Source organism: Patella vulgata, chromosome 7, assembly GCF_932274485.2.
Source record: "Patella vulgata chromosome 7, xgPatVulg1.2, whole genome shotgun sequence".
Taxonomy (NCBI): domain Eukaryota; kingdom Metazoa; phylum Mollusca; class Gastropoda; family Patellidae; genus Patella; species Patella vulgata.
In genome coordinates this window covers 68,291,097-68,435,275 of record NC_065885.2, presented here as the reverse complement: position 1 = coordinate 68,435,275, position 144,179 = coordinate 68,291,097, and the positions used below count along the sequence as shown (strand labels likewise).

Sequence of the window (144,179 nt, the reverse complement as noted above, 5' to 3'; positions counted from 1 at the left end):
AATTTAAAAAGGTCGTCAAACATTTTTTGGGCCCTTTTTTTGGGGGGGGGGGGGCTCTAGGCAGCTGCCTACACTGCCTATGGGGTAATCCGCCTCTGGATTGCTATGAGGAGAGTTTACCATGTTAACCTGCGACCCTTGTTTACCTCTTCTTGGATAATACCAATGTCGACACTTGTGTTAAGATACTTGCAATTAAAGGACAAATCATGAAATGAAATGAAATAAAATGATGTTTAACGTCCTACTGTTCTGCTCCTAAACTGGGCTAATGAAGACGGGCATACGCCATACAGTGTGCTATGAGGGACATTTTGCCCGGGCAGCGGCGCTACGGCCTACTCTTATATCAAATTCCAACATCCAAGGGATCTTTTACGTGTACGCCAATGTGTACATTGGACCTCGGTTTTCCATCCCATCCGATGGACAGCTGTTTTTGTCAGGCACTCCATCCTGCATCACTGAAAAGGGGAAACCAGTTAGTGACAATTGATAAAACCATAGAAATGCGTTGTTCCTGGTTACAGGTAAATTAAAGTAAAGTCTAGTCAGGTAGTTTAAAGCCTAGTCAGCACAACTATGGTTGATTAAATAGTTGACTCACCAGCATAACAGAATGACGTCAATCGACTTCTTTCTAAAGGTGGCGCCCATTTACCCCACATACTGTGAAAGGCGGGAAACATGAGACCCTGGATGTATAAATATAAACATTTCAAATTGTGTATCCCTTGGAAACGACAATATTGTGACCACCAAACACCCAGAAATAAAATTAATTCACACATGGTTCACTCCCGTCCACGAAATAACTCTAGTTTAGGTAACATATTTTAATCTTTTTGAAAGGGATCTTGTTGTCCAAACTAGCTTGGGTTTTATTTTTTCCTTCTTCGTTTGTGGCGACGATCTTCGAAAAAGGCCGAAGGCTCGACTAATTTAAGTACGATTTAAGTACGATCGAAATGAAACAACTTCCGATGCTTGGACGAATCGAATTCCAGCCAAGGTTCTTATACGTGCCTACGGGACCTTGATTTTTCGTCCCATCCGAACGACTATATGTTTTCTTTTACCAGGCTCTCAGTCTTGCACCACTGACAAGTAGTAGGCAGGCTAGAAAATCCCGATGAACTTCCTCGGTCAACGCAGGGACTCTGTGTTCTACTTACCGAAGCTAAACCCAGCAATACTCTTATGGCTGTAACAACACGAATATCATATCGAGAAGCAACAGGTGTCAAAGAATTCAATAAAAAGGATATAACCAGACCAAAGCCTATAACTCGTTTCCCGCCAAATCTACCAGCTAGCCAACCACCAGGCATCTGTGTTACTAAGTAACCATAGAAATAAGCAGACAATAATGTCGCTTGTTCGCTTTTAGTCCAATCAAATTCTTCGGTCTGAAATATTAAATGAAATGAGACTTAAAGTCCTGATTTTCTGCATCAACCGAGATAATGAAGACGACATACGTCACGCTCATACTAAACTTGTGCTGCCTGTCTACAGTTAGCTCCGCTTGAGAACAGACACTAAACTAGTTGACCGACATTTTGATTCTTAAATTGACGATTTTAGTCGAAAACACTAAGTAAACTTCGAGAATTTATAGAAGTATTTATTCTGCTTCCATTTAATGGAATTGAACAGGTTTATTTAGTCTCTGTGTATGTATCAGATGTGAAACATAGTAGAAGCGCAGTAGAAAACAATATACTATTTTTTGGATATGGCGTCCATTCAGGACAGAGATTAAATTCTCGAAGTATGACGTCACGCTGTGAGGGTCATTTTGGCTGGACAGCGGCGTTCCACCTACTTATCATGAAATTCCAACTGTCAAGGGTCCTTTTATGTTTACGGTACCCCAGTGTGTATATCTGACCTCTGTTTTGCGTCCCCTGAACATCTCTCCCGTCAAAAAGCAAAACTAGTAACTCACTTTTTTCTTATTTTGAGAAAACAAAGGAAAACGTAATGAATGAATATTAAACCCCAGCTCATCCATTGATTTGACTATTGAGTTTTGCTGTGGTATTCTAGGCAAATGAGGGAAGTTGCTAGGTTGTGTCATGGGTGTAACTGCTTATAAAATCAAAAGATTGGAATATCTAGTACAACAACAGGAAGCACATACCCTAGTAACTACGAATTTGGTCTTAACTCAATTTTGATATAAAAAAAAGTGAGTTACTAGGTTTTGCCTTTTGACGGGAGATCTATGGAGCGTTGAATATTCCATGTGGGATATATTTTACTTACATTCGAGCTGCTGCTATTACTTGTTTGTTCATCACACGCTGGGTTGGTATTGTTCGCTGCATTGGTGGAATTCTCTGGATAGCTTTTCACCATACACACTATACCAACACTTAAATTGACTCGTAGTGCATACATACAGACAAATCCAAAGAAACCAATGTATGCAAGTATCCATCGTTGTGACAAACAGCAAGGTACTGAAAATATAAATAGTAAATTGATGGAGGTTCACATTGCTTTCTAATAATATAATAATAATAATAATCGTTTTCTATAGCGCTAAACATTCAGCCAGCCTGACTGCTCTGTGGCGCTTTACAATGTAGATATGATTATAAAAAAAAATACATGTATATTATAAAAAATAACAAAAAAATACAAAGGAATAGTCCAGTTACAATATACAAATGGAAAGTGAAGCATTTAAATTTTTGTTCAAAAGTTTGGGTAAAAAACTGGGTTTTTAGACGTCGTTTAAATATAGCCAAGTTTGGACTATTTTGGACTTCCAGGAGCAATTTGTTCCACTCTTTTGGTGCTGTGTACGCAAAAGCTCTCTCACCACACTTTGACTTCTGTACTGGGCATACAAGTTGGTTTTTATAAGAAGAACATAAGGAACGAGAATTACATATTGTTAAATCAAATCGGATACTGGGCATACAAGTTGGTTTTATAAGATGAACGTAAGGAACGAGAAGGTACATATTGTTTAATCAAATCGGATACTAGGCATACAAGTTGGTTTTTATAAGATGAACGTAAGGAACGAGAAGGTACATATTGTTTAATCAAATCGGATAAATAGGATGGTGCCAAGGGGTCGTTTAAACAGCTGAAAGTGATTGTGTTAATTCATCCAACTATCATTTAGCTGGTCTCCAGATAGCAAGGTACTGGAAATATAAACACTATATTGATGGAGGTTTACATTGATTTCTACTGACATCATCCAACTATCCGTGGTCTCTATTGATGCATTTATTGGTGGTTTGGACAGGCAGCAAGGTACTGAAAATATAAGACTAGATTGATGGAGATTCATATTGCTTTCTGCTGACTTCATTCAACTATTACATAGCTGCTTTATTGTAGCGTCGACGAGGTCTCCACTCTAATTGATACATTCTTTGGTGGTTTGGGAAAGTTAAAGTACAATGTAGCCTGACATAAATGCGCTTATTACAATCAATGATATACATAAACCATTGAAAGAGTTTCTTATTGTGACTTTTATTCTAATATCGATTATTATAGTTAATTCTCTGTGATTCTTTTGGGGGCCAGATTTATTGGACATTGAGAGAGTTACCGGCAGAGGTGAGAACAAATCGCAGGACCTTGAGTCCCAGTCGAGCCGCAAGTCGCCGCAACCTAAGTCCGAGTCGAGCCTCAAGTCGCCCTTACCTTAATCCGAGTCGAGCCCCAAGCCGCCCCAACCTAAATCGAGCCCCAAGTCGCCCCAACCTAAATCCGAGTCGAGCTCCAAGTCGCCGCAACGTAAGTCCGAGTCGAGCCCGAAGTCGCCGCAACCCAAGTCCGTGTTAAGTCCGAAGTCGCCATAACCTAAGTCCGAGTCGAGCTCCAAGTCGCCACAACCTAAGTCCGAGTAGAGCTCCAAGTCGCTCAACCCCGAGTCCAAGTCGAGCTCCAAGTCGCCGCAACTCGATTCCGAGTCGAGTCCCAAGTCGCTGACTTTAGTATCGAGTCAAGTCGAATCCCAAGTCTTTAAAAAGTTCAAGTCCCGTTCAAGTAATACGATAGGACCCCCATTAGCTGCCATTCAATCTATTTCTGCGTCTCGCGTCACGATTAATATTTCATGTCGATTCGAAAGTCAGATCTTTGATGTGACTTATTCTTACATTCGTATTTCTGGTAACATATAGCAGACCATGACTCATGCTGGCATTACACAATGGTTTCTCTGGGTTATATTCCTGACTGTTTTTAAATTTGAGTGAAGTGTGTGTCACTACAGGCTCGGGACTGTACAGCGCAGTGGACGCTTACGGCTAGCTCCGGGATCAATTCCCTTTTTTGAATTGTTTAAAAAGGTCTATCAATAATCGTTCATGGACAACAAAATGGCGCCGGGATTATTACACAGCAGCGAACAGCATAGATCGATCAACTTTCAATTGCACCCAACACGAGCAGCGGTATTATTAGATATCAACATCGCATAGATTAATGACATTTCAATTCAACACATCTTTGTAAATACTCAATTGAAGCAATTTCGAGCTGATATTCCTACTAGAGGCGCGTGTTTCATTTTAATGTATTATTAATGTTGAAAGTGATATTCATATTGAAATTAGTTCTATAGCGAGATTTTAATGATAAAAGCGCACAATCTTACCGTTCTTGACGTCATCTGTATCGACAATTTGATTGGCTTTTTTCTCTAATTTCTGCTCCATCTTTGTTCTGTAAAACAGCTGTTTTCACTGTGGTCTCATCGTGGTTCTATAAAACAGCTGTTGTCACTGACGTCTCGTAGTGGTTCTAAATTACTACTATCACTGTCTTGATACGACCTTGTTTGTATTAGAATTGGGTCTACGCACTGTTGAACTCGTTACGTAAAAAAACAAACATGCTAATCTTTGAATGTCAGTTACATTTTTTAGTAACTGGTCGTGAAGGTTTATTTTACTAAAACTTTCTAATCTTAATTTACACATCTACAATCAATCGAACTCTGATTTTAAATTAGGTCACCATATTAGATAACATTATATGTTCAAGGTTGTCCGTAAAGAGGGACTGGGTGGGCGAGTGGTGTAACGCGTGCACTTTACACAATAATGTCTGTCATTGAGTCAAGTGGCGTGGGTTCTATCCCAAACTTGTACGCACAAAGTAGTATAGTCACTTGTTCAACCTCGTGCGTTTTTCCTGGGTCCTACGGTTTACTTCCAATGCTAAAGATCCCTACGCGCAAGCGATTTATCGAAATAATATTGAACCATATGGTAGTCCCGAAATGACCTAGTTTGTGTCGAGTGGACATTAAACACCTCTCTTTCTCCGAGTGGACATTTAATACCCCCTCTCTCCCTCTCCCTCTCTCTCTCTCTCTGCTCTCTCTGTTCTCTCTCTCTCTCTCTCTCTCTCTCTCTTGTTTACATCTCGTGACCTTGAGGAATTCTGCAGGTGACCTTAATATTTAGATCCGAGAGGTCATTAACCGTGAACTGCATTGGCCCAGACTCGCAAACCAGGAGAATTCCCTGGTTTCATTCCAATGTTAACAGAGACAGTTCCTCGGTATTTCCGGTATTTTTCGGCGTGATTTCCCTTTGCCAGTATAGTATTCAAAATCACCAATAATAATTGTCTTACATAAAGCTCCAACTAAATGAGTGACAGTTTGACCGTAACAATAAAACAAGGTTGATTTTATCACATCGGTCAAAAGTCGAATTCTGTTATCACACATGGTATTCAATGTGACTAATACCCGCCAGTAAATCATAATATAATCATTTTAAGGTCCCGACGGATCAGTTTAGCTTTATTGAAATCAACTCTTTTATTGTGAAAGTGGTGGAATATCAGTTCCGTTCAGGATTTATTAATGTATGCGGCTTCGCTATGTAATAACACCGCTGCTCGTTTGGTGTCCGTGAAAATTTATCCATAGGCCCGTTTTAAACCCGATGCATTATGTAGCGTTAGTATTTCGATTATGTTTTCTTAATTCAATATTTAATAATCCATGTGAGTATATTTTAGCGAAAAATGCCGATGGTGCATAGCTGATTTAAATTAACAATATACATTTAAAATGGCGAGATATATCTGTTTGTCCCAGATAGTTTTAATAGTAAAATGTATGGCTTCGTAAATTAACAGCATGAACTTTACAGTGATAATTCTTATCGACGGATTAGATATTGAACTAACATTTGAAACTAAACTTGGTCCTAACAACAGTTTCTTCCGTTACGACGGGGGCCACGGTGGATCAGTGGGCTAGACGTTGTGTTACTAGCCTGGAGATCCCGTGTTCGGTCCCGATGTTGGCCAGAAATGTCATCAGGATTTTACAGCGTGGTTCCCCATTATCTGTGGTGCAGGACGGAAGGCCTGGCAAGGAACAACGTATAGTCGTTCCAATAGGACGAAAAATCGAGTTCCCATGTACACATTAGCGTGCACGTAAAACAAGCCTTGACAGAAGGAATCGAATTAAACGCAGGTAATATCTCCACACTGTATCGTGAGTGTATGCCCGTCTTCATAAGCACAGTCAGTACAGAGCAGTAGGAAATTCATTTCATTTTATAGTGTACTAAGGCACATTCGCGCCATACTTACGGAAATAGAGGCGGGTTATGTGTACATATATGTATGTATATATATATATATATATAATTTCCTTTTTATCTATTGTTTTTTTCTCCTTTGTTTTTCAAAATTTTGTAATTTATTGTAACCGGGAGAGGGGTTTATATAGGCTTTGCCTGTTCCCCAATCCCCTCAGTTTCTGAATAAATATTGTTTATAAAAAAAAAATAGAGGCGGTAAAACTTGACATCTCTCTTCTATCGCCAACCTATTCCACAAGAACGAACAACAGGTTCTTCTAGGTGAAAGTGGACTTAAGCCCGAAAACAACAACAACAAATCAACGTGTACGATGACCTTTAATTTGATTGTATATATAATCAAATGAAATCTGTAAATGGTGATGCCACTGTAAATCTACTAGACTGTTACCACGTTTGTTGTAAATGATGATGCCACTTTATCCAACTTGTTGTTAATGATGATGTCACTGTAAGTCTACTAAGTTTGCTGTAAATGATGATGCCACTTTAATTCTATTAGAATGTTATCATTCTGTTATCAAACTTATTGTAAATGATGATGCCACTTTAATTCTATTAGAATGTTATCATCCTGTTATCAAACTTTTTGTAAATGATGATTTCACATTACATCTGTAAGACTGTTATCAAACAAGTTGTAAATGATGATCCCACTTTAAGTCTACCAGACTGTTATCAAGTGTGTTCTAAATGATGATGTCACTGTAAGTCTACTAAGCCGGTTATCAAGTTTGTTATAAATGACGATGCCACTTCACGTCCATAAAACTGTTATCAAAGTTGTTGCAAATGATAATGCCACTTTAAGTCTGTTAGACTGTTATCAACCTGACGATGCCTTTTTAAGTCTGTTAGACTGTTTTCAACCTGACGAAGCCACTTTAAGTCTGTTAGACTGTTATCAACCTAACGAAGCCACTTTAAGTTTGTTAGACTGTTACCAACCTAACGATGCCACTTTAAGTCTGTTAGACTGTTTGTTTTATTATAAATTTATCATTTTTGTTATCTGATGACGTGGAATTTACACTATAAAGTAAACTAACAGATTATACCTATTATGCATATTAGATAACCATAACCCTAACCCAACCCTAGTATGTATATTAGATAACCCTAACTCTAACCCTAACCCAACCCTAGTATGTATATTAGATAACACAGGAGATTTTTAATGAATATAAAAAAAAACAAACAAAATGTATGACCGGTCAAACTAGATATGACATACTCTGTTTATAGAAATTCATCTACATTCCAATGGCGTCATCTTTAGCTTATCGCTTCCTCAAGCCGTTCAGTTCATTTATGGTTGTTTTCACGTGTTAGAGACGTGGTGGTCTGTTTTCTGATCATCTAGAGAATCGCGGTGGGTCAGTGAGTAGGACACTGGCTTGCTAATCTGTACATTCAGTGTTGGATTCCGGTATTGTTCATCCGGATTTGATTTCCAGGCGTGGTTCAAGCTTGTCAGTGGTGCAGAACGGACGTCCCGTGTTATCTCTACACATTGGCGTGCACCTAAAAGAACTCTTGACAGTTGGAATTCGAAATAAAAGTAGGCCGTCGGACACTGTATGGAGTATGACTGTCTTCATTATCCCAGTCGGGGCAGAACAGTAGGATGTTAAACCCCATGTTATTTAATGATCAAAGAATATCATGCTTGGAGACACCCGTGGTATGGGCATATGTGGCTATGGACGCCTTCTCAACCCTCAGTGGTTTCCTTCTACAGCAAAGGCCGCTGCACATGCGCTGAATGTGCAATAATAACACAACTGGGTCCGACTGTCAGTCAGATCTACAAACCTGGCCTAGGCAACATTATAGCATCGATGGCACGGCTCGCCATTTTTAGTACCGGTATCATCTCCTCTGATCGTGTAGGGCCTCGGTTTTCAGTCCCATCCTAACGACGATACGTTGTTGTTCCCCTTGCCAGTACCCATATAGTAAATTACCAAACGATAAGATAAACTCTGTATTGATTATCTCCCCTTGTTTTATCCTGCCCAGACTCTTCAGGGTAATATTTACCATTATGATTAAAGTCAGAGATAAGTTTTTATCAGAGCGTACGAGCGTGGAATTGAAACCATGCCACTTGACTCAATGGCAGACCTTATGATCCAATCCAACTCCCCATATGTAATTGAGATAATTGTAATTGTTGTTGTGGGATCGGTCCCAATCTTCCATGTCATGATGGGTTTAGGTCTGTTTAACTTGATTCTGCAGATTCCCCATCACTCTTCCAGAACCTGTGCACAAACGAATAATAGATAACATTTCAGGCCCATTTCAGATTTAGCTCTTGCATAATGTATGTTTAAGATTGCATTGCGATAATGTTGTTCCTTCAGAAGACCAAGTTGATATTCAGTAGACGACCCCCCCCCCCCCCAATATATTTGTCCAGTTTTTAAATGCAGACATGTTGAAGTCCTCAGAGAACCATTAAATTACTTCCGTTTTATTAAAACTACCATGTTATTGAAAGACTGTGGAAACCTCACATAATTACCTTGATCTGGTGAAATTGGAACTAAACCCTCGGGATAATTACACAAGAATCAGCATTCCCTTAACCGTTCCACTCAACTGTCAACTGTCTAGGATCTGACTGAAGACCTTCAGAAATTACAGTTCGAAGCAGAAACCACGAGAAACGTGGAATTAGTTCACGTCTAAATCAGAAAATGTGTGACGGTAAGTGGCCTAAAAGAATGGCAGCGTCATTTTTTAGAGGAAAAATAATCAGAAACTGGGTGAGATAGTGGCATGATTAAATAACAGTGCAAGACGGCATGTGGTCGGGTGTCTAAGGACAACGTATCGTCGTTAGTGTTCTATAAATATGCTGTGGATATTATTACACAGACTCATCACTGTAGGCTTATCATTATATTTATTCAGTAACACAATCTTACGACCTAACTTGGTCCAACATGCTTTCAGCTTCAAGATTTTGTACAAGACCACGTGCAATACTTTTAAAGGCAGAACTATAGTCTGTTTCAATATTAATAGTCATTATCATATAAGTGTCACTTCTTAACTCATTGATGCAACAGTTAGGATGGGACACAAAACCTTGACAGTTGCAATTCGATGCCGCTGTCCAGGCAAAATTTCCCTCATAGCACACTGTATGGCGTATGTCCGTCTTCATTAGCCCAGTTCGGAGCAAAACAGTAGGACGTTAAATCCCATTTCATGCATCATTTCAACTCCACGGTACTAGCATTGCCGACAAGGTCCCACGTCGCCATACTGTCGCGGGATGACGTCATGTGTTTTTCATCTTGTGGTTGGTTGTAATGGGTTGACTAACCCCTAGGTATGGACACCAGACTTGTTCCCCTATCAATAGTAAGTTCGTTGTGGTCATTTATATGGAATAGGGGCCATCTTGGACACCATTTCGAATTTTACGGCATAGTGACATCGCATCGATTTCCTATAGGTGGACACCATAACCGCTGGGTTTAGAGGTTAATATTCACACGTTATTGAGGAATTAGTGCTTTCGTATGTGATTTCCCCAAGGGCTAAAATATGGGCAACTCCATAAGGGGTTAGTACCGGGTCAATAGCTCATAAAAAAAAACTAGTACCATCCCCCGCCACACAACCCCCTCCCCCCTACCCCGTACTTCGACCACACTATAAGATGCTGTTGGCGCATCAATATTTCAAAATGAAATGAGATTGGTTTAACGTCCTACTTTTTAACAGCAACTTGACTAATGAAGACGGGGCTTGCGCCATACAGTGTGTTATAAGGAAAATTTTATTCGGATATAGGCGCTGGCCTCCTCTTATTTCCAGTTCCAAATTTCGGAACATTTTAAAACAGGTTAAATATTTTGTCTTGGTATATGTGGATTTAAACCGTTGACATTCATTGAAATATATCTGTTCAATGGTTATCCTATTATTGACGTTTTGTATTGTTATATATTTATCGCCAATAAAAGCAGTTAAAGGGAAATAACTCTCACTTTGAGTCACATATTAGGATATGGCCACACATCACTAATTATTTGCCCATAAACTTTATTGTTAATTCTCGTCTCTTAGACCGGCTCCAACTTTTCCCCAAATGTTAATTGGGTAGGACGCTTTCTGCCACAGACGGAGCAACATGTGGCAAACTCTTGCTCAAAAGCAAGTATGAGGTTCACCATGAAAAACTTGAGATACACAAGCTGGAAGTAGAGACAATTAAACATGCAATTTTCGGCCCTACATTTCAACCTAACCAACCTCTCAACTCTTGTATCCGTCCGCTTTAAAGTCATCAATATTCACCCAAACCTGACAGAAATGTATAATCAAACTCTTGTCTTCAATTCTACACCAAAACGTAAACAAACAACACCATGCAAAAGGAGGAAAAGGGAAAGTAGAGAAATAGCTTTGGCCCTCTTAACTGTCTTCTCCTTCCGGCTCAAAGCCACATAATACTCACACCAGGGGTGACTCCAAGCATGACACTCTTTGATCATTAAATAAAATGGGGTTTAACATCCTACTGTTCTGCCCCGACTGGGCAAATGAAGACGGGCATACTCGATACAATGTCCGACGGCCTACTCTTATTTCGAATTCCAACTGTCAAGAGTTCTTTTACGTGCACGCCAATGTCTAGACTACACGGGGCCGCGGTTCTTCGTCACATACGTCGCACCCCTGTCCGGCCCTCCGTTCTGCACCACTGATAAGCTTGAACCACGCCGGAAAGTCAAATCCGGATGAACAACACCGGAATCCAACAAGAGATGTACAGATTAGCAAGCCAGTTTCTTACTCGCTGAACCACCGCGATTCTCTCGATGATCAGTAAACAGACCACCACGTCTCAAACACGTGCAAAACAGCCATAAATGAACTGAAGAGCTTGAGGAAGCGATAAGCTGAAGATGACGTCATTGGAATGTGGACGAATTTCTATAAACAGAGTATGACATAGACTATTTTGTCCGGTCATATATTTTGTTTGTTTTTTATATTCATTAAAAATCTCCTGGGTTATCTAATATACATACTAAGGTTGGGTTAGGGTTAGAGTTAGGGTTATCTAGTATACATAATAGGTATAATCTGTAAGTTTACTTTATATCGTAAATTCCGCGTCATCAGATAACAAACTTAATAAAATTATAATACAACAAAATTGATAATAGTCTAATAGACTTAAAGTGGCATTGTCGGGTTGATAACATTCCAGTAGACTTAGAGTGGCATCATCAATTACAACAAGTTTGATAACAGTCTTACAGACGTAAAGTGACATCATCATTTTCAGCTAGTTTGATAACAGGATGATAACATTCCAATAGACTTAAAGTAGCATCATCATTTAGAACAAACTTGATAACAGTCTGGTAGACTAAAAGTGGCAGCATCATTTAGAACAAACTGGATAACAGTCTAATAGACTTAAAGTGGCATCGTCAGGTTGATAACAGTCTAACAGACTTAAAGTGGCATCGTCAGGTTGATAACAGTCTAATAGACTTAGTAGACTTAAAGTGTCATCATCATTTACAACAAACGTGGTAACAGCCTTACAGACTAAAAGTGGTAACAGCCTTACAGATGTGAAGTGGCATCATCATTTCCAGAAAGTTTGATAACAGGGTGATAACAATCTAGTAGACTTAAAGTGGCATCACCATTTACAAACAAACTTGATAACCGTCTTGGTAGATTTACAGTGACATCATCATTAATTATAAGTTTGATAAAGTGGCATCATCATTTACAAAAAAACGTGGTAACAGTCTAGTAGATTATATATACACTTAAATTAAAGGCCATTGTACACTTTTATTTGTTGTTGCTGTTTTGGGGCTTAAAGTTCACTTTCACCTAGGATGGTATCGAGGACTAATGTTTTCTAAGAACTATCGTTTGTGCTTGTAGAATAGGTTGAAGACAGAAGAGAGATTGTGAAGTTTTACCGCCTCCATTTCTTTAAGTATGGCGCGAATGTGCCTAATTGGTACATATTAAAATAAAAAGAATGCCCTACTGACTGTGCTTATGAAGACGGACATACACTATACAGTGTGTTATGTGGAGATATTAATTCGATTCCGACTGTCAAGGCTTCTTTTACGTGCACGTTAATGTGTACACGGGAACTCGATTTTTCGTCCTATTCGAACGACTATACGTTGTTCCTTGTCGGTTCCTCCGTCATGCACCAGGGGAACCACGCCGTAAAATTCCGATGACATTTCTCGGCCAACATCGATCGGGATCGAACACGGGACCTCCAGGCTAGTAACACAACGTCTCGCCCACTGATCCACCGTGGCCGCCGTCGGAACGGAAGAAACTGTTGTTAGGACCAAGTTTAGTTTCAAATGTTAGTTCAATATTTAATCCGTCGATTAGAATTATCACTGTAATGTTCATACTGTTAATTTACGAAGCCATGAATTTTACTATTAAAATATCTGGAACAAACAGATTTAACTCGCCATTTAAACATACATTATGCAAGAGCTAAATCTGATTATTGCAAGTCTTAATTTAGGCTTCAGATGTTATAGAAATTACAAATTAGATCTTTATTTAAACAACAAGCCCAAAATCAACACTGTAGACCCACGGATGGTTAGGCTACAGCTCGGATTTAAATAGGATTTCACTTTTTGATTAAATCAGATATGGCGCAACCGGATGAAAATACGTCAGTTAGATCGAGGCTAAATGATAGAGTGTAGTTAGCGAGGCCGCAGTAGAGCGTTTCCATATGCCATTGAAAACTTTACTTGATAATCGAGATATGTAGCTGGAGTTAACGCCTGTCAATCAAACGATCTGCCAAGGTGAAGACGCATTTCGCTACCATTTCTAGTCAAATATTATAACGATGATAACCATGTTCAGAATAAAGTAATTTGACTGAAATTTTCAATATATTCTTCTTTCATCATCTACTTTTGAACTGTTATAGCAACAATGGCCAACTCTCTATAAAAAATCCCCCATAATGTATCTTTAATTTAAATCAGCTATGCGCCATCGGCATTTTTCGGTAATATATCAATCTAATTAAACTACAGATCTATATTTCGTTTCGTTTTTTTATACTTTCGATGGCCTACACTACATGTAGATCTAACAAGTTATAGTGGGAGTTCTAAGGTGTCAAGTAAGCGACATATGACCCTATAACGTCAGTTATTCGATTAACCAATCAGAATCGATGTTGCTTTGCTCAATTTTGATTTCTATCGCTGCTAATGTCTACCCACAGTTCCGCGCAAAAAAAGTTCAAGCACTCGATTCGACTGCCCATTTGATTGGCTGACCCCTCATTTCAAGCAGAACACGAGTTAAATAACAACTCTTCCAGATCCTAGTGTAGTAAAGACAAGTAAAATGAAATTTTGAATTATAAAAAACGAAACGAAATAAGATCTGTATTTTAATCAGATTGCGAACATTGATTATGTAATAATTAATTAAGAAAACATAATCGAAATACTAACGCTACATAATGCATCGGGTTTAAAACGGGCCTATCAATAAGTTTTCGTGGGCACCAAAAGGGCAGCGGTATTATTACATAGCGAAGCTGCATAGATTAATAAAATTCAACATATCTTTGTAAATATTGAACGGAACTGATATTCCTCCACTTTCACAATATTAGAGTTGATTTCAATAAAGCTAAACTGATCTGTCGGGACCTTAAAATGATTATATTATGATTTACTGGCGGGTATTAGTCACTTTGAATACCATGTGTGATAACAGAATTCGACTTTTGACCGATGTGATAAAATCAACCTTGTTTTATTGTTACGGTCAAACTGTCACTCATTTAGTTGGAGTTTTATGTAAGACAATTATTATTGGTGATTTGGAATACTGTAACAGGGTCATATTTTGGGACTCTGTCAATTAATGTTGGTGAAGAATGTCCTGATCAGTGTCTTGATTGTTGGAAGTTTTTAATAAGTGAGTTTATAGTTTTGGTTGTGAGATAATGTAAATTCATTAAAATGTTTTGGGGGATGGATTTTCAGTTGTATGGGTCTGGAATTGTATTGTCCGGATTATGGTGTTTTATTTTAGTGGTTGAAATGTCTTAGTTCTTATATGGGTTTACTTTTAATATTTTTTTGGTATAGTTGAAAGGATAACTCGTTGGACTCTTTATAGTTCTGAAGGTGGTCTCTTTCTGAAATATTGTTTATCAGGTGATTAGTAATTCTTTGTCCTGGTTGGTTATTCAGAAGTTTAGCTGGGATAAAACTAAATTACACGCATGCATCAGTACCACATGTTACAGATTTAGTGAAGGTCAATACCGGCTCTTTTCCACAAATGGGTAAGCTATTTAATTTAACTTTCTTGTAATAGATGACTGCAAGTGGACTGTGAGTTTCATGAGTGTTTGATATATAATTATATATGTAATTCAAATACTGTAAGGTAAAAATTGTAGGATGTGTAGCCAATAGAACTGTTGGTTACGAATATATGGATAATGGCAACTATTGTATTTTCAGGGCCAACTTGTCGAGCATAAATGTATTTTGTGTTATAGTTATGTGTAGTACCAACAGAAATGGTGTTTAATGGTTATGGTGAATTGAAATACATCTAGATCGACCAACATCGACTACGCGCTTACGCGTTTCATTTAATTGTTTTAAACTGTATCATGTGTCATTTGTGGATTATATAAACTTATTTAAACCTTATCGTGTTGTCAATCAAGAAATCTATTTTCCCGAACTAAGCAGGTTCAATCTATCAACTTTACCACACCATTGCAGGTGATGGAAAGGGTAGGTCTGCAATAATGGAGGCACCAGGGGGAGTAGATTTTCTTGGTTGTACCAGTAACAAGTTGAACTGTTTAGTTTTCAATTAACTTATCGTTAGACTTTAAAGTGAATCCGATGGCGTTTAATTACTGACATTCAAATTTATGTGCACATTATCATCAAGCTTGAATTCTCGTGACTTTGTGACAGTGTTTAACCACTGGAACTGAAATTATAACAGATTCTGGATGAAGATTGGAACTGTGTAACAGTGAATATTGAACATTAATATTATGAACTATTGATTAATTTAGTGTTAATTTGATTAATTTAGTGTTAATTTGTTTGTTTTCATTTATTTTTAGTGTCGGTAAACCTGGTATGTATGGTTGTAAGTATGGATGTTGACAGCACTAATAAATAAATAGGTCAAGTTTAAATAAGTTAGGGCATAAAATTCCGTAACTATTGATAATCTTAGAACATCATTCAATACACATTGCATTATACTAAAATATATAACAGTTATCCCAGTAACACTATAACTTGTATTGTCTTTATTTTATCAACAGTGGAGTTTTTTTTATGTAGAGTTTAGAGTAGTTTGGTCAGTTGATTGGTTTGAATATGTCGGAGGAAGAAGTTGTGGTCTTGGGTAACACACTAAGAAAGTTGGGTCTTTTTCCAAAGCGTATAGGTAAGACTGAAGATGACGTTGCTGAGTGGATGGAAGATGTTTTGAAATCTAAAGGTAAGTGGCCGGTTAAATCGGATGATGAAACAGAGTCGTCTACTAAATCAAGACCACCAGTTAATCCGATGCCGAAGTTGTCAATGTTTTATGGTGAACCAGGAAAAGGTGAAGTTAGTTACGACCTTTGGAGATACGAAGTAGATTGTTTAATTTCAGAAGGTGTATATGATAACCATGTAATACTGTTGGCTATTCGCCGATCACTTAAAGGGGAGGCCGGTAAGGTTATAATGCGGTTAGGTCCGCATGTTGATGTTAAAACTGTCTTAGCCAAATTGCATAGTGTTTACGGTACATGTGAAGAAGCAGAATCTTTAATCGGACTCTTTTACAGTGCTAAACAATATCCATCTGAAACGGTTACAGATTGGGCATGCCGGTTAGAAGATATATTCGCAAGAGTAACTCGAGAGGGTAGTCCAGATCCTAAAGAATCCGATGAGACATTAAGGAATGTATTTTGGCGTGGATTGTTGCCACACTTACGTGATTTGTCTGCTCACAAATATGATAAATCAACAAGTTTCGACACACTACGTGTTCAACTTCGCCGTATAGAGCATGATGTTAACCAACGAAACTTATCAGCGAGTACCGCTACTTCGAAGCCAAATCCTTTTAACATGATACATACAAAGTCTTCTAATTCTGAATTTCAGGAACTTAAAGGGATAGTTCACAGTATTTCTTCACAAGTTAGTGGATTGAAGGATCAAGTTTCGCAATTAGCTTATAAAGTTGACAGACCTAAGGTTCCACGATGGCAGTCACAAGGAAATGATTCAAGAGGTGAGATGTCAAATAATTTTAGTAGTAATAACCGGGATAATCGGCGTAGTAGTCAAGGACCGGGACCCAAGTGTTGGGCTTGTGGTCAGTACGGTCATATTAGGTTGGGTTGCAGAGCAGCATTTAACCAGAATCGTTCTTTAAACGTTCACAACCTCAGGCCAAGGGAAGCGCCCTGGGGTACTCCACGCAGAGACTTCCCAGAGCGACGTTGAAATCGAATTTTGTAGTTGGTGAACCTAATGAAGCCAATGTTAAAGTTGAGGGAAATTGTTGTACTGCACTTTTAGATACTGGATCAACTGTGTCTACTGTAAGTGAAGAGTTATATAATTCTAAATTAAAACATTTACCTTTACAACCGCTTAAAACTATGTTGGATATAGAATGTGCTGATGGTAAACCATTGCCGTATAAAGGATATATTGAAGCAGATTTACAGTTTTCAGAATTGACAGATGAAACAATAACTTGTATTTTATTAGTAGTTCCGGTGAGTAGATATAATTCATTGGTTCCGGTTTTACTTGGAACAAATGTATTGACTCTTCTGATGAAACAATGTAAAGATGAACATGGGAAATCTTTTCTCCAAAAAGCGAAATTAACCACTTCTTGGTATTTATCTTTTCGTAGTATGGATTTATCAGAAAAAGAATTAGTCAAACGAGATTTCAGTTTAGGAATAGTGAAAAGTGCCTCAGTCAATAGGATACTAGTTCGTCCAAATTCTCGTATAACGTTACCATGTTATGTTGATAAAAAGTTACGATACCCGAAGGTGTCGGTGATGGTACACCCATGTCAACGTTCCAGTATTTCATCTGATTTAGATGTTTCTCCATCCATAATGATGTATGATTACAATAATACAGATTATATTTCAGTTAACGTTTCAAATGTGTCTACAAATACTATTGTTATTTCACCCAAAGCTATTGTGTGTGAACTACAGCCGGTAAATATTGAAGATAACGAAGTTACTTCAGATGGATCCAATGCCTCGGTCTTAAATAAAGTAGAAATTGACGAAAGCGATTTATCAGAGGAAGAGATAATTCAAGGTAAGAACCTGTTGTTAAGTTTTGACGATATTTTCGCACATAATGATCTGGACTTGGGACATACATCCAGAGTACAACACAGAATTGAACTTATAGATGAACAACCGTTTAAGCAACGGCACCGCCGTATACCTCCATCGATGTTTACTGAAGTAAAAGATCATTTAAAGCAGTTGTTAGCATGTGGTGTTATAAGAAATTCACATAGTCCATGGGCATCAAACGTGGTACTTTGTCGTAGAAAGAACGGTAAATTACGCATGTGCACTGATTTCAGACAATTGAATAATAGAACGATCAAGGATTCGTACGCTCTTCCCAGAATTGATGAGTTATTGGATCATTTAGCAGGTAACAAATTTTATTCAAAGTTAGATATGAAGTCCGGATATTACCAGGTCGAAGTTGCCGAAGAACATAAGGAGCGTACCGCTTTCACAATTGGTCCGCTTGGTTTTTATGAGTATAACAGACTTCCTTTTGGTCTTTGTAATTCTCCCGCGACGTTTCAGAGGCTTTTAGAAGATTGCTTAGGAGATCTTCATTTGACGATATGTGTAGTGTATATTGATGATTTGATTATTTTTGCAGATTCATTCGAGGAGCATCTACAGCGCTTAAATAAGGTTTTAGAGCGTTTACGTCAGTGTAATTTAAAATTAGCACCTGATAAATGTAGTTTCTTTAAAAGACGTGTAAACTATGTTGGACATGTTATCTCCGAAGCGGGTATTGAACCAGATCCAGAGAAAATTGAGGTGATCCAAAAATGGCCACGCCCATTGAATTCTGTCGAGGTAAGAAAATTTCTTGGATTTGCTGGTTATTATCGTCGTTTTGTGAAAGATTTTTCGAAAATATCAAAACCTTTATCTATTTTGATGCCCACAACGGGTAAGAAAAATAAAAGTAATGTTTCCGTCAAGTGGAAGTGGGATATTGAGCAGGAAAATGCATTCTGTGAATTAAAGGATCATTTGTGTAGTTCTCCAATTCTTACAAGCTGTGACTATACGTTACCATTCGTTTTACATATTGACGCTTGTCAAACTGGTCTGGGTGCAGTTCTTTATCAGAAACGAGATAATTTATTGAAAGTTGTGGCTTACGCGAGCAGAAGTGTGAATAAATCGGAACAAAATTATTCTGCTCATAAATTGGAATTTTTAGGGTTAAAATGGGCCGTTACAGAAAAGTTTCATGATTATTTGTATGGGAACAAGTTTGTGGTGTATACCGACAATAATCCATTAACCTATATTTTGACTTCCGCTAAATTAGATGCAACAGGTCATAGATGGCTCGCCGCTCTTTCTGCGTATGATTTTGAAATAAAATACAGACCCGGGAAAAATAATTTGGACGCCGATTTATTGTCAAGATTACATAAAGAATCGGAATATATTTCACATGAACAGGTACATGTAATTTGTAATTCTATTCAGCCGAGTAATTATGCCGAATGTTTAAGTATATCACCAGAATTAGTGCCGGAGGTAAATTTAGGTCTAAATGGTATGACACCACGTGATTGGAGAAAGGAACAAGCAAAAGATGCCTCTATATTGTCTATTCTTAAATATTTAAGGTCGGGAATAAAGCCATTTGACAAGGAGTTCAACAAAGAGGTCCAAGTATTATGTCGTCGTTTAGAACACTTAAAGCTGAAACAGGGAGTTTTATATCGATCTGTGGAACATGAAGGGGAGATAATTGAACAACTCGTACTTCCATGTCATTATAGGAAATTAGCATTTCAGGCTCTTCACGATGATCTTGGTCACATGGGTAGAGATAGAACTATGGTATTAATGAGGGAACGATTTTATTGGCCTGGTATGGCAAGTGATGTTGAACTTTGGATCAAGAATTGTGAACGTTGTTTGAGACGAAAATCTCCTACAAATATCCGAGCCCCTTTGGTGAATATAGAAACTACTCACCCCCTTGAAGTTGTTGCGATGGATTTTCTAACACTAGAACCATCTAAAGGTAATTATCAGTATATTCTAGTTATTACAGATCTGTTCACAAAATATGCTCAAGCAATACCTACACGGAATATGACAGCTCGCACAACGGCTGAAGTATTTTTCAATAATTTTATAGTTCATTATGGTTTACCAAGTCGGATACATTCTGATCAAGGAGCTAATTTTGAGAGTAAAATTATTAAAGAATTATGTAGTTTAGTAGGTATGGATAAATCCCGCACCACAGCTTATCACCCGATGGGTAATGGGCAGTGTGAAAGATTTAATCGGACACTTTTGAATATGCTGGGTACACTTACGCCGGAGAAGAAAAATGATTGGAAAATACAAGTAGCACCTCTTGTACATGCATATAATTGCACACGACATGAAACCACTGGATTTTCACCTTTCTATTTAATGTTTGGACGCCACCCTCGTCTTCCAATAGATTTAGCGTTTGGAGTGAGTCGAGAAGTGTCTAATGTGTCATTACATTCGTATGTAAAAGCGTTAAAGGAACGGTTACAACGTTCTTATGAATTAGCGATTAAATCATCAGAGAATTGTAAAGAAAAACAGAAGACAAAATATGATCGGAAAGTTAAAGGTATTCGTCTTGATATTGGTGATCGTGTTTTAGTACGTACTTTAGCGTTTCAGGGAAAACACAAATTAGCTGATCGATGGGAACCTGGCGTTTACATTGTTGAGGATCAACCTAATTTGGAAATTCCTGTTTTTGTGGTCAGACCAGAGTCTGGGCGTGGACGATCGCGTACTTTACATCGAAATAATTTGTTATCAATCAATAGCGTTGAACCCGTGTATTTTCCGACTCCAAAACCGAGAAAGCGAAAAATAGTAATTGAGTCTAAAGTAGCTGCGGAAAAATGTGTTGAATTAGATTCAAGTTCTGATGAAGAATTTAGTTATGTGGAAGCCAATGATCCTGTAAATGAGAATTACCCGGAGGTTATTCTTACGGGAGGAGGGGAAGGTGATCATGAAATTATCGAGGATATTGTTGAGGGGGATCACAATACCGAGATATTTCAGGGGGCATCTAATGACGCATCTGTAAGTAATGAAAATACTGAGGTAAAATCAATTGAAGTTAATGTTTCAGGTGACGCCGTAGATAATAATCCAAGTCCTCTACCGGCAGATGTATCTATTGAAACAAGACCTCGCCGAACATGTAACCAACCTCAATGGATGCAGAGTGGTGATTTTGTTATGGCTCAAATTAATAATCCGTCAGATTGGTATGAGAAAGCTAACTATATTCATTCATTACATCTTTCAGGTTCTTTAAGCAAAATGGCTCCAGAGGTTAGTACGGCATTGTTGTCGTTAATTACTGGTAAGTAAATGACGGGACGTCATTTTTACGGTGGGGGGAAGTATGTAACAGGGTCATATTTTGGGACTCTGTCAATTAATGTTGGTGAAGAATGTCCTGATCAGTGTCTTGATTGTTGGAAGTTTTTAATAAGTGAGTTTATAGTTTTGGTTGTGAGATAATGTAAATTCATTAAAATGTTTTGGGGGATGGATTTTCAGTTGTATGGGTCTGGAATTGTATTGTCCGGATTATGGTGTTTTATTTTAGTGGTTGAAATGTCTTAGTTCTTATATGGGTTTACTTTTAATATTTTTTTGGTATAGTTGAAAGGATAACTCGTTGGACTCTTTATAGTTCTGAAGGTGGTCTCTTTCTGAAATATTGTTTATCAGGTGATTAGTAATTCTTTGTCCTGGTTGGTTATTCAGAAGTTTAGCTGGGATAAAACTAAATTACACGCATGCATCAGTACCACATGTTACAGATTTAGTGAAGGTCAATACCGGCTCTTTTCCACAAATGGGTAAGCTATTTAATTTAACTTTCTTGTAATAGATGACTGCAAGTGGACTGTGAGTTTCATGAGTGTTTGATATATAATTATATATGTAATTCAAATACTGTAAGGTAAAAATTGTAGGATGTGTAGCCAATAGAACTGTTGGTTACGAATATATGGATAATGGCAACTATTGTATTTTCAGGGCCAACTTGTCGAGCATAAATGTATTTTGTGTTATAGTTATGTGTAGTACCAACAGAAATGGTGTTTAATGGTTATGGTGAATTGAAATACATCTAGATCGACCAACATCGACTACGCGCTTACGCGTTTCATTTAATTGTTTTAAACTGTATCATGTGTCATTTGTGGATTATATAAACTTATTTAAACCTTATCGTGTTGTCAATCAAGAAATCTATTTTCCCGAACTAAGCAGGTTCAATCTATCAACTTTACCACACCATTGCAGGTGATGGAAAGGGTAGGTCTGCAATAATACTATACTGGCAAAGGGAAATCACGCCGGAAAATACCGGAATATACCGAGGAACTGTCTCTGTTAACATCGGAATGAAACCAGGGAATTCTCCTGGTTTGCGAGTCTGGGCCAATCTAGTTCATGGTTAATGACCTCTCGGATCTAAATATTAAGGCCAACTGCAGAATTCCTCAAGGTCACGAGATGTAAACAAGGCTAACGTTAACTCTAGACCTAGAGCTAACTCTAACCCACAATCTCGTCAATAATCACGTGCCCTAGCCCTATTTACATTTCGCGCCTTGACGAAATCTGCAGGTGGCCTTAATATTTAGACCTGACCACAGCTCACGGTTAATGACCCAATGGGGCATAGAAGAGAGAGAGAAAAAATGGGGTTTAACGTCCACTCGTCACAAACATATGGTTCAATATTATTTCAATAATTCGCTTGCGCGTAGGGGTCTTTAGCAGTGGAAGGAAACCGGAGGACCCAGAAAAAACGCACGAGGTTGAACAAGTGACTATACTACTTTGTGCGTACAAGTTTGGAATCGAACCCATGCCACTTTACTCAATGACAGGCCTTATGGTGTAAAGTGCACGCGTTACAACACTCGCCCACCCAGTCCCTCTTTACGGACAACTTTGACCATATAATGTTATCTAATATGGTGACCTAATTTAAAATCAGAGTTCGATTGATTGTAGATGTGTAAATTAAGATTAGAAAGTTTTAGTAAATAAGCCTTCACGACCAGTTACTAAAAAATGTAAATGACATTCACAGATTAGAATGTTTGTTGTTTTACGTTACGGGTTCAACAGTACGTAGACCCAATTCTAATACAAACAAGTCCATATCAAATCAGTGATAGTGGTAATTTACGATATCTGATACTGAACAACGATGAGACCCCAGTGACAACAGCTGTTTTATAGAACCACGATGAGACCACAGTGAAAACAGCTGTTTTACAGAACAAAGATGGAGCAGAAATTAGAGAAGAAAGCCAATCAAAATGTCGATACAGATGACGTCAAGAACGGTAAGATTGTGCGCTTTTATCATTAAAATCTCGATGCGCCATTTTAGCGCTATAGAACTAATTTCAATATTAAGATCGCATTCAGTGTAATTAAAACCCTATAACAGTAAATCTCTTTGATCTTTGAGGTATATTGTAAGCCCGGAATAACTTGCGGTCTGAAAGTCGTCGGCAGCTTTGAATATATACAGGGGGATTTGGGGTTATTCTTCTAAAATGGTTTTCTTTATTAAACCTGTAACGGGTTATTCTTCCAGGGTAGGTTTTTATTTCCCATAAGAAAACATAAAATAGGGTTTTTCTTACAGGAATTTTGGGATATTCTCATTTTGCGTACATGTAAACATAGACGGTTTATAAGCAAGATAAAGTCCTCGACTTAGGTTATGCTGGGGAGGAATTTATTATACATCTAGGGTCATAACCCCATATTAATTAAGTGGTTTCCATCTTTGTGTACATTAGATTAGATGTTTATGCTATTACATATGGTTTCATTATCAAGGTCAAAGGTCACTAATTTTTGGTTCCATTGAATGTTTTGATTGTACATAGTATATATATTTCGTTCCTTCTGTTTGTATCAGTATTGTGCTTGATAACGACAAGAGAATCATTGTTGAAACGTTGCTTTAATAGAAATATAGTAATTGTTATCCATAGAACTGTTGTGTTTATTTTAATCAGAAAAAAAACCTCGACAGAAAAACCTCGGCCTTGGGTTATTTTCTTTCCCCAGCATAACCTCAATCTCGTGTTTTATCCTATACATTAATCTGCGCGACGAGTCTCTAGAAGCAACATCAGCTCGAAAATTCTTCAATTCAATATTTACAAAGATATGTTGAATTGAAATTTCATTAATCTATGCGATTTTGATATCTAATAATACTGCTGCTGGTTTTGGGTGCAATTGAAAGTTGATCGATCTATGCTGTTCGCTGTTATGTAATAATACCGCTGCTCGTTTTGGGTGCAATTGAAAGTTGATCGATTTATGCCGTTCGCTGCTATGTAATAACCCCGGCGCCATTTTGTTCTCCATGAACATTTATTGATAGGCCCGTTTAATCCGATTGACGCTCAGCCGAGAGATTAGCTACCGTTGGTATTTTGATTTTCCGTTCTGAATTAAATGTTAAATAATCAATCGGAGTCGATTTTAAGCCGTGCGAAATTTGATATTCCAGTGACAAATGGGCCGTATTCACAAACCAAAATGGTCAAATCTAAAAGAAAACAGTTACACTTAATTTAGTATAATTCCTCTAAATTCTCAAAATCCAACCACCCGTATGTATAGCTTACCCTAACCCTAGAAATGTATCACAACACATAAACAGAACAATAATATTACAAAGTTCAACCAGATCAGCTATCTACAGACAATCTGATTAAAACACTGTCAAAAATATGACCGGTATCTGTGGAAGGTCACGTCAAGTATATCACGATGAGCAACACTTATGGACACAGCTCACCAAATATTTCTACGCCGCCACCAATGTAGGGCCAAAGTTATTTTTAGTCTTTCTCCCCCTTTCCCTCCTTTCGCATGGCGATTTGTGTTGACTTTGTGGTGTAGAATCGAAGAAAAGGGTTTGAAAATACATGTTCTGCCAGGTTTTGGTGAATATTCATGATTTTGAGGCGGAAGGATACATGAGTTGAGAGGTTGGTTAGTATGAAATGTAGGGCCGAAAATTGCATGTTTAGTTGTCTCTACTTCCAGCTTGTGTATCTGAAGTTTTTGCCACATAATGCTTTTGGGCAAAATTTGCCACATGTTGCTCCATCTGTGACAGAAAGCGTTCTACCCAACGAAAATTTGGGAAAAAGTTAGAGCCGGTCTTAGAGACGAGAATTAACATTAAAGTCAATGGGGAAATAATTAGTGATCTGTGGACTTATGTCACAAAGTTCATCGAGACGAGTTATCTATGTGGAATTATCATACGTCATACACAGATGAACAAACTAAAAACTACACTTCACATATTAGCTCTCGGTATTCTTCATATCAAGGGGATCACGTGGCTAAGTGGGTAAGAAGCTGGCTCGCTAGCCTGGAGGTCGGGTGTTCGATCCCTGCATTGACCGAGAAGTTCATCTCGATTTTCCGGCGTGGTTTCCACTTCTCAGTGATGCAGAACGGAGGGCCTGACAAGGACAGCTGCTTAGTCGTTCGTTCGGATGGGGCGAAAAACCGAGGTCCCGTGTACACATTGGCGTGCACGTAAAAGATCCCTTGACAGTTGGAATTCGATATAAGAGTAGGCTGTAGCGCCGCTGCCCGGGCAAAATTTCCCTCATAGCACACTGTATGGCGTATACCCGTCTTCAATTAGCCCAGGTTAGGTGCAGAAGCGTAGGACGTTAAACCCTATTTCATTTCATTTCTTCATCAGGCGTCAGCGACTGTCATTCTATCCGATTACAAATTACAGTACAAATTTAAAACACTGAATGTAAATTTTATTGATTACAAGAACGTTAACCAGAGAGAGAGAGAGATAGAGAGAGAGATAGAGAGAGAGAAAGATAGAGAGAGCGAAATGGGTTTAACATTTTAACTAGGTCATTTCGGGACTAACACATGGTGCAATGTTATTTAAATGATTCCCTTGTGCGTAGGGTTCTTAGCAGTGGGAGGAAACCGGGAGACCCGGAGAAAACCCACGTGGTTGGACTGGCGACGCTACTCCTTGTCACGTACACCCGAGGAATCGAAACCACGCCAGTTGACTCAATAACAGGCCTTGTGATTGTGATACAGCGCGCACGTGCTAACAATTCGCCCCCCCCCCCACCTCCACCTTATGAAGAACAATGAAGTGCAGATTATTGCTGGTTACTGTAAAATACGAAATTTTGGTGGGGAATTCTAGTTTTTCCTGGGGGGGGGGGGGAGGGGTATTCTTTGTAAAAGATGTTTATTACTACGCGACATGCCATTTGAAGCAGGCAAATAACTGAATTGAAATTTCATGCATGTTGCTTTGGGGGATTGACAGTGTTTCCATCAACTCATCCAATTAAGTGGGAGGAAACCGGAGGACCCGGAGAAAACCCACGCGGCTGGACAGGCGACCCTTCTCCTTGTCACGTACAAGCAGAGAATCGACACCACACCACTTGTATCAATGACAGCCCTTATGGTGCAACGCGCACGCGTTAACCATTCTGCCACCCAACCACCTGTAACCAGAGGTGGGAACTCGCGTCCCACTTAAGTCACTGGACTTGAACTATTAATCTTGACTCGAGACTCGGCAGTCGTGGCATCTCACGACTTAAAAGCTAACAGCAATGGGATATTTACGCAGAAATAGATTGAATGACTGCTAATGGCGGTCCTGCCTTATTACGGTGGCGAAATGATGGGCTACGTTGATTAGCTGACTCGTTTCACGAACTGGCGACTTGAACGGGACTTGAGCTTTGCAAAGACTTGGGACTCCTTTGTCTACGATATCACCCTTGGTGGAAATGGATGTAAAACTCCAGGAACGAATGAACGACTCGACTCAGTGCTATAGTCAACGATTTGGGACTCGACTAGGATTCGAGTTGCGCCTCAGACTCGGGGTGTGACGACTTTTAATGGTTTGTGTATTTCATTGATTGTAATAAACGCATTTATTTTAGGCTATTTTAACTTGCCCAAACCATCATTGAATGTATCCATTAGAACGGAGACGACGTCGACGCTAAAATAAAGCAGCTATGTGATAGTTGGATGAAGTCAGTAGAAAGCATTTTGTTTCAGTGCTGTCTGTCTTAACCACCAGTTGGAGTGGAGACCAGCTATACGATAGTTGGGTGAAGTCAGTAGAAAGCAATGTGAACCTCCATCAATTTACTATTTATATTTTCAGTACCTTGCTGCCTGTCACAACGATGGATACTTGCATACATTGGATTCTTTGGATTTTTCTGTATGTATGCATTACGAGTCAATTTAAGTGTTGCTATAGTGTGTATGGTGAAAAGCTACCCAGACAATTCAACCAATGCTTCGAACAATACCAACCCAAAGTGTGATGAACAAACAAGCAATAGTAGCAGCTCGAATGTAAGTAAAATATATCCCACATGGAGTATTCAAATCTCTATAGATGTTCCTGAAGCAAGGACTGTGAGTATTACAACATCTGGATGTTGCTTGATTACTTCACAATTACCAAACTAATCTGCAGACATGTGAACAGTAGCGTCCAATCAGAGTTGGTGACATAGCGACCTACACGGAGACCTTGACATTGAACGAACCTTGAACTTTGCAACTCGATTATCACAGGTAGATATTTTAGCTGGAAAGCGCGAGACTTGGTATTCGCGACGACCGAGGAATCTGATAGGCTCACAAGCTGGGTGAATTAGTGCCAAAATATGCAGGGTATTACGTGAAGGCCTTAACAAAATGTACGTAGTTTAAGCGAGATCAAGCCTCTGTTGACGACGGATGTTCAAGGGAACAGTCTCCGATGTGAAGGGGTAGCAGCCTGCCTGGTCCCTCTGGTCATTGGCACCCCACGATGCTGGCCAGTAACACCCTCTAGTCCCTTATATCGGAGGTCACTGGGATGCAGTTAACGCAAAAGAAACCCTGGCAGTTGGAATTCCATGATAAGTAAGTGGAACGCCGCTGTCCAGGCAAAATGATCTTCACAGCGGGCTGCATGTCGGCTTCATTATCCCAGATGGTGCAGAAAAACAGGACTTTAAATCCAATTCCATTTAATGTTTCAGACCGAAGAATTTGATTGGACTAAAAGCGAACAAGCGACATTATTGTCTGCTTATTTCTATGGTTACTTAGTAACACAGATGCCTGGTGGTTGGCTAGCTGGTAGATTTGGCGGGAAACGAGTTATAGGCTTTGGTCTGATTGTAGCCTTTTTATTGAATTCTTTAACACCTGTCGCTTCTAGATATGATATTCGTGTTGTTACAGCCATTAGAGTTTTACTGGGTTTAGCGTCGGTAAGTATATCACACGGAGATTATATTAAAACGACCTGGAAGCCACGGTGGCTCAGGGAGTAAGACGATGGCCCACTAACCTGCAGGTCCCGCGTTCGTCCCTGCGAAAGTTCATCGGAATTGTCTGGCGTGGTGCCCCCTCCCCACCGCTTGTCCTTATATGTATACATTAGCATGCACGTAAAAGATCCCGCGGCGTGCACGCAATAGATCTCTTGGCAGATGGAATTTGATATAAGAGTAGGCCATACTGCCGCTGCCCGGACAAAATTGCCCTCATAGCACACTGTATGGCGTATGCCGTCTTGCTTAGCCCAGTCGGGGCAGAACAGTAGGATTTTAAACCACATTTTATTTCAATTTCTCTCGCTATACTATAATACAAATCTATGTGTATCCCTTCCCGCGCTACAAATAAACAAGTACTCACGTACTATGGACAAGCGATCGGACATGAGGTTATTTCGTGGACGGGAGTGAACCATGTGTGCATTAATTTTCCTTTTGGGGGTTTCGTCGTCACGATATTGTCGTTTCCAAGGGATACACAATTTGAAATGTTTATATATTTATACATCCAGGGTCTCATGTTTCCCGCCATGCACAGTATGTGGGGTAAATGGGCGCCACCTTTAGAAAGAAGTCGATTGACGTCATTCTGTTATGCGGGTAAGTCAATTATTTAAATTTAATCAACTACAACGGCGTTGCAAATGAAGACGGCCATACGTCATGAAGTGTGGCTATACGGAGAGTTTATCCTAACTACGACACCCTGTCTAATGGCTGGGTACAAGCAGGTTAAAGTAAAGACTAATCTGTACCATTGGGTACAAGCAGGTTCAAGTACATCTTTGGTATCCCCAGTGGTTTCATTCCGTTCTACTCCACTAACCCCTGGGTTAATATATGAGAGAGACACGTTTTCAAGTTATACGCCCTTGATGATTGTGCTATTTTATCGACCAATCCCAAAAAATGTTATTTGAAAAGGAAGTTGGCAAAGGGAAGTAACTCTCATCGGGCAATGTTAGGAGTTGGCCTATTCTAAATGCGTAATTATTAACAACCAATTATATATACTATTCAAAAAAAGTAGGGGATATTTGATTTTTAAGTGTTATTAAAGTCACCTAATGAAACTGACGAAGAAACAAATGACAAAATGAAATGAAGTTCACATTCATCGATTTATTCCAAATGATCGTTAGACTAAGTAAGGCACAGACTGACCATTATAAGGGTAAAATGATACCCGGGGTCAAACAGCAAAGTTACCACAGCATCACAACCAAGTCAGTAACGGGTAAATCCTCCTCTGTTTGCCAAACAAGCATTGATCCGACGTGGCATACTCCTAATGAGACGTCTAAGGTCATTTTGGTCCAGATTGTCCCATTCCTGTTGCAACGCAGCAGCAAGTTCTTGGCCATTGGCAGGACGTTGTTGACGTTGACGTAACCTCTGTCCAAGCATGTCCCAGACATGCTCGATGGGGGAGAGGTCGGGACTCAGTGCTGGCCAAGGTAATGTGGTGATGTTCTGTTGTTGGAGGTAACCTGTAACGATCCTGGCCCTGTGACATCTTGCGTTGTCATCCTGGAAGATGAAACGGCGGCCATGACGTCGTGCGAACGGCACAGCATGGACTGCCAAGATGTTGTCCCGGTAGTACTGGCCTGTAACACGCCCTGCAACAACATGTAAAGCCCTTCTTCCAGCAACAGTGATGCCTCCCCACACCATAACAGAACCACCCCCAAATCGATCATGTCTGATGACGTTAACGTCTTGGAAGCGCTCGTTTCGACGACGCCACACCCTCCTACGTCTGTCCAAAAAATCAACAGTGAACCTTGACTCATCTGAAAACATCACATTGCTCAGCGTCGATTATCCCAGTGTTGACGATCCCTACACCAACGACGTCTTGCCTGAATGTGATGATCTCTCAAACAAGGGATCACGCGAGGACGTCGGGCGCGAAGGTGACCCCTATGCAGTCGATTCCGAATCGTCTGGTCACTCACTCTCACACCAGTGTCTGTTTGAAGACGAGCGCTGATCTGATTTGCTGTGATGACACCCTGGAATTCAATGCCACAATGACTGTAACATTCAAAGTCAGAGTCGTGCAAATCTTGGGTTGGACCCCCATGATGATCCCAAGCATGACCTGCATTCCATGCGGTAGCTATTGGTGCGTTTGGGCGTCACATGTAACTGGAAATGTTTCTTCTGTTAGGTTCTATAGTGACTTTTTTCGTAGTCATTTGCATATTTTAGTATTATGCCCCCAAAATCAAATATCCCCTACTTTTTTTGAATATTTGATTTTGGGGGCATAATACTAAAATATGCAAATGACTACGAAAAAAGTCACTATAGAACCTAACAGAAGAAACATTTCCAGTTACATGTGATGCCCAAACGCACCAATAGCTACCGCATGGAATGCAGGTGATGCTTGGGATCATCATGGCGGTCCAACCCAAGATTTGCACGACTCTGACTTTGAATGTTACAGTCATTGTGGCATTGAATTCCAGGGTGGAAACATCAGTTTAATTGTTTTAGTGACCAGAAAACAAATTTTGATATGCGTCGGCTTACCCAAAATGAAAGGTTACGTGCCCTTGGCATGCTACAGATCGGCACAACACAGGCGGTTGTGGCGCGGACGATGAATGTTTCTCAGTCTGTCATAAGCAGGCTATGGTCCAGATACCGTGATACACAATCTGTACAGGACAGACCACGCTCAGGTCGACCAAGGGCGACAACTCAAGCCCAGGATCGATTTATCCGTACCTTGGCCTTGAGAAATCGTGTCATCACAGCAAATCAGATCAGCGCTCGTCTTCAAACAGACACTGGTGTGAGAGTGAGTGGCCAGACGATTCGGAATCGACTGCATAGGGGTCACCTTCGCGCCCGACGTCCTCGCGTGATCCCTTGTTTGAGAGATCATCACATTCAGGCAAGACGTCGTTGGTGTAGGGATCGTCAACACTGGGATAATCGACGCTGAGCAATGTGATGTTTTCAGATGAGTCAAGGTTCACTGTTGATTTTTTGGACAGACGTAGGAGGGTGTGGCGTCGTCGAAACGAGCGCTTCCAAGACGTTAACGTCATCAGACATGATCGATTTGGGGGTGGTTCTGTTATGGTGTGGGGAGGCATCACTGTTGCTGGAAGAAGGGCTTTACATGTTGTTGCAGGGCGTGTTACAGGCCAGTACTACCGGGACAACATCTTGGCAGTCCATGTTGTGCCGTTCGCACGACGTCATGGCCGCCGTTTCATCTTCCAGGATGACAACGCAAGATGTCACAGGGCCAGGATCGATACAGGTTACCTCCAACAACAGAACATCACCACATTACCTTGGCCAGCACTGAGTCCCGACCTCTCCCCCATCGAGCATGTCTGGGACATGCTTGGACAGAGGTTACGTCAACGTCAACAACGTTCTGCCAATGTCCAAGAACTTGCTGCTGCGTTGCAACAGGAATGGGACAATCTGGACCAAAATGACCTTAGACGTCTCATTAGGAGTATGCCACGTCGGATCAATGCTTGTTTGGCAAACAGAGGAGGATTTACCCGTTACTGACTTGGTTGTGATGCTGTGGTAACTTTGCTGTTTGACCCCGGGTATCATTTTACCCTTATAATGGTCAGTCTGTGCCTTACTTAGTCTAACGATCATTTGGAATAAATCGATGAATGTGAACTTCATTTCATTTTGTCATTTGTTTCTTCGTCAGTTTCATTAGGTGACTTTAATAACACTTAAAAATCAAATATCCCCTACTTTTTTTGAATAGTATATATTATGTTGATGGAGACCAGACGTTCATATATGTCCACGTGATATCGTAGACAAGTTATTGTGACTACTACTGCCTGGTGTTTTAACGTCTGCTTCCACAGAAGTGATATCGCATACAATTATTGTGAATCAAATTGCCAAGTATAAGTTCAATAATAATAAACATAACAGAATGACATATTTCAGACAAAGAATTAATAGTAATAATAATAACAAAAGTCAAACATATAGATGTTATACATATTTGAAATCAACAACACATACTACAGATTTTGATAATACAATTAAATATAAATAAATTATAAATATATACATTATTTACATAAATCATTCAGTAAATGGACATGAATATGGTTATCTACCCTTATAAAATTGAAGGCGAAACGATTGGTTTGTAAACTGTTTTCGGATTGGTTCGTAGACTGTAGCTACAATCTAGTCTAGGGTAGAAAATTTGAAATCGTGGAAACCCCATGGATTAACCCAGGGTATAGTGGAGTAAAACGGTATGAGTACACTGGGTAACCAAGGATGGTGAAAGTAAGACTTCAAATATCATTTCATTTCTTTACTTCCTGTCTGCGTGACGTTTCTTTTAAAAGAGTTGTTTCCCTTTAACCTTGCATGCTGAGATGGAGCATAATAATGAACTGTTAATATACTTCAGCAAGCTTTAGTTTATGATGACTAATAGTAGTGTTCGATCTCAGTGCTGATCGAGAAAGTCCATCCGGATTTTTTCTGGTGCCCCCGCCCCCCCCCCCCAAAAAAATCAATGTTGCGGGACGGAGGGCTTGACAAGAGTCAACGCATAGTCGTTCGGAAGGGACGCAAAACCGAGGTCTCGTGTACAGATTGGTGTGCACGTAAAAGAACCCCGGACAGTTGGCATTTGGCAAAAGAGTAGGCCGTAGTGCCGAAAATTTCCCTCATTGCACACTGCATGGCATATACCCGTCTTCATTATCCCAGTCGGAGCAGAACATTTCATTTCAAATCATAACTGCCGAGTGGTTTACAGAATATGGATATAATTTCAGGATCGTTTATTGGTAATATCATCACGTTTGCTGCATCAGGCCTTCTGTGTGAGTATGGTTTTGATAATGGCTGGGGATCAATCTTCTATCTAACTAGTAAGTAACAATATAATTTACAATTCTCGGATTTTTTGAGATAACCGGATAAAAATAAATTTTAATAATAATAATATTGATATTTGTATCGCGTAACTATTGAATACGCTAGGCCCCATGCGCGAGACTATGTTCTCAAGTCGGATTGTTAATAATAGTGAATAAATAACAAAGTTTTCACTTTGGATTTAAAAACCGGTACAAAATAACATTGTCCGATATCTTCTGAAAGTGTATTCCTCACAATTGATGCACTGTATTGAAAAGTTCTTGATCCAAATGATTTTAAATTATAGGTAGGTACATCCAATAACAATTTGCTTTCTGGTCGTAATGATCGTTTTGGTTGATCATTACCATGAGAGTAGAAAGCGCAAATGTTAGTACCGTATGGTGTATATTTGTATATAGGTATTGTAACCACGGTGTATATTTGTGTATATTGTAACTGTGATATTGGGTATATTTGTATATTGTAACTGTAGCATTGTGTTATTTGTATATAGGTATTGTAATACGATGTATATTTGTGTATATTGTAACTGGGTGTATATTTGTGTACGGGTAATGTAACTGTAACTGGGTGTATATTTGTGTATAGGTATTGTAACTGTAACACGGTGTATATTTGTGTATTGTAACTGTGATATTGTGTATATTTGTGTATTGTAACTGTAAAATGGTGTATATTTATATATAGGTATTGTAACTGTAATATGGCTGGTATTATGGTTTATATTTGTGGCGGATACACCAACTGAACATCCACGAATATCTGAAGCTGAGCGAAATTATATAGAGTCAGGAATAGGTGATAAACAAACCAGAGTACGTCACTTCCTTCATTATTTTATAGAATCCCTTTGATTGGAAGGAACTGGGGTTTAACATCCTATCTTTCTACATCGACTTGACTAATAGAGACGGACTAGGGGTTTTAAAGGCTGTTCTTGTCTACAATATCACCCTTGGTAAAAGTGGACATTAAACTCCAAAACGAATGAACGAAAAGGCTGTTCAACACAATGCGTTTCATTTTACGACTCACATAAGAGAGAGAGAGAGGGAGAGAAAATGGGGTTTAACGTCCACTCAACACACCAAGGTCATTTCGGGACTAACATATGGTTCAATTTTTATTTCAATAATTCGCGTGCGCGTAGGGGTCTTTAGCAGTGGGAGGAATTACGCAAGTTGACTCAATGACAGACCTTATGATACACTCTCTACGACTTACATAAAGTGCTATTTCTATGGTTATCTTTCCGATGCGATGGGGTGCTAGGGATACCCGGACCTCGATATGTTCTCCTACTGTAATTCGATGTCCAACTGTTAAGGTTTGTGTTACATGCACACCACTGTGTACTCGAATAGACCTCAGTTTTTGTCCCTTCCGAACGATTAGGTAAACTTGTCTTGCCAGCCCTATCAGTACCACCCCTGATAATTTACGAACAGACAATTTATTATTTATCACACATAGTTCTGGGGAGCCACGGCTCAGTGGATCAGACGCTGGCTTACAAACCATGCAAGAAACATGGCCAAGTCGTTGCAGCCATCTTGGAAAAATGTGACGTCATTTTAGCAATCGCAGTCGTCAATCGCTTCGCATTTGGTTTTGCCGAGCCATAGGCTTGTTACTAAGAGCGTCGCCCCCTAAGAAAAAGAAGATGAATAGTACTTGGGGACCTGGGACCTGTTTCACCAAATTTTAACTATCAAAATTGAAGTATCTCCTAAAAATTGGATTTTATCTTTAGTTAAGATTTCGAGAAACAGGGCCCAGTTCCTGATCAAAAACATTGTCCATTGTTTTTTGTCAATTGGCAGGTATTAACGACACCATGGTTAGCTATAGCTAAGTCACGAGCTATGCAGGCCTGTCTCGTGGCACATTTCTGTAATAATTGGATTCACTATACTCTACTGACTGGTTTACCAACGTTTATGAAAGAAGTTCTCAAGTTTGATATTAAATCGGTGAGTCAAGTTTTAAAAATAAAATGCTTTAAGGGTAAGACCTGCTAATAATTTTATCATGTCTATGGAGTTAATGTAATTATCTCCCCTGATTTCATAATATAGGGGATGCTCGATTGTCAGACCGGAACGTTCCGAATTGATGTGACGCGGAATTGCAATCGAGTGACGCGGAATTCAGTCCTGTCATTGTTCTGCCAGTCCCGACAGCTGAGGTGAAGTGAGCAGAATTGTGACGTAATTACATACGTAGTTGGTTGAGATATTTTCTCATGCTGGCTGTGCATGCATTCTATCCCCAAATCCCCATTTTCACTCGATTGTCACTATTTTTGAGTTTGACAGATTTTAATTCTGGAACGTTCAATAGAGCATCTCCACAATTCGTCTATACTATTCATGATTTACCGAATGATCATTCGGTACACAGATACTGAAAACACCGAAAACGGTTACGCCCTTCAATAATTACATTAGATGACATATACGGGTATGTGAAGTCATACAGATTCAAATCATATGAGGGATTTCACATTGATGTCAATGAAGAGAGAATTACAGGTCTGATTCCTGATTGGTTCTACACAGAGTTATCTGCCCCAATATCAAAGAAGCTTGCTCAATAATGTCAATGAAGAGAGAATTACAGGTCTGATTCCTGATTGGTTCTACACAGAGTTATCTGCCCCAATATCACAGAAACTTGCTCAATAATATTATGGTAAAGGCTAAAAGCAAAGGACCATCGCCATTTCATCATAGGTCACGAGATGTAAATAAGGTTAGGGCACATGCTTGTTGACGAGATGGGGATTTAAGAATTTGGGGGACAGGTTATGTCTCCACATATAGGAAATACTACGAACTAAATTTCTATCATCCTAGGTTAGGGTGACCCACCATAAATAAATATCTCCATATATCTCGACAATTACGCCACAATATTTATATATATGCCAAGCCTCAAATCAGTTTCACACAATTATAGTCACTAAATAAACGATCATATTGTACTTAATAAGCTATGACCATTAATGATGTATAAATAATAGACTGAAAACTGGTTCCAAGAGTCGTCCATAACATCCAGACACTTTTGAGTAAAAGATAGGTTACGTGCCCTTGTTTTGAAATTAGTCTCGCTTAACCAGTCTATCGACCATTCTACGTCTGATTGACAGGTCGGGATAATCAAGACTACTTTTTTTACGAAACGTAACAGAAAGCTAGAACAAGAAATTGAATTTAGAAATAAGCACGTTAGGTAGCTCAACAATCGTTTTAAGAAGCTTGTAAAAGTAAAATGAAACTACTGCTAGTATCATGTTCCTGCCTAACCCGAGTGATTCAGATATATTATTTGTACTAAACCAAAAGATGCCGCTCTTAACGGTACAGTTAATGATAAAGCGATTTAAAAAATGAAACGAACGTAATTTCTAAATCTGCTGTAATAACCAAGAAGCTTAATTTAACTGCTATCCAAAATCGTCAACAATAAATTTTTTACGGCTGTAATAGTTGATAGATTTGTAGAGAATTGCACGTGCCATGGCTATTTATAGTATCATACTGTCAGAAAGTTGGTCTCGGCACGGCGAATGTGCACGCTTCAGTGGTAGTCTCGAACTATCAGCGGTGGACTGTATTTTTGTGAGTACATGGGCCACCCTACCTAGGTCAGTGCTTACGTGAAGACCTAACCTCTCCCCCTAACTCTTAAGCCTAACCCATGCCCGAAGCCTTTTTACATCTCGTGACCTATGATGAAATCTGTACGATTAAAGAATACTGAATATTGCATGTGGGGTATATTTTAACTACGAGAGAAAATGTCAAATCCAGACAAACTAGGTCACATACACAAACTAGGTCATTTCGGGAGTAACATTTGGTACAACAACAATAATGCGCTTGCGCATAGGAGTCGTTAGCTGTGGAAGGAAACCGGATGGCCTGGGGAAATCCCACGAGCCTAGACAGACGATTCTGCTCCTTGCCTAAACCACGCCAATTGAGGCAATGACAGACCTTATGATCTGAAACAACACCACTTGACTCAATGAAAGACAGTATAATTTAAATCGCACGCGTTAGACCACCCGACCCACAATCCCCAAGTATGTTTTTATATGTACACTATGTCTAATGTTGTTGTATCTATATGGCATGTTTTTATATGTACACTATGTCTAATGTTGTTGTATCTATATGGCATGTTTTTTATTTATTTTAAGAATGGTATCTTGTCAGCAGTACCTTACATTGCTATGACTGCATCTACCGTATTGTCTGGTCAAGCAGCAGATTTTCTCAGAACAAAATCTTTCTCAGTTAAAGCTATACGAAAATTCTTCCAAATAACGGGTATGCAATTTAGTACTTTACAGACACCTGTTATACGTTTATTTGGATGTTATTTTAAATGATGATACTTCAGCCTTTATCAAACGTGATCGCTAACGTGGTTCTCTCCCTTGTCAGTAATGCAGGACAGAAGGTCTCGCAATGGACATTGTATTGTCGTTCTGTTCTGACAACAAACCGAGGTCTCCTGTTCACATTTGCATGTACGTAAATGAACCTTCGGCAGTTGTACTCCGATATAAGAGTAGACTGTAACGCCGCTGTCTGGGCGAAATTCCCCCCTAGCACACTGTATGCCCTTCCTCATTAGCCCAGTTGGTGCAGAAAAGTAGGATCTTAACCCCATTTCATTCATTCATTCGTTCATCAAACGTGATCCTTTTATCCATGCATAATAATCCAACTCATGTACTTTAAAATGTATAAACATACAATTTATTGTCTTGTATTAGAACCACTGGACTGTCGTTGGTCTGGTCTTGTATTGAAACCACTGATGGACTGTCGTTGGTTTTTGCTCCCGGGTAGTTTCGGCTACTGAAATCCAGTCCCTAGCTATTACCCGAGTTCAGACCAATTCACTTCGAACTGAATGACATACCAGAAGGAAGGTATCTGGGCTGGTGATTCTTCTGGTGATGTTAGTTGCCGGGTTATCTGCATCGGGGTAGTGATGACCAGTTTATTATCTCCAGAACACTTGATGTCACTGGTATTATAGTTTGTGTATGATATCGGACACTGACGGGTTTAACTCTAGGTAATAATGTCTGTTATCTGTGCAAGTCGTGGGGTGGATCCTGGATTTATAGATGACAAGGAGTAGTGTCGCCCTGACTAACGTTAAGGTTTTGCTGCACATTCCACGGCTTCCTCCCACTGATAAATACACCTGCTTGATAAACGGGCATTACTCGCACATTTTAACAGTAATATTATAAATGTATGTTATATAATGCTTTAATCGTGTTTCCATACTTCTATAATGTCACTTCAATGGAGTAGTCTCCCCTGACTTGTTTGACGGTCGACGAATAAACATTTTAGCCCTACTTTTAATGTGCGCTAGCGCGCGACGTTTCCAGGCTCGTTGTCGCAGGTTACATGGAATCTGTTCTGTTCCATTACGTTTGCATTAGAGCGACATTTTAGCCGGCGAAAACACGCGCGCGGAAACACAACGAAAACGCGTACATAGCAAACGGGTCTTAGCATCTACACCAGTGCTTCTCAACGGCACACCTTGGAACACACAATACAACAGCGGCACACCTGGATAAATATATATGAAAAATATTTGAATTTTGTAAAATAAAAACATGGCAAGTCATAGACGGCATGCAACCGAAGACACAGAATATATTTATAGAACGACTCCAACTAAATAAAGAGAAACACAGCTATGAACTTAGATATTTTCTTAGTGTGCCCATTAGAAATTTCGCGGCACACTTGTTGAGAATCACTGATCTACACTGCCTGTTCCCTTTGGGTTCTAGCTTCGAAATTGTCCACCCGAATCCACAATCTCGACACTAAGATGTAATTTTCTTGAATTATTTTAGCGTTTGTTGGTGCTGGAGGATGTCTAGTAGCTACAGGGTTTGTTTCCTGTGAACATAAGATGATTGGCGTAGCATTGTTGACTCTTGCTGTTACGTTTGAAGGGATGTGTTTTGCTGGCTACATGGTTAATCAGGTTGATTTCGCTCCGAGGTGTGGTAACAGTCAATTATTTTATATACTTAATTGGGCATTATTCAAGAGCTAAATCTGGTCTTTCTTTAGGTCTGAATTATTATCTAAATTATTAATTAGACATTAATTAACTTATCCAGACCATAATCAACACTCGATGTCATCGCTAGTACATGTCATCGCCAAACATGCATTATGCAATAGCTAAATCTGCCTATTGCATGTCTTTATTTAGACCTGAAATGTGATATATACTATTAATTACATATTTATTAACATGACAAGACCATAATCAACTCTCGGTGCCATTGGATAGGACCGATGTTAGGTAGATTAGAACGGTTCAGCCATTTAATGATTTGATCTAAAAATGGTGAAGCGAGGCTAAACTTCGAACAACCAGTACGCTGGTCAACTATTTTATAGAATTAAAGGGCGTATAACTCTATACATTCGAAACTTAAAAGAGACGAAAATGGTTCTAAAAGCTGATATTAATGTAACATGAGTTGCAATCTGATTAAAACACAGATCCTATTTCGTTTCGTTTTTTATACCCCAAAGTCTGGATGATGTGGGGGATTAGCCAATGAAACGGTTTGTTACGGCGAGTGTTTGGTGTGAGGTGCACGGACCCACTAGAAACATGAACACAGATTGGTTAATCAAAATGACACTAGATCTGTATTTTGATCAGATTGTATCGAGTTGTGAGAGAGAGAGAAATGGGGTTTAACGTCCACTCGACACAAACTAGGTCATTTCGGGACTAACATATGGTTTAATTTTATTTCAATAATTCGCTTGCGCGTAGGGGTTTTAGCAGTGGGAGGAAACCGGAGGACCCGGAGAAAACCCACGAGGTTGGACAGGCGACCCTACTCCTTGTCACGTACAACCGGGGATTCGAAACCACGCCAGTTGACTCACTGACAGACTTTATGATACAGCGCGCGCACTCTAACCATTCAGCCATCCAACCCCCCTGTATTGAGTTGTAGATATGAATTCTAAATATTACTTTTATTTCTAGGTATGCTGGTGTATTATTTGGTATCAACAATGCAATAGCCTCTGTACCAGGTATGGTGGCGCCATTAGTGGTCGGGGCCTTGACGCCAAATGTATGTATTATATATCAGTCTATTACTTACATTTATTAAATAGAGAAAATAAACAAATTGGGATTGTGTTACTATGGTTACGTGGTACCGCTAGTTACGGGAATTTTGTCCGGAAGATACCCTTTACTGTTTATTCCTCTTCGCGTTCCAGCCCTTGATTTTTACAAGGATGAGGTTCGTGTGTTCTGGTGAACGCTTCCTCTCAACCTCACAGCGCTATTCCCAGTAGGTAGAGTGCGGGTTTCTCCTTCGATATAACTGTCTTCATTAGCCCAGTCGGTGCAGAACACTGGGACGTTAAACCTCATTTCCTTCAAGACACAATAGGGCCTACCCGTAAATGCGTACAAGGGTATAAAATACAAGCAAAATGAACTGGGGTTTACCGTCCTCCCACTGTTCTGCACCGACTGGGATAATGAAGACGGGCATACGCAATACGAAATGAAATGAAATGGGTTTAACGTCCTACTGTTCTGCTCCTATGCTGGGCTAATGAAGACGGGTATACGCCATACAGTGTGCTATGAGGGAAATTTTGCCCGGGCAGCGACACTATCGCCTACTCTTATATAGAATTCCAATTGCCAAGGGATCTTTTTCGTGCATTCCAATGTATACACGGGAACTCGGTTTGTCGTCTCATCCGAAGGACTAGACAGCTGTCCTTGTCAGACCCTCCGTCCTGCATCACTGACTAGGGGGAACCACGCCGGAAAATCTGGATGAACTTTCTCGGCCAATACAGGGATCGAACACCCGACCCCCAGGCTAGCGAGCCAGCGTCTTACCCACTTAGCCACGTGATCCCCACGCAATACGAACTTAAATACAATGAAATGTGTGTTTACGTCCTAAACATTCTGCGCACAAAGACCCATCTACTTCATACTTCAAGATTAGAACTCTGTCCTAAATGACCGCCATATCCAAAACTTAGTAATGCACTTCTACTATGTTTCACATCCGGCATACAAACAAAGACTAAATAAACCCGTTCAATTACATTAAATGGAAGCAGAATAAAAACTTAACAAAATTCTCATTCGACTAAAATCATCGATTTAGGACTTAAAGTGTCGGTCAACTAGCCTAGTGTCTGTTCTCAAGCGGCGCTAACTATAAACGGCAGCCTAAGTTTAGTATGCCTCCTACAGTGTCCTATGGGGGAATGTTTCTCGGACATCGTCACTACGGCCTATTCTTATTCCAGAACCCATCTATCAATGGCTCTCTTACGTACACGCTAATGTATACATGAACTCGATCTTCTTTCCGTCCGAACTACTTGGTACTGTTCCTTTGCCAGGCCCTCCGTCCTGACGTCAGCGAACCACGCTGGAAATTCTTGGGGAATTTTCTCGGGACTCACCCTAACCCTAACCCTAGCCAATATTAAAACACAGAGAATAACGTGCAATACCGTCGGTCCTAATACCAGATCCTAATACCAGATCCTAATACCAGATCCCAATACCCCTAATACCAGATCCTAATACTAGATCCTAATACCCCTAATACCAGATCCTAATACCCCTAATACCAGATCCTAATACTAGATCCTAATACTAATACTAGATCCTAATACTAGATCCTAATACCCCTAATACCAGATCCTAATACTAGATCCTAATACCCCTAATACCAGATCCTAATACTAGATCCTAATACCAGATCCTAATACTAGATCCTAATACCCCTAATACCAGATCCTAATACTAGATCCTAATACCCCTAATACTAGATCCTAATACCCCTAATACCAGATCCTAATACTAGATCCTAATACCAGATCCTAATACTAGATCCTAATACCCCTAATACCAGATCCTAATACCCCTAATACCAGATCCTAATACCAGATCCTAATATTAGATCCATAAATAATTAAAACCCGCGAGTAACATACAAGACCGTCGATTCTATCCATAAATAAAAAGTGGCTGAACCCTCATTTCAATAACAAGGTAGTTTCATACCCCCATTCCAGTGCGTTTGAAACAAACCAAAAGTGGGCGTTATTCACTATTTTATTTTATTTCTGTTTCAATCTTATACATTTTCACGACGGCCATTATTGTCATTTCAGAAAACCCAAGAAGAATGGCGGAATGTGCTTTATGTATGTGGTGGAGTGTGTCTGCTGGGAGCGACTGTTTTTGGACTTTTCGCGCGGACAGATTTAGAACCATGGGCTGCTGAACCCGTGGAGGTCGAAATACAGGACCCAATCAAGAAAGTTGAAGAATATTTACAGAAAGACATAGTTTTATATGATAATAAGGCCTTTGATAAATCGGACTTGAATGAAGAAAATGGATCGACGATTTCTATAAAATTATAATCACCTTACAAACATATGTTAAAGGATCTAGGCCTCTAACTCGATATTATCATAATATTGCAAATTAAAAACATGAATTAGAATTCAATATTGATCAATTTTAATCAATATAGATGTTGTTATCTTGCCGTGAATATATGGGATCCTAATATCCAGTATTTAAGAGACAATGAACATTTTAAAATCAGTACACGAATCATGCATTCAATGGTTTTGGGTGCCATTTGTAATAAACAAAGAAAACAAACCCTAGAATGGACTTAGCGGGCGTTCAATTTGGACTGTTCACGTATTTCACTGAAAATAATTGATTAGAAATTACAATATATTTTTTGAAAACTGAATATAAATCCCTTTATGTACAATCATATGGCATTAAACATACAGTATGCAAGAGCTGAATCTGCCTATTGCAGGTCCTTCTTTAGGCCTGAAATGTTATCTAAATTATTAATTAGACATTAATTAACTTATCCAGACCATAATCAACTCCCGATGGCATTGGATACCTCGAGATTAGAACGGTTCGCCATTTAAAAATTTAAATGGGAAAGCTGGTTACCACAATGCACACATCTTGTCTAAACAACAAACACTGGCTCAGAATGAAGTTATTTGAATGAAATTTTCAATATTTTCATTTTATATTATTCTATTTTTGAGCCTTTATAGCAAGAATGGTCACTTCCTTTTCTAAATCTTACATAATGTATCTTTAATGTGAGCTTTTAGACGGATTTTCGTCAATTTTAAGGTTCCAAAGAATCGGGTAATACACCCTTTAATAATAACACATGACATAATTATATAAAATACAAGTTACTTACATGTGTATTTCTAGAGACGTTTATAAAGCAACCAATGGAAATAAGATGAAGTAGGGTTTAACGTCCTACTGTTCTGCTACGATTGGATTAATAAAGACGGAGCAAAGAATGGGAAATTATAATGGCTAAAAATAATTTAATAAAAGTATGACGTTTTTAATGGTTTAATATAGCAAGCATATATAAGTATTAATTATCCAACGGTTTATGGTGTTTTATTGTTGATTGCTGCTTGTTAACTGTGATAAATAAATTGGAAATAATATAAAGACTGTATGCGTTGTTTTAAGAAAACTACAATGTTGAGAAAGTTGACAAGGGGGTTGGGAGTCACACCGGACAAGTCTGAACTTTCTCTGCCAACACCGCGGTCGAACACGGCATCTCCAGCTTAGCTAGCCAAAGTCTTACACGTATCCCGAAGTATTCATTATAGAAGACTATATGCGTTATTTTAGCGCTATATAATCCCTTGCAAACTACAATATTGTGAAAATTTAATCTCTGTTAAAAAATGGTTCAGTTCCGTTCAGTATTTACACAGACAGGATGAATTCAAATTTCCGTCCGTCCATGCTGCTCCATATGTAATAAGAGGGCCGTCATTTTTATTTGCCGTTAGTCAAATTGTTGGGTCTGTTTTAAACCTGATTGGCTCCAATTCAGGAAGATTATCTAGCGTTAGTATTTTAATTTTGTTTCCTTAATTAAATGTTAAATAATAAATCCGAGTACATATTAACGTGTATTCAACATACATTCGATAAAGAGCTGGCAGTTTTCACTATAATAGTTAAAACTTGATCCACTATGAACCGAGAACTAAGCGACTGAAATTCCCATAAGCCTCGGTCATCATTACTAAAGTCAGTACGATAAACAGCATAGTCTCGATTATCCATTTAATCGTTTAATCGAGAAGGGAAGTTATGCAGTAAATCGGCTTACAATCCACTAAAGATCGCAGGCTAGCGATACCATCTAAAGTTGATTATGGCCTGGATAGGTTAATTAATGTCTAATTAATAGCCTAATTTAGATAACATTTCAGGCCTAAAGAAAGACCTGAAATAGGCAGATTTAGCTCTTGCATAATGTATGTTTAAGTCGTGAAAAGTGAGGTATTTCCAACAAAATACAAATTATGCTTCTTTACTTTAACCTGTAGTTTTGAAAGTGCATACAGGAACTGGATTGGGTTATAGTAGTTGCGCACCTAGACACCAATCACTCGGCTGTCATGTCTCCCTTGGCACAGACTATCATACAGGAACTGGATTAGGTTATATTAGTTGAGCACCCAGACACCAATCACTCGACTGTCATGTCTCCCTTGGCACAGACTATCATTTAACACGATATTCTGTTGGCAGTCGTTGGGCCAGCAATGAAACTGTAAACCGTACTTCGTAATTATTAAATTAAATTAATTAAATTAAATTAAATTAAAAATTAAATTAAATTAAATTAAATTAAATTAAATTAAATTAAATTAAATTAAATTATTAAATTAAATTAAATTATTAAATTAAATTAAATTAAATTAAATTAAATTAAATTAAATTAAATTAAATTAAATTAAATTAAATTAAATTATTAAATTAAATTAAATTAAATTAAATTAAATTATTAAATTAAAGTATTAAATTAAATTATTAAATTATTAAATTATTAAATTAAATTAAATTAAATTAAATTATTAAATCAAATTATTAAATCAAATTAAATTGGGTTTAACGGTTCTGCTCCGACTAGGCTAATGACGGGCGTACGCCATACAATGTTCTATGAGGTCAATTTTGCCCAGCCATCGTCAATACGGCCTACTCTTATTTCGAATTCCAAATGTCAAGGGATCTTTTACGTGCATACCAATGTGTTTACGAGATCTCGGTTTTTCATCCAGTCAGAATGGTTATACGTTGTCCCTTGCCATGCCCTCCGTCCTGCATCACTGACAACGGGGAACCACACCGGAAAACCCAGATGAAGTTTTTCATTCAATGCAGGGATTGAACACAGGACCATACGGATAGGACAACACACGTGGTTCAGCCATGTATATATATAGACATTCCTTATTTTTAAAAAAAGCTCGGCGGGTAGAATTTGTAGAAGAGATGGCGGAAAATTCCTCCATGTAGGCCTACACGTAGAAAAGCAAATGACTATATGGAAGTCTTATAAGTTTAACGAAATGGCAACGTTCACCTATGTTGTCATTGGCGTGCACGTTAAAAAACCCTTGACAGTTTGAAATCGAAGAAGCGTAGCACGGCAAAAGTAACCACCAACCACCGTATAACCGAAATATGATGTTAAAGAGAGGACTCTAAAAGATATATTTTCTGTTTATGTAAATGTGTCGTGATCTCCTTGATCCCGTTAACAACATTATGACATCAATCACTGGGACATATTCAACTTATTTTTATTGGCCGACGTATATCATTTTAAAATTATGTGCATGGCAGTACGTATTCCCCACAAATTATGAAATCATGAGTTTTAAGTATGTGCTCCGGTTTCTGTAAACATTTAAGTGTCTGTGCTATTTTAGGCGATATTGGACAATACCCATTATATCCAGTGTAAACGGTATAAAATATTGGCTTTAATTATTACATATAGACGATAATAAACTCGCCATGTATATAGTATACTTACTAGTCTGGACGAACACATATACACAAATCAAATATCTCCTATTTACACACAGTTTGGGCTATCTATGCCTGGAACTTCTAAAACGTTATTCCTTTATTTAAACATAGAATCCAAACCTGTTGCTTGCTATGGTGGTATTCTGACCTGATAGATAAATATTGAATACTGTTGCTTGCTATGGTGGTATTTTGATGTGATAGATAGTACATTATTAATTGAATACTGTATATTTATATAAAACTGAATTACAACATGAAAGATAAACTATTAAAAAGACTATGAGTAGATTTAGATCTGGCGGAACTAACTTATGTACTTAAAAAGAAAATGGATAGATCAAGAATATTGTAACCGTATCTGCTCTGTTAGCCATTTAAAGGAAATTGATGATCAATTCCATTTCAATATTACTTGTCCATGTTTTGAAGAATATCGAAACAAGTACATATGTCCTTATAATGTTATAATGTCTTTATGAATATCATGTTAAATATTGAAAATCTAGCCCAATATATATGCCATTGTTTGAAATATAGGTATTTATTATTATAAAATGTAAATAGTATTTATATTAATCTGGATTAATTATATTATAAAGACAGTAATTATATTTTTAAGATTTAAATCATTGTAAATGTATGTTCCTTGGACTATGGCCTTGAAACAATTACAGATTATTTATATTATTATTAAATAACAAACTAAAGTTTAAGGATGGTAACCATGACGATCGGTTTTCAACATATATAAGATCAAATTAAATTAAATGGGGTTTAACGTCCGATTGTTCTGCTACCACTGGACATACGTTGTCTCTTGTCAGGCCCTCCGTCCTGCACCACTGACGATAAACTTTCTCAGTTAATGCAGGGATCGAACACATGACCCTCCAGGTTAACGAGACAAAGACTTCCCCACTTAGCCACCGTGACTCCCTACACAAATCACACATACAAACATACTAAAGGGTAAAATAAAGAACAATCGCTTTAAATGGCAAACAAAAGTCCTTTGGGCAGGGTGACGAAGACATTCTTAACCTATATTCGTCCACACATAAATAAAATACGTACAAACACAATGACGATCACGCACTCCCAAGATAGCCCTCGATATGCAAGACACAAAAACATGATACACATATAGCGACTAATTGTCTGGATAATCGAGTGTCAACACGGATATAAAACTACCCAGCCGTGACTTTAAATATACCTACGTCACGTGATCAATCCATTCGCTCTATTCTTAGAAATTAAGCTTAGTAAACAGGACACATTAAAGCGGTAAACACGAGAAGAACAACACGGTGATATTAAATCTTATATATAGAATGTGTTATAATAACTAAAACAACGATAGTTTCGATTTCGACACTTTTTAAACAGTGAAGATGACTACCCCCATTTTAGGGGCTTGGGGACCCCTTTATGTGACTGTTTTAATAGGGTTACTGGGATCAATTCGAGGGAATTTTATCAATTTTCATCCCGGATATGAATATGAATACAAGCTCGACGCAACATCTTCAGTTAAAAATATTGGTGAATTTCATCTTAAAGCAAAAGTAAGTTTTCTTTTCATTTTGTCAAATTCTTAAACGGAATTCACTCTTCTACGCAAACCTGTTTAAAACCCTTTGTTCTGACTCGGGTGTTCAAGTTACTGATCAACCTGTAATGTGTTGTTTTAGCACGTGCACAGGTGATCATTTAATGTCAATGACAAACCTGGTGTACAAGGTATACACGTAACCTCGGTTTTTCGGCCCATTCGAAGGATTAGACACTGCATTCTTCATTTACGTAGTCACCCAATAAAATCCTCCGAATTATTTGCTATGTTCACTTTTTAAATCAAGAAAGCAGCTTTATGCACCCTTCTGTTGAATCTCGGTGGCTCAGTGAGTAAGTCGCTGGCTCATAGCCAGGAGATTTGGGATTCGACCTCGGTGTTGGCCCAGAAAGTTCTCCGGGATATACCGGCATGGTTTCCTCTTGTCAGCTTTGTGGGGTGCAGGGCCTAACAAGGAACAGTGCTTATTCCTTCGGATCAGACGAAAATCCGAGGTCCCGTGTACACGTTGGCGTACAAGTGCAAGAACCCTTGATCCATGGAATTCGATATTGTGCCTCATAGCACAGTGCATGGCGTACGCCAGTAGGACGTGAAACCCCATTTCATTAGAATTTAATCTCTGGACATTATTGAAAAGTTGAACATGTCTGTAAATGATATGAGTACGTATCGTTTAAGTTGATTTTTAGTTTCTGTGTGATTTTCAGTCACGGCACAAGGCAGGGCATGCTCCCTCCATTATTAGGTTATCGATTCAATTTCTAAATACCATCATTTAGATTTAGATTCTACACAATAAGTCCACAATAAGCTCATTATTGTTCTGCTCCTATACTGGGCTAATGAAGACGGGCATACGCCATACAATGTGCTATGAGGGAAATTTTGCCCGGGAAGCGGCGCTACGGCCTACTCTTATATAGAATTCCAACTGCAAAGGGATATTTTATGTGCTCGCCAACATGTACATACGACCTCAGTTTTTCGTCCCATCCGAACGACTAGAGAGCTGTCCTTGCCAGGCCCTCCATCCTGCATCACTGACAAGGGGAAACCACGTTGGAAAATCCCGATGTACTTTTTCGATCAATACAATGATCGAACACTCGACCTACAGGCTAGCGAGCCAGTGTCTTACCCACTTAGCTACCGTGATCCTCCCATAATTGAACAACGGTAGTATAGTTTATTGGGGGTTTTAACCAATTTTTTTTTTCAATGTTGTATCTGAATAGGGATTGGGGAATATCCGTGTCCGATATAGATACATGTATTTACATTTTATAAACAATGTACAAGTGATAATATAAGTTTATTATGTGTAGTTTATTTGAACTCTGTTGTTATAGTTGTATGTTGAAAACATCTGATACACCGTGTTTTAAACACAATGTCGTAAATTAGTTAATATTTACTCCATGTAAACAATGTTTGGAACATTTATTTAGAGTTTAAACATTAGTCAATAAGTAAATATATGTAACCAGTATATTTACAATCAATTTACAATATAAACAGATGTTTACTAGTAGGTCAGTAAATAAACATCATACGAAACAAGTGACACAAACTATTAACTTTACATACATGTACGATTAATAGCAAAATATAAAATAGCTTACTGCTAAATGTATTTATGAAATGTACATATTGTAATTGTATTCTGTAGTATATTTATTAATAAGGAGACGAAATAGGGGTGTTCTCACTTTCCCAGCAGCTATTGTTTTCCAGGTAAAATCATTGGACCAGTACTAATTAGGGTAACAATGGTGTTAAAACTATAGTCTTTTTCATATCAATATTAACCACTTTATATAAAAGTTATTTTATTAACAAATTTAGCATGTACATATATATTTTTCATATCAATATTAACTACTTTACATACAAGTTATTTTATTAACAAATTTAATATTGTACATGTATATTTAAAATTCGACTAAATGTGATATCAAATTTCCGTATTCATATAAAGTCTTCTTGGTAAACTGCTGAAATTGGCTTAGAATCTGCTTTAACCGATTCTTTCATTGCTGATAAAAACATGTCAACTTTTAATTTGGTTGGATCAGCTTGATGATTATGGATGTGTCTGTAGTAGTAACCAGGTCATCCCTGGTATTGCAAGTAGCAGGGCATTCACGAACAGTACACCTCCAGTTAATGGGGGCTCCTCTTCTTGTCTTAACACTAAACTTATAATTATCATAAACTAGGCTTCGAGTACCGCTCGAGTTTGGAATGAACCTAACGTTTACCTGTGCATTAGCCATTTTGGAATGATATACACTTTGAACTTTTAACTATTTAATAAACTTTTATCACAAACAGTGTTCATCGTAATTAAGTATAAAATTAAACTGACATATGGACGAACAATCAGACAGTGATTTATAGTTCACACATGTCATAGGTTAAATTGAACTGTTCATGCAATAGTTAAAACAGAGTATAACTCACTAATCTATAGCTAATCCCTAATCCGCTTAATTAGTAGGGTTAATCTGCTGGGAAAGTGAGAACAAACCACAAAATAATATATGTCTTTGGCTTGTTTTTGAATTCTTATTTCGTAACAATGTATGTATTTAATCAACGGTAAATAAAGTAAAAAGTAAGTTCTGTGTATACTTTACATAACAATACCCTGTTACCCACGACAAGGTGTGTATACCTGTGTGTATACCTGAGAAGGTGTATCGTATCCATACTTTATGTTAGCTATGTGAACCTCACAAATCAGAAGAGGTTTCGTATCCCTACTTTTCCAACAACAATCACAAATTCGTCCGTAATTTCATTTTAGACGTTTTGTTTTCGTGTAAGAAAGTAATAACGACTCGCAGTAATCGAGTTAAAAGTGAATAACTATTATTAAGTCTTGGGGTGCTCAGGTGTTTTGGTAGCCGCAATAGACAGGATGACTACTTAACTATTTTAATAAAATAACACTTTTTTACAGATAGACTAGTATTATCATAAATATATTACTATCAAAATAATTACCAACATCACTTACAAACACAACAAGCTAGATTTCAGAATTATCAATAACAATAATATTAATAACGAAACATCCTTTAAATCATTCTTAGATCCAATCAAAAATTAATTCCGTTTTAACATCATTTAACTATAAACACAATTTAACATTCAAAATGTAATATTATTTAATACTTTCTACAAGTTTAAATTTGCAGTCATCAAAACGACTAGATAGGTGGGTTTTTTTTTATTCTAGTTACAATGTATAAACTCATTGCTAATCTCACACAGTAAATCAAAATAAATCATACATGAAATAAGTCTAGTAAAATATTATGCCATATATTTGTCTAGAGGACATTAAAGATTAAACAGGTTTTTTATATGGCTGAATAGATAAAACTTGATATATAAGAGCCTGATGTACTGTTATGTTTTACGTTTAACAAAAGAACAGTTTAACCGTGGTATATATACTAGAGTCCTGCTGTACCTGGTGTTTGTCGGGATTCCCATTAAAATATTGCGTATCTGATATATTTGTGAGAAATAAACACAACACGCCTTATTTTCAATTAAAAATAAAAGCTTTTTACCTTCGATATCGATGATTGGGAATTTGTTAATAGGGTTTTTACTTTATTGATAGATATTTTTCTTTTCTTTTTTTAAATTTGATAGATTATTTTGTTTGTGATATCATGTGATCATTTTCTCAAAACATAATGAAAGCAGTCGGTGAATGGAATGAAATAGAGTTGGGCGTCCTACTGTTCAGCCCCGACTGAGTTTATGGTGTTTAACGTCCTACTGTTCATATAGCATGCTAACGACCTACTCTTATACTGAATTCCAACTAACAGGAGATCTTTTACGAGCACCTAGTGTGTACACGAGGCTTCGATTTTTCGTCCCATCCGAACGACTACCTGTTCTCGCTTGCCAGGTCAAGTGACAAGGGCAACACGGCAGAAAATTTGATTAACTTTCTTGGCAAACACCGGGAGCGGGCACGTCTTACGCACTGATCCACTGAGAGAGAGATGGGGTTTAACGTCCACTCGAAACAAACTAGGTCATTTCGGGACTAACATGCTGCAATTTTATTTCAATAACTCGCTATGCTGGTTGGCTTCTTTAGCAGTGGGGGGAAACCGGAGAAACCGGGAAAACTCATGAAGTTAGACAGACGACCCTACTCCTTGTCACGTTTACACGGAAAATGGAAACCACGCCACTTGACTGAATGACAACTAGACCAGCCAACCCCATAAGGTATAAATAAATAGATCGTTTAACCATTGTCTGTTAAATATTTCAACATGTTTATAAAAAGACATTAAACCTACTGAACCCTTCTACAATATCTTATTTTTCTAACGAAATGAAGAGTATATTTGTCTACATAGGACCAACTCGACCTTTTTTATATAATAGTTTATTATAAGGCGATATAATATCGTATTATATCAGCGTGGTAAAGACCACATATTTATATTGTGTACCTGTACATAAATAAATATCAGTCAGGTAAAGACCACATATTTATATTGTGTACCTGTACATAAATAAATATCAAATACTCGGATGTTTTGTTTGATGTTGCCATGTGGGTCTAAAGGAATCAAAACATTCAACAATTGATATAGATACATAAATCATGTAGAATAATACGGGGTTATGGTGTTATAATATTCAATAAAGCTAATATACAAGGGGCGTGTTCTGGAGGGGGTCTGAGGTGGTAACAGCGTCAAGTGTGGCGTTAGGTCTGGGGTAGAAACAACGTCAAGTGTGGCGTTGGGTCTGGGGTAGAAACAGCGTCACGTGTTGCGTTAGGTCTGGGGTAGAAACAACGTCAAGTGTGGCGTTGGGTCTGGGGTAGAAACCGAGAATTTGATAAAATCAGAAACTCTTGAGACAGTATTTCTGCTCATTTAGGAGCATACATGTATAGAATCAGAATGGAGGAGTGAGACCCACACGATGTTATTTCATTGAATAAAGGAGAAATAAAATATGATCGGAGTTTTTATCCAACCTCATGGGTTTTCTCCGGTTCCTCCGGTTTCCTCCCACTGCTAAAGACCCCGACGAGCAAGGGAATTATTGAAATAAAATTGAACCATGTGTTAGTCCCGAAATGACCTAGTTTGCGTCGAGTGGACGTTAAACCCCATCTCTCTCTCTCTCCCTCTCTCTCTCTCTCTCTCTCTCTCTCTCTGATCGGAGTTAGCAGATATAGAGAAGTTTAAAGTCAGAGAGTACGGGAACGTCTATCTATATAATTTCTATAAGATTGACGAATTAACCCTATTTAGGTTGAATATATCCGGCTTTATATTGTCGTTCATTATCTACTAATCAATTATCACGCTTTGGTGCTTTTCGGGTTAACGATTGAGATTAAGGTGATTGCGACAGTTGTAGGGGTGAGATGAGGTGGTGACCAGGACAAGGCAGATTCCAAAAAACCTATAAAACCAACATTGTCAGAGAGGAGGGAGGGGGGCATTGTCCGCTTGAAATAAACCAGTTCAATACGTGACGCGTATGGTATTTCAGCACTGCGCGAGGGGCAGAATAAAGTTGTTATCGACTCATTCAACCGTTAATATTCATGACTGTGTTTCGTACAATATTGTACACTCCAACTGGACTTTTAAAGTACACTTAATTATAATCCTGAACGAACGAAGAGTGATATGTAAGTGTAAAGTTTTTCACGGTTCAGTAAATTTTGTATAAGTATATATATACGTCATGTATATTTGATAATATCTGAACCGTGAATATATCGTGTAGGTGACTTGGTTTTTATACCGTACATAACACGGTGATTTCTGTACGTTATGCAATCAATAGCCAGTGTCTCTATTCATGTACAACACATTTTTACACCCTACATTTCTGTGAATTCTAAACTTAATTTAAAATATTCTAAGAAAGCGGCCTAACGACTATCAGTCAATGAAAATATTTTAATTCAAATTTCAGTGATTTTAGTCATTGGTTTTTACACCGTTCATGATGATAAATTATGCTAAATTTTTAATAGTGCATACATCATCTTTTTTTTTTCTAAAATTGTTCTGTGAGCAATAAAATTACGTCTTATCTGTCAGTTTTATTTCACAAATAACAAAATTGAATCTTTTCACATTGATAGCATAAAGCATTGTTTAAACTATATTAACATAGTACCACGTCATAATATAATATCACGTCATTGAGTACTACCATGTCATTGAATAGTGCCACGTCTCCTACGTCATTAAGTAGTACTACGTCATTAAATAGTATCATGTCATTGAATAGTACCACATCTACCACGTCATTAAGTAATACCACGTCAGTAAATAATGTAAAGCGTATTTCAATGCCAATTTTTATTTATCTTTTTTTCGCTGCAATTATATAATATTTATCTATATAAATAAATAGACCAGTAAAGAGGCCTAGTCCTGTTGAAGGTAGTTACGCCTGGTTTAACATGCTCAAACATAAAATAGAAGCCGGAATTTAAAAATAAAATAAACCCAAACATCTCGCGTTTTCTAAGAAAAAAAAACATCAAAAAATCATTGTTTTAAATGTATGTATTGAAAGGTGTTAAAATGAATCGTGATATTAAATAATGAACTGTGCACCATATAATATAATACTGTATAAATCTCCCTGATATCAAATGTAAATAATAAACTATACGCTATGTATAAAACTCCTTGACATCAAGTGTAATGGAGATGTATTTTAAGTTAAATTTCATGTATATATGTATTAGGATATGTGACAAGGTCGGTCTAGAAGGATGTTAAAAGAATATATTATATTGTTTAAACTAGACACTGTGATAACACACCCTCTGATGCATATTGTCCTGTTTAACAAGAAAGAGATAAAGAGAGAGAGAGAGAGAGAGAGAGATGGGAGAGAGAGAGAGAGAGAGAGAGAGAGAGAGAGAGAGATGGGACTTAACGTCCACTCGACACAAACTAGGTCTTTTTGGGACTAACGTATGGTTCAATGTTATTTCAAAAATTCGCATGCGCGTAGTAGTTTTTTTTCGCAGTGGTAGGAAACCTGAGGACACCGCGCAAACCCACGACGATGGTCAGGTCACCCTAGTCCTTGTCACGTACAACCTGGGAATCGAACCCACGCCACTTGATTCAATGACAGGCCTTATGAAATGGGCTTAACATCCCACTTTTCCGCTCTACCCGGGATGATCCATTGAGGCAAATTGTGCCCGGACAGCGGCACTACGACCTATTCTTATATCTAATCCCAACTGTCAAGGGTCCCCTTGCGTGCACGTCAATATGTGTACGAGAGAGTTATAAGTGTTTGAAGTTTTGGCAAGATGTAGCGTAGATAATTTCGATTATCGAGTATCATTGCTATGATAATAAAGAAAGTCTCTATGATCCATTTTACCGTTAAATTATTAAATGGCGGGGTTGTTCTAATTCATTTAATATCTCGACCATCCGATGACATAGAGAGTCGATCATATCGACAGATGTTTAATTAATAATTTATATAACATTTGAAGCCAGTAAAACACCTGCAATAGACAGATTCAGCTCTTTAATCGTTCTCATGTTATCCCAATGGTTTCATCTATGAAAAACAGCGCAAAATAACATTGACGACCCCACCCGCTACCTCAAACCGTTCGTTTGAACCTGATATTGTGTCATGTCCAATAGAATAGGTCTTATTAAAGAAAGTTACATCGTTGTATAAGAGTACATATTAAGAAAGTTACAGCGTTGTATAAGAGTACATATTAAGAAAGTTACAGCGTTGTGTAAGAGTACATATTAAGAATTTAAAGAATGTTAAATCGTTGTATAAGAGAACATATTTGGCAGACATTACATCAATAACATAAATAGCCCGGAACAACCGGATCCAATCACTTGAAATATTTCTGTTGTTAAATATGGAAGACCAAACAGCTCTTTATTCAGGGTTTTTAATTCTTAGTTCTTAATTCACAATCCTTCATTCTTATCTTTTCATTTGTTATCGTATTTCGACATTTGTATTTTAAATGTACACTTAAACTAGTGTCCCATGCCGTCATAATGTTCAAGTTAGATGTTTTGGAGAAATGGTTTTTGACAAATGTTTTTCAAGATTAGTATTTGGAAATTTGTTGTTCGAGATTTGTTCTTTGTTGTATGATTCTGCTGAAACTTAAATACAATTTTTGATTTTCTAAAATAAATTGTATTTTTATATTAAACAGCAATTGAATTAAACAAATATATAAGTTACAAAGCTGATATGACAAATGTCTCATTTGTAAAACAAATATTGGTTTTTAGATACAAATATTGATTTTAAGATACAGATATTGATTTTAGGATACATTTAACATATAAATATCGAAATACGACAACTAATGAAGAAATAAGAATTAAGGACTTTGAATTGGGAACTAAGAATTAAAGAGCTGTTTGGTCTTCCATACTTGATCGCTTTCAATATCTGTGAAGTTTGTGTCCTGTCCGTGGGTTTGTCGTATCGGTTTTGTTTGTGTGTAGTGTGGTCCTCGTGCGCTTACTATTAATTACGTTGTTTTTGCACGTTTTAGATATTATTTGTTGAAACTATACAGAATTTAGGATTTTGAATGATACTATATAATATATATCTATATTTTCTAGGTGGGGTATATTAATGTACGTGAACAAGATGACCTTCAAGAGATATTGATTCGAGTTCACACATTTACCTTTTCACAGGCATCTTCTCCGCGTAAGTTACCTTTAATCACCTTCTCCACGTAAGTTACCTTTAAACATCTTCTCCACGTAAGTTACCTTTAAACATCTTCTCCGCGTAAGTTACCTTAAATCACCTTCTCCACGTAAGTTACCTTTAATCACCTTCTCCACGTAAGTTACCTTTAATCACCTTCTCCGCGTAAGTTACCTTTAATCACCTTCTCCACGTAAGTTACCTTTAAACATCTTCTCCACGTAAGTTACCTTTAAACATCTTCTCCACGTAAGTTACCTTTAAACATCTTCTCCGCGTAAGTTACCTTTAAACATCTTCTCCACGTAAGTTACCTTTAAACATCTTCTCCACGTAAGTTGTCTTTAAACATCTTCTCCACATAAATTATCTTTAAACATCTTCTCCACGTAAGTTACCTTTAAACATCTTCTCCGCGTAAGTTACCTTTAAACATCTTCTCCACGTAAGTTACCTTTAAACATCTTCTCCGCGTAAGTTACCTTTAAACATCTTCTCCACGTAAGTTACCTTTAAACATCTTCTCCACGTAAGTTACCTTTAAACATCTTCTCCACGTAAGTTACCTTTAAACATCTTCTCCACGTAAATTACCTTTAAACATCTTCTCCACGTAAGTTACCTTTAAACATCTTCTCCACGTAAGTTACCTTTAAACATCTTCTCCACGTAAGTTACCTTTAAACATCTTCTCCACGTAAATTACCTTTAAACATCTTCTCCACGTAAGTTGTCTTTAAACATCTTCTCCACATAAATTAAACATCTTCTCCACGTAAGTTGTCCATGCATTCTGTACACAGAGATCTAGTTACTTTCAGAATAGATCTCTGTCCTGAATGGTCGCCATATCAAACAAATTAGTATAAGATTTTGTAACGCGATTCTCATCCGCTTTACATCTTTCATACACACAGAGACTAAATAAACATTTTCAATTTTATTAAATGGAAGTAGTACAAACACTTCTCAAAATTCTTGAAAGTGTTTTCGACTAAAATCGTCAGTTCATGTCGGTCATTTAGCTCCGTGTCTGTCTGTTCTCAAGAGGAGCTAATTGTAGGCAGACGGCGTAACTTACATATGTTGTCCAGATTGTCGAAATTGAAAATCTAAAATAAATATCGTTTCAAAAATAATTATCATTGTGTGAATGAATGGCTTAGCTCCAAAATAGTTATCTGACCTTATACAAATACATGTTCCCTCGCGTGATCGTCGGTCAAACAGACTTCATCAGTTGTATTGCCAAAGGTGGAAGCTAAAATCATTTGGATACAGATCGTTCTCAGTGAATACTTCTAAACTGTAGAACAATCTACCAGAAATCATTAAAATCATCTCAAACGTTTTCTTGTTTCAAATCATCTTGTTATTAGGATTAATCAACTTAATTGTTTGAGCCGCGAGCATGATTCAGTACATGGAATACTCACCCTATATAAATGTACATATTATTATTATTATTATTTAAGTTGAATTCGGTATTTACAACGCTTTGATCAATTGACAATATGTCAACATTCTGTGTCTACTGGAGACAATATAAATCTGATATTGTCAAACGTCAACGCCATCTGTAATCTTCACCTCTTTTTAAAAAATAGGGCGAATCTTTGATGTTGTTTTCTTAATTTTAGCATGGATTAAGATTACGTTGTTCTTTTTTCTTTACTGTTTCAGATACGGTAGGAAGTGATGTTAATTTCTCTAAATGGTAAGTATCATTAGTGTCGGAGAATAATTATTTCACTTATCAATAGACTTCCTAAAAAGGACCGCAGACATGATGTGTCATTGGCGTGGGAATTATCATTATTATTCTATTTATATTTTAGGTTTTCATTTTTGATAAATCGTCATGGAGAAATATTGGAAGTGTTCTACCCTAGTGATGAGGATGATGAAATGGTGGTTGTCAAGAAAGGAATGGCGGCCATGTTTGCTGCTCGATTACACCATGAAGACGAGGTAATGACAAACATTTCTTGATTTTATTATAACTGTTAAGTCCATGTATTTTTTCTTTCATGGGCCATGATCTTGTGACTTTTACCTGACAGGTAATGCTATCATATATTTAATGACAAGCAATTCTTTATTTTATCAGTAGTTCGAGTACTTTCATTACATAGATCATTATCTTGAGACGTTCTCCAGTAAGAGAATATTGTCTCGTATCTAACATTCTGAAAAAGAAAAAAATGATCTTGCTTATTTGTTTATTTGAAACTTTATAATACTAGTCATTCACTTATAGTCTGGACCTGGGGAGGGGGGGGATTTGGACCTGAACCTACTAACTTATAGTCTGGACCTGAGGGGGGGGGGGTGTCTGGAATTGGACCTAGACCTGGATTTGGGTATCAGACGCATAAACTCACGGCAAGAGCCACACGTTAGGCTACTAACTTTTGCTTAAAACATCTAAATATAAATAAAAGATGGTTATACGTATAAATGAACGATTTTATTTATTTGCGTTTCAATTTAATCGAACGATTAAGTCTGTATATTTGAATGTTAATCTTGTGTAATATAAATGAAAGATGATTATGACGTATTTATATTTCAGACCACTATGGAAAAAACTGATGATGGTTGGCAGTACCATGTACAGGAACTCGGGCATGAAGGTAAGTGTCAATCACACAAACCATCCAATCACATCAACAACACAATCCAATCACATCGATTACACAAACCATCCAATCACATCGATCACACAATTCAATCACATCGATCACACAATCCTGTTAAACAAGAATTTATCTGTAATAAAACACATGTTTAGAAGCTTCTAGGCTAAGATAGAAATGTTTATAAGTATTTTAATATTTATTTTTTTCTTGTTTCTTCTAGGTCGTCACAATTCAACCTACAAAGTTAAGCCTCATTCTGAAGGAAAAGTTTTCACAAAAACACGACACGATCATCCCCTGGAACACGCACGATCAAAATATACCAAGGTAAAAGAAAACATTATCTTTACCATTATTCTATAAACACTATCTTAATACCATTATTTATTTTATAATTTTATAAACAGTAGGAAATGCCGTTGCCCGGTAAAGATTTCCTTCATCGCTGACTGCATGCTGTGTGCCAGTCGCCATTACCCTGGTGGATGCTGAAACATGGGCGTTAATATTGGTGATACAACTTGGTGAGACGACAAAACAGAGGTCCCGTGTACATATTGATGTGTACGAAAACGAACGTAGCGCAGTTGTCCGGGCAAATATTCCCCTCATAGCACACAGCATGACGTCTGTCAGTCTTGATTGGCCCAGTAGGATCAGAACAGTAGGACGTTAAACCCCATTTCATTTCGATAAAACATAAAGGAGATAACCCTGTTCCCCAAGGGTATGACCCGTCTACGATGGACTTATCGTCCCACCCAAACGACTAGCCACCGTCCTTGGTAAAGATATCAGAAACGGTCAAAAAATATGTCGATTGGATTTAAGTTGTTAATCAGAACTACATGGATATTAGGTATTCTATTTATTCTTTACTCTAATAAAATGTAAATGATATATTTCCAGACTCTGTATTTATTACTTACCTATAATAAAATGTAAATGATATATTTTCAGACGCTGTATTTATTACTTACTCATAATAAAATGTAAATGATATATTTCCAGACTCTGTATTTATCACTTACCTATAATAAAATGTAAATGATATATTTTCAGACTTTATATTTTAACACTGATCTGGGAACTATTCATACAGTCGATGTTGATGAACATTTCTCTGCAATGAGACAGAATGTGCCAGGGTAGGTTTATTTAAAGCTACAACTATATTACCTAGCTCTATTGTACTAGAGTTACAGTCGGTTGATTGTAATACGGAGTTCAGAGACATTGAGATTAGAACACTAGGGGGCTGTCTATCAGGGCCGGATGACGCCTGCATGGACCCCTAGCTGAAAATGTCACTGGAGCTCTTGCAGCAACAGTGAAAAGGGGACCTACTCAAACGCCTGTGCACTGGTTGCCAATATTTTGTCCCCCTTGTTAAATTCCACCGTAACATAGGACATTTGAATTTATGGTACAAAAGGTGTTTTAGAACTGATTTAGGGGCCCCTTCAATATTGACTTCCTGGATGTGGCCCTGCCCCAACCCCCCCTTTGGGTCCTGCTCTCTATCATATTCAAGGAAGTCGTATGTGACATGTACAACCTGTGATCCTGTGATAAACCTATATCAAAGGGTATGTGACTCTGTTGGAACCTTGAAAAAGACGAGAGAGATCTAAAAGAACATATTAATGTAATATAAATGTATATATAGAGAGAGTTTTCAAGCAATTTCTAATCAATTATGTTCATTAAAATACGTGAACAGTACAAATTGAACGATAGTCGTTTAAAAGTTTTTTTTAATTGTTATTTTGTTGTTTGTTAATCAGCCATTACTATTTACTTCCGGATTGTTTTGTAGGATATGCCTTTCTTTGTTCATTACAAATGGCGCCAGAAACGTAAGAGTACACGACTCGTGTAGTGATTTCAAAATGTTCATTATATGTCTTAAATATTGAATATTTGTATCTGTTATTCTCACGACAAGATAACAACATGAATAGTGATTGAAATAAGTTAGAGATTTACCTCCTTTAACTAATATGATCCAGTAACCCGTGTTTTAATGGCTTAACTGATTATGTTTTAGGTACAATGCCTTTGAAGGCCAGAGACCGAGCCAAGCAGTAAACGACTTCACTGAAACAGGTAGATTTAATTTTACAATTTTTTTTTCTACGAATTTCAATATGAACAAAACACAGCGTCTCGACAACACAGGGACTCGATAACACAGGGACTCGACCGATAAATCGAATCGATATTTAAACAGTCTTTAGCTTTAAGTTACTAAGAACGAATTTCAAATGATATTATTTTAAATCTATATTTAAACATGCATATATATCAATATAAAACTTGTTTATCTTTAGAATATCCGGAAATGGCGGCGTTTGGTAAAGGAAAGCTTGAATTTATTTCTAAACATCAACTATCGTCAACACCGGACCGTAGTAAAATAGATGTGACGTCAGATTCTATTCATATAGATAAGGTAAATATAATATTGTATCCAGTGGATCAAGGTGTGTATTAACTAATTGTTTAATAATTTTTATAAAACAATAGTTTATTCTATATCATTAAATGACATTTAGAAATAGAGGTATACTCTTTATAATAACACAACGTTATGGATTTACTACTTCTTGGTTTATTACAGATACCTGTAAGAGTATTGAACCGTTGTATGTAATAAACCAAGAACTAGTAAATCTATAAAGTCGTCTTATTATGAATATTTTATTTATAAATGAAAGGGTTGTAGAAAAGGCCTATTTAACCCCTCTATAAATATAAACAATTCATATCTAACATAAAAGATGAAAAGGATAATCAAAAATAATAAAATTTACACGTTTAGTGAATTCAATTAGATGTTCTTTACTATAATACTGTTTAAAGATTCCTAATTTTAATGTCTCGAGGAGATGTTTAATAGTTCTATATGGTATGTGGATTTAATAAATCTTAATTTCTGGCTAAATAATATACATTTTTCGTCCGTGGGGCTTAACTTGCCCTTCCACAGACGTGATATCACAGACAGGTGCTTCCTGAAAGTCTTACCAGAAGAGATAGTCCTGTTTGAGAGGATAGTCCAGCATAGGGTGGGAATGGGAAAGCGAGACATGCGCAATCGTGCCTAAATGTTTAGATGTGCCTTATGGTCTTAAAAAAGCTGTGTTCAAACCTAATTCTGATTTTTTTACCTGAACCCAATGTTGATTTTATTACAGGTAAAACAACATCCAATCAGAAGTGAAACACCTAAAGTTATTCTGGAACAAATTAAAGGCAATTTGACCATTATGAGAAATCAACCGGAAAAGCAAGGTAAAGTTTATTAATAAAAATTTTCTTCAACGATAACAATTGTTACTCGAATGGTCAATACTTAATATAATGACGATCAGAGAGAGAAAGAGAGAGAGAGAGAGATGGGGGTTTACCGTCCACTCGACACAACTAGGTCATATGGTTCAATTTTATTTTATTAATTCGCTTGCGCGTAGGGGTCTATAGCAGTGAGAGGAAACCGGAGGACCCGGAGAAAACCCACGATGTTGGACCGGCGACCTTACCCCTTGTCACGAACCACACTACTGGACTCAATTCGTCCACCCAACCCCCATGCGAAGTAGGACAATTTTAACTGAAAAGCTGTGTTTCCGCATAATTCTGATATATTTTCAAAGTGAACTTCTGTGGACATTGTTTGTCTGTCGACCCACGCTGGGATTCGAACCAGTACCGTGACGGTTCTCGTTGCTGCCCTTTCCGTAATATATTTAACTGGATAAACGAATATAAAATACTGTACGTATTATATCCTACTTGGTAAACGAATACAGAATACAGATCCCACTGCGTAAGCGAGTACAAATTACTGTACGTAATAGACCCTACTGGATAACCGAATCCACACTACTATACCTAATAGATCCCACTGGATAACCGAATACACAATATTGTATCTAATAGATCCTACTGGATAACCTTACATAAAGTGAATGTTGAATGTTTCAGCTACTCAAGAGATGACCAATGGTTTCCATCGACTTATAACCTGTCTAGAATTGCTGGATGATGACCATTTTGAAAATTTAACTGACCATTATCTGAACCTAAATCCACTGTAAGTCGCATCACACAGTCCATTAGATATTGCTCTTTTATTTTAAACCCATATAAGGATGTATTGACTACCACTGGTAATATTTGAGCTTTTACTGTTAGTAATATCACCGGACGTGATCACTTTACCGACTTTAGTTATGGTGATCGAGGGTAGGCCTAAAATTCAAACGCTAATATCTTGGTTCAGAGTGGAGTAATTTGAAATTTTCAACAAACTCCCTTTATATTATCGACTTTCTAACTCTTATAGCCAGAACTGCCAGCTCTTTATAACAACCGTAATTAAAATCCCAGTAATTAAAAATTACATATGCCAGTGTGTCAGAACACCTCAATTTGATATTCTGTTCTTCGTGAACACATGTAAAAATGTTCTTTCTTATTTCTTTGGGACAAAGACTCATTTGAAAACCCAAAGTAATTGGTTGTGCCGTTCAAAAGTCTTTGGTTCCAAATTTATAAGTTTTGAAATTTTTAACAAAACATCATTGATATGATTCACATGTCTATTTATTTATGAAGACAAAGAAGAACTGTAAATATAACTGGTATGTGTTTATATTTGTTATATTTATAAATATTTGTTACAGATCAATAAGAAATGAGAAAGATAGAAACCACATGTTAGATGCTATAGCTGGTACTGGATCAGATAGAGCTCAGAATGTTCTTATTGAGAAAGTGTTGAATAGTGAACAACCTGATAAAGATCTCGTCATGAGGCTCATGGTTCATATCATATCCATGGATGAGGTTCCTAATAAGGTATGTTGATGTACTACACCACGTGCTTCAAAACCACGTATACAAATTCAGAACCACGTGTTTTTATGGTCTAGTATCCAAGTTTAGTGACGGGCTAGTATTTACATCCCGTGACAAGACTCTGTATTTACATGCCGTGTTTGGTGGTTGAGAGTCCACAGACAGCATCCGTGACCAGATCATCTTTTTATCTAGAGATTTATCAACACCTCCAGATCTTTTTAAATAGACAAGGGTTCAACATTTGTGAGTGGAATACGGAAAGAAAATCGATATTATGGATCGCTGTGCCAGCAAGAAACCGTGTGAAAACATTTACTGATGAATACTCCAAGGAGAAGTCTAGGTTTAAACAAATGTAGTTAGCAAATGTCAGACATTTTGGGGAACTGAAACATTTTTTGTTTTTGCAAATCGCACCACGGTCCATCTTCTTTAAGCTGTGTCCACAATAACCTAATATTAAAATCCATCTGTCCGCATTGGTACCAAAGACCTAATGTATTTGTAATATGGTAGCTTCACTAGTTTTATGTTAAATAATACTCATTTAAATTTAGATATTGGAAAATAGTATCGATTGTTTTAATTATTTCAGAAATTTTTATCAAAATTATTTCAACTTGGTTTTGAGCCTGAGAAATCTCTGGAGATTTTACAAGAAGGGGAAGTTTATCATCGTATACTGCTAACGATAGGTTCGGTTGTTCGTAAACTGAATCAAGAAGGACGCCATGAAGAAGCCAAAGAAGCCATTTCAAAGATTGAAAATATGCTGGGATATCATGGTAGGTACAGATTTAAATAGTTAGCCACAAACATACATTTTTAACCCTTTTGAATATCCAGGAGCGGGTGTGCAGTTGGCATATCGCTCCAGACCCCCAGAACCCCCAGGAGCCGCATAAATATCTATTAACGTGTGCTTCATAAGGTCTGTAATTGAGACGAGTGACGTGATTTCGATTGCACGTTACAGCCGTGTCGCTTGTCGAACCTTGTGGGTTTTCTCCGGGTTCTCTGGTTTCCTCCCATGAAATAAGATTAAACCATATGTTAGTGGCCGTTAAACCCCATTTGCCCCCCCCCCCCTTACAAGGACGTGGGATAGGGACAGGGGAGGAAAATTTGTCTTTTTCTGCTTGAGGACACCTTTGTTTATTTTAGTATTTTGTGAAACAGACGATCAAAGATATTTTCAGCCGGTAGCATGACACTAGTTTTTAATTTTATATGTTTATTTCCAGATCCACATGCCTTCCGTGTGAGAAGATCTGTGTTGACAGAAGAAGAAATAGAAAGAGATGATATCTGGAGAGTCAATCTACTCAGTGCCCTGGGTAACGCTAAAATGGAACAATCATATGAATATATCGTATCACACATCAATTCTACCAACTGTCAATGGATCAAACGAGCCGGTGTACATGCTTTACGTGGCTATCATCATGATCATGTAAGTTTCAATCTATCAACTGTTTACACTTAGATTATAAGGTTCGCATTGAGTCAGACGAGGAGCAGGGCCCAGCCGCATGGGTTTTCGACGGGTCTGCCGCCTCCCCGCCAATTTCGGGACTAAAGTATTCTTCAATTTTAATTAGATAATCCGTTTGCGTGTATGGGGTGACCCGGACAAAACCCACAAGGTAGGGCAGGTGACCATACTCCTTGTCGTGTACAAGTGTAGACTTGAAAGCATTCTACTTGACTCTATGACAGACCTTATGGTCGAAAGCACACACGTTAGACCATTCGACCACCCAACCCCCTAAATGAGCAATAATTAATATAATGTAGTTGATCGTAGCGTGAAATATAAACAGATAATGTTATTTATATTTATATTTGTACAGGCGGCCAATCTGATGTTAAAGACAGCCATGTATGATGAACACGATACCGTGAGATATGAAGCTTTATTACAATATCAGGCACATCCCAGAGCTAAACATATTACACCTTATAGGCCCAACAACAGGTATGTTACATACTATATTATTACAATATCAATCATATCATACTATAGTATTACAATATCAGTCACATTCTGAACAAATTAAACACTATTTATTTTATAAGTTAGTGCCATCAACGTTTCTTTTTACACTACTGTATACTTATGCTTTTATCCCCAACTAACCTTCTAATAACATAAAACTATTTGAAAAGCCAGGATATCATATTTTTCAACGAAACATTGTCAGAATAAGTTTCCAACTTTTATCTAACATGGTCAGAATATCAGCAAGCCTGAAGATCATACATCTGTCACAGACTTAGACACGTACATCACACAACGTGTTTATTATAACATATAGGCCCCAAGTTGTGTAAGACAGGTGCCTTATCTCCAGCCGTGAATATCAGAGTTTTTAACTAAAGTGTTTATTTCAGGTCTTTCACTGGTAACGATAGTTCTATGTATTTCAACCCCTGGGATCTCAATACACAAGATGTGGCTGTTCATTCCCGGCATAGACGTGGCTTTTTGGACAAAGGTTTTGAATTTGTACTGAAATCTCCGAGCATTGACTGGAAGAAAATGTTGGGATCGACAAAAATAGGGGCTTCGTTTGGAATCCTTGTGAAGAATCTCCTAGATTTAAAGATTTGTAAGTTGTGTTTTTCTGTAGCAAGGGTTTCATATTTATGTGTATAAACTCATTTTATTTAGTCGAAATTAGAAAGATTGAAATGTTTAAGTGACATTTATTACCTGGATGAGAATAAGGCGTGCCACAATTATATGAAATATATATCTTCAGTGTACTATGGTTGTCATTCTGTGCTGGATAAGGACGAAAGAAGCCTAGTCGAAACGTCGTTAGAAATAGAAATTTCAAGTAACTTGAATTCCATATAATAATTGTATTAGGACTGATTCGTATAGCGAAATGAAATGGAATGAAATCGGGTTTAACGCATTACTGTTCCGCTCCGAATGAGCTAATGAAGACGGGCACTTTGGCCTACTCTTATATCGAATTCCAACTGCCAAGGTATCTTTTACGTGCATGCCAATGTATATACGGGACCTCGATTTTTCGTCCAATCCGAACGACTAGACAGCTGTCCTTGTCAGGCCACCGGTCCTACACCACTGACAAGTGGAAACCACGTCGGATTCGTATAGGAATCGACTCATCTCCAAAAAGCGAACAAGAAGTCCCCTAAAACCCTAAAAGGTCAGCCAGACCAAAAATAAAAATAAAAATCTAAGTAAGTGTAATAAATAACAGTTTGTTTGTCCTATATTTCAGCTGCATTAAGTGGTCATGCCATCGTTGATATACATGATGAAGCCTATGCCAGAGTACATCTTGGTGTTGTTGGTATAAATCTCGACTTCTTTCTAGCTCGAGTTTGTTTTAAAGGAAAGGCTGAATATAATATTAATCTGTTACAGGTAGACCCGTTCAATATATTTACATCAAGCTAAATGTTAAATAAAACCTCTTTGTCGGATTTTTAAGCTTACAATTGACTAACTATCATTAGTGTGTTTTCAATTTTACTACCAATAACATTTTATGAGAAATTCAGTACCCGACATTTCATGAGAAATTCAGTACCCGACATTTTATGAGAAATCCAATACCCAACATTTTATGAGAAATTCAGTACCCAGCATTTTATGAGAAATTCAATACGCAACATTATGAGAAATTCTATCACCAATATAATGAGACATTCAGTACCCAGCATAATGAGACATTCAGTACCCAACATTTTATGAAAAATTCAGTACTAGATAAAATAGTTTTACATGTACACAAATTAACATGATAATAGAATTATCTTAATTTCAATTTTTAGGATTTTGTGAAATAATAGGGTTTCCATACAGTGACAACTTAATTATTGAAATATATCGCGCTAAAATCGTTGCCCTATTTTAATTTTTAGGATCTTGTGAATTGGTTAAAAGTTAACCTTCGTCTATTTCCATTCAATGGGTGGTTAATACTGTTGCTATGATTTTTTATTTTCAGGAATTCGGTATTGACAATCTGAAACAATTGGTTGAACTTTATGATAAAATAAAGAATGACGTCGTGAAGGAGATTAAGAAGGGTATTGATCTGTTTAAATCGATCATTAGAGGTGATATTACTATTGGTCAAATTATTGACGAGTTCAAGGCAGCACTTGAAGAATTACCATTGAAGGTTAGTAGGCCTTTGTACACCGTGTAGAATAGAGGGTCAAGTTAACACACCGTGTAGAATAAAGGGCCAAATTAATACACCGTGGAGAATAAAGGGTCAAGTTAACACACCGTGTAAAATAGAGGGTCAAGTTAATACAATGTTGGAACTACAAGAAGATATCGTACCGTTTGGTGTAGTGGTCAGATAAGTGTCTTTTGCCGATTGAAAAACACATTGACAGAACACAATTGTTTATAGGGAAACAATCACTGGTTTTATTCTAAAAGTACGACGTTTCGGCAAGTATCCTCCTGTGCTCACGTCAGGGCCCCAGAACCATTTCTCGGATCCATTCAAATGAATTCATATTTGTTGTTGATTTCTTGTAATATCTATGTTGTTTATCTTGTGGTTATCTTGTTCGCGGGATTATCTTGTCGGTTTTGTTTTGTATTAGTACCTCGAGTTCGTCTGTTTCGTGAGTTAATCAGTTTGGATTATTGAAGCATTATATTTTCTCTTTTTCAGGTTTTAAATCTGGGTAAAAAAGCCATAGCAACAATGAAAAAACTTGGAGAGATTGATGAGAAGGACTTACCTCCCTTTATCCGGCCATTACGTAACCTAGTAACCAAAGTTGTCACCCTGTACAACGATATCCGAAAAGATGTCATGGGCTTCTATAACGTAAGACATTTTGCATATTTATAACAAATACACTGAAATAGTGTTTACCGTTCTACTGGGCTAATGAAGATGCCATATAGTGTGCTATGAGGAAACTTTGCCTGGACAGCGGCGCTACGGACTACTCTTCCACTTTGCTGTCTCCTCATAGAAACACTCTTATATCACTCACCATTTGAGGAGTTCACATGGCTAACACATTTTGTTGCGTTCAGTATATAACTAGTGCAAAATGTTATACATGGGAATTATTATGCTTACTCCTTCTGGAAGAACTGATACCACTTATCATTTGCGAATTCACGTAGAATGTTGAATGAAGTCATCACATGTTTTCAATATACGATAATCTAACAATATGGTGCCATACACATGACAGGGTATGCTTACTCTCTCTAGAACACCTGATAACACGTCTATGTTATGTACACAGATTTTGATACATATATTTATTTTATTTTTACAGCAATTATTAGAGACTGTAACTATAATTGTACCACGAGCTGGTAAACAGATTTATACATCTATTAAAGCTATCATTGAAGCTTTTAAAGATTTTAACAACGATCCGAAAAAGGCTATAGCTGGTATCGGTGGTAACGTACTCAAGTAAGTATCTTTAGAGGTTATATCTGATGGTAACGTACTCAAGTAAGTATCTTTAGAGGTTATATCTGATGGTAACGTACTCAAGTAAGTATCTTTAGAGGTTATATCTGATGGTAACGTACTCAAGTAAGTATCTTTAGAGGTTATATCTGATGGTAACGTACTCAAGTAAGTATCTCAAGAGGCTATATCTGTTGGTAACGTACTCAAGTAAGTATCTTTAGAGGTTATATCTGATGGTAACGTACTCAAGTAAGTATCTCAAGAGGCTATATCTGATAACGGTAGTAACGTACTTCAGTAAGTATCTTAAAGGTTATTGCTGGTGGTAACGTACTCAAGTAAGTATGTTCAGAGTCTATATCTGGTGTCGGTGGTAACGTACTCGAGTATCTTTAGAAGAAAAGCTGTATGAATCCAAATTATTATTAAATAAAAGAGCGATTTCATGAAGATCACGATCTTTGAAGGTCGTATTGCTGTTTCCTATATAATAGTCTTTTATCTTGAAGCAAACTATCTCTTTATCCCCTTCATCTTTACTGTCGACAATGCAACGCGGTGGTTCAGTAAGTAAGACAGTGGCTTGTTAACCTGGATGTCTTGGGTTAGATCCCGGTCGTTGTCGAGAACTTTCCACGGGATGGGACGAAACATGGTCACATATATACACATTGGCATGCACTTAAAAGCACCATTGACAGTTGGAATTCGATATAAGAGTATGCCGTAGGTCCGTGGGTGTAGAAAGTTAGACGTTAACACCATTTCATTTTATTTCTGAAATGCAAGTTGAAACTAGACATGGCGATCAAAAACAATCTTGCATATTTTAATGATACAGAGGTAAACCTGCCTATTGCAGGTCTTTGGACCTGAAATTGAAGAGCCCCAGGGAAGAAGGATCTAAGTCACTTTATTTTGGTTTCAAATGTTATTTAAATTATTATTTAGACATTTATTAATATGACAAGCCTATAACCAACTCTCTAGATCATCAGATGGCTGCGATTTTAAACGGATTAAAACACATTCGATATTTATTGATTTGATTTAAAAATGGAGAAGCGATGCAAAGTATCGAATAACAAATACCGTTGTTACGACAAAATACAATCAACGACGGATCTTTCCAAAAGTCCAAACCGTGATAACTTCGCTCAGAATGAAATGTGAATAAAATTTTCAATATATTCATTTTGCATTATCTGTTTTTTGAACTATTATAGCAAGAACGGCCAGCTTTTGTATCTAAATCTAACATAATGAATCTTTAATAAAAATACATCTTCTACTTTCAGCATTGGTATGGAAGTTAAAAATCTCATCGATGCGGTAAACAAAACTAAAGATGCCTGTTTCTTCTTGAAAAGTAAGATTTCCTTCCACTTGTTCTTTTTTCAGGTCCTCCGTCCTGCGTCATTGGTCCTTGTCAGGTCCTCTATCATGTGTCACTGGTCCTTGCTAGGTCCTCCATTCTGCATCACAGGTCCTTGCCAGATCCCCCAACTTGCATCACTGGCCCTTGTCAGGTCCCTCGCCCTTCATCACTGACATGGGGAAGCCATGCTGGATTTTCCGGAAACTATCTCGACTACACTTTGCCATAATCACTGATTACAACACTGTCAATTAGAGGCTTGGGATTTGGGGGGGGGGGGGGTAAACCAGACCAGGGTGTAACTAATCTTTGTATAAATGAACCGCCCAAGTTCTGACCAAAAACTTAATTCAAGGGAGGTAACAAGTCTACAGCGGTTTATAGTTTACGCGAATTGTAAATGGTTGCATGTATACAGACAGTTCAAGGTGAATCTATCCATGATCTTTGATCTCAGTCGCTTTGGCTCTTGAAATCCATCCACATTTAGCTCATAATCATTGATGGGTGTCGTACTAGTGGTAGTATATGACTTTTCCTGACACCCCTTTTCATTTCAATTGTATTTTACATGATTGCACCTTATTATATCTTCAGAGGAGAAGCCATATTGGTTTGATTTGAAAGGTGAATTTGCGGAAATTAAGGAGTTGACCATCCAAACTAAAGCCTCCTTACTTAAAGGTGGTCAAACGTGGGTTGGTGAAAAATTCAAGAAAGGACAGGATCCTGTCGCTGCTTTTACGAATGGACGATTTAGCACGGTTTGTATTTTAACATTACCACGTGTTGTATTTTATTGTTTGTTTTTCGTTTCGTTAAATGTCTAAGATGTGTAAACATAATATAAAACGTCGTTTCTGTTTATCTATAGGCATTTCAATATGGTCGTTTTTGTAGTGTGATTCCTTATTATTATTTAATCTGAATATTTCTGGGAAACGTTTATAAATCATTACCGAGCGATAGTATATCATTAATTATTGTTTACGTTAGGTCCCCACTGTCGTGTGATAGGATTGTTCCTATACTGTTCACGGTCTGGTACGTGCAGATACGTTTTGATACGATCAACACGATTGCTACGACTGACATCAATATATGATAAGACCTGATAGGATCACCACGATTACTCCACGATTAAAACCACGGTTTCAATCGTAGTACAAATCGTGATAGTGGGAACCTGACATTAGATGGCGTTGTTTATTCTGTGTAAAAACCTTGGTCGATTTCTAAACGTCAAGAGATTAATGTATTATAATATGTAATTGTTTTCTATGTTTAAAGGCTGAGTTACGACAACAAGTAATGGATGATTTAAAATCGATCATTGATGATCTTCTAGAACCCTTTGATTCTGTAAAAGCACTCGGGGAATCCTTCTTTAACAGATTCACATCTATATTTAAACTCGTCACTGATGTTAAAGACTCATACAATGCTCTTAAAGAAGGGTAAGTAATATAGTACTATGTCGTCCGTGTATTTGTCTTCTTGTTTTCTAGTTAATTGTTGTGTGTGGTGAGGTTCTCCTGTTTCATGAAGTTCATAAAATTAGCTATTTTTTTATATTTAGAACAAAATTTGTATACATAGAGGTAAGAACGTCGCAATATCGGGGTAATCCAGTAAGTCGTCATACAGCGATTGCTGGGCATTATAATTACATTTCTAACGATAGAGAATCGGCAATACAGCGTTTAACATTTGGGCAGCTAGATAAATTAACTAATGACTGAGAATAAGTACCGTTTGATGAAGAATGGAAAATTATTTGTAGAGTTTTGAAGAAAAATAAAATTTTATTTTTTGTTTGACTTGTTTATAGGTATAGTACAGCCCGATCACTAATCGACCGTGTCTTTGGACCAAAATGTCACCGAGATTTCCCCAAGAAATTCCGTACAAAAGGCGGCGGATGTGACGGTTCCGGTTTTTATCCCTCCGAGTTAAAGAAGGGGAAGGAATACGATGTAGATGGCGTTGATCTTCAAATATCACGAGGATCAAAGGTAAATAAATTAATAATATTATTCTATTCCGTGCCCCATCTTCATTATCCCGGTCGGGGCAGAAAGGTGGAATGTTAAACCCTATTTTATTTGTATTACCTGGTTTGTAATATTGCTGATATCAATTTCTATTACCTGGTTTGTAATATTGCTGATATCAATTTCTATTACCTGGTTTGTAATATTGCTGATATCAATTTGAAATTAAAATACTATGGTGTTTAATATCACGGGGCTCAATGGTAAATACATACCCCATGTCATTTCATTTGTATTACATGGTTTGTAATATTGCTGATATCAATTTGAAATTAAAATACTATGGTGTTTAATATCACGGGGCTCAATGGTAACTACATACTCCATGTCATTTCATTTCTTTCCGTTAAAAAAGAAAATATTGATCTCTTGTAATTGTCGATAATTTGGCTGAGGTTTTCATTGTTCAATGTATTTAGATTGTAGCACCGTTCCCAGGATACATCATGTTATCACCAACCAATGAGAATGAAGTTATAATACAGGCGACTGGTGGTTCATTGAAAGATACCAAGTTGATAATAACCAACATAAAACCTAATAGTACTATAACTAGACAAGATTCATCGGATTATACACAAACACTGGTAATTATAAATTACATTAAACTCTTGTCAATATAAAACCAAACAGTACAATAACTGGACAAGATTCATCGGATTACAAGTCAGTCATTGAATACTTGTTGAAACGTCGTGCTAAATGTGTATAAACCAGTGATTGTTTTCCATATAAATTATGTTGTGTTTTTTAATGTACCCAATGTGCTCAGTAGCTAAATTTCACCCAAACACTGGTCAATATAAACTATATATTCATTACTCAGGCATCAAACAGTGAGACCTTAAACTAAACTATTTTAATAAGTCAAGATCTGAAATTTGTACTAGAATTGTAACTCTCACCCAATGGAATTATTGAAACCTTAACATATCATAGTTTAAGATTTCATATTTCAGGCCCCTGATCAATCATTTTGGTAGGTTAACTAAAATGTTTTGAATAGTTCCTACATGGTCTCCTGCATCTTTTACTTGGTTCGACAAAATCATCTTAAATTGCACACAAAGTCATTCAATCATTTCCTGTGTTGGGCACAAACTAGTTAGAACTTGCGTAAAATTCCTAGGTAACTGCCGGACAAAACATTGTACACGCAGTCATACAAGACTGGAATTATATCCTGTTGTTCGGTACATACTAGTTAGAATTTTTATTTAATTCCTAGGTAACTGCCGGACAAAAAATTGGTGAAGTGACATCGTCCATCTGTGGAGCTGAAGATCACATACATTTCGCTATGCAGAAGAACGACGGTGGAGTTATCGACCCTACCAGATACGTTCCTCCCAGGATTCCAGCTTTACCGAAATGGGAACAAGAATGTGATGACTACAAACTAGTGTGGAAGGTAAGACCTTGTTACATCAGAGTTAGCTTGTTACATCAGAGTTAATTATAAGCTTGTTTAAATAAATGAGAGTTGTTTTTAATGTACAACATCTGAAACTAAAAGGTAGGTTATTTCATAATTAACAGTGGAGAGGAAACTCGCGAGACTGGATAGGCGAACCTATTCCTTGTCACGTACAACCGTAGAATCGTCACCTGACTCAATGACAGATCTTACGATCAAATGTGCACACGTTTAATCATTCGGCCACCCACCCCCTACCAGTGTGTATAGTATAACACTGTCTGTATATTGTATAGTATAGCCCTGTGTATTATTGTGTATATATTGTATGTGTATTGTAGTATAACACTGTGTATTATTGTATATATTGTATACATTTTGTATAGTTTGATGTGGTATCAGAAGGTGTTCTAATTGGTCTTGGAGGTAAAGACAATACAACCGAGGAACCAGCGAGAACAGGAGATAATATAGAAAAACCTATCAACCTGGATGATCAAGATGATCCAGCTAAAGTACTAGATGAAGGATTATGTAAGTTGTTGGGATTTTTTTTCAAATTACATATTGTTATACATATTATAGTTATTTTATTATTAAACTTGTTCACACATTTCAGGAAAAAGGGAAGACGGTATTCTCAGTAATTAGGTTTACTGTAAACTGATGTATAGCTTTTGTTTTGTTTTCCAGTTGGTGATGATTCTATGTTAAGTAAAGTTTTTGTTTTGTTTTCCAGTTGGTGATGATTCTATGTTAAGTAAAGTTTTTGTTTTGTTTTCCAGTTGGTGATGATTCTATGTTAAGTAAAGTTTTTGTTTTGTTTTCCAGTTGGTGATGATTCTATGTTAAGTAAGGTTGTTTTGTTTTCCAGTTGGTGATGATTCTATGTTAAGTAAGGTTGTTTTGTTTTCCAGTTGGTGATGATTCTATGTTAAGTAAGGTTGTTTTGTTTTCCAGTTGGTGATGATTCTATGTTAAGTAAAGTTTTTGTTTTGTTTTCCAGTTGGCGATGATTCTATGTTAAGTAAGGTTGTTTTGTTTTCCAGTTGGTGATGATTCTATGTTAAGTAAGGTTGTTTTGTTTTCCAGTTGGCGATGATTCTATGTTAAGTAAGGTTGAGAAGAACAGCAACAAAGTTGAAGAAAAAACAAAAAACACTAAAGATTCTGGTGAGTTGATATTTATGAGTAACCGATGGCTTTATCAATGGCCGTATACTTGTCCACGATGGTGTCTATAAAAGGAGTGAAATGGGATTTAAGGTCTTAATATTCTACAACAATTGGATTAATGAAGACGAACACACGCCGTGTAGTTTAGTATGTGGGAAATTTCCGCCTACCGTTCCCCACATTCCAACTGCCAGGGATTTTATTACATCCAAGCCGAGCCTTGTCCAACCTCGTGGATTTTATTCGAATTATTGAAACAAAAATTGAAACATATATTAGTCCCAAAATAACCTAGTTTGTGTTGCTCTTTTCCTTGAAGGCACTCTATCATGCTCCACTGAAAAGCTTTCGTCGGACCAAAACCGTGATCGAACCCGGACTTCCTGATGTAGTGGGCCAGGGAACTGTTGTGGCCCCATTATTAAAACACATAGAAATATCAAATCCAATAAAATGGACAATTTTATTTTAGATTCAACATGTCAACTAATGATAATAGCTGAAGAGCCCAGGGGGAGAACGATCTTTGTCACATAAAACTCAAAACAAACTTTGAAACCTGATGAACGAGAATGCTTCCCGATTCCCGGACGCTGTGGATTTAGATCGTCCTCGACCAGGAGAACATTTCAAATAAGCCCTGGTTCGATGTGACTCCGATCGTGTTTATCTGAATTGATTGTTCCACAGAATCCGTATACAATTTGCTACCGGATGGAGGTATTAACTGAGGTTCATGGAAAAAGTGACTTAGATTGTTCTTCCCCTGGGCTCTTCAGTTACAATAAACAATTATGTTCGTCGATTCCTTACTATAACAGCAATAACACTTCCGCCAGAATAATGTTCAATATTACACAACTCGTCACACAGAACAAACTATTTCAAGGGATATAAACGTATATTCGTAAAGTTTCTATCTAATGAGAAGCAAACTATTCATCACACTTTCCGTAATTTTATGAGTCACTGTGCTTGTCATCAGCAATGTACTTGATTGTTATTTTCAACATAATCTTATATCAGTTTTTAATAAACATATATTTAGCTAAATTAAGTAAATTATTTTTTTTAGGACTGAAAAACTTCTTCAAAAAGCCAACTGCATTTTTACAGAAATTTTCGCTTCGAAAATTGAAAGTTGGCGCCATCTTGGATTTGTTGGATATATTAGGATTGGATGAGAGCAAAGGACACATGGCCGAAGTTATCCTTAAAATAAAGGTAGGGACCCGTCAAATGGTTGATATTGTTAAGATAAAGGTGGGGTGGTTGTTATTATTAAAGCGTTAAGCCCCTAGACTACCCAACCCATCATAAAGCTACGGATGAGCTTGTTTATGGTAATACTGTTTATTTCAGGAAATCATTGATAACAAGCCATGTTTTAACCTCTATCAGATGAGTTTGTTTATTGTAATACTATTTATTTCAGGAAATCATTGATAACAAGCCATGTTTTAATCCCTACCAGATGACCGATGATCAACTAAGAGCAGAATTAACAGAACGAGGAAAAGTCGCTGAAGGATCTCGTCAAACTATGATAAATACTTTAACCAATCATGGCAGCAGTAAGTAACTACTTTATCGCCAGTAACATGATGGTTATGGCGTCAAGTACCATGTGATATCATTGCTTTCCCCAAAAAGTTAATACATCACAAATGACTTTACATTACATGTGTAACTGGTTTATCGCCATCATGTGTACATATTAGCTTTACCTATTTGGTACAGAAAAAGTTGAATAGAAACTCCGGTTTCCTCCCGCTGCTAAAGACCCCTACTCGCAAGCGAATTGTTGAAATAAAATTAAACCATATGTGACTCCCGATATGACCTAGTTTGTGTCGAGTAGACGTTAAACCCCATCTCTCTCTAAATAGAAACTGGTGACAGAAAAGTTATTGGTTGAACCGATTCTAATCCATAATGCCAGAATGTTTTTCAAATGCTTTTCAAATTAGTAACACTTTCTATCTCGATGTCAATTTTATGAATAAATCAAAGGCGTGGTCATGGGGTCACAATTTAACTCTTGGCTCCCTGGAAGAAATATTCTTTAACAAGATATGCTCTTATCACAATTTGATAATTCATTGAAATATTTCCTGGTTTATTACTAGGTACGTTATTTAGTGATATTAATACGCGAATTACATTCAATGTTAAATTCCATGAAAAATAGTGGTAATTTTATAATAGAAAAGAAAGGTTCACCCAGAAAATGAAAAACAGAACCAGAATTAGCCAAGCAGTCCAATAAACAAAGGCATTGAACAGGCGTTAATTTTAGACGTGAGGGATTTAAGAAAAAGCAAAACGATAAGTCCAGAAAAAACACCGCTTAATGATAACATTGGTCACCCCATAATCTGTCTCAAGAGACGGACACGGACATTGTTAAATGTGGAAAAACATCTACAAATCCGTATTTGTAATTATTTTTTTACTCTTTCGTGTTGTCCTGGATGTAATTAATTGTGAAAATTAATTTATATATTTATGTTTTTACCATTTCAGAATGTCCGGGTATGACCATGAGGTTGCCTAAAAACATGTACTGTACGTTTGATCAGCATTGTTTAGGTCTGGAGTGTTGCGTTCACCTTAAAGTCTTCATGTTCCTGAAAACCTATAAACTCTATGCTAGATTCGATCCTTGTAATCTGGAATTTGTTCTGGGAATCAAAGACAAGTTTGAGAAAAAGTTCGGCGGTTTTGGTGATATATATGGAGGTACTCATTATTTTTTGCTTTATTTCAAATAATAAAATTTAATTTGCATTTTAAACATTCATAACTTCAGAAAACAAAACAAACATTCCTTTCAGAAAAATATATTGATGTATAGTGTTAATCTAAAACGTTATATTTTTTATCTTTTATATCAGGTTTTGATTTAGAAGTAAAACCAGGTGTTAAAATCGATTTACTCGGTGGAATGGAATTAGTTATCAGGTAAGTCAAGCGATATTCCTAACATCTTGTATTGGGTACCACATTAAAGTGACGATCCATCAATTGCATTTTTCGCTCAAATATAAAATTTCTCACATATTTATCCACGAATCCACGAAAATAGCGAACGTTTAACCCCAGAGAAGAATAACAATAATGTCACCTAATTTGAATAAGATTGAAATATAAAATGTGGTTTAACATCGTGATGTTCTGCTCTCGCTTGACTAATGAAGACGGGCATACACAATACAGTGTGCTGTGAGCAAAACTTTGCCCGGATAGTGGCGCTATGGTCCACTCTTATATCCAATTCCAACTGCCAAGGGATCTTTAACGTGCAAGCCAAGTTATTGTTTGTCGCGTCCTCTTAAATAGAATTAAGCTGCCAAGGGATCAAGGTGAGATATAGTTGACATGTCGTGTATTTTTTACAGGGTAAAAGTTGAGAAAACCGATACAGTAGCTTTAGGAACAGTTGGTGTTGGTTTCTGTTCCCAGGAAGATAACAGTAACTGTATGCCATTCTTAATGTTATTAGATGAATCAATCTTACCATTACCAATCTGTAACCCTGATGGTTCGCTAACCTGGCCAGAAGGTAAGCACAATAACATCTGATAACACTTCTCATTTTAAGGGCAAACCATAGTGGAAAATCCAGGGATCTTTTTAGACCAACACCGGGATCGAACCCTTGACCTCCTGATAATTGGTGAGCCTGACTCATTGAATCACCGCGGCTCTCATCAATATATATGACAATGTACGGGATTTGTTCAGTATATGACAATGTACCAGGTTTGTTCAGTATATGACAATGTACCGGATGTGTTCAATATATGAAAATATATCGTTTGTTATATGACAATAAACCGGTTGTTTAAAATGACAAAATATCTGATTTTCTTAAATGTACCAGATGTGTTCAGTATATGAAAATGTACGGGATTTGTTCAGTATGACAATGTACCGGGTTTGTTCAGTATATGACAATGTACCGGATGTGTTCAATATATGAAAATATATCGTTTGTTATATGACAATAAACCGGTTGTTTAAAATGACAAAATATCTGATTTTCTTAAATACTAGAAGGATGCCCGTCTTAGCCCGGGGTCGAAATTCGCCCGGGTCCCAAAACCCAGTGGTCATTACCCCGAAACCGGAAGTGATAGACCATCGCCACCAGGCTTGTTATTCCCCGGTCAGAGCCACCCCTATACACTAAATTTCAGCTTCCGGACAGTCCTAGTTTACCCACCCACCGTGAACAGACCAACAAACAGTGACAAATATTAGTATATTATTTATGACAATATTTCAGTCAACTGGAAAGAGTATTACAGTCGGGATGCTATCAAGAAAAGGTTAAAAGAATCGGCTAAGAAATTAGCCGAAGAATCCGTGGAATACGGATTAAAGGAAGCATTGAAACAACTTGGTATACCTGAGGTAATTTTATATACTTTTACTTCAGTGAAGTTCGCCCGTATTATTGCTTACAACGTGAATACTTACGTCATAATTCATCCATATTTAAATGTTGTCCAAATGTCATCAGAATTATATCAATCCAACGTTAATCGGTTTTAAAGGACAACGTTGGTTTCCACCCATATTACATTTGTGGTAAAGCTGGTTAAAGGACAACGTTGTTGTCTACCCATATTATATATGTGATAGACCTGGTTAAAGGACAAGATTGGTGTCCACCAATAATACATTATGTGTTGGAACTGGTTACACACATTCCAAATATAATTTAATGCAGAGGTCTTTGCTACGGTTGATTCGTAACAATGATTTAAATAATCAGGAAATGACGCAAAAAAGGGAATGCACGAGAGGGATACCAAATAACTCAACATTATCCTTTAATCTGTTAATGTCTGTCGTATCCATTAGATTCGACTATTTTGTACCCGAAAGGGTTTTTTATTCAATAAAGACGATCTAATTCTGATCTTCTAAATTAGATAAGTAAGAATTCCAAAGATTTAAAAATGAATAAATTATTTTCTCCAAGTTATGACACTTTTTTTATCATTAATTATTATTCAAACAATAGGATCTGTTAGAAGAGACACCACCTTGCCAACGACCCGAAATTTTGACCAATGCAATATTGAAGAATCGACTTGGTGATCGAGGTTTGATAACAACCGGAACTTCTCAACAGTTAATCGACAGGCTTATCCAGGCTGAGAAAAGTAAGATTTGAATATGTTTAAATCATGCAATAGCAGTTGAAATTCTTGTGTAATAACTACAATCAAATTGTGTATTGTAGCCAGTAATTCCACGTTAAGGCCATACATATATGGTTTTCTGTTCTTTAGTAACACCTGTTTAATTTGTTCTTATTTCTTCGAGGAAAATACTAATCTAAAAACAAAAAGCTGGTGCCTATTTTATACGATTTGAAATTTAAAACTAAACCCCTTCTGTGTGGTTCAAGTGTCTATTCATTTATTACGTCGCCGAACAACTGAAAATGAAATTGGTTTTGTATTTTATATTTTGATTTAAATATTTTTGTCGATTGTTTTTCTAATTCTGTCATCCGGATTCTCTTAGCAGAAATGTCATTAAGTTATACATTTTTAATTTATTTTAAATGTTGTTTTTTAATTTTTTTATAGCGTGTAAAATCTTCGATAAAACCTTGACTCTACCAACAATAAAAAACGAGAAGTTGAAGAAATTAATCTATTTACAAATCTCAGATAATTGTATGCATCTACAGGCCTGTGTCGATGTTAAAATAAGAACGAAATTATTCAACTTTACCAAAGCCTTCAACGCTTATGTTGAACTGGATTCGTGTAATTTTATGTTACACGTGGGCTTCGAGAAATATAAACATTCTATTGTACTGATTGGATATGAATGGGGTGAGTGATTTATTTTTTCATTCTTACTTATCCGTATAATTACTCTCCGTTATAAATCCTTATGACTTCCGTACCCTTGTACTTCACCATTGGTTTGGGTTTGGGGTGTCCTCGTGGACTAGAGTGTCGAGTTCGGTCCCTGATGTGAGCGTATGCGACTTGGAGATAGGGACGCCTTTTTAACCTCGTGGGTTTACCCCGGGTACGCCAGTTTCCCTCCACAGCAAAGACCAAATGTTCATGCGCGGAATCGTTTTATCATTGTATATAATAGGTTTTCATTTAGTTTATTTTATTTTTTTTAACAATTTAGGTACTCCTGAAGAAATCCCAATAGGTGATGCGATTACATTGAGGTAAGTTATGATTTGGTCCACTTAAAGAGAGTTTACTCATGTGTAATGAATGACCTTTACTATGTATTTTTAAACACATACGTTCTGAAAAATAAGAGTCGTCCCAATCAGTTGATATAACTAAATGTTGTTATACCACGACCAGAAGCCAGCTTAACCAAATAAACATATCTAAAGGTTTAATTATACCACGTCTACAAGTTGGCTTATCCAAATTAAGACTATGACAAATGTTTATATTCTGTTTAACTATAAATTCAGGTTTACTATCGATAAAAACAGTGATGAGAAAGTTTTTATTGTTGATTTTGGTTTAAAGATTACATTAACTGATGATGAAACATCAATAGATAGTCAGATGATCGAAGATATGAGAATACCTATACCTATATGTAATGAGAATTTCACACTCCCAGGTAAGATAAACAGGTGATTTATGTATATCTTGATCAAGTTACAGTCACAGTTGGTCAGTGGGTGAGGCACTGTCTAGTTTTCGCCACCGGTGTTGGCAGATCAAGTTCCTCGAGACTTTCTGGTGCGGTTTGTCGTCTTGTCGGTAGTGCAGGGTGGCTCAGGAAGAATGGGGCTGACAAGTACAATGTCTAGTTGTAAAAGAGTCTGTATGACGTATGGCCGTATGACCGTCTCCATTAGACCAGTCTGTATGACGTATGCCCGTCTCCATTAGACCAGTATGTATGACGTATGGCCGTATGACCGTCTCCATTAGCCCAGTATGTATGACGTATGGCCGTATGACCGTCTCCATTAGACCAGTCTGTGCAGTAATGTGGAATGTTCTGTTATTTAGCGACCTCAATCAAGATCCTGATATAGGCGAAATTATTTACGTATTTCACAAGCATGGTGTAGATGTAACTGTAAATAACTAATAAACGCTTATAAATATCATGTATGTATTTTTCGTTGAAAGTGTAAAATTAGGGACGAATAAAGATATCGTATTATTGACAATAATAATTTGTTGCTTGTAGGTGGTGGTTCAATCAAGGAATTTGCTAAGGCACTTGGAGGGAAACTTTCACAAGCTGCCGTAGACGTCATTTTCCAGAAACTTGGATTAAATGTAAGTTATCTAGTATATATAGATGGACCCATTACTATTTATATCATCTCTTCTCAGGTAACAATTATACAGAAGACAATTACTGAACGAGTAGGCTCCTCTAGTCACTATCAAGCAAGGATAAAATATAAAATGTAACATAGCTCAGTTATAAGCAGTAATTGTATTCCATAAAATTATCACCTGTATATTCAGTATGGTTTAATGGTCGAAAGCGAGACATAGAATTATCACCTGTATATTCAGTATGGTTTAATGGTCGAAAGCGAGACATTAAGTAATATATTGATACTGCACGAGGCGTCAGCCGAGTGTTGTTTCAATATATTACACAATATCTTTAGCTCGAGTCCAATATTTCATCTAGTATAGATAATGTACGATTGGCAGGTTGCCCGTACGTTACTGGAAATAATGACGTCACATCTGTATTTTAAGTACAATTACTAAATGCCATTGAAACAATTAGTTTATAATATTTGTTAATAGATTATTTGAATCACATGCCCTTGTCCAATTAATTACAATTTTACGTTTTGATTATAGAAAATATTTACGGATGGTACCTGTACAGTTGCTCCGTCTCCTACAGGTATGTTGTTTGTTAATAATAATACATATCATATAATGATTCTTATATTGCACTCTCGAACAAAATATCTGCTCAAAGTGCTAACCAAAATAGGTTTATCTGTAAGAAAATTCAAACAGAATGATTTTTAAATGTGATTTAAATGTTGTTAGTGATGGGGAAGGTTTCAGAGATTCGGGTAGTGACTACTTTAATTTCAGTTTCCATGCGGGTACATCTAAGTTAATTTGAGACTTATATCTAATTGGTTAATTAAGTCTACATCCAGATCCATTCACGTGGTCTGATATATACGTTTGTTGTTTGTGATGTCTGTGTGTGGTGTCCGTGGGTTTGTATTGTGTTATTGTGTGTGGTGTAGTCCCCCTGAACTTACTAATAACCGATTATTATATGTTGACAGATTGTCCGTGGAATATTGACGTAGAGAAATATTTACCAGCTAATATAAAAGATAAAGTAACATGTGGAATGCCAGATAATTGTTTCGGTTTGCATTGTTGTGTGGATTTCGAGTTTAAAATACCATTTGTTGATGAACCTATACACAAGAGTGTTCCAGTATTCCTGGAATTCGATCCTTGTAACTTCGTTCTAAAAGTTGGATTTGGACAGTTCCAGCACACAGAAACTCTGTTGACATATGACTGGGGTAAGTTGAAGTTTTATTTTATTACATTTATTGTAGTGCTCAGTACTGCAATATATACATTCAATGGTACTGTACAATTAATAAGATATAAAATTCACTATGTACAATATACTCATGAATAATTAGTTCGTGAAGGTGATTTTATCATCCAATACATTATATATGATATTATGGACAGGTAGATTTAATTAAAATTAATCATATACGAAAAAGGCATAAAAACGTTCTTGTATATAAAAAGTGTCGATTTGAAACACAGATTTAAAATTCGTTGTCGCGAGAAAAGTTGGCGGGTCCACATCTACCTTGGCATGAATAAAATAGCAGGTCAAGTTGACTGATGATTTTTGTTGTCAATAGTGACTCAGAATAAGACGACGTCCTGTGTTCGATCACTGCGTTGTCTCCTGTTGTCTGTGGTGCAGGACAGCGAATCTGGCAAGGGACAGGGGATAGTGGTTCGGATGTGACGAAAAACTGAGCCCTGTGTACACATTGGCGTGCACCTAAAAGATCCCTTGGCAGTTGGAATTCGATATAAGAGTAGTCCGTAGCGCCGGTGTCCGGTCAAAATTCCCCTCACACCACATTGTATGGCGTACGTCCCTCATCATTAGTCCAGTCGGACCTGAACAGCAGGACGTTAAAATCCATTTCATTTCTATATTATCCAGTTTGTATAGCTATGTGTTTGTGTGTTATAAACATTAAGCCCGCCATATATTAAATATCAAGCGATGTTTTGCCTTGTTTTAATAAACTATGCCCTTGTTGATGTGTTTTTACAGGAAAACCATCTACATTAACTATAGGAAATGGAGATCCAGCTCCAATCACCATATCGTAAGTTTAGTTGTCTTACTCCAGATAAACCTATGTCTATATTATACTTACATTAAACCATTATATTATAAACAATAGTATTTATATAAAACCTAGAAAGAGAGGGGTGGGGTCTAACGCATGCGCTTTAGATCATAAGGTCTGTCATTGAGTCAACTGGTGTGGACCATAAAACTCCTGTCCAGGCAAAATTTCCCTCATAGCACACTGTATGGCGTATGCCCGTCTTCATTAGCCCAGTGGGAGAAGACCAGTAGGACGTTAAACACCATTTCATTTCATTTTCATTTATTAGAACCTTTGGGGGTTGGGTGGCCGAATGGTTAGCACGCTCGCGCTGTACCATAAGGCCTGTCATTGAGTCAACTGGCGTGGTTTCGAATCCCCAGTTGTACGTGACAAGGAGTAGGGTCGCCTGTCCAACCTCGTGGGTTTTCTCCGGGTCCTCCGGTTTCCTCCCACTGCTAAAGACCCCTACGCGCAAGCGAATTATTGAAATAAAATTAAACCATATGTTAGTCCCGAAATTACCTAGTTTGTGTCGAGTGGACGTTAAACCCATTTCTCTCTCTCTCTCCCTCTCTCTCTCTCTCTCTCTCTCTCTCTCTCTCTCTATTCGAACCTTATTCAAATCGGTAATGAAATGCATTCATGTTTTTCTTGTAGTTTCACAATAGCCCAATACCCTAAAGGTTTTATAGTAGATCTAAATGTGAAAGCGTGTATTCCTATTGATGGAACACCATTCTGTTTCCCTGAAGAAGGTTTACAACTGATGAAACAAGAACGTATACCAGCATGTGATGCTAGATCTCTTGCCAATCTGACTAATATCGGTGAGTATTAACACCCTCTAGATGTTTACCCAATCTGACTGATATAGGAGTATCAACCCTATAGATCTCTACCCAATCTGACTGATGAGTACTAACTCTCTAGATTTCTACCCAATCTGACTGATATCGGAGTATAACTCTCTAGATTTCTACCCAATCTGACTGATGAGTACTAACTCTCTAGATTTCTAACCAATCTGACTGATATCGGAGTATAACTCTCTAGATTTCTACCCAATTTGACTGATAGAAGAGTATCTGGACCAATATTGAATTCTAATTCGTGTTTTTAAATATGAATGTTATGGAAACTATTGAATTGGAGGGTTTAGTTCCTTTAACCTGTTTATTGAATGATTAAATGATTTTATTTGTCTTGTTACAGATTTCAACTTAAATGATTTTATGAAGGAGGTTGGTGCTGAAGCTGGGCAGAAACTAGCTGCATCAGCCGCCAGGTTTTTATTGGATAAATTTGGTATAACACCATATTTATTGGAAGAACGATGTGATATCAAACGACCGCCATATTCTTCTAATACGGACGGCTGGAGAAATGGTACATATCAATTACTTATATTATACAGCACACTTATCCCTCAGATCTTAATATCATCGGGGATTTTAGGGTAGTTGGGTGGCCGAATGATTAAACGTGTGTGAGTTAGATTATAAGGTATGTCATTTGATAAAGTGGTGTGGTTTCAATTCCCCGCTTGTACATGACAAGGAGTAGGATCGCCTGTCCAAATTCGTAGGTTTTTTTCCGATCCTCCGGTTACCTCCCACTGTTAAAGGCCCCTACATACAAGCGAATTATTGAAATAAAAAGTTAACCATATGTTAGTCCTGCAATGACCTAGCTTGAGTCGAATGGACGTTTAACTCGTCAACATACTATACGGATTTCACAATAACTTCTAATATATATTTCAGATTGCCCGAAACCCATCAAAAAATTACCCAAGTTACCTAAAGGATTGGTTTGTCATCTGGGAGATACCTGTACCAAAATAGATTGTTGTTTTAATGTCGACTTCCTAGATATGTCCTTCCACGCTTTCCTCAATATAGATACATGTGATTATTTTATTGAGGCTGCTATTGAAAATAAAGATGTGAAATATTCTCTACTTGGTGATAGTGTTGATCTAAATACAGGTAATAACATTTTAATTATTCTCTGATTTGTCTTAATTAAAGTATTGTACCATTGTCCAAGCAGGTCCTACAAACCAATAAATGACCACCAACAGGCTGTAGTTAGTTCAATACTAAGATTGCATCCTGGAAACGTCACAAACAAAACACGAAAACTAACAAAGATGTGAAGATTGACGCCGCTGACACTATCCATACCCTGGATTAATATTGTAGATTTAAATACATATATTAGAAAAATAGTTTTCTCTACCTGGTCATAATGTAGATCTCAATTCTAGTAATACAACATAAACAATATTCCCTAATTGATCATATTGTAGATCTGAAAACAGGTAATACAAATTGGTTATTATTATTATTGTTATATTCATCACGATAGCAAAGTTCTCGCAGCTTTCCAAATTATCAATGAATCACTTCGGGCATGTTTATGGGGATTTGGCGCTCGAGAAACCGACATTGGTTAATAGTAATTATAAAATCAAGATACACTACAACTGTCAATCATATATTTCTGTTGTTATTCTGAAATCAGATAAATACTATTTATTTGCAGGAGTCACTGGTGAGGTCAAAATATCAGATTTCTTTAATGTCGAGTAAGTTGTTTTTTTGTTTTTTTATGTCTTAGTGATCAGGGTATCTGATTACCCAGTATTGTTTGTATTAGGGAGAGACGGTTGGTAAGTCGCTGGCTCGCTAGCCCGGATGTCGCAGGTTCGATCCATACATTCTCCGAGAAAGTTCATAGGGATTATCCGACGAGGTTTCCTCCGCCAGTTGTGCAGGACGGAGGGCTCTAGTCGTTCGGATGGGACGGAGAACCGAGGTCCCGTGTATACATTGGCATGCACGTAAAAGATCCCTTGGCTGTTGGAATTCGATATAAGAATAGGCGATAGTGCCGCTGGCACAATGTCCCGCATAGCACACTGTATGGCGTATGTCCGTCTTCATTAGCCCAGTCGGAGCAGTACAGTAGGACGCTAAACCTCATCCCATTTCACGTCAATATATGTCCGTTGATATGTATTGTAATCTTCATTAGCCCAGTTCGGAGCAACCTTGTAGGACGTTAAACCCCATTTCATTTCATTTTGTAATCTTTACCTTTATTCCGATTAGTAAAAGGTGTTTTTTAAATACCGACCATTATTAAATTTATAGTGATATTTTTATTTATTATTAAGATATGGTGTACGAAAGGTTGACAAGAAGTTTATATTGGATCTGACTGTCAAAGTATGTTTCGATAAAGATCAGTGTCAAGTTGAACTTCCGGTTTTAGTTGGAACTGAAATACCTCAATTCATCTGTGACCTGAATGCCAAATTAGACTTTAACCTTAAAAGTAAGTATATAGTTAGATATTATTAATAATAGTAATATCATGTCTTGGATGTATGTAAAAGTAAGTATATAGATAGATATTGTTAATAATAGTATTTGATGTATGTAACATTTTATAGTACCATCGAACTAACTGGATATTTGAACTGGAAGCTCAAAAATACCAAAGCTGAAATGAATTGGTGGTTTAACGCTGGGCTAATGAAGACGGGCTTTTATGTATCACCTTCCCAAATCAAATGGTTTTATACAGCGATTTCCTCGCTTAAATGAACTTTATACATCGACTTCCAAACTCAAATGGAATGATATACATCGCCTTCCTAACTCAAATGGAATGATATACATCGCCTTCGACCTATTCGTATTTCAAATTCCAACTGTCAAGGGTAGACGTGTGTTCTGGTTTTTCGTATCATCCGAACGACTAGACACTTTCCTTGTCATACCCTCAATATTATGGACCTTTGCCAAAGGGGAAACATGACGGAATACTTGGAGGAACTTTCTTGGTCACTATCGGGATTGAACTCGAGACTATCTCATTGACGGGCCAGCGTCTTACTCACTTAGTCACTGTGTCTGCCTATTTGTAAAACCCACGAACATAATATCCAATGATCTAACTCTCAGTTAAAAATGTAAATAAAATCGAAGTATTAGAGAAAGAAAACCATTTAAAATTTAATTTCTGATTAGTACTTTCATCGTGTTAAAACGAATCATCAGGCCATTTTATTGTGCTAGGCTACTATAGTTACTATATAAAATCAGTTTGTGTCGGTATACCTTTTATCTTTTTATCCTTTCATCGTTTACCGTGAAACCAAATAGTGCAGCTTGACGTTGTTGTGAAAATATTTGTGGATATTGTAAAAATAAATATTATGTCTTTCTCACATTCCAGATTTCTCTGTATCTGAATGGGTGAAGTCTAAAGGTTTAGACCTTGCTAAAGATCTTACGAAACAAGCTGTACAAGTGTTATTAGAACAGCTAGGTATAGCTGACAAATTGTTGGACCCACCTTGTAGTAGAACCAGTTTAAAATACCAACCTGCGGACACGAATAACTGGAAGAATGGTAAGCTTGTCTTATTAGAAATTAATTTATATCTAATATAATATTTTGAATATTTCTGGGTTTTCTAACCTATGAATATGTTGAGACAACATGTGTAGCAAGCCTTGTTATTTTGTATCTGAACTGAGTTTCAAAACAATGTATACCCCCCCCCCCCCCCACACACACACACACTCTTTCACGCTTACACACACACACGCGCACGCACGCACACGCACACACACACCTCTATTATTAATCATTTAGTAACTGGATAGAGCAATAAACTATAACATATACTTATGGAAGAACAATTACTGTTTTATATGGGCGACGTTTCTAATATAATAAACATTCATCAACACAATCCCTATGTTTTTCTACTCTGTCTCGTGTTCTCAATATCTACACTATCTCATATTGTCTCGTGTTCTCAATATCTACAATGTCTCGTGTTCTCAAGAGCTACATTGTCTCGTGTTCTCAATATCTACATTTTCTCTTGTCTAGATTGTCCCAAGGTGAAGAATCTACCAGCTATCAACGCACCTGTTAATTGTTATATACCTGACTATTGTACTGGTGTAGATTGCTGTCTGTATAATGATATTCTTGACATGTCAATTAACGCATACCTGTATATTGACACCTGCAATTACGTCATAGAAGGTGCAATCGAGAAATTTGGATTTAAATTTCCTATTCTTGAATATGCTTGGGGTAGGTTTTTATACTTTAATCTTGGATTATTTTATTTAATTTGTTTAATATTTCATTTTTCAAAAAATAATTTATTGTTACAATCATCATTATTGTCCTTGTTAACTATGTAACTTTATTATTATTATTACAATTATTGTTGTTGTAGTTTTATTTATTGATTATGTAACTTTATTTATTACTATTATTGTTGTTTTGAGCTATGTAACTTTGTTTATCATTGTTGTTTTGAGCTATGTAACTTTGTTTATCATTGTTGTTTTTAGCTATGTAATTTTGTTTATCATTGTTGTTTTTAGCTATGTAATTTTGTTTGTTATTGTTGTTTTGAGCTATGTAACTTTGTTTATCATTGTTGTTTTTAGCTATGTAATTTTGTTTGTTATTGTTGTTTTTAGCTATGTAATTTTGTTTGTTATTGTTGTTTTGAGCTATGTAACTTTGTTTATCATTGTTGTTTTTAGCTATGTAATTTTGTTTGTTATTGTTGTTTTTAGCTATGTAACTTTGTTTATCATTGTTGTTTTTAGCTATGTAATTTTGTTTATTATTGTTGTTTTTAGCTATGTAATTTTGTTTGTTATTGTTGTTTTTAGCTATGTAATTTTGTTTGTTATTGTTGTTTTTAGCTATGTAATTTTGTTTATCATTGTTGTTTTTAGCTATGTAATTTTGTTTGTTATTGTTGTTTTTAGCTATGTAATTTTGTTTATCATTGTTGTTTTTAGCTATGTAATTTTGTTTGTTATTGTTGTTTTTAGCTATGTAATTTTGTTTGTTAAAAAAAAGTGTAGGACGTTAATCAAGAGTGCATTTTATTTGTTTATTATTTAGGCGAAGAAAAAGAGCAGAAATTAAGTGAAGTGATGTTCATTAGGTTTGTATTGTTTATATCTAAAAATAGTATCCATGGTAATACAATTATTGTCTATATCTAACATTAGTATCCATGATAATACAATTATTTGAGAGAACTATGAATGTTATTTGGCCACAAATGGCTGTAATCTCCTCTTTTTTAAACGAAAATTTCCCTCACAGCACACTGTAATGCGTACGCCATGCTTCATTAGCCCAGTCGGAGCAGAACAGTAGGATGTTAAACCCCATCTCATTTTATATTTTTGCGCTTGGAATAGGATTGAGAATGGCTGGTAATATATGTTGTTGTTTTATTAGTTTTAAGATAGATCGTTTAGTTAACGAGAAGATATTCATTGTGGATCTCACTGTCAAGATGTGTCTCAAGGGACCAGATTCATGTGAAGTAGAATTACCAGTGTTTACACAGAACAGATTACCAATGCCACTTTGTAACATGCAGATGGGATTCAAAATAAAAGGTAGTAATAAATGCATTTTTTAGAATTTTGTTGGTTTGCGAAAACAACCGCTGTATATTCGTGCGTTTACCCAAAAACATTGTATTGGAGCTATTACCAAGAAACAGTGTATTCGGACATGTATCTATGTTAAACATCATCACCACTAACGTTCCCATGTTGACATATATCAGAAATACAATAAATAATTATTTACATTTTCTTCAAACTGGTCGATATTGGAACATACGTTTTGTATAGCACGTGTCGTGTACGTTGCAGATTATGCGACCTCTGTCTACAGCGATCTCCACTCTTTTCTAGATTTCTCACTGAAGAACTGGTTGAAAGAAAGAGGTGGTGAATTAACAGCTATTTTAGCCAATCAGTTAATGGACCAGCTTGGTATAACGGAATTCCTGAAAGACGAACCATGTAATTTTGTTAAAGAGCCGTTTAAAACTGCCACAGCAAATAATGGATGGAAAAAGGGTATGTATTCTGTCAGTTTTTTCACAATAATAGGGAAGTATTTGGTGGTATTTGGTAGAATCGTGTTAGTATTGGGTGGCATTGTGTAGTATTGGATGGTATTGTGTAGTATTGCGTGGTATTGGGTGGCATTGTGTAGTATTGCTTGGTATTGGGTGGTATTGTGTAGTATTGCTTGGTATTGGGTGGCATTGTGTAGTATTGTGTTGTATTGGGTGGCATTGTGTAGTAATGGATGGTATTATGTAGTATTGGGTAATATTGGATGGTATTGAGTATTATTTGTCGTATTGGGTAGTATGTGGTGGTATTGACGGACCCCAATGAGTCACCGCGGCTCTAAATCCAGTATGAACCTGCTTGTGAAAATCCACTCCAAGCGATTTTATAGGAATCAATTTATTCTTATTTTGTACAATTTTTAGTTAATTGTTGTGATTATATTTAATTTCAGATTGTCCCCTGAATATGACCCTACCAGCCCTTCCTAGTAATCTAGGATGTTATATACCTGATTATTGTACGGGTATCATCTGTTGTACTGAGGTATCACAGGTTAGACGATCATTCCAAGCACATATACTTATTGATGCTTGTAATTTCCAGATGAGTGTTGGTATTGAGAAAATATTCTTTAATATCTCACTGGTGGATTATGAATGGGGTGAGGACATTATTGATTTTACTTTCTTAGACCATTTATAATTATAAAACAAAACGGGCTTCACTCAAAATAAAAACAAAATAAAACAATAAATTACAAGAAAAATACAATAGAAATAATACCACCTGTCTAAACGGTATGCAGAATGATGGCGACAGTCTTCTTGTTGATGTCGCCAGTTACAACGTTAACAATTAAACAATGATAAAAAAGGGTGATAATCCAGATAAAAATTCAGAAAACGCTGAAAATGAATAAACAATTGTAGTCAATTATTACAATTGGTTTATATGATGTATTTATTAACTTCAGGTAAAGATGAAATTATTGATATCGGTGGCTTATTCAAACTGACGTAAGTATAAAAAATTTAAACCGTTTATTTGAAATGTTGAAATAATTAAAAGATCCTTATTAAATCATTGCTTTAAATAATCCTGTGTTGCCGTTATATATGGCGAAGATGTTATTTTGTGTTTAATTGTCTATAAATAGATTCAGTATAGATGATCTACAGGGTGAGAAACAGTTTATCGTCAATATGAGACTTAGTGCTTGCCTCACTGCTGGTGAGATCTGTCAACTAGAAATACCTGTATTCACTGACATGAGAGTTCCTAAATTACTCTGTGATTGGGACGCTACTCTTGCTTTAAAAGGTAAGAGCTATCCTAGTATACAGGTATTGTTAAGTGGGGGGGGGTATTCTTCTTGAAGGGGCGAGGCTATCCGAAAAATTGTTTTGTTTTTTTTTATTTTAAAATAACATTTATTGAATTGAAAATGGCATGGTAATGTTGCAGATATTTGTTTAAATATCCTGAAAATTTCTACATTTCCAAACTACCCGTAATATTCTCTATTCAATGGCTTTCAAATTAAAAAAGAAAATTCGGATAGCCTTACCCCTTAAAGAAGACGTTTTAATATTATCTATTCATGGTACATATTGAAAATACCTCTAGATGTAAACATTGAACTATTCAGAGCCATTTCAGAGCAGCGCCAGACTTTAGTGATATTTTTGTATCCACTGCAGTACAGTTTACAAATTCTTCTGTTCCATGGAGTTTTTGCGGATACATGGCAACGATCCCATTACGGGATCTCGGTTTTCCATCCCATCCGAACGGCCACACGATGTCGCTTGCCAGACCCTCATTCCTACGGCTACGTCTTACTCACAGAGCCACCGCGACCTAGGATTGTTTATTTGTATGTTGACCACAGTTTCAGACAAACAAAGGCGAAAATTTGACGGATTGATTGACTTATGTTATCTAATATTTTTATATAGATTTTAAATTGGACGAATGGTTGCAAGAACAAGCTGCTAATATTGGTGATAGTTTGACGGATACCCTGGTGGACCAACTCTTAGAACGACTGGGTGTGGCACCTTATTTACAAGATCCTATGTGTGATACAGCTGTAGCACCGTACGCTCCCCAACAGAATGGTTGGAACATAGGTACGTCTGGGTTATCGTAATTTTTACAACCGTTGTTTAAAGAATTGATGTTTAAATTTATACATTTCTCATAGCCATTTAGGTATTGTGACGTCATATCAGGAATTTGAGTCCGTCAATCCATTCGCAATTGTCCAAGGCGCATGCCGTTAAAGAAATATATTTATGGAAGGGCCCTTATTTATTGCAATACATTATGATCTGATTTTATTAAGATTAGATTCGTCTTACTTAGCCAACACATTTTGTTGTCAGCACAGTTTGTTTGTTCTATATTTCGGTCAACAGATGGGTTTCTATTAACCTTAAAGCATTCTTGTGAATTCGGGTGAAGAATCATGTGTTGCATATTTAGTTCGTATATACATGTTAAAGTACGGGACGACTGCACCACACATGAACAATTACACAAGACAAACCCATGGACAAGACACACAATGTTAAACAATAAACAGCTAACGTTATTGTATAGATATGTTACATATTTAAATGTTATTTTTTAGAATGCCCACTGGCCCTGAATCTACCAACGTTACCATCTAAGATATTCTGTAATGTACCCGATTATTGTACTGGTATTAACTGTTGTCTCGAGGTACCATTCCTACGTCGATCATTTAATGCTTTAGCCAGTATCAACATGTGTACATATGTATTAACTATTGGTATTGAAGATGTCAAGTTTAAAAAATCATTGGTTAATTATGAATGGGGTAAGTAGCTTTATTACACCGATCCAAATAAAGACCCCAGTTTATCGTCTCATCCGAGCGACTATACGTTGCCCCTTGCCATGCCCTCTGTCCTGCACAACTGACAAGGGGGAACCATGCCGGAAAATTGTATAGGACTTTCTCGGCCAAGACACCAAAGAGCACATGAAGCTCGAAGTCCATGAATTTAAATATTTTAAAGACAAGTATGTTTGTAAGAATAGTTTGTATTGTGTATTGACTGAAAGTCTGTATTTATGTTTAAATATATGTTATTAGTAAGTCCAGGGGGACTTAATGTAACAGCTAAATCTGTTTAGTGCAGATCTATATTTTGTCTTCAAGTTATTATGGTAAATATAATCATTCACTATTTTCCGTTGCAGGTAAACCAGCTCATTTCAATTTACGTGGTGTTATAAGAATCGAGTAAGTAATTTATATTAGATGTATATTACATGTAATACAAGTCTTCTCCCGATAATTTAAATTAAACTTCTAAAAAAAATCTACACTAACAATTCATCAACAATTATGATGGACAAGAGTAATCAGCAATTTCTTATAGTCTAATTGCATTCTTTTAGCGCTATCGAAACCATTTGATTTGCAAACTACAATATTGTGAAAGGTGAACCTCTAATAGGAAAATCATTCCAATAATGATTCAATTCCATTCAGAATATACAAAGATATGTTGAATTGAAATTTCATCGATCTTTGCTGTTCGCAATGTAATAAGCCTGCCTATTTTGAATCGGACTGAATCCAAGCCAGGGCGTTGTCTAGCGTTGGTATTTTGATTTTGTTTTCTTAATTAAATAATCAAATATTTATGCAAGAATATTTTATAAAAAAAAATCCTGTCTCACTAACAATATAAGAAATTTGTACTGAAAATGTAAGAATAGTTTCATAATATTAATTGGTTGTACCTGTTTTAACCATAGCAGCCATTGTTCTGGAGTTTCCAGGTAGACGTGTATGTCTAGACTGTTATGTGTATATATATATCTTGTATATTCTAGCTATACAGTAGATATACGTGTATGTCCAGACTGTAATGTAATGTAATGTCTATACAACAGATAGACGTGTATGTCCAGACTGTAATGTCTATATCTTGTTTATTCTAGCTATACAATAGATAATCTAGTAGGAGAAAAACAGTTTTTATTGAGTATGAACATGAGTGTATGTCTGAGTTCTGATAAACCATGTCAATCAACATTTAATCTCATGAATAATGCTCGAATACCTAAACTATTCTGTGATTGGAATGCAACAATGGCACTTAAAGGTAATATAAGTATTTGTTTATAGTTGAATCTGTAGAGCTTCAATTATCTAGTTCCGTGGTCACGTACACGTAAATGATCCCCAGCAGTTGAATCTGTAGGGCTATAATTATCAGTCCCGTGGTCCCGTGCACGTTAATGAACCCCTGGAAGTTTGAATTCAATTGTTGTGTCGGAACAAAATGTTCGTCATATCACCTTGTATGGGGTATGGCCGTCGTGATGAGCCCAGTTTGCTGCTGAAAAGTAGGCCGTTAAACACCATTAGCCCAATCGGTGTTCACAGGTAGGAGGGACATTTGGTCCAGACAGCGGCACTATGGGCTACTCTTATTTCGAATCCCAACTGTCAATAGATCTTTTACATGCACGCCATTGTGTACACGAGACCTCTGAGAACGAATAGACACCACTGACAAAGGGAAACCCGAGAAATGGAAATGAAATGGTGTTTAACGTCCTAATTTTCGGCAGCGGACTGGGCTAATTAAATTTAATGGATTACTTTTATTGTGTTATTAATTTGTGTTTGTTGCGATTCTTTTCTTTACTAAGTTTTTATCTTTCAGGATTCAATTTAACTAAATTTTTAGAAGAACAGTATGCTAATATAGGTGACAAACTGTCGGATTTAACTTTATCTAAATTATTTGAAGCCCTGGGTATATCACGATATCTATTAAAACCACAGTGTGATCGAAGTAGTAGTGTTTATTCTCCAGCTAATGTTAATGGGTGGAAATATGGTAAGTTTACACTTCTTTACTAATACATAAATAAAACACAAAACAAGAATATCCACGAAGACAGGTTAAGCAAATGAATTAATGAAATGGAGTTGTATGCCACGGCAGTTCCAACCAGGCTATATTGCGCCAACCGACAAGCAGACACAGGCTTTATGTATTTATATTGATCAATGCAGGAAGACAACAATACACAACAAAAACACAAAAACCAGACAAACAAAAATACGCTTTAAGTATTTGGAATATTAGACGACAAAATCCGCAGAAACCAGAGAAGCAAATGTAAGCTTTAAGAAGCATTATGTAAGATTTAGGTAGGAGCTGACCATTCTTGTTGCAATAGTTTACAAATAAATAATGAATAATGAATATATTGACAATTTCAGTCAAATTACCTAATTCTGAGCTAAGTTATCAGAATAGCAATTTAGCTATTACTTTAAAATAATATAACACAACACAGTTCTATGGATAGTGTTTAAAGGTTTCACAATATAGTCTCAGTGGTTAAGTGTCCAGAGTACCTGAAGTAAACCCACATACCATCACATCAGGGGTCGAAACCACGACTTTAAGCCAGAGATGACTGACCAGCCAGAGTATGAGGCTGGGCCATCCAACATCAAATCACAAATAGTCTCTTTATGGTTTAATATTGTAGCCTTGTATTTTTAGTCTTTTATTTTTAATGCAGATTGTCCTGTTACAACATTGAATTTTGGTAAACTACCAGATTATGTGACATGCCGTATACCAGATTTCTGTACGGGAATTGACTGTTGTGTATCCGTTCCTGTCATAGGACATTCATTCAATGTCAAGGTCTACCTTAACGCTTGTGATTACACTCTAACTGTATCCATCGAGAATTTGGTTTACAAGAAAACTCTACTCAATTATCAATGGGGTAAGTTTTATTAAATATAAAGAATTGATAGCTCTGTCGGATTTAGATTAGGAGAAGCCCTAGCTATTTCGTGTATATAGCCCATACCAGTTCCCCGACCCTCACTACTATAGTAGCATGCAATTGAGAGGAAAACCGAGGATGATGACGGATTTTTAAGATTAGTGAGTGTAAGAAAGCCATTTCACGTTGTAAAAACTATTATACGCCTTGGCTGGACCCCCCCCCCTCCCCCAGCCCGGATCTTGGGACACTAGCCTGTAGTTAATGCGACACTGATTGATGGTTTTATATCATAATGAAAATAAATCATTTATTGTTTTTACATAGTATTTAACAAAACGTTTATAGTGCTCTAGAACATATATTTGTTAAATGTTATATTAAAACAATGTATTACTTTCAGGTACAAGAGAACAATTCAATATAAATGGTGTAGTTGGTATAGAGTAAGTTGTTTAATTTAAACTTGGACTCTAAAGACGAATATAGATTCTGTTCAGATATAGCTGATGTCTAGCTGATATTTACACATTTTAATCATTTCGGCTTTCTTAATCGTTAATGTTGATCGAGAAAGTTTCCCTAGATCTTCCAGCGTGGTTGTCAGTAGTAGTGGAAGTCCTCAGTACACGTTGGCGTGCTCGTAAAAGAATCTTTGACAGCTGGAACACAATGAAGAGTTAACGGCAACTCCTAAGTATGCCTCCATTAGCTCGGTTGAGATAGAGCAGTAGGATATTTAATACCATTTTATTTCAATATTTATTTTTCAAAATAGTTGAATTAATCAAATGTTGAAATTGTTATTGTTATTCCCCAGGTTTGTTATTGATAATTTAGATGGTGCCAAACAATATATGATCAGTTTATCATCTACATTCTGTTTTGATTCCAACTCACCATGTTTAGTGATACCAGTTCTAGAAAACGCCAAAGTTCCTAAAGTATTGTGTGATTGGGAAAGTGACTACAGTATTAAAGGTATTGATAAATATAGTTTAAACAAGTGTTTTTTATAATCTTTCATCTAGATGTGGGGATCTTTAAGACTAGGTACAGCCACATGTTCATAGATTTTAAACAACCTTTCACGATATCTAGATGTGGGGATCTTTAAGACTTAACTACAGCCACGGGTTCATGGGTGAATGGACTAAAAAGGTTCTTTATCCATAATTCGATTATCCGAATGATCAACCGAATATATACTGGGTTAGCACCCGTTGTTTTCATGTATGCAATGCGAGGGTATTTATAAAATAATTTGGTGATTAATTACTGCAATCAAAAACACTATGGCCCTTTCGTCGATTGGGTTGAAGCAGTGAGGGTAGCTTCACACCACCAGGTCCACATAACCAAATATCTTCCATCCGCCATTACATAAAGTTTAATTGCTGAATGATTTGAGTTTGTTATCATGTATGCAAGAGTATTTATAACATAATTTGGTGATTAATTACTGCAATGAAAAACACTATGGCCCTTTCGTCAATTAGGGTGATGGAGGGAGGGGAGCTTCACACCACCAGGTCCATATAACCAAATATCTTTCGTCCGCCATTACATAAAGGTTAATTACTGAATGATTTGAGTTTTATTTTTGATAATCAGATTAATTAGATGTATTTTGATTATTTTAGATTTCTCTCTGGAGACGTGGTTGGCTGAGAAAGGACAGCAAATTGGAGATCAGCTATCATCTATTGTTTTATCTAAGTTATATGAAGAACTTGGTATAGCTGCTTATCTTAATGACCCACAATGTGATGGAAATACTGGTGTTTACTCTGGTGCTGTTGGTGGATGGACAAATGGTCAGTGGAGGATGTTTTCTCAATGAGTGTATGAACTGGCCCCGAGACTTAAAGATATATTATGGGAGATTCGATAACGAGTTGGCAGTTCTCACTATAATAATTAAAAACTAGATAATGTAAAGGCAATTTGCTGAAAATTTCATTTAAATTGATCTACTATGAACCGAGAACTAAGCGGACGAAATTTCTGCCTAGCCTCGGTCATCATTACTAAAGTCAGTACGATAAACAGCATAGTCTCGATTTTCCATTTAATCGTTTAATCGAGAAGGAAAGTTATGCACTAAATCGGCTCACAATCCACTTAAGATCGCAGGCTAGCGATGCCATCTAGAGTTGATTATGGTCTGGATAAGTTAATTAATGTCTAATTAATAATTTAGATAACATTTCAGGCCTAAAGAAAGACCTGCAATAGACAGATTTAGCTCTTGCATAATGCATGTTTAAGTTAAGAAATTACTCAAAATCTTTCACCTTATTTGAACTAAATAATAGCCCTTTATAAGAAACTGTGTGCAACGTTTTGTGTTTCTTGATCAAAGATATTTCTCAAAAACGGTGATTGAAAGTTGAGTAAATTCTTAACTTAAGTCTGGGAATATTTTATGGATTTGCCGAACCATACATCGGTTGCACTAACAAATTACAAAACACCGTAACGGTTCATACACAACAAGTTAGGAAACCCAATGTAAGGGAGATCCCTTTGAGTGAGCACCTTGATATTGATATTGTACTGTGGAGTCATACCCTGTCGTCTACCTGACACCCATCATAAGATCTACTACTGAGTCAGGACCGCCTGACTAACCCCATTTTTTTTCTGGGTCCTTCTGGGTCCTCCAACAGTTAAACACCCGTACCATATGTTAGTCCCAAAATAAAGTAGTTTGTGTTGAGTATTATTATTGTATTTTTCAGCCTGTCCAGCTGTAAGTAATCTACCAAGCCTACCTTCAGATCTAACGTGTTATATACCAGATACATGTGGTGGTGTACAATGTTGTGTAAATGTAGGACCTCTCAAACGATCATTTGAAGCCCTCATCTTCCTTAATCCTTGTGATTTTACCTTCCGGGTTGGAATTGAGAAATATCAGTTTAACAGAAACTTGATTAATTACCAGTGGGGTAAGTAATACAATCACTTTTCATACAATCAGAATTTCAATTTTTTTAAATGGAAGTGGAATAAATTCTTCTCATAATTCTTGAAGTGTACTTAATGCTTTCGACTACGTACAATCATCGATTTGGGAATTAAAATGTCGGTCAACTAGCTTAGTGTCTGTTCCCAAGCGGAGCTAATTGTAGACAGACAGCCTAAGTTTAGTATGACTTTACTACACAACATATATATATATATATTGTGATTATTGTTATACGTATATATATGTACTTTCAGGAACACTTGAACATTTTACATTAAAGAAATTAGTTCGGGTCGAGTAAGTATATAGATCCTATCTAATATACGATGTTTTAATTATTCCTATCTTTCTATTAAAAGGGCTAAACCTCTAACTCAATGGTTTCTGACGCCATTTCTAATGAATGAACGAAAAAAAAAAAACATACTCTAGAAGACAATACCGAATTAATGACTGATTCACAAACGGCAAAATAATTTTTAAAAAAATACGTAGAATTTACTAAGCAGGCATAAACGATTGTCGTTCAATTTGAACTGTTCACGTATGTCGACGGAACATAATTGATTAGAAATGACAATAATTTATTTTAAAAAAACTAAATATAAATCACTTTATATGCATTCATATTACATCAATGTGTTGTTTAGAATAATTTTCGTATATTTTAAAGTTGCAAAGAAAAGAGCCATGCACCCTTTAAAGCAATGAATGTTTAATGTGGTATACTAATTAGTATTGCCAACTTTATATGACACCATGGAATGATATAGCCAACATAACAAACATATTTTCCTGTAAACTTATTAACCAATGATTATTGACCAATGATTATTGACCAATGATTATTTTTTCAGGTTTGTAATTGATGATCTGAGTTCTGAGAAGAAATTTTTGGTAAACTTAAATATAAGTGTTTGTTTAGAAGCCAATAAACCATGTCTGATTTCTATTCCTGTTCTAACAAATGCAAGAATACCAAAATTAATCTGTGATTGGGACAGTACACTGGCATTACAAGGTAAGAGAGAGAGAGAGGGAGAGAGGGAGGGAGAGAGGGAGGGAGAGGGGGAGGGGAGAGATGGGACTTAACGTGTGGTTCAATTTTTTTTCAATAATTCGCCTGTACATAGGGGTCTTTAGCAGTGGGGAAAAGCCGGAGGATCCAGGAGCCAATCAGAGACCTTCTGGCTAGCGAGCCAACGTCATACCCACTGATCCACCACGCCCCCCCCCCCCCCAATAACACTACAAAAGGTATATTTCCGAATGTATTGGGTGTTAATCAGTGCTAAAAGCCAACCCCATAAAACAGATGTTTTGTTATGAAGTATTTACCCTGAAGATATTTTTTTGTCGTATATTTTCTATTTATGTTTTAATTGACATGTCTGTAATATCTATTAATTTTTCTATAATTGTTGTTGAGATTAAATGTATGAATGTTCTACATGGATTGTTTCTGTGTATATATATATATCTTCTCTTCTCTTCAGATTTTTCTATAACCAACTGGCTAGAAGAACAGAAACAAGCCGGTCTACAGAAACTAACATCCACTCTCACAGCTAAGTTATATGAAGAACTAGGAATAGCAGGATATCTTCGAACTACACCGTGTGATAGAACCAAAGATCAATTTGCTTCTGCTGATGTGAAAGGATGGACAAACGGTAAAATTTAAACTGTTTAATATTATTATACGTATTCACTACCTTAATTGGCTTTACACAAAGTTGTATTTAACACATTAAAGGTATTTCAAAAAGTCAAGTGGTAGCAAAAATTGAGAGTAATTTTAAAATTTGATCAATTCATATATCTAATAATTTGATAGATTAATATATGTTATAATTTGATAGATTAATATATGTTATAATTTGATAGATTAATATATGTTATAATTTGATAGATTAATATATGTTATAATTTGATAGATTAATATATGTTATAATTTGATAGATTAATATATGTTATAATTTGATAGATTAATATATGTTATAATTTGATACAAAAAAAAATTCTCTATGTTATAATTTGATAAAAATAAATCCTATATGTTATAATTTGATACAAAAAAATCATGTATGTTATAATTTGATAAAGTCCTATATGTTATAATTTGATAAAGTCCTATATGTTATAATTTGATAAAGTCCTATATGTTATAATTTGATAAAGTCCTATATGTTATAATTTGATAAAGTCCTATATGTTATAATTTGATAAAGTCCTATATGTTATATATGTTATAATTTGATAAAGTCTTATATGTTATAATTTGATAAAGTCCTATATGTTATAATTTGATAAAGTCCTATATGTTATAATTTGATAAAGTCCTATATGTTATAATTTGATAAAGTCCTATATGTTATAATTTGATAAATTCCTATATGTTATAATTTGTGAAATTTTTATATGTTATAATTTGATAAAAATTCTTATATCTTGTAATTCGATAAATTTATATATCGTGTAATTTTGATTTTCAGAATGTCCTTCACCTAAAGTGATTCCTTACTTACCCGATCTACCCGATGCCTTGACCTGTCACATGGGATCACGCTGTACATCTATAGATTGCTGTGTTGATGTTGGTTTCCTCGATAGATCTTTCTATTTTGGTGTGGATGTGAATCTGTGTGATTATACTATCACGGCCACCATTGAGAATCTCTCCTATAAGAGAAAACTATTTAATTACCAATGGGGTAGGTTTTCAGAATTAAAACAATTAAACATGTATTATGTAAGAGTTAGATAACGATGTTGGTCGTTCTTGCTATACTAGTACAAAATAGATAATGAAAAATGAATATACTGAAAATATCATTCCAATTACTTTATTCTGCACGAGCAAAGTTTTGAGTGTTGGAAGATGTAGCATATATGTTTATTTTCGTAGCAATGATACTGGACACACGTGACTAAATCTCAATTATCCATTTTACCGTTAAACTTGTAAATGTTCTAATCCATTTAAATCTCGACCACCCGATGGACTAGAGAGTTGATTATTGGTATTGTCGTGTGAATAAATGATACTTTATATAGCATTTGAAGCCAAAAAAAATATCTGGAATATGCAGATTTAGCTCTTATATAATACACCTGTAATCTGTCATCCTTTATCACCTGTTAATCCTTTAATCTGTCATCCTTTATCACCTGTTAATCCTTTAAAACTGATCACATCACTAATTAAATAATAGTTCAATACTTTATTTTGGTCTAAAAAAATAGGTTTAGCGCCTATTACGTCACAATTCTATGGAATATGGAATGCAGGTACTGTTCTCTAGTTTACTTCCCTGTTGTTATTAGTAACAATTAGGGAGAGATGGTACTAGGTGTTTATCGTTTATTTTGTATTGCAGGTGAAGTAGACCATTTCTATTTAAAGGGAGTTGTCCGAGTAGAGTAAGTACTAGTACAATATGTGATATATTTAATATTATAATTATCAAACATAATCAAGTTTACGTGCCATTGGGCAGCACACAGTTAGATTAACCCTTTACAAATAAGCTTAAAAAGTGAGGGGGGGGGGGGGCAGAGACGATTATCATTTGCTATGCCACCTTTTTCGAATTAGTTATGTTGTACCATTCTAAAGATTCTATTCGATTGTACTAAATATCTCAAATCAAATAATATACGTTGGTGTGTAGATTGTTTTCATGTAAATACCTAATAAATAAACTTTAAATGGTTATATTAAAATTGATAGGGTTATATTAAAATTGATAGATGATTATATTTGTATTTATAGTTTTATATTGAGCCGATTACTAGGAGAGAAAGCAATAGAGATGAGTGTTAATATCAGTGTATGTATAGATAAAGATAAATGTCTATATGATAAATCAGTTATAGACAAGAAACAGATTCCACAACCATTATGTAACTTTCAACAATCGTTACTGGAGAACCGTAAGTACCATTAATAATATAAATTATATTACAATCTTACATTAAATATAAATTATATTACAATCTTTCCTCAAATATAAATTATATTACAATCTTTCCTCAAATATAAATTACAATCTTTCCTAATTAAAGTACAATGAAATTGGAATGTAAGTACTTTGATCTAGTTTAATCACGGTATTTATGTGTTTAAGCCCAGTTCTGGCAGTATTTATGTTTAATCTGACTCTGTTTTCCAGTCCGATTTGGGGGTGGATTGTTGATATTGTTAAGATTTTTTCTTTTCTTTTTTTTTGTTTTACAAAATCAATGCACAGTATATGTATAGTACTACTAATTTATTATTTTTGTATCAAATGTTTTGTACTAATTTATTATCATTTTTTTTTTTTTTTTGTACTAATATATTATTTTTTGTACAAATTTATTAATTTTTTTTTACAGGATTTTCGTTGGCAGATTGGAAACTGAAAGAGCAATTACCAAGTATCTCGTCTTTAACTGATGTGTTGATAGATAAATTATTAGAAGAAGTAGATTTATCAGGATATCTCACTGAACCTGGTTGTAATAGAGAAGCTTCACCTTATATACCAGCTAATGGTAAAAACTGGAAGAAAGGTGAGATAAGTTGTTTTATTACATGGTAGATTTTACACATTGTTAGACATTCTAAACTTTAACTGAAATATTTTAATAATGCAGCCTTTTCATTGGTCAAGAATTAAAATTTGTACAATGGTTAATGTGCTTAGCCAATTAACCATCGTTATTCTTAGAATATTTAAGTTTAATACGTTTTCGGGTGTCTTTTAAAATAGCAGAATTAGAGCTGCTCTGGGTATTTTGATAGTACCCCAATTGATTTTCATAACATGATAATAAAACAGTTTCAGGTGATCTGGAGAAACAAAATATGGGGTATTTACAAGGACGTATGGTGATACTATTTGGAACCATAAACTAGACGAAACTATTCATGTAATATGAATGTGTACATAGTGACTTATATTCCATTTTTAAAAAACATTATTGAGATTTCTAATCAGTTATATTCGGTGAAATACGTGAAAGGGAAAAAAGAAAATAACTATAAGATATGGTATATTTATTGTTGTTATTCAGATTGTCCTTCTACCATCAACCTACCTACGTTACCAGATACAACCAGATGTTATTGGTCAACTGATTGTTCAACTATAGATTGTTGTCTTTATGTTGGTATCATCAAACGATCGGTTAATCTCCGTCTTAATATAGATATCTGTAACCTTCAAATGACCTTCACCGTTGAGAAAATGACGTATACCATTTCCTTATTTGATTATAATTGGGGTGAGTAAATATTAAAATATTGTATTTGTTACCCGGAGCTTTTAGACATGGGAGCCACGGTGGCTAAGTGAGTAAGATGCTGGCTCGCTAGCTTAGAGGTCGCGTGAACACATTGGCGTGCACGTAAAATATCCCCTTCGATATAAGAGTAGGTCGTAGCGCCGCTGACCAGGCAAAGTTATCTCATACCACACTGTATGACGTATGCTCGTCTGTATGACGTACGGCCCAGTCGGGGCAGAGCAGTAGGGCGTTAAACCCCATTTCATTTCATTTTCATTTGAAATGTAGACAACGAAACATCATCAAACAGACAGACAGTGAAGATGTTTATAAAATCAAATTAAAAACAATACTGTTTGATCAATTTTAAATTCTCCTCCCCAGACATTCTCTGTGTTTACATTGCTTGTAAAGCGCTTTTGATGATTTTTATCCTAAAACGCGCTATACCAAAAATTGAAAATATTTGTAAATAAACTGAAATGTGGTTTAACGCATAATATTTTATACATAGACTTCCCCGCTCAAATAGAATTTTATAAATAACTTTCCCAACTCAAATCACTTCCCTAGCTCAATTAGAATTTTATAAATCAGTTTCCCAACGCAAATATCATTTTATAAATCACTTTCCTAACTCAATTTGTTTTTATAAATCAGCTTCTCGGTAATTTATGTTTATTTTCTTTCTGTAGGTTCATCTGGTATTTTTCATCTAAAGGGTAGACTACGACTTGAGTAAGTTAAAAAATACATAACTCGAACTACTTTATTAATCGAAATAACGAGGGCTCTTTTTCATTCCTTGTATATAAATTGTATCGATGACATCTTTTAATGTATTTTGTTTAAAATATTTAAATTGTAATGTTAATAACTGTCGATGATCGGGGGTATGTTAATACTGTCAATGATCGTACTTTAAAGATGTCTAATGCAGGCCTTTTTTGCCTTCAAATGTTAAGTAAATAAATAAATTATTATCTAGACATTTATTCACACCACAAGCCTATATTCAACTTTTTAAACTATCTGATGGCCGAGATTTAAATGGATTAGAACACCCGGGAGATAATCTAGACCGTATTTTCCATAATAGACAATCTACGCTACATCTTGTCAAGGCTTTAACCACTCATAACTTTACTCAGAATAAAGTAATTTGAATGAACTTTTCAATATATTCAGTTTTCATTATCTATTTTTGAACTATTGTAGCAAGAACGACCAGCTCTTTATCTAAATCTTACATAATGTATGTTTAAATATTTTTAATGTGTATTCCAGGTATAAATTGGAGAATAATCCCAGTGAAAATACGATCATAGCTGATTTAAGTATAAAGGTGTGCTTTGAAGATTCCACCTGTATATTAGATGTACCTGTATTGCAACAAGCCAGTATATCTTACTCGCCATGTGATATAACTAAACCTGTTCCATTTAAAGGTGAGCTCATGGGGATATACCTGTTTATCCTACTCACCTGTAGGATCTACAGGTATCGCCTATGTAATTGATATACTTGTCAATGGTCTTTATATAAACGAAGGAGCCGCGATGATTCAATGAGTAAGACGCTGAATTGCTAACCAGGTGGTCTGCGGTTCGATCCTGGTATTTGTCGAGAAAGTTTTCTGGTTTTTATAGCTCGTGAGCTCTATAGATTTGCTGTCCTTGACTCAATGCTTTTATCCTCGAACCTTTAAGTTGGTGTATATGCCAATACGTTTTACGTTATCTCTGAAATTTCCACTTTTGCAATTACATTTTCCACTGGAAATAAATTTATGATAATTTTCTAATTTCAGGCGTGAGTTTCGATTTCTGGTCTTTGAAATCGTGTACATTAACTGCCCCTCCGTCAGGTTGGTTTAATTTATCTTTTATATTTTTAATACCTCTAAAAATGAGACAGTTTCACAGACGTGAGAATAATTCACCAAATTGGTCGATTTTTATAAATAGACTCACTGGAAGGACGGACCCAGTCTCCACCATGTTGGATATTAAATCAATGTTCTGTCATACCAGTAAATGTGGGCCATATTGGATTTTAGGACCGCACCACAAATAAACAATTACACTAGACAAACCCACAGACCGGACACAATATACGTTTTAAATAAAAAACATCAAAACAGCTAGATTGAAGAAAAAAACATATCTGAGTGAATCCACGGAGGTATGATTGCTTGAATAAAAACGACTCGAAGCAAGAGCAGGTAAAATCGAGGCCTCAACAGGCATTGCATTCCTGTTCTTTTTATTATTATTGTCGGTGTATGCATATAATATATATACGGATGAAAGGTCAGATTCCTGTGAATATACACAGACATTTTAAATAATAATAATTAACGCATATCAAATCAAGTGAATGGATCCGGGGGCCATATAAAGCTTATACAGTCGGGTCCTAATATTGTCTGGGATATCACCCCAGTATTGTCTGGGATATCACCCCAGCTGGAAGCGGACGTTATGCTCTTTCCTACTACTACACCTATTTAGAAGGTCTGTTATTTGTGAAAATATAATCTTATCCATCTTTTTTTTTCCAGGCTGTTCCATCAGTTTACCAGCACCAATATCTAATATCTGTCATCTCAATGATAACTGTCTTGGTATCAGCTGTTGTATGACCCTTGACCTTAAATATTTGGGTTCCTACTCTCTAGCAGCTTCGTTTGAACTGGATCACTGTGCTAATAAATTAACTTATACACTAGAGAACAAGAAATGGGAGAAAACTCTTCTTTCCTTGCCATTGGGTAGGTAGACTGGATCACTAGGAAACGTTAACAAACTCCCTATAAAGTATTTAATACATTTTCGTGTTTTAGGCCAAACCAATAATTTAATAATTCTCAGTTCTTTGGGGCCTTGATAAATTAATACCCACGTACATCACGTAACATTTCAAACTAAAAAAATGGAACTAAAAGTTTTAAACCAATTACTTTTGGTTTTTAAATTAATGTGTTTCCTGAAGAAATAACAAGCAAAATTCTAAAATTGGTGTGACCTGAATTGTTTTAAAGTTTTATAAATTTTAAAACTTTAAGTGCATCTGGAAAAAACGTCCGTGTGTGTTATTCCATTTTTACAGTTATTGAATAATTGAATAAAAAGTGATAATTTGACACCCGAAAATTAAAACAAAAATGGTATTGAAGGTCTCTCTTACTACTTATACTGGTGAGATGTGCCCTTTTTACTACTTATATATAAATCTGACCCGTTCTCTTGTAGATACAAATATAACAGAAGCTGTTGGTGAAGCTATAGATATAAGCTATATAGTTAGTGATGTTAGCAGTGCTTATGTGGTAACATTAAACATCAGGCTGTGTGCTCTAAATACGTACCAGAATATACCCTACTGTAAATATTGGACCCTCTTGGACAGAAAATCATTCAATAAACCCGGATGTACTAGCGGCAGAAAAAGACGAAGTGTAATAAGAGAGTGAGTGACCATTTTTTAAAAAGAATCTAGACATCCATCATCATTTACGTTTCGTTTGGAACAAATCTTTTCAGGTGGTATTTAGAAATAATTTTTTAAAAATCCATTTCGTAATTTTTATTTACAGAATATCCCAAAATGATTATGAAGTTGGTATAAAGACGCTGCTCGGGCGAAATGCTACAAATGAAGAAATTGCAGCCTTTATGAATGAAGTTGAAACAAATGAGGTAAGATCGGATGTATATCTTTAGTTGTCGGGGTTTTTTTTATTCTTAATTTATATGGTAGACCCTATATGATTGTGTCCGGCGGATTACTTGAGGTTTACTGAATTATATATTAAAGTGAATTGGGGATACCTCAGTCTTTGACCAACACTATATAATAGTTTACTTAGTTCCCGGACCCTACTTATAGTATGGAAAATATAAAGTACATAATACTGTTTTCTTATATAACGTATTCACATTTTTAACAGGGACCGCGGTGTCTCATTGAGTAGGGCGATGGTTCGCGAACAAGGAGATCTCAGTATTAGCCGAGGAACTTCCACGGAATACTCCGACATTGTTTTCCCCATGTCAGTGATGCGGACAGAGAACCTGACAAGGAACATTGTCTAGTTGTTAGGATGGGACGAAAACTCGAGGTCCCGTTAACACATTGACATGCTAGTAAACTAATCCTTGACAGTTGGACTTCAAAATCAGAGAAGGCCGTAGTACCGTTGCCAGGGCAATATTGTCCTCATAGCCCAGTAGGTGTTTATTCACATTTCAACAGGTATATGGGGTATGTTAAATATGTCGACGTCTGTTTACAGGCTACAGAAGTAGAGAAGAATTTATTCCCAGATTGGGAAGATGGTGGTCAAGCTAATAATATCAGATCAGCTTTAAAAACAATGGGCTCATCGAATCCTTCCACTATATTATATACATCAAATAATGGTAAAGTCAGTGTCGGTGTAGAAGGCAGTAAGTATTATATTATAGTATTATATTATTGTTCAAATAATTACTTAAAACGCAACCCAAAATGATATGGAAAACAATCCCTGGCTTGTACATGAGGTGTTCTCTTATCATTTTCAAGCTAGCCTATAAATAAAATGAAATGAAATTAAATAGGATTTAACGTCCTAATGTTCTGTTTCGACTCGCCTAATGAAGACGGGCATACGCCATACAGTGTGCTATGTGCGAAATTATGCCCGGGCAACGGCACTATAAACTTTATCGAATTGTAACTGACAAAGGATCTTTTACGTACACGCCAATGTATACACAGGACCTCGATTTTTCGAGCCAGCGTCTTACACAGTTAGCCACCGTGGCTCCCAGCGCATGTATAACTACTTCTTGAGGCACTGACAAGGACATTATTATTGATGGTTATACACGATAATGATTGCGTCAATTGTTTATATTAGTCTACCAAGATCTCTTGTGAAATGATTAAAACCGAGAGACAATCCAATTTGTTTCGTTTAACGTTTCTTAGATCAGAGCTTCGGGGTTGGTAATTTGCTCGGTTCAAGAACTGGACTCTCGACAATATGATCCGTCTTCAAAATCTAACCGAGGTCCTGTGAACAAGTTGGAAAGAACCCTTGACAGTTATAATTCGAAATAAGAGTAGTCCGTGATTGTGCCGCTATACGAGCAAAATGGCCCTGATAGCATGTGCCCGTCTTCGTTAGTCCAATTAGAGCTGGGCCCGGTTTCTCGAAAACTTAACTAAAGATAAAATCCAAATTGTAGTTGATACTTTAATTTTGATTGGCTAAGCATTAAAATCAATCTAATATTATCCAATCAAATTACTAAAATTTGGATTTTATCTTAGTTAAAATTTCGTGAAACAGGCCCAAGAACAGTAGTGCATTAAACTCATTTCATATGGAAGCGGTTGTTATATACATTGCACCCATGTTTATAATTCGTACTGTTTCAGGTGAAGAAATGTTTAAGATTTTAGGAGTAGCATCAAATATAATTGAGAATGCTGAACAAGCCTTTGTTGTGGGTAAAGGTTTGACTGGTGCTGGAGTCAAGTTGCTAGGTGCCAAGTTGTCTAATATGACCATCGGAGAAATCATGGCGATGATTGATACGAAGAATATTGACCCAGAAAAGGCCCTGGAACTTGTTAAAGAATTGCGAAACTTAGGTTTGGCTTTGGTAAGTAATATTATTGTCCGGCTCCCGGGGAAACACATGTTCCCGAAGCAACGACTGCGAGTTTTACAACATCTGGACGTTCCTAGACTAGTCTGCAATTCCCGAACTTATAGCTACGTTATCTGTCTAATCAAAGGTTGTGACACAAACACACCCAAACATGACGACCTCCACGGAGCCTTGATACTGAATCTACCTTGAGCTTTGTAACTCGGGGCTCGATCGAGGAATCTGAATGGCTCCACAACTGGGTCAGTAGCCAATCGAAATATGCAGGGTATTACGTGAAAGGCTTGATAAGATGTACGGAGTTGAAGAGAGATCACGCCTTCCATTGAAGATGTGGGAAAGCAGTGCTAATAACACAGGACCAATAGCAATGCTTTCCTAGAATGAGACAAACATGTTTTGTTGTTTTGTATTTGCAGTTTTCTGAAATTATTAATTTATGTTTTGTTGTTTTGTATTTGCAGTATTCGGAAATTATTGATGCAGTTTTAACTGGAGAGGCTACAAATGCTTTTAAATCCATGGATTTTATACTTCAAGGCGACTTTAGTTTCCCTCGCAGTGAAGTCATTTTATTCAAGTACTCTATTTTCTTCCTACTGGGAGGTTTGGTACCAATGAACTTCAGTAAGTAACCAGTATATTTTTGAATAACTCCTGTTAAGCTTTCTTATACGTTTGTGTTGGGCATTTTTACCCAGTTCATAAGTTATTGATTGTCTGTGATATATCGTAGCCACCTCAAAACCTTCCGCGTAGGGGTCTTTAGCAGTGAGAGGAAACCGTAGGGTCCGGATAAAACCGAGGTTGGACAGGCGACCTTACTTCTTGTCACGTACAACCGGGACACCGAGACCATGCCAGTTGACTCAATGAAAAGTTACTGAAATCATATGTAATAAAATGAAATGAAATGGGGTTTAACGTCCTACTCTTCTGCACCTAACCTGGGCTAATTGAAGACGGGCATACGCCATACAGTGTGCTATGAGAGAATTTTTGCCCGGGCAGCGGCGCTACGGCCTACTCTTATATCGAATTCCAACTGCCAAGGGATCTTTTACGTGCACGCCAATGTGTACACGGGACCTCGGTTTTTCGTCCTATCCGAACGACTAGGCAGCTGTCCATATGTAATAAGAGCGACCCATTAGGATCATACATTAAAAGAATAACACAAATGGAATAATTGAAACCCATTCATTATTTTGGGTAATGTATGTATTTAGTTGTTTTTTTATCTTGTGCTTAACTTATTTATTGTGTACTGATGTAATCTGTACGATGATGATGATGATGATGATGATGATGATGATGACGATGATGATATTCTTACAGGATTTGGTGCTGGTTGTACCTACGGTATGCAGATTATTGTCGGTGGTAAAATGATGAAGATGGTAGCATTTGGTGGTGCCACACCCTATGGAGCTGTTTTAACATACGGGGAATTAAATATAGGTTTTATATTATATGCTGGTTTACGACTAGAAGGTTATATAATGACTACATCCTTCCCTACACGAGCTGAGATAGGATTCTCGAAATTCCCACTTGATATTGGGTAACGTTTAACTTTATCTATACTAATATTTGTGACTGTCGTTTGTCTGTCTGTTTGTCTGTCTATTCGGGGTTGTCGGCTACACTAGGTCTGCCCCGAGTCTGAAATTTGGGGTATAGGGTTAGCTTGGACCGGGGAGTAACATAGGCCAGGTGGCGTTAGTCTACCACTTCCGGTTTCGGGGTTATGACCCCCGAGCGAAGCAGGGCATTCTTCTAGTGATCGTATACAATCTGATTATAAAACACACCAATGGCTTCCACTTTTAGTTTCTGTCATGTTACAGTTGGTCTGTTTAACAAACTGTTTAAAATTGATGGCATCCACTAGATGACGAAGACAGGTAAAACGAAATTTTGAACAATAAAAAACGGAACGAAATAGGATCTGTGTTTTAATCAGATTGATTGGTATAAAATATAAATACAATCGAATATCTAATCTCAATATGAAACATACATTATGCAAGAGCTAAATCTTCCTGTTGTATGTCTTTCGTTAGGCCTTAAATGTTATATAAACTATTAATTAAACATTAATTGACATCTGATGGTTACGATTTTAAACAGATTTGAATCCGATCTGCGATTCATCTGCTGTTCGTGATTAACCATAAAAATGGATAATTGAAACTTTGTTTTATTATCGTAGCAACGGTAACAATGAAAATCGTGGCTACATTGTTTTTGAAGTTCTGGTTTCTCGACTCCTAGTGAAGTAGTTTGACTGCAATGTTCAGCATATTCTCTTTAATTTATCTATTTTTTTAACTATTATAACGAGAACTGTCAGCTATTTATCCAATCTTATATAACCTCCTTTAATATCAATAACACTATGGATCTAGATTTGGTTCTATTTATTATTCCTGTTATATTATTTCAGCATGACTATGTATCTATAGTTGATGTCATGTATTATATTATTTCAGCTTGACCATGGATCTAGAGCTGGTACCATTACGATTGAGATTGTTAGGTATCGTTACATTACGTATTAAACTATTTTTTGCAACGATCAAAAAGACGTTATTTAAAGCTACGTTATGGGAATATTCAACACCTGTTATACGGAAACGGTTGATTGATTTTGGTGAGAATGAGCCCGATCCTTCACCACCAGCTTTCTCAGAGTATACGGACAGCAAGGTAACTAGTTTATAAAATCTTGTTGATTAATTCAATCTTTAATAAACTTTTATAATAAAAAAACAAGAGTGAATAGTGTGAATATCAAAGTATACATACTTAATCTATGAGATTTTAAGACTTTTTCTAAAGTGAAGAAAAAAGGCAGAAAATGGATAAATGAAAACTTACCATGTTTTATTTAAGAATCCATATTAAACTCAATATTATAATTTTCAGATAAAATTGCAAATTAATATCACACTACGGGATCGTAAATAGACTTTAAATTAAACATAAAAAGTTCGAACAAATAGAATAAATGATTAAGACAAAGACATTATAATATTTGAGAATTACATTTACGTCAAGACGAACACTTAACAACTGTATCGGAATCATCTTCTAACTTACCTTTCCCGGTCAAATGTAACGTATCGCAACACTTCTTGCAATCTTTAGTCAAGTTCAAGCGCAGTTTCGGATTAAGACGTAGTGCTTAACGTCAACGGTTAGCTGTTTTTATTTTATGAATTTGGAATTAATAAAACTGAATGTATAATATTAGAATGTATAATTTGCATGGTATTATTAATACTGTATATTAGAATGTATAATTGGTATGGTATTATATAATACCGTATATTAGAACGCATAACTTGTATGCTATTATTAATACTGTATATTAGAATGTATAATTGGTATGGTATTATATAATACCGTATATTAGAACGCATAACTTGTATGCTATTATTAATACCGTATATTAGAATGTATAATTGGTATGGTATTATATAATACCGTATATTAGAACGCAATACTTGTATGCTATTATTAAATACCGTATATTTAGATATATAAATGTATTTTTATTTCAGAGTGGCCGAAAGAAGCGAGCTGCAGGAGAAGCTATCAATACAGCTACTAGACAATGTTCTGTGAGACAATTACCAGATCGAGATTATACTGAACCAGCTATAGAACTATCTGTACGTAGTGAAGATGATAAGAGTCAAGTTCGTCTCTTCCTTCAAGGTGGTACTCGTCCTGGTTTACAAGATGCTTTCCCAGAAACAGAACTTGGAGGACCTTCTTCTGTTATAACTACGGTAAGATGACTTCTAGATTTATAGTCGTTCGGATAGGAAGAAAAAACTAGATCCTGTGTTCACATTGGCGTGCACGGAAAAGATCCATTGTCAGCTGGAATTCGATATAGACCGTAGCGCCTCTGTCCGGGATAAATTTCCTTCATAGCAGATTGTCTTAATTATTCCGGTTGAGGCAAGATTGTAGAATGTTAACCCCGATTCCATTTCATTTATTCTGTATTTAGACTTGTACAGAACAGCGTTCTATCACACCTTCTCTTCTTTAACTGTTTTCTCATCGTTGATATAAAATAAAACCAAATACGAGCAATCCAAACCATTAGACAAAAACGGTATCGGTAAAATAGTGTAATCAGCAAATGGATTGTACAAAATACACGACAAACAGTGGTAACAGGTGTCCGGAAGAGTAAGCTTACCCTGCCTAGCGCCACAGCCGCCTTAACTACATCAAAACCATTGGAAAAATCTCGATAAAATAGCGTATTAACACATCTTTGAACCTCTGTGTTGAATTATGTTTCATTATTACCAATTCCCCCAACCTACTTTGTACTGATTGACGTGTTTCCCAAGAGGTGGTTGGGGCGAGAATGGACATCCGGATCCGTTAAGATCCCTCCTGTCAGTCAGCGTCCGACTTTTATATCATATATTAAAACCTTTAAAGATCGGGGCATAGGTAACAGCACTTGCCCGACATGGTCCCGGCACAGGTATTAGCCAAACAGCACCTGTCCGCCATGGTCGCAGCAGAGGTAGCAAAGTTGGCCATACAGCCATGGTCTCATTAGTTATTTGATCTGAACCGAATGCTTGGCCATACAGCCATGGTCTCATTAGTTATTTGATCTGAACCGAATGCTTACCCCATTAGATTTCCGATTTCTTCCCATGGCTGCTTTGTTTTAAAAATTTATAAAATACTTACTACCTTGTCTATTTCAGAGATTATCTCATAGTGGAATACCCATATATTTCACAGTCGTGGGTAAAAACAGTGGAGGAGGTAGTGCTACAGTCACGTGTTCTATACCAACTTATGACACGTCATTACCTGGTGGAAGGTTCACGGCAGATTTTGCTACATCCAGTAACCCGAGAGTTTTAAAAGCATCTGTTGTCGTATTCGAAGATTCCGAGTTAGAATATTCAGCAATCGGTGTAGGCGTTGGTCGTGGTATTTATTCAGATGAGATGGAAAATTGGACACCTGTCAATCTTAAAAACCGAAATAATCAAAACTATGATCGTAAGTTAAAGATATATTACCTTTGGTTTTATGAATCAAACCTATGATGGTAAATTAAAGATGTATTACCCCTTGGTAATATATTTAAAACTATGATGGTGAATTAAAGATGTATTACCCTTTGGTTTTAGATTTAAAATTATTTATTTATTTATTTATTTATGTAGCGTCATCGGATCCTAATGGTTTTGAAGCCAAGAAACATTTTACTGCCTCTAAACAAGCTCGTTTAATCGCACCTGTTGCTCGAGAGTTTAGAAAGATTAACACTGTTGCTGATTGTATGCAGAGATGTTTAGCTTTACCGGAAAGTAAATGTCTGTCAATTAATTTTGATTTTGGTACGAGTGGTCACTGTGAATTACTAGAAGCCATAGAAGGTCATGATCATAAAATAGCCATCGTAAGTATCTTATATTTTATAGAGAAAATCCTTCAGGTGAAATACAATATACTTTCTACTCTGTATTCTAATTCTTTCACTTGTATCTCAAAGTCCAGGGGGGGGGGGGGTGGATGGCTGAATGGTTAGCGTGTGCGCACTGTATCATAAAGTCTGTCATTGAGTCGACTGGCGTGGTTTCGAATCCCCGGTTGTACGTGACAGAGAGTAGGGTCGCCTGTCCAACCTCGTGGGTTTTCTCCGGGTCCTCCGGTTTCCTCCCACTGCTAAAGACCCCTACGCGCAAGCGAATTATGTAAATAAAATTAAACCATATGTTAGTCCCGAAATGACCTAGTTTGTGTCAAGTGGACGTTAAACCCCATTTCTCTCTCTCCCTCTCTCTCAATGTCCTTCCCCAGCCCCATGGGTTTTCTCCGAGTCCTCCGGTTTTCTTACACAGTTAAAGACCTCTACCCACAAGCGAAATTACTGAATTAGAATTGAACCATATGTTTATATGTTAGTCCAGAAATGTCGAAATTTGTGTCGCGTGGACGTAACACTCTCTCTCTCTCTTTCTCTATCTCTCTCTCTCTCTCTCTCTCTCTTTCTCTATCTCTCTCTCTCTCTCTCTCTCTCTCTTTCCAAATTCTTGCTTTGGGTAGTTTAGTTGTTTCTCATTTAACATGAACAGGGATTGTATTTAACATGAACAGGAATTGTATTTAACATGAACAGGAATTGTATTTTACATGAACAGGGATTGTATTTAACATGAACAGGAATTGTATTTAACATGAACAGGAATTGTATTTAACATGAACAGGAATTGTATTTTACATGAACAGGAATTGTATTTAACATGAAACGGAATTGTATTTAACATGAAAAGGAATTGTATTTAACATGAAACGGAATTGTATTTAACATGAAAAGGAATTGTATTTAACATGAAAAGGAATTGTATTTAACATGAAAAGGAATTGTATTTAAGATGATTGTACCTTGTTATTTCAGTCTGGCGACTATGTACATATGGAGAGATTAGGGGTTGGTTTAGCCTATGAATTTAGTTATACAGATAAAACACTACTACAAGATAAACTGTATTACTTTAACCTTGATTTAAAGAATATCTTAGGATATCGTCATATCATCTCTACTAAAGGTGTTTTAATTGATTTAACACCTCCACAACCAGGTATTATATTTTATATATCAGACAGGTGTAAATTAATATCAGACAGGTGTTAATTAATTATATTTTTGTTTTGATTTACAGTATATGATTTATAATTATCAAACAGTACAGGGTCGAATTAATCGGCGGTGGGATACAAATTAGTTCTAAGAGGGTTTTTGGGCCGGGGGCCGGAGGGTGGGGGGATGGGGGGGGGGGGCTATTAGTAGCGATGAGATCCAAATCTTGGAAAATGTGATGGACAAGGGAGGATGTGTTATAGATATTCTACATTAAATATTTCAGGAGCAGGGTTAATTGTAAATGGTTCTAGAGATGATCTAGAGAAAATGGATTGTTTGAATGGAGTTCCCTCTGATCGTCCAGAATGGAAGGTGAAATGTATTGACCAATCACCACTGGTACTCAATCATAGGTAAACATCAAACAGTAGATAGTTGTAATAATAATAACTTCACGACATCACCTGTAGTAATACAGATGTATGACAAGGTTTATTCATTCAACTCACTCAGAAAACATAAGATTCTGAAACAATCTGATCAAAGTCTAAAATTTTGTTTTACTTGTCTTCACTACACTAGGATCTGAAAGACTGGTTATATAATCCACGTTGTGGTTGATGTGAGGGCGAAACCTTAGCGCGCGATGCACGAAACTGTTGGTAAACCACTAGAAACGTCAACGTTGATTTATTAATCAATGTCTGACGTCATACGGTCAAAAGCCGACCGTACGACATTTGACGCGACCCCCGACTACAACCGGTCAGATCTTCATGTAGTGGAGGCCATCGAAAGTATAAAAAACAAAAAGTAATATAGATCTGTATTTGAATCCGATTTATCCTGGAAATAATTGGGATAATTGTAATTTAAATTTGGATATTGCTCATATTCTCATCACATGTCTTTAAAAAAATCATTTTGAATAATAAATAACCTTTCACACCAACACGTGTGTTAATTATTCATTAAGATTGTGGGCGTTTCCTTGGCTAGGACAACAAATAACAGTTTTCATATTAAAATAGTACACATTTTCATTTTATATTTTTTTAAATCTAAAATAGTACAGCGCTAAAATATTACAGGTTTGTTTTTTAAACCAAATGTATTTTTTAAATTATTTGTCTGTAACTATAATAAAATAATACAGATTTTGGGTTATTTTTTGTTTAATTATTTTTCTAGAACTATTATTGATGGCGAAGGATCAATGACAGTTTTTAATGGCCATTCACCACTTTTAGACCAAAGATATTTCAGAGCTAATAGATTCATCTCAGGTAAGACCCCATTTAACCTCATCTATATGATTCAATCCGCTGTGACTCAGTGAGTAAGGCGCTGGCTCGGTAACCAGGGGGTCCGGGGTTCGATCCCGTGTTGGTCGAGAAAGTTCAGACAAGAGATATTTCAGAGCAAATAGATCTATCTCAGATAATTTAGAATATGAATCCATTTAACATCATGGAGGGAAATGGGGGCGTAAGGCACTGGCTTGCTAACCAGGGGTCTGTTTCACGAAATTTTAACTAAGATAAAATCCAAATTTTAGTAATTTGATTGGATAATATTAGATTGATTTTAGTGCTTAGCCAATCAAAATTGAAGTATCTACTAAAATTTGGATTTTATCTTTGGTTAAGATTTCGAGAAACAGGGCCCTGGTGGTAAAGGGTTCGATCCCTGTGTTTGTCGAGAAAGTTCCCCCGGAATTTTCCAGGTTTGATTTCCCCTTGTCAGTGTTGCAGGACCGAGGTCCTGACAGTTGAAATTCGTTATACTATTTACGTATGTGCTAAGAACTTGTGGAACCAATAATGGTATTTTAAATCCTTTGTATTTATGGATTTCGTTTATTTTCTTGTTAACCTCTTTTTTTTTATATTTTAGCAAATTGGGATGGAATCCATGATAAAGAAACTGGATTATTAGGTTATTCGTTTACTGCTGGTAAAACAGTGTGCGAGGAATCGATACACCCCCATCATGATCCACATAAACATCTGTATGATGAATCAGAATGGACTCATGTTGGTATGATCAAGAGGGAGGAGACTAACCCACTATCAGGTCAGTATAACAACTTTATTATCTAACAGGTGCTTATTACTACCCTTATGGGGATAAATCTAACAGGTGCTTATTACTACCCTTGTGGGGAGAAATCTGACAGGTGCTTATTACTACCCTTATGGGGATAAATCTAACAGGTGCTTGTTATTACCCTTGTTGGGAGAAATCTGACAGGTGCTTATTACTACCCTTGTGGGGATAAATCTAAATAAAACTGTTTAAAATAAAAATAAATAAATAATTGGATGGCTAACATGCGGGTCTGTGATGTAGGACAGGGGACCTGGCAGGGGACAACGAATAGGTCCCGTGTAAACATTAGCGTGCATGTAAAAGACCCCTTGGCAGTTAGAATTCGATATGAGTAGGCCCTAGTGCCACTGGCCGTGCAAAATTTACTTTATAACCCAATGGATGGCGTATTAATTAGCCCCTGACGATTTACCCAATACTATCCATTACTACATCACACTATCTTGATATTGTGGAAAACTGGCGGAATACTTCATTTATGTCAAGAAAAAATCGCGGACCTAGCAAAATGTTGTACCGTAAATTGGAATAGTTATTATGTATTGAATAATCTTTACTTTGGTGCATGAGCGAAATTCCGTGTACACATCACCGTGCACGTAAACGAACCCTTGGCAGTTTAAATTCAAAATAAGATTAGGCCGTTTATATTGCCGCTTCCCAGGCAAAGTTTCTCTCCTAGTACATTGTATGGCGCGTGCCTCTCTCCATTAGCGCAATCGGTGCAGCAAACTGGGATATTTTAAAACCCCATTTTAATTACAATGTTATTTTCACAGATGGTAAATATTATGTGACTGTTCGAGCCTTGAATAAAGTCGAGTATGGAGGACCATTAGTGACAACTTTTTGTCATACCACACCATATGTTATTGACAATACTAAACCGTTTGTTTATGAAGTATTTGATGTAAAATATGACGAAGGGCTAGAAGATTTATCAACAGCATACAATGCAACGTAAGTGGCTTTATTTACAATTAAAATACAGATGTGATGACGTCATTTGATATTGACGTGTCATTATATCAAATAATGTCCGGGCAATATTGTTTATATACTAGATGAAGGAAATATTGGCGCGCGTGACGATTTCATTGATAGTATGTGTAAGTGGTTTAATGGTCTTAAGAAAATTATTTTGACACAACACTCGGACTAACGTCCGCGTTCACTGCCAGTCTGTTTCTTAATGTCTCGCTCTGGCCCATTAAACCACAGATAGTCCTTACCTATACTGTAGTACGTGTTCGCTGGAGCTTTCGATCATCGTGGAACTCTCCTCTGGGAATTTGTAGAATGGGTGCCAGACTAATGTACTGACTAATGAAAACAAGGAATAAAATTAGGCTGAGAATTTGACATGTACACAACACATACTAAACTTATGCTGTTTGTCTACCGTTAGCTCCCCTTGACAACAGACACTAAGCTAGTTGACCTACATTTTACGTCTTAAATGAAGATTTTAGTCGAAAACACTAAGTACTGAGAAGTATTTATTCTGCTTCCATTTAATGGAATAGAACAGGTTTATTTAGTTTTTTTGTGTATAACAGATGTGAAGCAGTAGAACCGCATAACAAAATAGTATAGTAATGCAGAATGACATTATGACCCCAGATTTCAGAAATACTTTATAATATGAACTTTATATATTTGTTTAGGGATCCTGAGTCTGATATCAAGGAAATCGATTTATGTCTGGGGCAAACAACAAAAGATTGCGGCATCTCCGACTGGACTCGTTATGAACACTCGGAACAAGTCATCCATAACACAGCTTTACCAGGTGGAATTCCTGTCTGGGTGAAGATACGAGCATGGAATAATGGTAATCCTTCATTTTTACCTGGTCTTATTATGATTAATTATTTCTTAATCCTCCATTTCTGTATGGTCGCATTATGGATTACAGGACAATTCGTCCCCGAACAATTTATCCCTTGTAACTATTCGTTGTCGAGTTGTCCTAAAGTCCTTACTATGATTTACCTCTCTTTGTGAACCAGCTGGTGGGGGGGGGGATGTAATATTTTTGGTAGAAATTAAATTAAATGTGATTTAACGTCCTACTGTACTGCTCCCAGTGGGCTTATAAAGGCGGGTTGGTCGGTAGACGTGAAAGCTGTTAGAAGACAGAATTCTTTTTTTTAGTTTTTAAGTATAACATTATAGCTAATACTAGTAATCGTTGTTTTACTTACAGTAAATATGTCAGCCATCAAGTCGGCTGATCATCCTCTTATCTTGGATAATACACCACCAATAGCTGGGGAAGTTTATGATGGACCTCTCTTTAAACATGACTTGATTTATACTAAAGACAGTAACAAGGTAAGTCATTTAATTCCTCGTCGCTCCCTTTATGTTTTACGTTCTACCTTTATACACCTGTGGCTCAGTGAGTAGGACGTTGGGTCGCTCACGTGGGGTCCTGTGACTTACTCACTGCGCCACCCAGACAATTGCACATGGCAAATTGAACTGACGTCCGAACCGTTCGGAACAACTGTTTTCTAAACTATAACACATACTAAACTAGACTATTCACCGTGTGGCCCCCCCCCCCCACACACACACACACACACACGCGCGCGCGCGCTCTCACGACGAAAGGCAGATGACGACAGTATGTTTTAAACACAATTGGGCAAAGTCCAGGCTCGGAGTTCACAATGCATTCTCAGACTTAAGTTACTAATTTACTCAACTTTCAGTCACGGTTTATGAGAAATATCTTTGAGCCAGAAACCTAAAACTTTGCACATAGTTTCGTTTTGATGTATTTGATACGTTAAAACAACAAAAGTTTTATAAAGGGCTATATTTTAGTTAAAATAAGACAAACAATTGGGAGTAAATTATTAACTTATGTCTGAGAATACTTTGTGAATTCAGGGTCAGGTTAATGATGGTTGTTTTAACACTAAAGTGGGTGTAAGAAAGGTTGTTTTAACACTAAAGTGAGTGTAAGAAGGGTTTCAGACAGTGTCCAAAATATTAATCACGTTGAGCAAATGCCCTCTAGATCTTCAGGTCCTGGACTTTATCCTGCCAAGCCTATTAGACAAATCCAGCACTGTACATACTTATGGACATGTTTTTAATTATATCTGTTTTAATGGTTATTTATTTATAGATTTGTGCCAACTGGGTTGATTTCTACGATCCGGAATCAGGAATCTCATATTTCTCCGTGTTTGTTCGTGCATCAGAAAATGACATGTATTTAACAAACGGTACCGATTTTGATCACAGAACACACCAGGCTTGTATTGACTTAGTAGATAATGCTCTACAACACGGCAAGAATTATTATATAGAGTTATGGGCCTTTAATGCTGGTCATAAACAGATGAATACTTCCGGTCGATCAAATGGAGGTTGGTTCTTCTTTCTCTTTTTGTTTATTAAAGCCCCATTGCGTCATTTAGCCCAATAGGAATTTCCTGCAAACTACAATATTATTATTATTATTGTACATTTTTATAGCGCGCACAATCCACGATGAAGTGCCCATATGAATTTTACAAAATATGGTAGATAAATTAAATATACAAATAAAATAGATAAACTAAAATACAAATTGAAATAAGCCATACATATTATATCGAGAAAGGTGGATGAATCTATATTATGAATATCAGTCCAAAAATGATTCAGTTCCGTTCAGTGGAATTAAAATTTCATCGATCTATGCTGCCCGCCGCCATTTTATTGTCCACGAATTATTATTGATGGACCTTTTCTAACTCAGATCAAATCCATGTCTTGAGATTATCTAGCGTTAGTATTTTGATTTTGTTTTCTTAATTAAATGTTAAATAATCACTCTGAGTACATATTACAATGGATTAATCCGTGAGAAACTTGATATTTTACCGCAAAATACACAGTTATATTTAAATTCTAAGCATGTGCATAGTAAGCAAGGTAGATTTACAAATATTTAAGGGTAGGTTAGAATTCAAAAGACGTTAATTATTTCACTGGTATTTAGAAATACACAGGTGGGTATTATTACTGCTCAATATTTGAACTATAGGATTTTTTAATCTTCATTAAACACTGATTGATATGAAAGAACTGCTAAAGACCCCTAGGCGCAAGCGAAATGTTGAAATAAAATTGAACCATGTGTTAGTCTCGAAATGACCTAGTTTGTGTCGAGTGGACATTAAACCCCGTTTCTCCCCCTCTCTCATAGGAAGCTAACTGAATATATTTTATCTATTTTTAGTAACGGTTGATCTAACTGTACCCGAGACGGGAGAAGTTATTGATGGTCTAAAGGATAATTTTGTTGACATAGAGTTTAGTGCTGCAACTGCTACCATAGCAACACAATGGAGGGGTCACTCGGATCCGGAATCTAATATCAGAAGTTACGAAGTTCAGATACTACGGGCCAGGTAATTATATTGTTTACAAAATTTACGGTAGGCCTAATATCAGTCATTCTATAGACTAAAGATGGCCAAGCTCCGGCGCATGCGCCAAACGTAGGGTATTAGAAATTAGAAATCTGGGTATTGCATCCCAGTGATGATTATTTTTACCGATTTTATTATTTCGTCGTGCTCATCAGTTTTATCATCTTTCATATTAATCTGTTTTGGTTGAAATATGCTTTTTGGATTGAAATTAGGAAGCGATTTTATATCAGCTTATAAAGCTTGTTATCGTACCCTGTATTTATTATATATATAAATTCTGTAAATTTAAACTAATAAAATATTGTTTTAATAAATTGGGAAAGGTGGGGATTGTACAAAATTTATATGGCTCACGCTATGTAATATCTTGGTCACTCCTTCTACAGACAATGAAGCTCAGAAAACATAAAGAATTTTCGTCTGGACAAAATAAAAGACGAAGCTCCTTACGAGGACATAGACAATAGATTATAGAATAATAGGAGAGTAAATACAACGTTTCGATAAATATCCCTGTATTGTTATCAAGCACAGAAATATAATGGTTGTAATGTTCTATATTTTAGAAACAAAACTAACAATTTTGAGATTGTACGAGATTGGCATGAAATGGATAATTCTACAGAATCTGTTGAATGGCACAATTTCCATCTCCATCATCGTGATAGTATTAAGACGAAGTTACGAACAACAAATGGAGCTCTAGGACAGATTGTAGAGGAAACAGATGGTTATATAGTAGATTTAACACCACCAAGATTAATCTATCTTAATGATGGTGGTACTCAACAAACAGATATAGATTATCAGGTAATTTATACTTATTGTCTCGTTAATATCATCATGTGCCTGGTGCCATATCGCCCAATTGGAGCCATTTAGCACGGTTGGAGTCATATCTTCCGTTTATAGCCATATAGCACAGTTGGAGCCATGAATTCTGGTTGGAGTCATATCACCGGGTCGGGCCATATAGTCCGGTTGTAGCCATTTAGCCCGGTTTGCACCATATAGTCCGGTTGAGGCCATATAGTCCGGTTGGAGCCATATATCCTGGTTGGAGCCATATATCCCGGTTGGAGCCATATTTCCCGGTTGGCGACATATAGCCTGTTTGGCGACATATAGCTAGTTTCGATATGATAACTTTATTTTTCTTTTTTAAATTATTTTATTTATGTTATTTTATTTTAGTCAAGAGTAACAAGTATCATGGCTAATTTTAAATTTGTTGATATTTTATTTTAGTCAACAAAAACAAGTATAATGGCTAATTTTAAATTTGTTGATGACGAATCTGGAATAGATCATTATAAATATCAGATTTATAAATTACAACAAGGTTCTAAACATCAAATAATTCCAGGTAAGTTTTATTATATACCTGATTGAGGAGGGGTAGGGGTATTAGTTGGCTAAATGGGTTAACGCGTGCACTTTAGACCATAAGGTCTGTCACTGAGTCAAGTTGCATGGTTTCGATCCTACAAGGAGTAGGGTTGCCTGTCCAAGCTCGTGGGGTTTCCCTGCGTCCTCCGGTTTCGTTCCACTGCCAAAGACACTAAGTAAATTATTGAAATAAAAATTGAACTATATGTTAGTCCCGACAGTTTGTGTTGAGTGGACATTTTGTTTGGTGTTTTGTTTGAAACAATCTGATATCAAGATCACAAGAACCTGGACATGGGTTGAGACTATCTGAAAATGGGTGCAATCGGGCGATTCTCACCTTTTTTTTTTTCTTTTTTTTTAAAAAAAATCCGACCAGAAAGGACCAATTGACCTTCTAATTGAGACATGTTTTAGTAAAAGATTTGAGGGTGTTTCACACGCATGGATACAATGGTAACATAAATATTTTGAGGGGTCGAGTGAGCTACGGTTGGATCGATTTTATATTTTATTATTTATTTTAGACTAAAAATATGTTATATTTATTTTATTTTTTTTAGATACTGCTGGAGAATGGACAGATATAATGGACGGTACAGCACAAAGTTTAACTGTTGATAATCTGAAGCTAGTTAATGGTGCGAGATATATTGCTAGAATAGGTGCTGTTAATGGAGCTAATGCTGTAGCTACCTATGATTCTAATGGTTTCCTCTTGGACAACACGCCACCTAAGGTACGTTAGTCTTCTTGATTTTATATTCACCTTGTGGGTTGCTCGGGGCATGTCAATGGGGGAATTAAGAACATAAAGCGAAGGGCCCAGTGCGGCCCGATGCATCAGAGTTGTGGGGATCTCTCCCCTAAGCAATTATGAAAAATAGTATCACTCCCGACGCCCCCAACCCTGAACCGGTACTGCCCAGTGGCGAAAGACTATTCGCCGCCTGCAACCACGACCAAAGCGTCAATATTCCGTTTCAGTAACTTTCAAGAGCCCTCTCCTCATCAGAACAGTTAGGCTCTGGGAACAGTTACCCTTTCCTCATTAGAAAGGTAACCCCTTGAATAAGAAGTGATATGGTATATCATTTTATAAAGATGCTCTAACGCTATGTTATTTTATAAAGATGTTCTATCGGTATATTATTTTATAAAGATGCAATGGGTACATGTTGGTATATTTAATGGTGAAGATGAAGAGGTTATAGACGGCCATGTTTTACAAGCTGATACTAAAGGTATTAAAGCCACGTGGTTTGCTACAGATGACGTCAGTGGTATCATGACGTATCTAGTTTCTGTTGGAACAACATCAGGTAAGTTAAACTCATGCTGCTTTATAAATGAAATAAAATGGGGTTTAACGTCCTACTTTTCTGTTCCGACTGGCTAATAAAGACAGGCATGCCGCATATAGTGTGCTTTGAGGGAAAATTCGTAAACAGACAGCGGCGTTACGGTCTACTCTTATTTCGAATTCCTACCAAGGGTTCTTTTACGTGCGCTTTACAACATATGGTACAGAAATTAAATATACAAATAAACCAAAATACAAATAAGCCATACCTGTAAAAGACTTTATATACTTCATTATTGCATAAAATATTACAATGCCTAAATCAAAATGATGTATTACTGAGAAAAAAACACTAAAAACAGGGGCTTTTTCAAATTTTTCTTAAACAATCCAAACGATGAAGGGGTGCTAATATATCTTAGTTTAGTTTAATGATGTTATAATCTCACGCTGTTTTCTATAGGCGATCAAGATATACTGTCATGGCGGAATATGGAATCAGACAGAGATGGTTATATTGATGACATCACCTTACAAGTCAAGACCGACAACTCTCCCTATTATTATGTAACTGTAAAGGCTATCAATGGAGCTGGTTTAGAGAGTGGGGTATTAACGTCCACTCCTATAAAGGTTGTAGAAGAGGACAAAACAGGTTCGTTACAACGTTCACTCTTGACTTATCAGTTAATCAATCCAGAGACGGTTTTCATTTTCATGTAGGGTGGAGTTAATGTGGGGTTTAGGCGAAGGGTGGGGTGGGGTTACTAAATGAAAGGGTAGTGACCTTTTGACCTGTTGAGGGTTGATTGGAAGAATATTAATGTATTACCTGATAATTAAACTGGTTCTATTGATAATATGTATACCTAATAGTATCGCCTATTGGTATCTTTCGGGAACACTCGATACCACGTGTTCTCAACAGGGTCGGACTGTTTGGCTATTGATAAAACGAAACTGGCTTGATTGGCCTTTTAACACTCATAGATCATGTTTCTCCTCGGATGCGCTATATTGCTGAATTGTTCGGGGAGATTCGTTCTGTTTTGTATTTAATTACATTTGTACTGTATCCTAGGTATCGTCATTGATGGTGCTGATGGCACCGAGCAGTCGGGATCAACTGGTGTAGACGTTGACTTCCAGAAAGACACTGGAGCAGTAACGGTGCAGTTCTCTGGCTTTGAGAGTGCTCTCCATGGTATATCTAAGTTTGACTGGGCAGTCGGGACTACAGCTGGTGGAGAGGATATCCAGCCCTTCCTTACAGCTGGTTTAATTCACGAGGACGCTTTAGATATACCTGGCAACGGTGAGTGCTTTTTATTTATAAATATGTACTATTGTTCTCTATTTTGTTTCTCCCATCCCCCATAAGTCGAAGGTACAGGTTGGGTAGATTAAAGGGTCGACTATCTATGCAAAAGTCATGGATTCGCCACACAGCAGTAAATGATACAAATACCTCTAGAATAGGAATCATTGTGGCACATTGTCCATCATCTTAAACGAGCTGGATTTTGTGATTTTGAGTACATGTCTCCTGATCAGATGATGTTGGTATCCTGCGTCGGGATTCATCTGGACATATAAAATAAACATGTGCATATTTGGGTTATCTATATATTGGTACTATATATTTATAGGTATTGCCAGTTCTGGATATGGTCAAGCTGTATTACCGTTAGAATCTGGTAAAACCTATTTTACCACAGTACGAGGTATAACCAATGTTGGTAATGTGTTAGAGTCGATATCTGATGGTTTTACTGTGGATATAACTCCTCCAATTATAACCATTAACAGGTTAGTCACTTTGCCGTCTTCCAGAAAAGTAGGACGTTAAACCATATTGTATTTTAATTCTAGTTGGTGCGCTTTAGAGCACAAACCCTGTCACTGAGTCAAGTGACGTAGGTTCAATCGCAAGTGGTAGGTTTACATGCCCAACAATGTGGGCTGTCTAACGGTTCTCCGGTCCCCTCCCACTGTTAGTCCTGAAATGACCTGGTTTATGTCGAGTTGGCTTTAAACGCCACCAACGTTATCGAACCCACGCGGCAGTTGGAATTCGAAATAAGAGTAGGCGCATACGGAGCTATCCAGGCAAAATTACCCATAGCACAAAATATGGCGTCTGAAATTCTCAGTTTATCTATACTATAATTAGCTTTGAGCATGCTTAGTCATGGAAACAGCGCATTATAGAGAGATTATTATTATTATTATTTTTGTTTTAGTCTTTTTAAAGTGACTGGACAACAGAATGTATCAGCCGGTAACAAGATTTACCAGTCTGAAGTAGATTCGATGGCTGTAAATTTCAAGATGGTGGACAATGAAAGTGGATTAGCTAAGATGTATTATGCTGTAGGTACTTACCCGGATAGTGCTGATACACGATCTGTCACTTCATTAACAACATTCTTAAATGGCGAGGGTTCACTTCCAGTTGGAGAGGTCAAACCTGCCACTGATGGTAAGTAACTAATCTATGTATCTTGTCACTTGCTGTCAATAAATAAATACTCTAAATAACTGTTATTGTGTTAAAAGTTGACATTGACACTCGCTTCTATTTAGGTAGGGGACACAGTGTACTGCTTTGCCCGGTAAATATTTCCTGGTTTATAAGGAGAGTTTGCCAGTGATGTGTTACGATCTCTCGCTATAACGCCATTTCGCTATAACGCAAACTTGTTTTATTACAAGTATAGTAAAATATTTTATTACAAGGGTCTAGAAACTCTGTAATACTGGAACGACAAACCTATTGACTGAAGATTTTGACAATCATGAACATGTGTATTAATATTTACAGGTAAACCAAACATTGTAACATTCTGGTCCGAGAATAAGGTTGGAATAATAGGTAAAACTACATCAGCTACCTTGATAGTTGATACAACACCACCTGTTGGAGGTACAGTTACCTGTCCAACATTTATACAGGTAGGTATTATATACTATTCAAAAAAAGTAGGGGATATTTGATTTTGGGGGCATAATACTAAAATATGCAAATGACTACGAAAAAAGTCACTATAGAACCTAACAGAAGAAACATTTCCAGTTACATGTGACGCCCAAACGCACCAATAGCTACCGCATGGAATGCAGGTGATGCTTGGGATCATCATGGGGGTCCAACCCAAGATTTGCACGACTCTGACTTTGAATGTTACAGTCATTGTGGCATTGAATTCCAGGGTGGAAACATCAGTTTAATTGTTTTAGTGACCAGAAAACAAATTTTGATATGCGTCGGCTTACCCAAAATGAAAGGTTACGTGCCCTTGGCATGCTACAGATCGGCACAACACAGGCGGTTGTGGCGCGGACGATGAATGTTTCTCAGTCTGTCATAAGCAGGCTATGGTCCAGATACCGTGATACACAATCTGTACAGGACAGACCACGCTCAGGTCGACCAAGGGCGACAACTCAAGCCCAGGATCGATTTATCCGTACCTTGGCCTTGAGAAATCGTGTCATCACAGCAAATCAGATCAGCGCTCGTCTTCAAACAGACACTGGTGTGAGAGTGAGTGGCCAGACGATTCGGAATCGACTGCATAGGGGTCACCTTCGCACCCGACGTCCTCGCGTGATCCCTTGTTTGAGAGATCATCACATTCAGGCAAGACGTCGTTGGTGTAGGGATCGTCAACACTGGGATAATCGACGCTGCAGCAATGTGATGTTTTCAGATGAGTCAAGGTTCACTGTTGATTTTTTGGACAGACGTAGGAGGGTGTGGCGTCGTCGAAACGAGCGCTTCCAAGACGTTAACGTCATCAGACATGATCGATTTGGGGGTGGTTCTGTTATGGTGTGGGGAGGCATCACTGTTGCTGGAAGAACGGCTTTACATGTTGTTGCAGGGCGTGTTACAGGCCAGTACTACCGGGACAACATCTTGGCAGTCCATGTTGTGCCGTTCGCACGACGTCATGGCCGCCGTTTCATCTTCCAGGATGACAACGCAAGATGTCACAGGGCCAGGATCGTTACAGGTTACCTCCAACAACAGAACATCACCACATTACCTTGGTCAGCACTGAGTCCCGGCCTCTCCCCCATCGAGCATGTCTGGGACATGCTTGGACAGAGGTTACGTCAACGTCAACAACGTCCTGCCAATGTCCAAGAACTTGCTGCTGCGTTGCAACAGGAATGGGACAATCTGGACCAAAATGACCTTAGACGTCTCATTAGGAGTATGCCACGTCGGATCAATGCTTGTTTGGCAAACAGAGGAGGATTTACCCGTTACTGACTTGGTTGTGATGCTGTGGTAACTTTGCTGTTTGACCCCGGGTATCATTTTACCCTTATAATGGTCAGTCTGTGCCTTACTTAGTCTAACGATCATTTGGAATAAATCGATGAATGTGAACTTCATTTCATTTTGTCATTTGTTTCTTCGTCAGTTTCATTAGGTGACTTTAATAACACTTAAAAATCAAATATCCCCTACTTTTTTTGAATAGTATAGTTTACTTTATATTCTTATCTACCTGGGGGAGGGGGGGGGGTCAGCGAATGTTTTATCGTGTGCGCGTTAGATCCTAAGGTCTGTCATTGAGTGGCGTGTTTCGATTCCATTCATGTACGTGACAGGGAGTAGGGTCACCTGTCCTATCTCGTGGGTTTTCTCCGGGTCCTGCGGTTTCCTCCCACTCTCAGGCGAGTTATTGAAATAAAATTAAACCCGATGTTAGTCCCGAAATTACCTAGTTTCTATCGAGTGGATCATTCCACCACCACCACCACCCCCCCCCCCACCCTCACAACTAGAGGAAGGTGAATGGTCAATGCCGAGAATGATGATGGATTTTTAAGACTCCGGTCTCTGTAAGAAGGCGTATGGCAGTGTCAAACATATTCACCTTGACCAGAAGCCCTAGACTTCAACCTTTTATTCACCTTGACCAGAAGCCCTAGACTTCAACCTTTTAAACCTATAGGTAAATGAAAGACTGCTAAAGATTTGTTTAGAATAACTTGTGATGTAAAATCTGATAAATATTGAATAATAATTATCATTGTAACATTATTGGGAACATATTTTTGTTTTGGGGGAAAATGAATGTACATGTTTCTATTTGTGTATTTCAGCCTCACTCATCTATGAAATGTACATGGGATGGATTTGTTGATTCCGAGAGTCCGATTGTTGAGTTTTCATTTGGACTCGGATCTCAAGAAGGATTAAAAGATATTATACAACCCAAATCTTTACCTGGACATAGTACTTCTTACCTGGTACAAGGTGAGTCCCTTTATAAAGACTTCTTCTAATACTTCTTACCTGGTACAAGGTGAGTTATTTTATATAAATGTCAACTAGTACTTCTTACCTGGTACAAGGTGGGTTATTTTATATAAACTTCGTCTAGTACGTCTTACCTGGTACAGCGTGAGTTATTTTATATAGACTGAAGGCATGGGGTCAATGTCCTACTGCTGTTAAAAACTGTCCCACCTGTATACCCCAGTGATTCAGATTCCCTGTAAAGACTTCATCTACTTAGTCATGAAATTAACATTTTGTACGTCACCTGTTTTAATGACTGATCAAGTAACAATCACCATTATTGAACTCGTGATGACCCATTTTACATATGGGTGAAGTTCGCCATCTTAAATCATGAAGAACGTTCAATTAAAATATAATCAAATCAGGGCATGTTGTTTAAGGACATATGGTTTCCGGGCGGTTGTCCCCACCAGCTCCACCCTCGGACGTGAGAAATGTTTTGAATTTTGGCACACATAAACAATTACACAAGACAAATATATGGACAAGGCACAATATACAGACATCACAAACAACAAGTGTATAGATCAGATCAAGTGACTGGATACAGGGGCTAGCTGTAAAATGTTCAATGCGCTGTACAGAACCGGGCCTGTAGTGATACAGACTTCACTCAAATTGTGATGTTTACACAGATATTTTAATATTACCAAAAGTTTGTGTGATTGTTACTGTGCTGTAGAGTCGTGGGTCTGTAGTCATACAGACTAAAATCAGAAGTTTGTGTGATTGTTACTGTGCTGTAGAGTCGTGGGTCTGTAGTCATACAAACTAAAATCAGAAGTTTGTGTGATTGTTACTGTGCTGTAGAGTTGTGGGTCTGTAGTCATACAAACTAAAATCAAAATGTGATGTTTATCTAGATAATTTAAAGTGCATCTTTCAAATATTACCAAAACTTCGTGATTGTTACTTGATGAAATTGGTGTTGCTCCAATGTCCTGGATTAAATATACAGGGTTGGATGGCCGAATGGTTAGCACGTGCGCTCTGTATCATAAGCCATTAAGTCAACTGGCATGGTTTCGAATCCCCGGTTGTACGTGACAAGGAGGGTCGCCTGTCCAACCTTGTGGGTTTTCTCAGGTTTCCCCCTACTGCTAAAGACCCCTACCCGCAAGCGAATTATTGAAATAAAATTAAACCATATGTTAGTCCCGAAATGAACTAGTTTGTGTCGAGAGGACGTTAAACCCCATTTCTCCTTCTTTCTCTCGGGATTAAATATAGCTTCATGTTTATCTTTGATTATATTCTTATCAATTGTTTTTTTTTCTCTAGATTTATCAGATACTGTAAGCCATGGTAACGTGTATTTTTTTTTCTCTAGATTTATCAGATACTGTAAGCCATGGTAACGTGTATTTTGCGATAGTAACAGCTACAAACGCTGTAGGTAAAACAATATCAGCTATATCAAATGGTATCAGTGTGGACGTAACACCACCATTACAAGGCAGAGTTGTCGAGTTAAGCACAGAGTATGTCATCAATGTAACAAGCGATAGATCCACGGCCGAACTCAACGCTTATACTTGTAACACTGTTGAAGGTATGTACATTATATCTCACCAGCTTCCAGGCCCTAAGTTCACAAAGCATTCTCAGACTTGAGTTAAGAATTTACTCAACTTTCAATCACTGTTTTTGAGAAATATCTTTGATCCAGAAACACAAAACTTTGCACATAGTTTCTTATTGATGTATTTGATACATTAGAAAAAAGTAAAAGTTTTATAAAAGGCTATATTTTAGTTAAATAAGGTGAACAATTTATAGTAAATTCTCAACTTACGTCTGAGAATGCTTTGTGAATTCGGGGCCAGAGTTGTTAATTGCCTTTTTAGAAGCTCAACTTACTATTACATATTTTACCTGGATTATATTTTGACCATATACTTTTAACACATTTGAAGGTATTACATTATATCTGATGAGCTCCCCAGATGAGCGAAAGGGTACTTTAAAATGTTAAAATGTCGCCTGTTATCTGTTCATTGTTTACCGTGGAACGAAGTGGTAGTACAGCTTTACGGTTTTGTTGATATTTTATGATATATAAGTTTAAAGAGGCTGCTTTAATGTGTAATTAGTATTTAAATGTATTATTTACGAATCCAGTTCCTTGTATTTCTGTTGATTTATTTAGATTGTGGTAAAATAGATGCTGTGTGCCAGGAATCTTTATCAACTATAAATATTGCATGGTCATCTTTCACAGATCCAGAAACAAAGATTGTCAAGTAAATACCTTTAATATTAAATCATAATGATCCAAAAATGATATTTCTTGTCGTAGAAAGCAGCCATTGAATTGTTCTCCAAAATAATTGCGACCAGTCAGTATACGGCTAATGAAAAGTCATGTTAAACCTATGGACATATATTCTAACTAGTATTGTTACTAGGGGGGGGGGGGGGTGGCCGAATGGTTAGCACGCACGCTCTGTATCACACGGTCTGAAATAAAATTGAACCATGTGTTAGTACCGAAATGACCTAGTTTTTGTCGAGTGGACGTTAAACCCCATTTCTCTCTCTCTAGTATTGTTACTGGAGTGCCATAAGGGTCTGTCGTAGGGTCTAACTAGTATCGTTACTGTAGTGTATCAGTGTTCTGCCTTAGGATCTCTTAAATCTAGGGGTTTCTGTTCTTTTTTTAAATACTAAAGAATGTTCCAATTACACGGTGTAGACATTGGTAATTGACCGGTTCTCTACTGTAAAATGTATTTGAGTGTATTTTAATAACTACGGCAGTATTATAGATGTTCGAGCCTATATTTAATTACCATATTTAAAGGTATGAAGTAGCCATCGGTACAACCCGTGGAGGAGGACAAATCAAACCTTTCTTCACTGTTCCAGTCGACAAACGATATTTAACTGTCAAAAATCTCATGTTACGAGGCATGAAACAGGTAAGTTAAAAACGAGAGAGAGGAGGTTTTATTTGTAGATACATGTATGTGTTCTATTGTCAAATTGACTTCTGTTATCTACACTGGTTAACTGAGACTAACTATCTACAAAGCGTCTGGATGGTTACATCAGTGACATTGTTCTTGTCGATTATGACTCGTTAGTCACAGTGCATTTGTGAACCAGGAACTAACACCCAATCCGTACTCTTCTTGTTGTTCTTGCTCTTCGAAGGGCTGACCAGGACAGATGTCTAGTAGTTCGAATGGGACGAAAAACCGAGGTCCTTGTACACATTGGCGTGCACGTAAAAGATCCCTTGACAGTTGGAATTCATTGCAAGAGTAGGCCGTAGTGCCGTTGTCCGGGCAAAATGTCCCTCATATAGCACACTGTATGGCGTATGCCCGTGTTCATTAGCCCAGTTCGGCGCAGAGCAGTAGGACGTTAAACCCCATTTCATTTCATTTGTTCTTGCTCTTGGAAAACGTCTAAGACTCCGTCAATTTAAGTAGGATGATCGCGAAACCTGTCATGCTTGTCCCTTGGACAATTGTGCATCGATTGACAGATTTCGAATTTTGGTTTAACGTCACAGTTCCAAGATGGCTGTTATGACATCACGCTCGGTTCCTGCTCGATAGTGCGTCCGCATTTGTTAGTTCAGCAACCCAACACCCCATACTAAACTTCGGCTGCCTGTCTACAGTTAGCTCCGCTTGAAAAGAGACACTAAGCTACTTGACCCACATTTTAAGCTATAAATTGGCGAACACTATAAGTATACTTCGTGTTTTTTTAGTATTATTTATTCTACTCCCATCCAATGCAATCAAAAAGGTTTAAGTAGTGTTTGTGTGTATGACAGCTGTGAACCGCAGTAGAACTGCATTACAATACAAAATATTAATTTCTGGATATGGCGGCCATTCACGGCATAGATCTATTCTCGAAGTATGAAGTATTTATGATGAAATCCATTCTGTCTATATCGAAAAGTCTTTAAAATTGTTTATTTGCAATGTATAACTATAACCATGTGAATGGTTTTCAGGTATTTGTGACGATCAAGGCTACTAATGGAGCTGGTTTAAGTACAATATCAACATCAAATGGTGTATATTTATCGTATGTTAGTCAAGGTTTACCACCATTAAGTAATATCGGTGTATGGGATGGTGATGCTCTAACGGGAGACATGTAAGTAGTTTGTCTAGAATTATTCCTTGTTCTATTTGCCTAGAATTATTCCTTTCCTATCTGGAACAAGGGCCTATCATATCTTCGAATATCTAAAATATTCTACTGTTACCATTGACGTCAGGCTGCGAGGGAATCAACACAATAATTCGATCACTGTAGGACTAGCGTGTGTAATTGTCATTTCTATAGTTACCTGTGCACTGTGACGGTGACAATAGCTGTCTGGCCATCATCATCTGTTAGTTCATGTAGCCAATACCATCATCGTCATCATCATCATTACAACTTACACGTATGAAAATACGTTGAAGCATCATCGTCATCTTCATCACCATCGTCATCATCATCATCATCGTCATCATCATCATCAACATCATCATTATCATCAACATCGTCATCATTATTGTTACCGTGATTTTATTATTATTTACAGTGATTTCCAGACTAATTTGAATACTATACGATCACGATGGGATGTATCTGGTGATCCATGTCCAGTAAGTAAATATGAATGGGCTATAGAAAGAATTGATGGTTTAAGGGTACAGGACTATATCGATACTAAAGGTAATTATAGCTTTTATATATGTCTTTAACAGCCTGGATTAACCATTAAAACAATTAAACAAATAGTTCCCGTGTCAGATTTACAATGGACCATGGTGCTAATGTTGCTGCTGAATCAGGGACCACAAAATGGGGACCCACAATAAATAGATAAAACAAATACAAATACAAAAATATTTAGATAGATAAAATAATATTATACGGGTTAGTAGTGTTTTGTTTTAATTACATACACATGGTTGGGGGGGGGGGGGGGGCGTACAATAATCTCTTCAAGAAGAGTTCTTAATCCAGGTCTTCATGGGAATATATTATTCTGTTTTGCTAGTGAATTGTTTTTTGGGGGGTTTTTTTTGGCTGATATATCAAATTAATAAACAGCAATCTGTTATTAAACACCGCTATCTTGCCATCATAGCATACTGTATGGCATGTTGTCATCTTGATATAGAAAAATAGAACGTTTGATTTGCTTACAGGACAAACAGTGGGCGTGAACGATCAACTAGACCTAAAGAACGGAGAAAGATATTATATTTTATTACGTGTAACAAATGCTGGTGGTTTTACCTACTATCTACGATCTAATGGTGTCACGATAGAAGAAGAACCCTTAATACCAGGACAAGTGTATGATGGAGATGTTGTCGGATATGATCTAAACTTTGTATATACTAAAAATAAAGTTTCTGCTAACTGGGATGGTTTTGGTGTGACTGAAGGTGCTGCTGATATCCAAGTAGATTCTGGTAAGTACTAGATAAACATAATTATCATAAAAACTAACAAAATACCTGAATTACCTATATATAGATCTTTTGTAATCAGCAACCCGTTCAATTTTAATACATTTTCACGATTGATCCAATTTTAATACAACATTTTCACAATCCGCTAGTTTTTACTGCAAAATTTTCACGATCCACGCCAATTTTGATACCCCCCCCCCCACACACACACCCCCATCCACCCTTGTATGTCCTAACTCAGAGAGTCTCTTCATCCACCCACCCCCACCCACCCCCTCCCTCCTGCATTCCCATCTTTTTATATCCAAACTATCAACACTTTTCAATAGCCCAGTCTATGTTTTATCTTCCAGGTAATCTTGGAGTTGAAGTCAAAAAATCGAGAGCGTACCAAGATATCGAATATTATGAAGTCGCTGTTGGGAAAGATCGAAGATTCCCTAAAACACGTGATAATGTTGTACCGTTTACTAAAGTTGGTTTAAATAAAACCGTTACATTCTACGACCTGGAGCTAGTACCATTATCTGCTACTTATTACTTTACTGTTAGAGCTTATAGTAAATCATTATCCATGGCAGAGGTTACATCTAATGGTTTCCAAGTTGGTTATGATGATGGTGTCGTAGGTAATTTCATTTTCTGGTTTTGTTTCTCCTTATGGATGCATTATGTAACAGTTTAAAAATAGATCATGAAAATTAATAATATATTGAAAATGTCGTTATTCTGAACGAAGTTACGAGTGTTGAAGATGTGGCGTAGATGTTTACTATCGTAGCAACGGTACTGGAAAAAACGCGACTAAGCTGTGATAATGGTATTATTTGACGTGATCATTGTGATGATGGTAATATATCAAATATTACCATCATCACAATGATCACGTCAAATAATTACCATCATCACAATGATCACGTCAAATAATACCATTATCACAGCTTAGTCGTAATGATGGTAATATTTGATAATGGTAATATTTGATGTATTTATATGTTGTAGCTGGATCTATAGATATGACAGATTATGTTAAAGATAATACAATATTAGATATACAGTGGGATGGTTTTACATCAAAAGTAGGAATACTCATGTACTACTTGGCACTGTCTACCAATAACAATGCTTCTGATATGGAATGTCGACAATTCGTAAGTTGGAATGTTTTCTTATCATTTTGAGGTACAGTATATATGACAGAGAAATAGCCAGAAGTTTTAAATACACGGTTAACTTTATAAACATATTTATTGCATGTGAGGTTATAATTACATAAATTATCTCAATTTGGAATAAGCCCGTTTTAAAGTAATCGCCTTTGATATAGTTCTCTATAGAACTATTTCTCGTTTTCCGATATTCGTCATTGACGTCTGACGTCATAATAATGAACAGGTGTCTTATTCACAAATTTTATCTCTTGGCCAATGAAATGCCTGCATTTATTAACAAATTTTATCTCTTGACCAATGAAACGGTTGCATTCATTCACAAATTTTATTTCTTGGCCAATGAAATGGTTGCATTCATTCACAAATTTTATCTCTTGATCAATGAAATGCCTGCATTTATTCACAAATTTTATCTCTTGGCCAATAAAACGGCTACATTCATTCACCAATTTTATCTCTTGGCAAATGAAATGGCTGCATTAATCACAAATTTTATGTCTTTGACGTTAGTTACTCATCCTGCGATTTCTATTCGGGGTAAACGTTCTGATTTAAATATTAAAATATGACCATGAAGTATGACCATGAAGTAGTTTTACCATTCGTTCTATTTATTTAGATTGAAGGAGGATCTATGGCAGTAAAAGATCGAGTGAAATTATTTGATATTCGAGATATTTATAACGTTGGTAAAGATACATTTATACAACTTACCAACCTAACATTACAACAAAATAATGGATATTATGTTACAATTATAGGTAATATATTATTATATATTAAAACAATGGTTACCGTTTATGTTATTTTATACATTAAAATGAAATGAAATGGGGTTTAACGTCCTACTGTTCTGCTCCTAAACTGGGCTAATGACGACGGGCATACGCCATACAGTGTGCTATGAGGGACATTTTGCCCCGGACAGTGGCACTACGGCCTACTCTTATAATGAATTCCAACTGTCAAGGGATTTTTTACGTGCACACGCGACCTAGGTTTTTCGTCCCATCCGAACGACTAGACAGCTGTCCTTGTCAGACCTTCCAGAGTTTCCGGCGTGGTTCCCCCTTCCTTGTCAATACAATAGATATTAGGTTAATTTATTGCTTTTTGTTTTAAATGAATATTATTATGCCCCATATATTCATTTATGGAATGATTGGGAAAATCGATTTTAGATGTAATGGTAAAGATATGCCAACGAATCATGTAATTGAGAATTCCCCTAAAATGATTATATTTGGGGGTTTTATTAGAAGTGTAATATTTTCTTTTAGGTGTTGACAAGGCTGGTGAATGTAATATGTCAACTCAATATTTTCATGTTGATATAACGGAACCAAGTAGAGGTCAAATCAAGGTCGGACCTTATTATGATATGGTAAGTTAATACCTTAATGTTTGGGGAAGTGGGAGGGGGTGGGGGTGTAGGGACCGAACTACGATCAAGGTCGGACCTTATTATAGTATGGTAAGTTAACACCTTAATGTTAGGGGAAGTGGGAGGGGTGGGGGTATAGGGACCGAACTACGATCAAGGTCGGACCTTATTATAATATGGTAAGTTAACACCTGTATAAGGATGTTGTGAATAGGGAGGGGTGTAGGGACCGAACTATGCACCAAGGTCGGACCTAATTATGATATGGTATGTTAAATATGGTGTGGGTCTAGCAACCGAACCAAGTAATAATACTGGACCATAATATAATATTGTAATATCTCGGTAAAAGGGTGCGACTGGGGATTGGGGTGGGGTTTTGTGGGGTCTAGCAGCTGAAAGACTAAATGGTGATCCGTGGTTCGATCCCTACCTTGGCGTGATTGTCAACGTTCAGGATGGGGAACCTGACAAAGAACAGCGTCTAGTCGTACGGGTGGCGCAAAAAATCGAATTCCCGTGTACACGTTGGCGTGCACGAAAAAGAACTCTTTAAAGTTGTAATTTGAAATAAGAATAGGTAGTAGCGCCGCTGCCCGGGAAAAATGCCACCCATAGCACACTGCAGGCCTGTCTTTATTAGCCCAGTCGGTGGAGAACAGTAGGACGTTAAACCCCATTTCATTTCATTTGACCTTCGTTTAACAAGTAAAATATATTTTTTTGTTTTTTTTTATAGAAAATGTCGTATGTATCTACACCACAATCTGTATTGGCTGAATGGAAAGATTTTAGTGATTTAGAGTCGGGTATAAAATGTTATCGAGTGAGTCTGATAGAAGAAGCATCGTGTGAACAGGGTGCATCTAGGGTAGTTATAATACCGGATATAGAGATTGATGAAACGTCTACGTCATATAAATTTATGGGATTAGATTTAAAGGTAATTATTATTCTAAACGTTATTTAATATTAGACTGCCAAGCAGGCCTCACGAGACGGGGTTGCAGCCGGTGCGCCGCCCCAGGGCCCATAAGATTCTATGGGCCCATGAATATCAAAGTTCAAAATTGAAATAAACAATTATGCATAACTTATTTTAGGGGAGGGGGTGCAGCAGGTGCGCCGTTCCAGGGCTCATAAGAGACTATGGGGCCCATAAAAATCAAAGTTCAAAATTGAAATGGGCAATTATGCATGCATTTTTTTTATTGTTCATTTGAAGCTTATATAAGTATGTACAGTTATCGGTTTATCGCAATCTGCTAGTGAATCATCTAGATATGATGTTGGAAAGGATGGGTGGGGTTGGGGCAAAAAAAGTCTTACCCTCTTAAGGGCCCTGCTGACAAGTCCCGTTATGTGTCATACTGCATCCCTGATTTCCTTCTTAAACTTTTAATACTAAAAACGTTTGTAAGTTTTTAATAACTTTGGTCCAGTCGATTTGTATCCAAATTTATTTATGTTAATGCTATAAAATAAGTTTAAACGACTAGTATTCCAATTAGACTGTAAAACAAAATATGTTTTAATTTTTGTTTGTGGTTTTATAATCAGGGCTATATATTCCAAGAACCTCACAAATCATGTTGTTATTTAGTACACTTCTAACCTCCAATACATGATATGGACAGGTGGATTTAATTAACATTATTTACATATGAAGAAGTAATAATTTGTGTTAATTCGAAATAATAGTTAGGCATATCGCCGCTGCCCGGGCAATATGCAGATGCCCGATCGATGCGGAACAGTAGGACGTTAAACCCCATTTTATTTCTCTATATATGTGTTTATTTGTTGCAGCCATCACGACCTTATATAGTAAAAATAACTGTAGAGAATAAGGCTGGATTAATTATAAGCCAGGGAACTAACCTTGTATTATGTATATGTTTATTTGTTGCAGCCATCACGACCTTATATAGTGAAAATAACTGTAGAGAATATGGCTGGGTTGATTATAACGGAGGAAACTAACCCTGTATTATATATATGTTTATTTGTTGCAGCCATCACGACCTTATATAGTAAAAATAACTGTAGAGAATAAAGCTGGATTGATTATAAGCGAGGAAACTAACCCAGTACTATATGACGTCTCAGTACCAACAGCTGGTAGAGTTGTAGATGGTACTAATTATAGAAAAGATATCGTCTGGGCCAAATCAACATCAACTGTTAAAGGTATTATTAATCGGATAAACGTTTTTATTTTATGATCAGTAGTGGAATACCGCGTTTTATCAGTGAAATAAAAGTGTTATTCCACTGGTTAAAGTAGTTCATGTTGTTTTTACCTAAAATGATTGTAAAATCATAAAATAAATAGAACATTTGTCGTTTTGTCGTGAATAACATATTTTATTTCATCTCTAAGCAAGAAAACGTTTATATTTTCACTCATGCTACGCATTCGTGAAAATATAAGTTTTCTTGCTTCTCGATGAAATAAAATATGTTATTCACTCTAAAACGACAAATATCCTCTATATATTGTTTTAATTTTTATCTTTGAAAAGATTTATTTTGGACCATGAACTGATCTCCAATTCATATACGATTCAGGATGCATGTTTCTTGGACAATTTCGGTTTTTGGTATGACGTCACAAAATGTCTGCGATTACGTCATGTCAGTTCCTGGTCCATAGTACTTGTATAAATAACACAAGATACCTGTAAGCGTATGATACCCCATGCACGACAACTGTCAGCATATCATATATAATAACCCGTCCACGATAACTGTAAGCATAGCATACCCTGTGTACGACAACTGTAAGAAAATCATATATAATATATAACATCATACCCCGTCCACGGTAACTGTAAGTATAGCATACCCTGTGTACGACAACTGTAAGAAAATCATATATAATATCGTGTTAAACAGCAATCTGTAATATTTAATATCTAAAGTATTTTGTTTTCAGACCATTCATTGAAATATTTGAAATAATCATCTTGTAAATACATATTCGTCGAAGAATATGTATAGTTTGAATTGAGAATCAATCATTTAAAATGATTTATATTCCTGTCTAGGTACTATACTACAACTACCAACCCCAGATGGTCTACCATGTCCCACTCGTAACATGCTCTTTAGCGACCCCCTGTGGAAACGATATGACTCTAAGATGAACTATGATACGACAGGAACCAGATTGGATCTGATATACAGATCAGCCAATGTTTTTACCGATAAGGGACGAGCCGGAGAACTAGAGA

At 36.7% G+C, this 144,179-nt stretch overlaps 7 protein-coding genes across 7 annotated transcripts in view; 6 read left to right on the top strand and 1 right to left on the bottom strand.

The window, feature by feature from the left end:
* LOC126828759 (sialin-like) overlaps window positions 1–4,786 on the bottom strand; it is a 13,466-nt gene extending 8,680 nt beyond the window's left edge. Inside the window, exons 1-4 of the mRNA XM_056102458.1 lie at window positions 4,637–4,786; window positions 2,272–2,468; window positions 1,176–1,409; window positions 608–695 (exon numbers count right to left, since the gene is read on the bottom strand). Coding sequence (XP_055958433.1) covers window positions 608–695; window positions 1,176–1,409; window positions 2,272–2,468; window positions 4,637–4,697 — 580 coding nt within the window. The 5' untranslated portion in view covers window positions 4,698–4,786. The remainder of the gene's footprint in view (window positions 1–607; window positions 696–1,175; window positions 1,410–2,271; window positions 2,469–4,636) is intronic.
* Window positions 4,787–22,418: 17,632 nt separating this feature from the next.
* LOC126827849 (sialin-like) lies at window positions 22,419–42,853 on the top strand. Its single transcript, XM_050557418.2, has 11 exons — window positions 22,419–22,440; window positions 27,254–27,450; window positions 28,128–28,361; window positions 28,943–29,030; window positions 33,239–33,334; window positions 34,035–34,162; window positions 35,171–35,320; window positions 37,558–37,687; window positions 39,253–39,403; window positions 40,419–40,509; window positions 42,599–42,853. The coding sequence occupies exons 1-11, from the start codon at window positions 22,419–22,421 to the stop codon at window positions 42,851–42,853; spliced, it is 1,542 nt and encodes a 513-aa protein (XP_050413375.2).
* A 15,519-nt stretch (window positions 42,854–58,372) lies between these two features.
* On the top strand, window positions 58,373–74,309 carry LOC126827850 (uncharacterized). Its single transcript, XM_056102358.1, has 24 exons — window positions 58,373–58,405; window positions 58,527–58,659; window positions 59,264–59,324; window positions 59,551–59,657; window positions 60,393–60,478; window positions 61,381–61,439; window positions 61,664–61,785; window positions 62,531–62,627; window positions 63,321–63,429; window positions 64,022–64,196; window positions 64,795–64,984; window positions 65,444–65,652; window positions 66,053–66,177; window positions 66,594–66,811; window positions 67,460–67,605; window positions 68,192–68,368; window positions 68,879–69,037; window positions 69,504–69,646; window positions 70,948–71,018; window positions 71,625–71,791; window positions 72,318–72,484; window positions 72,859–73,042; window positions 73,501–73,668; window positions 74,286–74,309. The coding sequence occupies exons 2-24, from the start codon at window positions 58,597–58,599 to the stop codon at window positions 74,307–74,309; spliced, it is 3,027 nt and encodes a 1,008-aa protein (XP_055958333.1). The 5' UTR covers window positions 58,373–58,405; window positions 58,527–58,596.
* Window positions 74,310–74,328: 19 nt separating this feature from the next.
* On the top strand, window positions 74,329–81,543 carry LOC130013595 (uncharacterized). The gene is made up of 11 exons (XM_056102357.1): window positions 74,329–74,492; window positions 74,885–75,032; window positions 75,591–75,671; window positions 76,750–76,898; window positions 77,110–77,248; window positions 78,201–78,416; window positions 78,572–78,638; window positions 79,076–79,239; window positions 79,966–80,093; window positions 80,710–80,851; window positions 81,284–81,543. The coding sequence occupies exons 1-11, from the start codon at window positions 74,382–74,384 to the stop codon at window positions 81,541–81,543; spliced, it is 1,605 nt and encodes a 534-aa protein (XP_055958332.1). The 5' UTR covers window positions 74,329–74,381.
* Window positions 81,544–82,165: 622 nt separating this feature from the next.
* On the top strand, window positions 82,166–87,237 carry LOC130013542 (uncharacterized). The gene is made up of 8 exons (XM_056102168.1): window positions 82,166–82,307; window positions 82,890–82,981; window positions 83,528–83,573; window positions 83,977–84,225; window positions 85,014–85,068; window positions 85,735–85,904; window positions 86,290–86,463; window positions 86,841–87,237. Exons 1-8 carry the CDS (start codon window positions 82,250–82,252, stop codon window positions 87,089–87,091), a joined length of 1,095 nt encoding a protein of 364 aa, XP_055958143.1. The 5' UTR covers window positions 82,166–82,249; the 3' UTR covers window positions 87,092–87,237.
* Window positions 87,238–88,298: 1,061 nt separating this feature from the next.
* On the top strand, window positions 88,299–106,073 carry LOC130013594 (uncharacterized). Its single transcript, XM_056102356.1, has 27 exons — window positions 88,299–88,419; window positions 89,326–89,502; window positions 89,992–90,201; window positions 91,036–91,078; window positions 91,381–91,544; window positions 91,848–92,015; window positions 92,470–92,679; window positions 92,992–93,034; window positions 93,175–93,338; window positions 93,977–94,150; window positions 94,654–94,863; window positions 95,250–95,292; window positions 96,000–96,163; window positions 96,731–96,907; window positions 97,605–97,817; window positions 98,224–98,266; window positions 98,641–98,801; window positions 99,464–99,637; window positions 100,565–100,774; window positions 101,049–101,091; window positions 101,652–101,815; window positions 102,291–102,467; window positions 103,290–103,508; window positions 104,175–104,217; window positions 104,570–104,730; window positions 105,175–105,351; window positions 105,856–106,073. The coding sequence occupies exons 3-27, from the start codon at window positions 90,099–90,101 to the stop codon at window positions 106,071–106,073; spliced, it is 3,666 nt and encodes a 1,221-aa protein (XP_055958331.1). The 5' UTR covers window positions 88,299–88,419; window positions 89,326–89,502; window positions 89,992–90,098.
* A 695-nt stretch (window positions 106,074–106,768) lies between these two features.
* LOC130013593 (uncharacterized) lies at window positions 106,769–134,304 on the top strand. Its single transcript, XM_056102355.1, has 34 exons — window positions 106,769–106,806; window positions 107,356–107,516; window positions 107,879–107,935; window positions 108,632–108,841; window positions 109,323–109,539; window positions 109,667–109,769; window positions 110,366–110,519; window positions 111,499–111,725; window positions 112,199–112,361; window positions 113,073–113,298; window positions 114,230–114,446; window positions 115,304–115,534; window positions 116,486–116,789; window positions 116,957–117,192; window positions 118,192–118,375; window positions 118,661–118,790; window positions 119,569–119,663; window positions 120,274–120,453; window positions 121,269–121,449; window positions 122,157–122,323; window positions 122,699–122,826; window positions 123,632–123,875; window positions 124,733–124,904; window positions 125,495–125,738; window positions 126,177–126,294; window positions 126,881–127,056; window positions 127,480–127,639; window positions 128,084–128,275; window positions 128,702–128,935; window positions 129,270–129,429; window positions 129,864–130,102; window positions 130,445–130,575; window positions 132,745–132,898; window positions 134,228–134,304. Exons 4-34 carry the CDS (start codon window positions 108,709–108,711, stop codon window positions 134,302–134,304), a joined length of 5,577 nt encoding a protein of 1,858 aa, XP_055958330.1. The 5' UTR covers window positions 106,769–106,806; window positions 107,356–107,516; window positions 107,879–107,935; window positions 108,632–108,708.
* The last annotated feature ends 9,875 nt before the right edge of the window (window positions 134,305–144,179 follow it).

Bases quoted from the DNA above. Each gene is read 5' to 3' on its own strand.
- LOC126827849 (XM_050557418.2), top strand. From the start codon at position 22,419: ATGAAACCAGGGAATTCTCCTG. The intron at 27,451-28,127 runs GTAAGTAAAATA...TTAATGTTTCAG, and splicing joins GCAATAGTAGCAGCTCGAAT to ACCGAAGAATTTGATTGGAC. The intron at 33,335-34,034 runs GTAAGTAACAAT...ATTTATATATAG, and splicing joins ATCAATCTTCTATCTAACTA to GTATTGTAACTGTAATATGG.
- LOC126827850 (XM_056102358.1), top strand. From the start codon at position 58,597: ATGGTGGTTGTCAAGAAAGGAATGGCGGCCATGTTTGCTGCTCGATTA. The intron at 64,197-64,794 runs GTATGTTGATGT...TAATTATTTCAG, and splicing joins TGGATGAGGTTCCTAATAAG to AAATTTTTATCAAAATTATT. The intron at 67,606-68,191 runs GTAGACCCGTTC...TTTTATTTTCAG, and splicing joins ATAATATTAATCTGTTACAG to GAATTCGGTATTGACAATCT.
- LOC130013595 (XM_056102357.1), top strand. From the start codon at position 74,382: ATGCAGAAGAACGACGGTGGAGTTATCGACCCTACCAGATACGTTCCT. The intron at 76,899-77,109 runs GTAGGGACCCGT...TATTTATTTCAG, and splicing joins AAGTTATCCTTAAAATAAAG to GAAATCATTGATAACAAGCC. The intron at 78,639-79,075 runs GTAAGTCAAGCG...TATTTTTTACAG, and splicing joins GGAATGGAATTAGTTATCAG to GGTAAAAGTTGAGAAAACCG.
- LOC130013542 (XM_056102168.1), top strand. From the start codon at position 82,250: ATGATCGAAGATATGAGAATACCTATACCTATATGTAATGAGAATTTC. The intron at 83,574-83,976 runs GTATGTTGTTTG...ATATGTTGACAG, and splicing joins AGTTGCTCCGTCTCCTACAG to ATTGTCCGTGGAATATTGAC. The intron at 85,905-86,289 runs GTGAGTATTAAC...GTCTTGTTACAG, and splicing joins TGCCAATCTGACTAATATCG to ATTTCAACTTAAATGATTTT.
- LOC130013594 (XM_056102356.1), top strand. From the start codon at position 90,099: ATGTCAATTAACGCATACCTGTATATTGACACCTGCAATTACGTCATA. The intron at 91,079-91,380 runs GTTTGTATTGTT...TTGTTTTATTAG, and splicing joins AGTGAAGTGATGTTCATTAG to TTTTAAGATAGATCGTTTAG. The intron at 103,509-104,174 runs GTAGGTTTTCAG...TTTGTATTGCAG, and splicing joins ACTATTTAATTACCAATGGG to GTGAAGTAGACCATTTCTAT.
- LOC130013593 (XM_056102355.1), top strand. From the start codon at position 108,709: ATGACCCTTGACCTTAAATATTTGGGTTCCTACTCTCTAGCAGCTTCG. The intron at 110,520-111,498 runs GTAAGTATTATA...GTACTGTTTCAG, and splicing joins CAGTGTCGGTGTAGAAGGCA to GTGAAGAAATGTTTAAGATT. The intron at 118,791-119,568 runs GTAAACATCAAA...TTATTTTTCTAG, and splicing joins CCACTGGTACTCAATCATAG to AACTATTATTGATGGCGAAG.